Source organism: Homalodisca vitripennis, chromosome 1 (assembly GCF_021130785.1).
Source record: "Homalodisca vitripennis isolate AUS2020 chromosome 1, UT_GWSS_2.1, whole genome shotgun sequence".
Taxonomy (NCBI): domain Eukaryota; kingdom Metazoa; phylum Arthropoda; class Insecta; order Hemiptera; family Cicadellidae; genus Homalodisca; species Homalodisca vitripennis.
This window is the reverse complement of record NC_060207.1, coordinates 107,396,939-107,514,576: the sequence shown is the minus strand read 5'-3', so window position 1 is coordinate 107,514,576 and position 117,638 is coordinate 107,396,939. Positions and strand designations below refer to the sequence as shown.

At 32.6% G+C, this 117,638-nt stretch overlaps 4 protein-coding genes across 6 annotated transcripts in view; 3 read left to right on the top strand and 1 right to left on the bottom strand.

The window, feature by feature from the left end:
• Positions 1-16,393: 16,393 nt before the first annotated feature.
• On the bottom strand, positions 16,394-63,008 carry LOC124368851 (protein zyg-11 homolog B-like). The gene is given in 15 exon segments (XM_046826301.1): positions 16,394-16,600; positions 17,222-17,345; positions 23,105-23,391; positions 24,175-24,257; positions 24,521-24,624; positions 33,792-33,941; positions 36,113-36,320; positions 42,340-42,465; positions 48,006-48,146; positions 49,491-49,636; positions 52,610-52,790; positions 59,085-59,295; positions 60,872-61,066; positions 62,490-62,764; positions 62,766-63,008. Coding segments are annotated over 15 exon segments (2,304 nt in total). The 5' UTR covers positions 62,799-63,008; the 3' UTR covers positions 16,394-16,560.
• A 1,230-nt stretch (positions 63,009-64,238) lies between these two features.
• Positions 64,239-102,405, top strand: LOC124368835. 3 transcript variants are annotated; one of them, XM_046826274.1, is made up of 9 exons: positions 64,239-64,673; positions 67,465-67,540; positions 68,273-68,442; positions 76,045-76,269; positions 82,027-82,265; positions 86,814-86,964; positions 88,181-88,291; positions 94,194-94,298; positions 101,223-102,405. In XM_046826274.1, exons 1-9 carry the CDS (start codon positions 64,591-64,593, stop codon positions 101,425-101,427), a joined length of 1,365 nt encoding a protein of 454 aa, XP_046682230.1. In that variant the 5' UTR covers positions 64,239-64,590; the 3' UTR covers positions 101,428-102,405. The 3 variants fall into 3 exon arrangements, with proteins under 3 accessions (XP_046682230.1, XP_046682222.1, XP_046682213.1); XM_046826266.1 differs by lacking the exon at positions 76,045-76,269 and having other exon boundaries at positions 64,243-64,673; positions 101,235-102,405; XM_046826257.1 differs by lacking the exon at positions 76,045-76,269 and having other exon boundaries at positions 64,243-64,673.
• On the top strand, positions 90,971-92,011 carry LOC124368846 (peptide deformylase 2-like). Its single transcript, XM_046826288.1, has one exon. It carries the CDS (start codon positions 91,143-91,145, stop codon positions 91,848-91,850), a length of 708 nt encoding a protein of 235 aa, XP_046682244.1. The 5' UTR covers positions 90,971-91,142; the 3' UTR covers positions 91,851-92,011.
• Positions 102,406-113,136: 10,731 nt separating the features above from the next.
• Positions 113,137-117,638, top strand: part of LOC124368830 — a 17,581-nt gene continuing 13,079 nt past the window's right edge. The window contains exons 1-2 of the mRNA XM_046826243.1: positions 113,137-113,248; positions 114,556-114,643. Of these exons, the coding sequence (XP_046682199.1) occupies positions 113,210-113,248; positions 114,556-114,643 (127 nt within the window). The 5' untranslated portion in view covers positions 113,137-113,209. The remainder of the gene's footprint in view (positions 113,249-114,555; positions 114,644-117,638) is intronic.

The following is a 117,638-nucleotide window of genomic DNA, read 5'->3' as shown; positions in this document are numbered from 1 at the left end:
CCGTAGTCCATTTACTGGATAAACTATGCAAGAGTTTTTAATACTTTGACTGTGTCAGACACCTTACGGCATAGAATCAGAGTGATAGTATTAAAGTTTACTCAGTATAGAGCCACAATAAAGGTGTTAAACATTAAATGTTCTATTTAAATAGTCCATTTACTGGATAAACTATGCAAGAGTTTTTAATACTTTGACTGTGTCAGACACCTTACGGCATAGAATCAGAGTGATAGTATTAAAGTTTACTCAGTATAGAGCCACAATAAAGGTGTTAAACATTAAATGTTCTATTTAAATACCGTAGTCCATTTACTGGATAAACTATGCAAGAGTTTTTAATACTTTGACTGTGTCAGACACCTTACGGCATAGAATCAGAGTGATAGTATTAAAGTTTACTCAGTATAGAGCCACAATAAAGGTGTTAAACATTAAATGTTCTATTTAAATAGTCCATTTACTGGAAAAACTATGCAAGAGTTTTTAATACTTTGACTGTGTCAGACACCTTACGGCATAGAATCAGAGTGATAGTATTAAAGTTTACTCAGTATAGAGCCACAATAAAGGTGTTAAACATTAAATGTTCTATTTAAATAGTCCATTTACTAAGACTTGGCCTTTCATTCTCAAACCATCATTTGGAACAACTCTCTTATGGTTTGTAAAAATACGATTAAACTTTGAATCTCATATGTAATATTTTGGCAGTAAAAGTTTATCTCTTAAAAATTACGGATTGTATAAATTAATTATTTCAATTGTTCATAACTACTGAAACTAACACGCAGATTAACTTCCAAATATCACAAAGGAATTTGTTGAGTGAAAAAATAGTTTTTTTTACTACTTAACCCAAGTCCATCCTGAACCCTTACCTCGCAGCCTTATCTTGTCCATTTGAACTTTCTGGTGCTATTTGCTTTCCCCACACATCCACTGATGTCTTTGATATCTTTATCTTCTATATACTTTTTTACAGGCACTTAACTGGTCAGATTATATGTTTAGCTAAGTTACTTTATAGCCATGCAATTGCTCAATGCAGGAGCCAACCGCAAAATCTTTAGTGACCTGCAGAAAAGACAACATTATTTTCTTATTTATTTTTTTGTTAAGAGAGGCCGATCTCCTTTTAAGCCCTGTTCTGCCGTCCTCATGGACGGATCTTATCAAAAAGAATAAGAAGGAGAGTCGATACAGTATAATGTAATTAATTATTACTTACTGATAAAAAGTGGAGGCTACAGAGAGGCCACTATTTTTCCTGCGCTATTTTTCTCAGATCCAAAATTCGACGTTTAAACCGCTCGCCATCGCGCTTGTAATTTATTAGTACTTACTTACTTACTTACTTACTGCCGGGGCGTAGTAAGTAAGTAAGTACTAATAAATAGTAAATAGTAAATAGTAAAAATAGTAATTTATTAGTTCCAATATAAATTAAGTCACAGAATTTTGAATCATTTAAATTCACGGCATTTACATTTTTAACTGTAAAAGCATTCTGTATACATTTTACTTAGGAATAAGCGGTCACTATAATAGTTCACAAAGTATGTATGTCCAGTTACCGTTCGTCTCTTATTATATGGCAGCGTATTGATGACGTCACGCTAAAGCCATATTTTCTAAGGCGACAAAGTGAGAGCTCCACCATACTGGTATTTTAAGGTTAATTTTTGAATTATCATTGTCCTTTATTTTGTTACCGCTGGGTTAATCAAAATAGATGTAAAGTTTAAATCCTTTTAATATTTGAACGTTTACTCCCGGACTCCGAGGTGCTTAGTCACTGAACTCATATCCTCTGTAATTTAATTCAAAATCTGAGTCTTACAGAAACCTACTGTCGTTATATACGGTTTGCAGTTTAGAAAAGACAGCTAAGGCCAATAAGGGACTCTTACCGCATTTAAAATTATACATGGTGTAACAAAAACGGGATTGGGGATGAGGATGATTCCCGAACGATTACAGGTATAAATTACTGCACCTATAAATCTACTTTTAGAAGTAACTACCATTTTTTGTCATCTCGGGAGACGACCTGAAAAGAGTCAGAAGGAAATCTTACATTGAAGGATAGGTCGAGTAGTACATAACATTAAAGTTCTCTATTATTAGAATACAATGCCGCAAATATAACCTGAAAAGGTTCATTCTTTAAAAATTACGCTGGTTCAAAGTTTGAAACATTTACAATGTAAGTCCTTTTCTAAGTGGTTCCTCTAAAGTGTTCCGAATATATTCGTTTTTGTTTTACCAGGCGTGACTGCCTTAAAATTACATATTTTGCCAAGTTCTTTCAGTTTCCACAAATGCTGGTCGATATTTTCACCAAGTCCTTGCCTTCTAGTCGCCAACAAACTGGTGACGGAACTATATCGTATTAGTTGGTTTTATAAAAAGTTTGTCGAGGATAGTTATAGGTTCAGGATACGAATCAGCTCCTGATAGTAGTTCATGGATGCTGAAGTTGACAAAGTTTATAAGAAGCTTTAACTTGCTTTCCTCAGCAGCGCATATTGCTTCAGTAAAGTTTTCAAATGTTGCTTTCCAGTGGTTCCAATGGCCATCAGCATGATGTTCATTTGGGTCAGGCATAAGCGTTCTGAAGATTCTTGGAGCAATTGGAAAATTCTTTAAATATTTAAATATAAGCGTTCTGGCTTAAAGAATTGTTCAATTAATGCCCTTAATGTGAAAATCACTTGTAATATGATTAATACAATTAAGTTGAATAAAATTGTTATGAAATGGATTAAAGTTTAACCAAACTTAAATGGTATTATTCAACTTATTACATTAGATAATAGACTTACAGAAAGTAAACAGTAAACATAACTATTGGGAATTGATAAACAGCATAATAGGCTACTACAATACCACACACAATAACATACACCATTATATATGATAAAGAAAATAATGAAATGCTTCTCTAATCTAGTAAAATGTTTTACAATGATTTGTTTTCTAACTGTTAACCACATTTTTGACGTTGGTATATTAAAGTTCAGCTTACAGAGCATCTGTGTACAAAGTTTCATTGCGGACACTTGTTTGGTTAAGTCTCAGGAGTGACTTTTATACGAGAACGCCCGTCCAACGGTGCATTTAATTTAGACGATAGGACCTCTGACGGCCGACACCACATTTTTGACGTTGTTATATTAAAGTTCAGCTTACAGAGCATCTGTGTACAAAGTTTCATTGCGGGCACTTGTTTGGTTTAGTCTCAGGAGTGACTTTTATTCGAGAACGCCCGTCTAACGGTGCATTTAATTTAGACGATAGGACCTCTGACGGCCGACACCACATTTTTGACGTTGGTATATTAAAGTTCAGCTTACAGAGCATCTGTGTACAAATTTTCATTGCGGGCACTTGTTTGGTTTAGTCTCAGGAGTGACTTTTATACGAGAACGCCCGTCCAACGGTGCATTTAATTTAGACGATAGGACCTCTGACGGGCGACACCACTTTTTTGACGTTGGTATATTAAAGTTCAGCTTACAGAGCATCTGTGTACAAAGTTTCATTGCGGGCACTTGTTTGGTTAAGTCTCAGGAGTGACCTTTATACGAGAACGCCCGTCCAACGGTGCATTTAATTTAGACGATAGGACCTCTGACGGCCGACACCACCTTTTTGACGTTGGTATATTAAAGTTCAGCTTACAGAGCATCTGTGTACAAAGTTTAATTGCGGGCACTTGTTTGTTTTAATCTCAGGAGTGGCTTTTATTAGAGGACGTCCATTTTACGATACATTCCTACGGTTTACTTTGGTATTATATTTGGGATTTTTATTCATTACACATTTAATGGGAAACCTTTGTGGAAAGTAATAAATAGAAAAAACTGTGTTGATTTTATAAAAGATCGTTTTTATAATTAGTATTATACAATTTATCTCAGTTTTTGAATTTTTGTTAACGCCTTCAGATTGATGACTGCAACATTGATGCACTAGACTGTCTGGACGATAAAGTGACGCTAACTTCACGGTGGTGGATGGAGGGGCCCCTCCTGCCAACTACAGATAGCCCGTGTGAGGAGCTCGTGTCAGTTTTGGATCCATCAGTATAAACATAAACATAACCTAAATGTGATAGTGACATTTTTTCTAACCACAATTGTTTTAGAGTTTCTTTACTCGTATTCTTTTTACTTACTTCTGAATTGGAATTAATTATATTAATATAGAACTTTCTTTATAACTCCAAAGACACTTTACACGAACATATCTGCAAAACATAGAAATTATATCGAATTAATTATATTAATATTGAACTTTCTTTATAACTCTAAAGACACTTTACAAAATGTGAGATGGTGCACAACGAATAAAATGTCATAATCTTTTTGTGCTATTGGAATATATTCAAATTAATAGGGCAAAAGCAACATATTATAATGTGGAGTCCTTAATTGGTAGTAAATAAATTAATAATTACACTACAAAATCTGTAATAAGAGTTATGTAATAGCTGTAATAAACTAAGGGTATTAAAAAAGAAACTTGCGAGTAAATATTCAACCAAAAACATAATAATAGAAATATGACAAAACCAATGACAACTACCTGACTTAAATACCTAACATAGCACGTGACATCATTAATAAATACAAAATTTTGCTAATTATATTATATTACTGTAACTGACAAATTCAGTTTAAGATCATATATAAGTATATTTTTGGTTTACAATTTTAAACATTTATATTTATGTAAGAAATATTACACTTATATTACAGAAATTTTATGTAATACGGATGATGAAAATAATTTAGTCCTACTGATCTCTAATGCTACGAATATAAAGATTTATGATACAATTACAATTACACAAATTTATTGAAGACTCATTAATTCGGATATAAAACGACTCATTAATTCGTAAGATAATAGAAATCAGAACCGTTCCGAACTGAGGTCGCTATTAGCCGCATGTACAGAGTTTGTCAGGAATTTTCGGGATTTATCGGTACTGCTCGGCTCTGTCCCCACTCTTTCTCTCCGCCTCGGTTGATCACCCCATTAAATCTCACACGTGAGGAGCTCGTTCAAAAAACGAATGTTCTTTTTTCTGTGCGTTTAGCGTGACAGTACAGTGTGTATGAATGACTAACAGGCATTAAGAGAACCCATGCTGCCTCATACGTACATTGAGAGATACCAATCTGCCGGCTACCATGCCTGAGTGCCTGGTGGCGTTAATGGTATTGCAACTATTGCACGTAAACCAAGATTGACTATTTCCACATTGAGTGATTTCCCCCTTTCAATAAAAATTTTTCCCGGAATGAAATGAATGAAAAAAATCATAAATATCCACTTAAAGCAGGGTTGGAATGATGCCATCAATTTCCACTAATTTAAATGAAGAAATTATAGTACTTCGTACTAAAATCCTCGTTATCACATAATAATGTTCATCATATTCGTATCTTTTTTTTAATTATTATTACTTCCATCTCTCCCTCTAGAACTTTTACAGCTTCACTTCTCGGGAAGTGAGTCTCCAGATGAAGAAAAGCAATATCTACTCCTCATTCTCTGTTTGTCAACAATACGATTTTCCAAGCACCGTGCGTCCCTACCGTTCCTTCAGACAACATGACAAAGCTTGGCTGTATGATAATTAGAGATGGTGATGATTGTTTCACAGAATCTTCTAAAATTTCCTAATTTATACAAATATAGTCTGTCTTTATATCTAATCCAGTCCTGGATGTTCGTGGCTCTATTGTATATATGTCTAGCTTCATCTCAGGATTCTTCTACTAGGACACTGCTCCATCAAGATACATGCCTTACTTCGTTTATTGATAACAGAAGGATATGTATCCCTCTGTAAGTTGCATTTTATGACTGCCCAATGTTTTATATGTGCATGCACTAGAGCTATTTCTTGTACACTGATTAAACGTGTACCGTACTCCATCTCACCCAGTCAGTACTTTGTTGAGTTCCTTACATGCCAAGTTGAAATACTTTTCTGGATTGCTATTTTCTTCCTCGGAATTTTCGTGTTCAGCACTAATACCTGTTAGTACGAACTCACTTTCGATGTCAGTATTTATGTCTTTAATGTTCTTTAAATGTTTTTAATGGTTCTCTTTGTCTGGCCAATGTAAATATTGTCATAATTTTCACAGTTAATTAGGAAATTCCACTTTTTTCATCTAACATTTTATCTTTTTATTTCCAATACATATTATTTATCTTATTCGATGTGGAGAAAGTCATGTTCATGTCAAATGTGTATTAAATACTTTTGTATTTCATTATAAAATGGACGATAACTCTTGGATTACCAGATAAGTTTTTCTTCTATACGAACAGACTCAAAAATTGGCTACCGCCAAACATGCATTGTGGATGAATCACACCTTTAAAAACTTCATATTATTGAAATCAGGCTATAAACAAGAAGAACTTAACTCTTATAAAACATTATACATACAAAACAAGAAGATAAAACAATAAATAATAATGATTTTGGACCGATTCAAAATTCACCTTCCTTTAAAATATTAATTATATATTAATATTTATTATACTTTTATTTATACAGTACTAACCTTAATGATGCTGACTTTTGTTTCTAAATAATAAAACAATATTGATACTGTTTCAAACGGTTGGTTCACACCTGATAATGGAATTTTGGATATCAAAAGGCTTTGTGTAAGAAATTTAAAATTATTGGAGGATTGTGTTTGTTTCTTTAAAAGAAAATAATGAGCAGAATAGTTTGATTCACATAATATGGCATCTGCTCTTGAATTATTGTCTTAGGTAGTATCCCATTTATGAACTACATAATAATTGTATTGTAACTACATTATACGTTGTATAATTGATCAATTGTGATTTATTATAATTGAACAAGTGAGTGGAAAAGGGATAAAATTATTAAATTCGTGTTATTGGAAAATAAAAACTGTTTGTTTTTTTTTTTAATTTTTTGTCATGATAAAAGATTAATATAGACGATTTGTATCTTAAATCACTGCCCTTAAATTTAAAGTCAAGAGAGTTTTTATTCCCAATAGTTAACGAGCAACACTTTTTCCTGATTTGTTGTATGTTGGATTATTATAATTTTTCCATTCAAAAAAGTATACATATGTAAAGTGTAAATAATTCTGATGGTTATAAAAGAAAACTTTATGACACAATTATTTTAACTTACATTGATACAGTGTCTTTCATAATTCGCTCTTTCCAAGTCAGAAGTAGGCCGACCAGACATTGTCTATATTGTATCCATCGTATTTTATACCTTGTATTCATCGGGTATGTATTGAATTACTTTGCCAATGTCCTCAATCTTCGGGTTTTATTGGTACTTTCCCATCGTAAGCAGCTGCAGAAGGAAGAGCTACGTCATTATATTCATTCATTATATTCTATCATTATATACGAGTTTGAAAGAATAGTTCACTGGACTGTCAATATATTCGGCACACTGCACAGCACTCTTTTTTTCTTTTTAAATGTCAAGATCTGGTATTTAAGGAAAATTAAACCTTGGGATGTGGATTCCCAAAAGGTATACTCTTTGGTGTCTTCTTAAAGTAGGAATGCTACCAAGTGTTTAATACAATAATATATTCAGTTAGAACATAAGTTACAATATGACCAGGGTGCAGACTTCTTTGCATTAAAAATTATTTCCATATACTGATGAGTTGTGTATACGATCAAATTGTCGGACTGCACGTTTAATAGTGCCAAACGTCCTGTCACATCGCATGTAGCTATGTCCTCTAACAGGATAATATTTTTAAATCTCTTGAAATAGTCTAATAATCACGTGGAGGATCTCCACTTTTTAGGGGGATATTTTTTAATGTAATCCAACACGAAACTAAACACCCGATAGGACCCTTGAAAGATTCCCCCTCCGCGTAGTTGTAGAAAACTGACTTTTGTCTTTAAATCTGGTACGTTAAATACGTAGTACCACAGCTTCCTTAAATAAAACATGTCTTGCACAGGTTTAAACGGTCATAGTAAATTTCGCATATAATCAAATACTATTTCATTCCCTTTAGACCAGTTTTTCTTAGCTCTGTTATTTCCCTCAGCTTATTATAAAACTTACGTGCTCGTCGCTTGTAGACGATTATATTTTTGAACTAATTTTATAGATGAACTGAGATAGCAGAATTTGTTATAGGTTCCAAAACGCACTTATTGAGCGGAAAAGGACATTTTTCTTATACTTTATGGTATAGTAACACCGGCATGAATTATAAGTTGAGTGGAAGAAGGATAATATTTCTAGACTGGTCTTGGAATTTTATCCTTCTTCCACTCAACTTCTTCCAAGACCAGTCTAGGAATATTATCCTTCTTCCACTCAACTGTTTCTCGCGCATCGTTTTGAAAACATTGAGTGCATGGGAATATTGCCCTTTTCCGATCAGCTAGAAATGGGTTTCTTTCTAATTCCATTTCTTAACGTTTGAGCGGTAGTGCCGCATAGCAGCGACTGATACTGAGCAAACAGATGTTTTCCTTTCTTTGTAGTTGGCTCAAAACGTGTTTGCTGCGTATTTAAGGTTTGGTTCAGACTGCTATACTTACAGTGTAAAGAATATTGTTAACTCCGTTGTGTCTTATTTAAGAGACTTGTTCATTTGTTATTAAAATGTCAGACTTGGAGCAAAATGCGGTGAGCCTAGGCGCAAGATTGGAAAGATAAATAAAAATTTATAGAATAAAAAGTGATGAAAATAGCAAGAAGCAAAGGTGATGAGTTTGTTACCGATAACGGCAAACTTGTTGAAGCTAAAACGGCTAGCTCAGACTGTACCTGACGGAAACTTTATATGGTAAACATTTCAATAGAGGAAAAGAAGGCTAGTTAAAGTAATTTATACAATGGTAAGCTAAAGAATGAGACCTTTTTATTTACAAGGCCTAATCGAGAGGCGTGATGTTGCACGTCATGACCAACAACAAATTATTCAAAACAAGCTACTGCCTTATTTAAATTATTTCCATTTAAAGGGAATGCAAGAATACAGGGTTGTCTCCATGCATACGGGAGTTTACATGCCGTATCAAATAAGGCTGTAATACGTTGTACATACTTGTTGCAAGATGGTAAATCTCCACAAGATGTTCGTGGAAAGCATGACATCAGAGGAAATGTATTGGCTACTGAGACGTAGTTGTAAAAATAGGTGGCCACATCGTCTTTACCAAAACATAGTCCCAACATAGTACCAAAACACCTACCTATCTAGAGCCAACAGAAAGTTTAAAATGACGGCGTAGTATCCAATAATTGTGTTGTACAGTGAAAATTTGAAATAGCCAGTTTCTAATGTTCTTGGTTTATTGGTCAGTAGTGCCGATTGCCGAGCGGTCTAAGACGTTGGACTTTTGGGTCTGAGTTAGAAATAGCGCAGGTACAAATCCTGTCGTGACCGTTGCAATTTTTATCAGTACCATCAACCTCGTACTGTATCGACTCCCCTCCTTTTTCTGTTTGATAAGATCCTCGCACAGGCCAGTGGCCGTGAGGATGGATAGAGTAAGGCTCAAAGGGGATCTGCCTCTTCTTTATTAAAAAAATACGTCTAAATGTTACATTATAATTAGTATGTTAAATTTTTGTATACTAACGTGTTAGCACGGTAACAGGTTATTGGATGTAATATTCAACACGTTATTTTGTAATAGGTTATTGAAAAACAATAATATTTCCCGTTTCTAGCGGTCAATTCTCAAATGCCATAAACATTATTTAACTTTGTTTGAATTAATTTGGAACAATAATGTCGAACTGAATTACGTTATATACTTTTCAAGATCGTACAGGTATTATAGTGAAGCTATACAGTAGAGCGTCGATTATCCGAAAGTCGGTCATCCGAAAAGTCGGTTAACCGAAAGCCAAATCCCGCTGAAATTGTACGATTTGTCAGCCCTATCCGACTTGGGTCGTATATTATGAAGGTTCTTATTGTCGCCGGACCCTAGATGGTGTTGTGAGCTCTTGTGCATGCCTACCACTTGTTCATTCGCATCGGTTGTATTGTTGAAAATCAACGAAAAGTTCATACAGTAGTAAGGGAACCGGCCGGCTTTGACTCTGAAACTAGGCCTACACCTGAAAAACCGAGAAATGACACCGTTTTTTTAGAAGTGGTTGAGCTGTTGAAAGAGTCTTCAGGATTTGAAGAATGTGACCAAGAGAACATTAATGAGTGGCTAGAGTATGATGCGGATAATCCTGGCTATGAACTGTTGTCAGATGACATATTAGCGCAGGCATAACATCCTAAAGATGACATTGATGAAGACGATGACGTCTCGGTTGAAAAAGGTCCGACCAATGAAGCCTTCCAGTGCTTTGAGACTGGTATTGAATGGTTGGAACAGCGAGGTGAATGATGCTGTGCAGCTGTTGTCTTTAAAACGCCTACGAGACTTAGCGGTAAAAACCCGGTGTCAAAGCTTAAGCAAACAAACGTGCTCAACTTTTTCTTTTAGGTTAATTTTATCGTATGTATCTAATTTTGGGTTGATTTTGTACTGTTCCTATTTTATCTCATTTTAAGTAAATGTTTTACTGTTTCTACTATATCTGTCACTGAGCCAAAATTATATTTACTGTATGTGCAATCTCTACTGCCACGCTTGATGCCATAGATAGTTTGGTTTTTGAAATTTTGCAGGCCTTTGAGAGCAGGGCCTTTGCTCAGGTAACGTTTTGTGACCTGAGCAAAGCTTTCGACTGTGTTGATCACTCGGTCCTATTAGAAAAACTTAATTTTTATGGTTTTCGGGGTAGCTCATTGAGGCTTTTCAAGTCCTATCTAGAAAATAGAAGGCAGGTGGTTTTTATCGATGGAGAATGGTCTCAAGAAGTTGTCCTAAAATATGGAGTGCCGCAGGGCTCGGTTTTGGGGCCTTTGTTATTTTTAATAAGTATTAATGATTTGCCTGTAAATGTTATTAGTAGAACTTTCCTTTATGCTGATGACACAACTTTCTTGAATGTTTCAAATGATATTGTAGAGCTGAATGATTTGGTGAGGAGCTCTTTAGAAGAGGCAGGTGTGTGGTTTCGAGCCAATGGTTATCTCTTAAATAAAAGTAAAACTGAAAATGTAATATTTAGCTTAAGGCCATACAATCAGGAACTTGTAGAGTTGGACACCGTTAATAATGTTAAGTTTCTTGGTATTTTTATTGATCACCAGCTGACCTGGGGAACACATATAGACCACATTAAAACTAGACTGTCTAGAGTTATATTTCTATTGAGACGTCTGAAACATTGTGTAACGACAGATTATATTAGGATGGCATATTTCGCTTTCTTTCAGTCAATAATGAAATACTGTTTGCTTGTATGGGGTAACTCTCCAAGGATTGTTGAGATTTTGAAATTGCAGAAGAGGGTTATTAGAATAATTAATGGCTCAGCCCCATTAGATCATTGCAAGCCTATATTCATTAGTTTAAAAATTAACACTGTCGTCAATCTTTACATTTTTGAACTTGCTGCTTACTCCTTAAAAAAATTACCAGAAATGATACTTAATGAAGACCTACATCCATACAATACACGCAATAAAGATAATATTAGTTTTCAACAATGCCGATTAAGTAAAATGTTAAATAGCCATTCTGTCATGTGCAAAAAAGTCTATAATAAGTTAAGTTATTTTGTTAAATTGTATAGTTGTAAGGTTTTTCTTAAAAAACTCAATGACTGGCTGTTAGCAAATCCTTTTTATAACATTGAGGAATTCCTAGAACACCCTGGCATAACTCTGTAATATATTGTCCGTTGATCAATACCTTTTTGCTTTGTTGACTCTTTAAATAGTTTATTTTTGTTCTTGTTAACTGTTCTTACTAATAGTCTTTATTTTTTTGTTAACTTGTTGAATTTTTGTGATGTTATCTATTTATATACTTATTTATTAATTGGTTTATTATTATCAATTTTACGTTGTTTTTAAAATTGTTACATTTATTACATTACACGCAATACATGCATTGTTACTATTTTATACCGCTAAGTTTTGTTTTTTTACTGCTCTAGTAAGACTAAGAACAATGTAACGTTCAACAATTCTGACATTGTCAATACATGTATATATGTCCATGACAATAAAGTATTATTATTATTATTATTATTATTATTATTATTATTATCTACTTTATGTGTTTATAACCTACCTACCTTCACAAAATATTTATACTTTCGTGTGATATTAAAAGTTCCTGTTGTGTGTTCTAGTTTAAAAATGTGTTTCTTTTTTGCTTTCCCACCCATTTCCCTACCCTCAACAAAAAACTAGACTTTTACAGTGATGTTCGATTATCCGAAAACCACCTTGAAGAATTGTTTTGGATAATCGACACTCTACTGTATTATATGTTATAGAAAAATACCCTATTTAGATTGTAGAAAATTACACAAATTTATTTATACTCAGTCTGAGAAGCGTAATACTTACAATATTATTACTTTACAGAGTAAACATGTCTGATAACATTTACATCGAGTCAATAGTTGATTTTAACATAGGAATGTTTGACAATTATAATACTGCAGCCCTTATCAATCAAATTTAACCCTTAAAGCGCTAATTTAAATTACTGTCAAACATAAAAGACTAAGACATAAAAAAGTATTTTTTTTTAATTTCCCAATGCTAATTTTTGTTTCATATTCCTTGGTATTACCTTTATAAGAAAAAATAATAAACATGTATTATTACATATTTTTGAGAATTTTATACGCACGAAAACATTTGAAATTTTGAATAAACTGCATTGCAGGATAATGTACATAGGAACACTATTTGACAGATTACATTACATTTATACAGGTTATTTATAATGAGTAAATTGTAACTGAAGTTTCTGTATAAATAGTACATAAAATTAAATAAGTTCAGTATAAGATTTTGAAATGTAATAACATGAAATTCACACAAACTTATTTATACGATAGCCTACAAGGGAAATGAAACAAATATTGTACTTATAAACCTTATTTATTTAGAATAAATAAACTGGACTTGTATGGTGAAACTGGTATAAAATACAAAACAAATAATTGAAAAAATATTACACATAATATACCAAAAATGCGCTCAAACTACATTGTTCGTAGTAAAATGATAAAAGTTGGATTAGCCATTATAACAAAACATTACACTAAATGTTAGTAAAAACAAACTAAAACACTATTAGAATAACAACGGACTGATTCAAAACACTTTGTTTAACAATATAACCAACATACGACCATCACACACGTAGTTAAACAGCTGAATGAAACGAACGCGTCTGTAGGCGTATGCCGCGTCACAGGCCATACAAAAAATGGCGGCGATTGTTTTCAACCCTAGTAGATACCGTTACAACGTCCACCAACGATGACAAAGCGTTTTGTCTAGTCCCGACAGTCGAAAGGAACATTGACCTGCTCTCTTACGGAAGTTTTAACAACTAATTCTTCGCCATTTCATAATTAAAGTTTTTGCGTTTGTAGACGTTATCCGCGTTTAAAGCATCGGCAGTTCCGCGTCTTTAGGCGTTAGCCGCGTTGGAAGGGTTAAAATTATCTACCTTATTTGAGTTTGTGATATTATTAAATGATAAAAGTTAATGAGCATTTCCAATTGCATTTCTCAAGGACAGTCAATGAATGTTTACTGTTTTTCAACCCAACCTTTTGTTTTCCATAGATATTAAAGTCTCAAACAGTTTTAGCTACAAGTGTCACTATGCTCCTCTCTTAACAGTTCATGTACTGTATATTAGCCTGAATGGTCTATAACATTTTATTTGCAGGATAACTCTAATTAAATAATGAGTTTAACTACGTAATAAAGGTATTTAATAAAACAATAGATTTTAAAATAAAATAAATACTTATGCTATTTTATTAATCATGCACAGTTACTTTTTCATGTTGGGTTTAACTAAACTTATTCTATAATTTGCCTAAAGTCCACCGTGTTAATATATTTGTAACAAATTTAAACACCTACAAACTCCAATATTTTAAAAATCTTATAAGATGTAAATAAAAGACGTACTATTAAATGTGCGTATAAAGACGTTATCCAAACGTAAATACTTAGGTTGCAGTCGGTTAAAAATTATGTTTGTAAATATGACAGTGCTATTAGCTAAATATTGTTTATACCTATGCATTTTTTATTTTTGCTATGTTATTGTATAGTTCTCAAAATTTAAATGGCGCTATCTGGATACCTTACATCTAAAACTTTTGTTGTAAATCAACTTAAAAATTTTAAAAGATTTGGTTGTTTTACTCCACAATGTATATTAGCTAAGATACAACCATTTCTTTTGGAAATATTGAAGGCTCCCATAATAAAAGAGATGTTGAAAAATGTGCAAGAGTAAAGTTACAATTTGTTAATTTCTAAAAAATTTGCCATTTTGGGTCTATGATGAGACATAGCTGTTGTGAAAATGTAGAAACCATCTTAAAAACTGTCATTGGAACAGCTGACGTGCAAGATGAATTTCATGCAAGATCAGAGTTTTATTAATACTATACTAAAGTTTTAACTTAAGTTCTATTATGTTTCTATAACAGTAAAACAAACTCTTTTTGACTTAGTTTGTTGTTTTCGTGATACAGGTCGTGTTTGTGACAGACCTAAAAGCCACCCGTCAGTCTTGACCCAATGCAATCCTTGATATTGTTCCAGTTTGCAGTAATCTCTGAAGAAGTCACTCTGCTGGCTGTCCCAACAGTTAGAATCAACGTACACTTCGTGTCAATGGTCTTCTAAGCGTTTAACAGTTTCAACCTTTCAAAATATGGGCAGTTCAGGAGTTAAATATAACAAACCCAGTGAGGCATGTTGAGGAGCTGTAGATAGTTTACGAGATTATCTAGAAATAAGGTAACTAATAAATGAATGAAGCTGATGAAACGGAAGTGACCTTCTTCACACATGAAACTTGAATAGCCAAACTTGTGCGTCAGAAAGCCCACACGTGTTTCACGAATCCTCATTCACCCTAAAAAATTCAAGTGTGGTAAGCGTTAAAATATTGGACCAATATCTTTAGAATCCACTCAAACGTCTACTCAGAAATCATTCATAAGTTTGTCTCTTTAATGAAAGACAATGAGAGGATGTGTTGGCTGCAACAAGATGGTGAGACCTGTTACATATCAACTGAAACAATGAAAATGCTTCAGAATTTTTGAGGAGAAAGATTAATTCCAAGAAAACTTTGGCCTCAACACTTATGAGGAGACCTTTTCCCTTATGATTATTTTTTCAAGTAGTACTTAAAGGGAAAGGTTTACCAAAAATGTTCCAAAAAAACCTGCAATACTTCTGAAATAACAAAAAAAGAGCCATCTCAGAAATCTCTCCCACAGTGCTCAGCAGAGTGCCTACCAGTTTATGCAAACGAGTAACTGTGCTCGTAATATAGATGAACGGTGGACATTTTGAACACCTGTTTGAATAATAAAGTTTTATTTTAGGATTTATATATGTAAATTAATGGAAACTATCATTTATTTAGTTGCAAAGCACAGTACTGGGTTTATTAAATAAGTTTTTGAGGGTACAGTGACTTTTGAATTATTATGAATTAACACCTTATTTATATATATATATATATATATATATATATATATATATATATATATATATATATATATAAAAGTTAATAACAGAGGTTATAGACTCTTTTATGAAAAGTAGCCTACAACTTGTAATCTGATCTTACATTCTTGTGAAATCCACAACTGCACAAAGTGATAATCAACAGGTGTTATTGCTACTTGAAAAATGCAGATCAAAGTATGAAGATGGGAACAATATTACAGGGAAGTTGGGATTGATGAGGAGTGCCTGCATCACCAGAAATTTAGGATTTCATGATATAGAGTAGTGCCTGAAAAGTGATCACCTCCACAGTAACTTTCACAATGAGTATTAGGAGAATTTACAACACACACTTTTTTTGTCATTAAAAGGTATTTTTCCTTGTTTAGAATTTTCTAAGTGACCTACAATTAAAAAGCTTAAGTAACAGGACTTCAAATAATATTCAAACTATTTTTAAAAGAAATTTTGGGACTGCTTCAGTCTATTTACCTATTTCAAAAAATTATGAATACAGAAAAAATATAACAGCTAGAAGGATCATTCAACAAGAATGGAAGACACATCTTCGGCATTGAAATAGTAATAAAGCACAATGTAATCAGTGACATTATGTGTTTGGTATTATTAAAGTAATTTTTGTTGACATTAAAACAGTCTCATATATTTATTTCTTTAAAGTTATTTAACAGGAGAGGAGGATAATAATAAACAATAGTTTGTACTTATATTTACAGTTTTTATATAATATACATAGTTATTAACAATATATTTACAAAATAAATTATAAATATCAAGTAAATTTTATCTCGATAATGTTATTATGCTCACAGTATTATTGTTCCTAAGAAATATACACGAGTTTATCAGAGGTACGCAGTCGGTGTTTATATCAGGGAGAGCTTTCACAGACCATTGGACAGCTGTTGTGCCTGAAAACATATTTTGTTAATATTAGGTTATCTTTATTATAATACTGAAATGAAAGTTGATAAAAACTTAAATAAGCAGATACCTTTTCTTTTTTAGAACATCATGTAAGAAAGGTATAGCGTTTTTGTCAAATATGGTTCAAACCTTTGAAAAGTGGTTTATTTATGTACTTATATATATATATATATATAATATTTATAAGTATCCATGAGTGATGGATATAGTAAAAATAAGGGGATTCGGATCAAAGAATTAAACATGAATGTGGATTACAGATAGTGTACCACTACCAAAGTTTTCATACAACAAATGAATCTTAGACTAACAAACCAATTGTAATGACATAATAAAATCTAACTAAAGTTTTCATAACCTTTTTTTAGAGAGGGAGAGTTTAAGTAGTCAAGTCCTCCGCTTCTATCAATAACCCCTAGTGCTGACAACCAAGGATATGCTAAATCAGGGTACAATATATGCAGCTATGTTATCATTAGCACACATAAGAAAAATTAGAAATCAGCCCTGTTTGCGATGTTTAGGTGATTACTTTCATGCTTGTTTATTATAAAGAATTATTATTGTACAGCATTTCTGTAACCACTTTCAATGAGTAAGCTAACCTGAGAAGGGCAAGGATGTCAGCACAGATGGCCTGTACTTGGGGGTCCACATCAGGGCGGCTGTACATCTGACGGAGCAGTTGGCTGCCCTGATCTGTCTCCAGCATTGGACAGTATCTGGGTGCTGCAAAAAGTTACATTTATTTATTTTATACACTGTTATTTGTGTACTTGAAAAGGTTGGAATATTGTACAGGCAATAACTATAGTTATCTTTTAACCCTGAAATTGACCATAATTTTTCCCAAAATGGCTGGCACTTTATGTACTTCGATTTTGTAAAGGCATTTTATTTCTATCACTACTCATCTATTTTTCAAGTCACAGACATTTTAAAAATATCAGTGTTTTTTACAACAAAAGAATGAAATATTAAATATATAAATTTTATTTGTAAAAATAAATTGATTAAAATAAAAAAGTAGTAAAGAATAACATTTTCTCTCATTTATAGCACCCTCCCAGCCAATGTAAAATTTATTTTAATAAATCGAAAATATACTAAATTTTTGTTATATATCTACCTCACAAACTGTCAAAAAAATATATCAGTAAAAGACATTTGTTGGTACTTAACCCTTTGAGTGCCACGGCATTTTGCTATATGGTATGCATAAAATGCCGAGCCAAAATGCCTGATTTTGCAAGGGTCTAGTTAAAAATTCATAAATAAATTATTTATTGGTATAATGTCCTGGGTTTTTGTTTGTTTTGTAGATAAATATATTTTCTTTATAAATATAATATATTCATTAGTTATTTAACGTTTTTATACTAATAAAAAAAACATTAACAAAAACTTTATGATCAAAAACATTTTGTTTTTTATTTTGACGCAACATAGTGTTATTGAAATCTTTTATTTTTTCATTTTCAGTTGTGCTATCTTATACTCTATTTAATTCTTTACAAAAAAACATATAAAAACTTTTTTATACTTATAAATAAAGTTTTTGGAAAATAAATATGAAAATATGAACCGCTACAAAACTAGAAAGTCGCTCATTTACAGACAGTGTTTCAAGATTTGGATAGTATTTCCGTTGTTTATCAAGACATGTTTGTAAATTGTTTATTGCTTTATAAATAACAACATAATACAAAAAATGTGCTTCATCTCATTTTTATTTTATTTTTGTATGCTGTTACAAATATATTTACCAACTGCCTAATGGTTTGCGCACCTGTTTGTTTCTCTTGTCAGACTACTAAACAATAATTCAGTAAAAAATAAATAAAAATACACAACAGGGCTAGACTCAGGACGAGGGATATGTTTTGGTCCAGGCAGTTCGTTGTATCCAATTGGAATAAGGGGGAAATCTTCATCAGGTCCAACTTCAATCCAATCGGAGGGGGGTCAAGCAACCGGACGTCAACAGGCGCCATCTTATCATCATTGTTTGTAATGTCTGGGTCATCAATGTCAGGGAAACTATGGTCATTATAAATAGGACTTCTTTGTTGTAGGCCTACGCCTAATTTCAACCTTTATGATTACCTTGTAATTCAGGATGTGTTCTCTTATTAGGCTTTTTAGGTGTGGATGTAAACATTAAGCCTATATTGGTATTAGACGAATCTGATTCACTATCAGATGACGGATAGTCATCTATGTCAGCATCAGTATTATCTAAGTCTGAGGAATAATCTTCAAAAACGTCAAGATCACTGTCTGAATATTGGTCATTTGTATCTTGGTCACCCTCGCCTAACCCTAACTTAACACTGTGTATTGTCTACACTGCTAATGCTTGAATCTAATGCCTCCAAAACTAGGTCTTCATTGTCAGCAATGTTTTTACAACTCATTGTTTATAAATATCACTGAACAAACACAAAAACTATACAAATGTATTTAGTAAAGTACTAGCTGCTAACGATCACAGTAACTCACGGTCAAGTCATTGTTCTACTTACACACAGACTAGAACAACATACACAAACAAAATAATTTGAAGATACTAACACTACAAACACATTTACACTTAAAAACTTTCAATATTTACAATAATTTGTGAAATAAACACCAGCACAAACTAAACACCTTGTCCGTGTAGCTGTCGATTCTAAACTCGACTTAAGCACTCTTTTACAACCGCCGTAAAAATCAGAATCTACTCAGAATGCAACAAAACTTTCATCAAAAGTTACGTTGAAGCCTTTGGAATGTGTATGTATAGCCATTGAGACAATTTAGATAAATACTATATAAAATATAAGTGTTACTGCAGAAGTTGCAAATAGCGATTCTGGCATTTCTTGCATATAGTGCAGGATCGCAAATAGTGATGCTCCGGCACTCAAAGGGTTAATAATATACCTATAAAAAGTACCATATCTACTAAATTCTCTTATTGCAATATTTTGTATCTAATTATGACAGTTTGGATTCTATTGGATGAACTCATTAATTTACTAAAATGTAAATATGTGTAAAAGAAAGAAATTATATTTATAAAAGTTTGTGTTATATATATTTTTTAATATAGCAGCAATTAAAAAAAATGTTTTCATTCAAAAACTATTTATTGGCCTATAGAAAGTACATTTTTATAAGTTTACAAAAATGTACTACAATGTATTTTTTTATCTTTATTATTTTAGCCTGTATGATCAGGCATAATTAATTCACTAGGCAACAGTTCATACAAGTCAGATGAAACTTCATCCATATCAAACTAACATTGTCTTCTGATTGCCCAGTACATTCCTAATACCACTACTGTGGTAATTACCACTCATTGTGAAATCTACAATAAATTATTTACCCAGCAATAAAAAATATTGAACCTATATGAACATAGGTCAACCTGCAATTACACAAACATTCAATCAATTCATTAAAATCTTACACAAACTTCCACATTTTTCATTTCAATAATTTAGAAAACACTACACAAACGTTTTTTTTATCACACTAGTATTGACAAATGGTGTAATAACTGAGAAATCACTATGGCAACCACACAATGCTTAATTCTTATGTACTAGGTGAGTCTGTGATTGTACAACAGAACAAAAATAAAATACTAGTTCATCTTCTTCAACAACGATACTGTTTCTGAGAGCCGTTCTTCTTCGTTTTGATGTGATTTTCACTACTTCCAGACAATGATAGAGGATAAAAAATGTTAATATTTAATGAAGCTTTTTTCTACACATTAGGCATTTTTGGATTTTACAAACATAACCTTTTCAAACAACTATTGTATAAACATTTATTTCCTTACAGGCTATTGAAACGATGTTTCTGAAAGTCAAGAATACACCCTTTCCAAAAATGACACAATCGTGTAGAATGTAAACTCTTGACAGGGAATTTTGACAAACATATCATAATTTTTGCAATTATATGAAAAAATCTCAGTCAGAAATGTGAACACCCAAGTTTAAAATTTTCTAATGACACATTTAATGGAACTATAGAATGTTTTGCTGTATAATATGAATCCTTGGATCTTTGTCTTTGAGTTAAAATATGTTTTAGTTCAAACAAAGGAAAAATAGAGTTGCTGTTAGAGATCATATCACAACATAGTTAATGTGTAGGAAATAGATTAGTCCCATTTGAAAATGTAGTTAATGCATCTTGTAATGTTAATGCAAACGTAGTTCAACTTATAAAAATCAAGCTACTGCCATATGTACAAATTTAATGAATTTACAAGTCATTTGAAGTTTATTTAATCTTCCAATCATGTGTTATTTAAACACATATGTGACAGAATCGTTGAAATTTGAGGTTTATACAAATGTAATGAATGTAAAAGTCATTTATCAGGTATTTATTTGGTCTTCCGATAATATGTCATTTTGGTTACTTCAAAACATAAGTGACAGAAACAGTCAAATATAAAATAACTGAATTTTAAAACGTAAGGGCTTTGTGATATAGTGGTAGCACGCTCACTTGGCAAGTGAGAGATCTGGATTTGAGTCCCGGCAGAGCAAGTACTTTTGTGATTAAATTTTTATTGCCGCAAGGGGCTATCACGACCATTTTGATGTCAGGGCATTTCTCCGTTCGGTGGCTATCCAGCTGTGCTAGTAAGAGATAACTGTCGCTCCTTCTTTGAAACTAGCAGTTTAAAATGAGTGATACAAACAAAAATCCGCGAGTTGTGAATGGCGGTCGTTAATTCAGTTTTTGTTGGCTAAATACAATAAACCAATTAAGATTTATCACCTATGTGAAGTTTATGGAAACAATGTGATTACTGAAGATGGAATGCGTCAATGGTAGATTAGGTTTAAAAATGGCCAAACTAATGTGCATGATGACGAACGAAGTGGACGGGCAAGCTTTGTGATGATGAAATTGTCTCTAAAGTCGATGAGAAGATTAATGAATACTGCCAATTCACAATAATAGAACTCTCATTTAGTTTTCCAAATTTCAATGTTACACAAAATTGTTATGCAAAACTTAGATTACCATAAATATGGTGCAAGATGGGCACCAAAAACCTTAACAAGTGACGTGTTGAAAAATAGTATTTTAGTATCACTTTTAAATGTATATAATACAATTTTTTCTTGTACTTTGTATTTTTTGATATAAAAAATTAATCTACTTTTTGGATAGCCCTCATATGAATATTTATTAAGAGGTAGAGTTTCATCCCAAATTTCAATCCCTTAGGTGAACATTTTCAACAGTTATTGTGTGTACAGGCAGACATAAAACAGTTTTTGATTTCAAAATCAGTAACTAGCAGAAGAGAGTTTAATTGTTGTAGCAGGGTTATTAAATTTAGATACAATAATATGACAATAGTTTTAACGAATACATTTTACACACATTGACTACCAAGTGTTGCAGTGACACATCATATTAACTTTTGTAGAAAATTTGTTATCAAGAAGATAAGATTTAAGACTGACTTCCAACAACATATTTTGCTAGAGGGCAAACCTTAGAGGTTTTAACTTAGTTTAGAATAACAGCTGATATGAACATTAGGGAGAACTGGAGGTAGTCCATGCATAGTTATTCAGATAATGTATTGATCTCCAAACTGAGCAAGAGCTTGTTGAGACAAAGAGTGCTGTGAGCTACTGAGGCATGGAGTTAGGCACCAAACTCATATTTGGAAATCAAATCTTAAAACAGACTGATGGAAAATGTTAGAGGTCCTATTATGAGTAAACATCATATGTTTATGTCTGCTCACTAGGCAATCTGTAATTGTGTGTGTTTGCAACAAAAGAGAGAGAGAGAGAGAGAAAGAAGGAACTCCTATGACGGGTATGAGAGAAGAGAAATTTTCTGAATAATAAGGAGATAGTAATAAGACTGATCAAAATGTAGTAGAATAGGGAAGAAGTGGAAGATGAAATGGCAAAAGAAAAGATAGTGAAGGAAGGAAATGAAAACTGAAAAACGCCAAATGAGAAAGTGGAAGGAGGATTTTGCTCATGAAAAGATTGACAGGAAAGCCAATGGAGCTAAGAATAAGGGAGATAGTGTACAACATGAGTCATAGTAATCCATGGAACTACATTCCAAAACCAGAGTTTAGTCCATCAAGTCTAGGTGAAGCTGGTAGAGAGAGGGAGAGAGTGAGAGGGGGAAGAGGGAGGGAGGGAGAGAGAGAGATTTTAGTGTTCACAAATATAACTTTTAATTTAAAGTAACATAAAGAAAACCGCTACATTAATTTCTATTATTTTTCTATTTTTATCACATATAAAACTACCATTTAAAATATTTTTATTGATACTAACTGATTGATGCAAGTATTTACATGACATTTTTTATTAATGCAAAACTAGTACCAATCTTTAACAGTATCAAAAACTGAATAGTCATATAATTTTCCAGATCCAGGATTCATATTTATTAGGTTAAAAAAGTAATACAAAAATGAATCAACTGACCATTTTTCGTGCAGACATGGTGAATTGCCCACACAGCCCACAACTGGACCTGAGGTGCTTGGAAACACTGTAATAGTGATAGGAAGGGGTGGAAGGAGCGGTAGGCCACCATTTCGCCGTCTGGAGCCTGCCAGCCTGCTACCACCGCTCCCAGCTCTGCCAGTGCTGCCTGCCAGCCAATAGCCGCTCCACTCTGCGCCCACGCCGCCTCCCCCTGTGACGCCAGGTGTGCCATGATCCCCGCCGCAAAGTAACTCACATCTATCTGACTTGAGTGAAGCAGGTTCCTACAAACCCCACATTTTTACAGTTACATGTTCAAAGCAAATAATAAAAACAACAAAAACTACATTATTCTTAAATTCTATTGATTCAAATTATTAACCCTTTTGAATCTCCCATGCATTAGTACTGGAGGGCAGTATCCCTCTACTCGTAATAATAACAACCCATGATTCCTCTACAGGTTGGATTTAAATTTGCAAGCATGTGCTTCATAGTTGAAGATGTGGTTTTCAAACTTTAAAGACTTCGCGTTCCTCATTTCATTCACTAACTACTTTTATGTTATAACTCTTGTTTTCTTTTGTCTTGTATTTTTAAAATTCCATAACGAATGTAATATATTTGACTCTCTGAATTGTTTTAAGAGCATATTTAAAATAGTTTTATTCCACAAATAAACCTATTTCTCACTTTTTATAGCAATTATATAACCTTTATATCATTAATAGGTATAACTCAACTTTTATTACAATTATATAACCAGCATAGGATGTATATATATTTATACATTAAATGACAATACTATATTTTTAATTAAGCTACTGTACATTTCTTAACTATAGAACAAATGTGTTCATAATAATTTTTATAACAATGAAAAAATTAATACCAAATAAATGGATGTTTTTATAAATAATAAACTGGTAGGTTATTTGTTTTACAATTCTTCATGTAATTGTTACCAGTAATAAGGCACCAGTTTCTTTCAGTCTTAAAAAAATAAATTTATTGATTACATTTTTGTATTAACATCAATAGAAATTACAAAAAATAAAATAAAATACCTCAAAAGATCAATGAATGCAGCCTTCAACAGATAGCTTCTGAGCTCAGGCACCTCTGCTATGTTGTTTACAAGTCCCAGTACCTGTAACATATACAGAAACAATATTTTAGCTTGAACTCTCTTTATCTTAGTTTTAGCAAGCAAATTATATTTTTACTATAACCAAAGCTAAAACATTAAAAAATGTGTAATAAATCTTATTTCGTTTCATAACAATATTGTCATTTTGTGTAAAAACTCAAAATAATTGTATATCAAAAATAAATTATTACATTTTATTATTCTGTTTAGATTCAAAAGAGAGGAGTCATCTTCCTCCAATGAAATGATTCCATTGACATTACCTTAGTTTCGACGGTGGCTTCCCCAGGAAAAGTGACCAGCACTCCTAGGAACAGGTCCAGCCCTCCTTCCTTCAGGAACACAACACATGTTGTCGGAGATTCATCTGTCACATCAACAGTGTTAGTTTCTTAACTACACAATAATGAACTGTCTATACTTATGGTTTACATCAAACACGTACAAGAGCCATTTTTTTTAACCACCGATCTCACGTCATGATGGCCAGACAAGTGGTAGGTCAGCGGTGTGGGCAGTAGTCGATCACGCATCTACCCCTCTACAACATCTGTCATTGCCGAGTTCAACAAGCCAGTTTGTTCTGAGTTGCAGTCGCATTAACATGGCCGCCTTTCTGCAAGCAGAAGGATATAGCGCAGAAGAAACTGATAGTATAATGTGCTGTGTTTATGGAGAAAACATTATGAATTATGGTGTTATGCGTGAATGAAGGTGAAAGTTTTAAGATGGCTGAATGCCAAGGATTAATTCAAGAAATGTCAATGTCTTGAGTTTTGTGGGTATCAGTAAACATCTTTGGCACCCAGTGAGCACAAATATTTTTTAGCTTAAATGTTCTGTATCAATAGAGTAAAGAGAAGATCTTGACACTTCTGGAAATTCCAAAGGCAAAGTACTTATTGTGAATGTACGGTTTTCTCTAAACACTTTGTCAACTTGTTCAACAAGGCCATCTGTAATGACAGACTTGTAGTCCTTAACCTCTTTCATTGTGCATGTCAGTTCGGGCATACTTTCGACACCATTCACACACTACACCATTATTCAATGTTTTCTCCATAAACACTCCACATTTTCCAATGAATTTCTGCTGCACTATTTCCTTCTGCTTGCAGGAAAGGAATAATACTCCTCAATTCACATTTGGTAGGTAAATCAATAGAGGCATACAAGTTTATGCGACTGCAGCTAAGCATAAACTGGCTTCTTAACACGTTCAATGCGGTGCGGTAGATCTACTGCACGGCTGCCTCGCGCCAGCGCGCATGACGTAGATCTACTGCACAGCGCCATTGTTTAGAAACCCAGTCCAGTGTGCTCTCAGCACTCGTCGTGTATGGTTGTCCGTTTTGCCGCTCGTGGGGATATACTTTTCCCGCGTTTTTTGTGGTCGCCGTTCTCAGTTAGCGTTTTTGTGGTTAGTTTTTAGACTACTTCAAAATTTTAATACCGTTTTTGTTGTGTGTGTTTAGTGTTATTCTTATAATACAATAGACATGGATTTGCCCTCCTGGAACTAGTGGAATCCAGAATAGACGTCAGTTTGTGGCTAATAGTGATTCTGATTATGAAGACGACCCTGGTGTCCCTGGTTATGCTCCGGACCTCGACGATGAACAATACGAGACTGATGAGTCAGAGGTCGAAGACCCAGACTATGACGTAAGACCACCACAATGGAGTCCTCAAACTATAGGTATGAAAGATGTACCGTTTACAAAAGAGGAAAAGTTTTTAGTCCCTTTGCCTAATGAGATTACCCCAATCAATTTTTTTCTTGTTGCTGGTGGATGTGATTTTTTTGGAGGGCATTGTGGCTACTAACGAATAGATACGCGTTGGAGTTATTCTGTGGACCTACTACAAACCCCAGGCCTCACGAATCCATAAATGGAAAGACATTACCGTGGAGGATCTCAAATGTTTTATTGGCCTATTGCTGCACATGGGAATATTACAATTACCCCAATACAAGACTATTGGAAAACTTGTAAGCTGTTTTTCAACGTGCTTCCCCAAATTCATGGCCAGGGACAAATTCATGCTTTATTTTTGCGATGCATTAATTTTGAAAGGTACCCTAACCCAAACAACAGAGCTTCTAAAGTACAGTTTCTAATTGACTACTTCAACAATAAAATGGACTCAATTTATTATCCTCAAAAAAAGTTGTGCATTGACGAGGGAATGGTTTTATGGAGGGGACGGTTGTACTTTAGGCAATATATAAAAGGGAAACGCCATAAGTACGGCATCAAACTGTACAGTTTGTGTGACCCCCCATGGCCTAATACTTCGTTTTTTTTATGTATTGCGGAGTTTTAGATGATTACGGTGGTAAGGGGCATGCAGCCCAATGTTGTATTGAAGCTGATGCAAGGGAAACTCAATTGTGGCCACAGTTTATTTATGGATAATTATTATAATAGTTTTACTCTTACTCTTGCCTCAAGCCTGCTCCCGTAGGAATACATATTGCACTGGAACTCTTCGGCTGGACAGAAAATACGTATCTCCTGAAGTCAAATCGGCAACCCTGAAAAAGGGTGAAACCATCGCCCGCTACGCCGAAAGTGTTGTTGTCGCCAAATGGAAAGACAAACGCGTTGTCTCTTACATATCCACTGAATTTGAAAATGACATGGTGAATTCAATTAATCGAGGTGGTTTGGAGAGACTAAAACCACTACCAATTTGTTCAATACAACCATTTTATGAAAGGCGTGGACCGCAGTGACCAAATGATGTCATATTATCCTTGCGAAAGGAAAACACTGCGGTGGTATAAAAAGATTTTTGTCCATGTAATTCAGATGATGTTAGTGAATGCACACTATACTCTATAACGAAGTTCGCACATCAAGTGGAGAAAACAAAATGCCATTGTACGACTTCCGTCTGGAGGTTTATTGACAAGCTACTCCCGACCGTTCCCGAGCCTCCTCGACCTCTGAAAGCGCCGCCGCGTCCCCCATGTACCCTCACGGATTACAGAAAAAGTGGCTTGTGGAAAGAGAAGTAAACAAAAGAGGTGCAGAGTTTGCTATGCAAATGGCAGAAAGAAATACGTGATGTGGCAGTGTTTAGAATGTGATGGACAGCCTGGGTTGTGTGTCCCACATTGTTTTTGACCAATTCCATGACTAATGAAGCGTACCTTGGGGAGGATGGTTGGGTTGTTTAAATAGTAGTTTTTAGTGTTTTTTTTTATCAATATATTTTTAGTTATACTAAGTGATTTGTTCCCCAGTATTATTATAAACAATCGTTAGTGGTCTGTTTTTCAAAAACAATAAGGAAAACGGTGCGCGCTTCGAAGAGAGACTGGCCCCAGGAGTGTGTGCGGTAGATCTACTGCACGTTTTTCAAAATGGCGAAATTCGGCTCTTTTGGTGTTTGATGACCTTTTCTGTACCAACCCGTGTCACAACAACTAAATTGGTAAGTGAATACTAATAAAAAAAAATTAGCCTCTAGCAACATACATTACTTAATTTTTAGCAGCGAACGTGTTAAACTTGGCAAGGGACACATGTTGTAGTGACTGTTGTGTTCTGACTTGCTACTTGTCTGGCCATCATGGCATGAGATCAGAAGTTGAAAAAAATGGCGATCGTAAATTTGAACCGTAAAAATAACTTTACTTCCAAAATATAGTGAGTTGTGATTAAAAATTGTGGGCTATTTCAAACATGGTATTCTTGTCTAATTCTGCATATCTCAATGCTGCTCAACGTTATATTGTGCTACATGTATATACCATGGTACAAGTAATTTGGTTCATGTTTTATACAATTATATAAATTCAATTCAAATACACCTATTTAACCCTTTGAACCCCAGACCAAAATATTGATGGTGGAAAAAACGTACCAAAATCATTTGACCTAAGAACTACCGAGAATCCCCGGAGCAGAAACAGCTGTTTTGCATACTGTTTGTAAAAAATTAATACTTTTGCTATTTTTTATGCTATTGTCTTGTATTACACACCAAAATGTCCAGAATGAAATTGTATACACAGAAAAAGATTAGTCTGAAGTATAAAAAAATTTTTAACAGCATTAAAATAATTTTAAAATATATGTATATAGATTTTTAGGCAAAAAAATTGATTTTAAGATTTTTTAATTAAAAAATAAGAAATATTTTTACCATGGGCACCCACATTTTATTTTTCTAAATTTAGTTTTGTGTATGTACAAAAAGAATTATATTGATATCTCTAAAAATAAACTTTTTTTGAATTTTTATATAAAAGTATGCGACTTGTAAAAACCTCTAGGCGTACAACACAAAAATCACTGATATTACCTAAATAAATAAATTAGTAAATAAATAAATAAAAAAATTAGTATTTTAATAAAATACATATAAATATGTATTAATACTCATAAAATAAGTATTTTACGATTTCAAATAAATATGTATTAAACGCATATACCATGGCGACGATATTACGTCGCCCGGGGATTCTCGCAACTTCATTGGCGACGATACATCGTCGCCGCGGGGATCTTCGCATATCTTCTCGGCGACGATATTTCGTCGCCTGGGGTTCAAAGGGTTAAATGGTTAAATTACTCATTAAGGTTTTTAACATATAATAATACTACAAGAACAAATAAAGAAGGCATATAAACACTCAATTGTATAAACAAAGGTTTGCAATGGGTTTCAATATTTATATTACACATTATTTGCATTACTCTTTTGTAGTAAGAGGACTATTCAAAAAGTAAGGAACGTTTTGGAATTTTTAAAAACCAAGTACAAGAAAAACATAATATACACAAGTGAAAGAGGGACTAAAGTACTACTATTCTACATAATCACCATACAAATTCAGGCACTTATCATAGCTTTGAAATTCCTGTCATAGGCTAGAATTCTGCTGCCTGTGATCTCGTCACTCAGTGACGCGTACCTGGAGCTCCTCATCATTGTCAAAACACTGTGTTGCTAGCCAGGTTTTCATTTTCGGGAACAAGAAAAAAAAATCACTTGGAGCAAGATCAGGACTATAGAGGGAGATGAGGATAAACTTCTCAGTTCAATGAGTTCAAGAGTTCTTGCATACAGTTTGCCATGTGAGGGCTAGCATTGTAATACAAAAGCAAAATTTTGGAAAGAAATTTTCCTTGGTACTTGTTTTGGACAACTGTCTTAAGGTTATGCATTGCTCAAACAAAATGTTTCGACATCCACTCTTCTCTTGATCATGAACGTTTGTTCTATCATTTTTAAACTGAATACACCACTTCCTAACAGAACTTTGTCATTACGTTGTTCCTGTAAACTTTTCACAGTTCCTGATGAATTTCTATTGGTTTAAAGTTTTTTGGCAAATAACAAATCACAGATCACACTTATAAACTGGCGGGATTTACGATTGCAGCACACATTTCAAATTTTAATATAACAAAAACGGGCAGAGTAGAGATGTTCCCGTTGTCACGGCTGGACGCTGACTGAGGTGCACAGCACAAGCACATCAATATATAAGCGATTAGAGCATGCCTGGCGATGTGAGGTGGAGACGTTCCTTACTTTCTGAATAGTCTTCGTATGAATAAACTTTTTGAGTGAAGTCATTTCTCCATGCAATCACTCTATTTGACAAATGGCTTTGAATATGAGCACAATATATTGCTATTAATATGTCAATATTTACAATTAACTATAATACAAGTAACATAAAGATAGCCTTAGCCAGTTTCTTACATTCAATTTCTCCATGTAGTCTATTTTAAATTGACTTGAATATGAACACCTGAATTCAAGCTGAATTCAATCCACTAGATTGTTTTAATTTTTTAAACAAATGAAGTTTGGTGCAGAGCAATCTGCCACAGTAAAATTAGCTTACTGTAAATAGTAATTTACTAATTGAGAATTTTTACAGCTCAATACAATTGCTAGGTCATCAGTGAACATGTATTAATTTATTACAATACTATTTAATGAAAGTAGTAGGTTATAAACATAAATTATAAACAATACAGTACCCAATATGAAACCTTGTACCTTGTGGAATACTTTTAGTTACTGGCTTGTAATGAGAAAAACTTCGATTAACAAAAATTAATGTCTATGTAGGTAAGACTTAATAAAACTGTAAGGCTAAATTATTAAATCCACTATACTTAAGTTTCTTTAATAATATTGCATGATTTACAGTGTCAAAAACTTTTGAAAAAAATCTTGCCTATGATTATTTTCTTATTGTCTACACCTTGAGTACAATTTTTCATAAATGTTACTACAATCTTAGTTTCTTTCTTAGGTCTAAAACCAAATTGACTATCTGATAACAGTACATTATATTTGAAGTAGTTGATAACTTGTTTATTAATTATGAACACATACACTTTTGCAATACTGGAATTTTGTGACAGGTCTATACTTCTTGTAATCTGTCCTTGTACCTGTTTTAAACAATAGAATGTTCTTGACTAGCTTCAGGTATTTTGAAATTCCATTATCAATACAAAGATTCATTAAATAACCTAACACCTCAGAATGTTAAAAAATGTCACAATATAACAATATAAAATTATAGCTTAGACAAATTACAGCTTAGCTTATTTTAATAGAGAGACACAGACTTACTAGATAATGTTACTGTTGAAACAAGATCACTCACACTATCTCTAAAATAATGATTGAAACCACTTGGTGTTGAATTATTTACAACTTTTATGTGCCCCTAGATTTGTCATTTTTACACAAATGTGAATTAATAATAGACCACATCATCACTACTATATCATCTTAGACTTACTACCAGCAAATGCAACTTTCTTACAATTAAAACAAAGTTTTAAGTGTCTAACCTCATATTTATATTTCATGCTTAAATGTATATAACAGTCCCTAAAATAGGTTAAGCCTGTGAACTTAAACTGTCCATACAAAGACAAACATTTTTCTTTAAGCTATCTGAAATCCAAATTGTACCAGGAGTGAAAATTGCTGTTATCTTTAACCTCTCCAACATATTTATTTAAAACAGCAACATCTAAAATGTTTTAAAAAATATGTTTAAAATTAAACAAATTTGTCATCAATACTACTTAACATATACAAGTGCAGCTAGTTAAATTTACTAATTAAAGCAATAAAATATAGTGAAATGATGTCATCCATAGGCCTGAAAATTGTTTTTTTATTTCAACTAAAAATACTTGTATTTCTACTATGTACATTATTATTCAGCTTTTCTGTAAGAACTTCACACTTAAAAACCTGCATGATGGTCTAAAATTATCATAAGTTTCACTGCAACAGTCTCAATTAGATCAGACTTTACAGAAGTGGCAATGTTGGCAATACATGCTCCCTTACTTACAAAGTTAGTAAAGGTCTTGTTACATAACAAATAGTTATCAAGAGGTTAAAACTTAAAAGTAAATTTAACAACTTATATTCCTAGGAGTCATTGACTAAAGGGTCTATATTAAAATCCTCACTAAGATAAATGAACCTTTGTCCTATTGCTGTTTGCCAATTTGTTTAATAATAGCAATCATAGACATAGACATAGACATAGACATTTTCTTTATTTGCAGTTTCGTCAAGAAATACAATGGCGTCAAACATTTTAAAAATGAAAAGAAGAAGAGAATGGACAGTTTTCAGTTCTTCCATTGCAGGAACTCTTCCAGCGTATAAAAAGGTTTGTCGATCAGCCATGCTGTCAGAGCAGTCTTCAGTCTTGTTCCCGTTAGGGTCCTGAGCTCATTTGGCAGGAGGTTGTGGAGTTTTCTTCCCATATACGCTGGTGTCTTCTCGTACAGTGTGAGGTGATGGCGAGGCATTGTGTAGTGTGTGGCATATCTGGTGTTGTAGCTGTGGATATTTGAGCCTTGTGGGAGGGTTCCTGCATCAACATACAACACTACTTCTTTTATATAAAGGGAGATGACAGTCATTATTTTTAATGTTGCAAAAACTTCTTTGCATGAGTCTGTAGAGTTTATACCGGCCAGTATTCTCACTGCTCTTTTCTGCAATACTAAGATGCGTTTTGTGTTTGTTGCTGTTGATGCTCCCCAAACAGCCAGCCCATATTGCAGGTGTGACTGAAAGAGCGCATAATAGGCGATCATAGCAGTCTCTAGACTACCTGATTGTCTGATGCGCTTTAGGACATATATACAGGAGCTGAGTTTAGCTGTTAAGGCATCTATATGCCGAGACCAAGAGATTTGGTTGTCTATAATTACTCCAAGAAATGCAGAGTATTCTTCCAAAGACACACCAGGCACAGTTTGAACCAAGACCCCTCTTCTCCCGAAAGCCAGCTGCTTGGTTTTGGAAACATTCACGGCAAGATCGTTCTCATGGCAGTATTGGTAAGCCATTTCCAGTGCAATATACGACTGTACGGCGAGTTCATCTGGTGAGTGTTCAGCAAGTAATCATCATACAAGCAGTCAATAAAATCATACAAATTGTTACCATCAGTAATCATGTAAACCTCAATACAAACAAGATTAAGCACCTTAATACATATAACATTCACTTAACAGTCTGAAATCAGGAGCTATCACTTCTTCCAATTCACTACTGGTTAACCAATGTTCACATATATAAAGCTGATTCATATTTTATTTCACTATTACAAAATTTATTCATCTGTATTTCCAAGAAAACTCTGTATGTTAAAATGTACAATACACAATCCGTTATACTTTGGACTACAGATGAAGCTCGTTGACTTCAAAGGCCTACTTATTTCTTGAACTAAATTGCATAGTACAGAGAGTTTTTAACTAAAAAATTCTTATAGAGTTCTTTAGCTCCAACATTATTTTGAAGCGGCATATATCTTCTAATAATGCACCCTTCAGTTTTACAGGTGAAAAATGGTCACCATTTGATTCATTGTCCAAATCATCACTAAAATCCCTAGAACTAGTGTTTATCACTTTCTGCACAATCACTTTCATATTTTTATTTAGTTTGAAATAACATTGTTGGGCCTAGGTATGACATTGTTACAATTCCATTGACTAGCCTTTTTAATATTTGTCATTCTATCTTCTAGCTTTACATAGTTCTCCGCGAGCATGAAACATAAAAAACCCTGCTTTAAATATTGCTTGTAATACAAGCTATGTATTTCCTGTTTTCTCATAATTTGTTTTGGTAGTAAAGGGATCCAAGTGAGTTGTGGTCAGTTCCTCCTTATTCCGAACAGTACAGGCTACCTGCGTATCAACCAGATCTAGGTCCTTCAGAACTTTTCAGATAAAAATATTTATATTTGACATGCTCTTGTACTTTGGTTGTACTTTTTAAATGTTAATGAAACTTAAGGTATTAAATGTTACATATTCTCTTCCCAGTAAGATTATCAGAAAGTTAAGAGAATAAAATAAATGTTATGATTCACATCTTTTTGTGCAACATAATCAGCAGAGTAAATGAACACTTTGTTCTTTGTTTACAGTTTTTTACATGAACATTGAAAATCTTACTTTCTACAAAATTCTGCATGTGTTTTCATATTTTGACAAAACTTACCAGTTAGGTTCCACAAAGCACTAAGGGTAAACTTCATGGTGATGTCGACTGTTCGGGTCTCCATCTTGCCACGAACCAGGCTGAGCAGCTTGCGCATATACTGTTGTCGGGAGCCCAGTTGCGATGTCTCACTCGTAGAAATCTTAGCAGCTGAAATTCATCAAATCTCATAGATATTGTGTTTCTACAGTGGTTCGTATGGATAACATGTGGAATAAAGAATCTCTCAACATGCAATACTCTTTTGTATTACTGTTTTTTTTATATTTTATTACGTAGTTTTCAAGCTTTATTTAAGTGGTTTTATTTATTATATATATTATATATATATATATATATATATATATATATATATATATATATATATATATATATATATAAGTAGATATATATCTGCTGGTTCTAACGCACTTTTGGGACAGCCCATAATTCTACATAAATTCCTGTGCAATGTACCATAAATGAATCTGAGAAATCAAACAGGAAATCATGAATGAAAAAATAACCGAATCTATAGCTGTCCATTGTTGGGTTCATACGAATGAAAAATAACCGAATCTATAGCTGTTTTACTGTTCATTGTAGGCTATCTTAAGCTGTTTTAATGGAAAATCTTTGAAATCTTAATGAAAAATCTTTATTCTACAAAGTTAACTATAACACATTATTTATAACACTTTATTTCTTTATCTTTTATTGTCTTCTTTGCAGTAACAATCAAGTGTAATTTATCATTTTTATTCAATTCTTTAATCTTTTGTTCATCTAAAAGGCTTACGAATCTCTTAGGTAAATGTACTTTGAAATCTTCTAATTCTGCTATGATTGTCAGCCCAAATTTATCTTTAATTTTCCCCAAATTCATGATTTTATACTTCTTTTTGTCTTCTAAATCAGCTATTTCTCATATTCTTTGAATTTTAAATCACCAATCTGATTCAACTCTTGTAACAGTACCATTTAATACGAAAAAATAGTAAAACAAATTGAGTAAATTATACACTTTTCAGGTGAAAAATTGACATTACACATCCAAAATACACATAATAACCGTGTTTTGAAGCCAAAAACACAGTTTTTGGAGGTCAAAATCACAGTTTTAGGGTCAAAATCATGTTTTTAATGTACATACACTCCAGCATTAAAGTTTTTTTTTTTAAATCCTGAAAATCTACCCAATTATCTCTAATTATTGTAAAGTTTTGGCTTAAAAGTTGATAATTTGAATGAAATTTTACAAAATTCACTATTAAAATGTGATTTTAAAAATCACTAATCAAAATTGTTCTATAATAAATAGAAAAATCTAAATATTTCACCAGAAATTGTGCTGATTTCTGTCAAATTTTAGTAAAAATCATTAATTTTTCAAAGTCATAGCTAGTACATTTTTCCTATATAAATGGAGTGCAAAATAAAATATCATGTCCCTACTGCAAAAAAGAAGTTTTCGAACATCATTATAAGACATTACAGCTCAAAACATGCCAAAAACAAAGAAATTTACGAGAATGAATTGAATTATTTAAGGAAATGGCTAAAGAAAATCAAATTGTTGATCACGAAAAGATGTACAATATTGAGAAATTGAGAGAATTATAGAAAAATTTTAAGGAAAGTAAGAAAGATCTTAATCTATTTAATGACGGAAAAATTCATTCAATCGCCGAAAAATTATCTATTAAAACTAACGACAAAAACAAGTCTGAAATCATAGAGCAAATAGATAAAACTATTAAAAACAACAAAAAACCTGCTGAAAATATCATTAATGTTGAAATTTTAAATTCTTTACATGGTCTTTTCAAACAATAAATTTTAATAAATCCAAACAAAAATTTCATGTCAATTTACAAATATCTATCAATAATAATAAATACATTAGTGAGTTCTCAATTAACAAAAAATGCTCACAAGACCTTGTGTAAGATGTTTATGTCATTTTTACAACTCTGGAGATTTAACAGATCATTTAGAAATTTGTAAAAATCATGAAGTTTGTAAACCAATTATGCTATATCCAAGTCAAACAATTAAATTTACTAATTATCAAACGAAATTTAATCATTCTTATGTTATTTATATGGATTTTTAAAGCATATTAGAGAAAATTCCGACATGTAAGAATAATCCACAAAAATCGACAACAAATAAGATTCAGAGGCATATTCCTTATGGTTTTACTCTATATTTAGTATTGAATGTTACGAATCGCATGTATAAACCGATCTGTTATAGAGCCAAAAATGAAGAAGATTTGTAGGCGACAGTAGAGAGGTGATAAAAAAATTACGTTACATATGTAATAAACAACGATGTACCTAGTATGCTGCAGATAGCAACACTCATGCGGTTCATAGAGGGGTCTTCAAATGCGCACAGAGAATCTAAGACGAGTCTTGCGCAGCGGTACTTCTGTATTGGTACATCCTGCAGGATTCTGTCACTACACAGTGTTAACAGAGTATTCTTCTGTAGCTGGTAATGGTTTGGAAAGTTCTCCATGGCAATCAAGGAAAGTTCTACCACCTGTTGTGAGATGAAACAGTTGTATAATCAAGAATTCATCAACTTTAATTTCACTAAATCTAAACATGACAATGGACAAAGTCTAATAGAAACCACAGTCTGTTTGGGTTGTTTATATGCAATTATAGAATATTTATATTTCATTATATAACAAATACATAAAATGTTGTAAACTGTTACATTTTGAAACATAAGATGATAATTTTTAACCCATCTAGAACAGGAGAGAATATAAAATATTAGGAGTTGCCCGTGCCTTTGCACGCAACTTCTTAGGCCTTGCATTTGTATGATTGAACTTCTGGTTTCAGTGAATTATATTTCCGACGCCAAAGTTAAGATTGCCTTGTTGCCACAATCAAGAAAATCTTACAAAAAGTGTAAATTTATGGCCATTGCAATTTACTCTGGTCTTAATATTTTTTTTTTATATATAGTGGATTTTGCCTCGTTTCCCGATCAAAAAAATTTGTATATACATTTGAGAAGTCTACTTCTATCAAAAGACAACTAGATGGGTATTATAAAAGTCTTTAAATTTATAGTGACAATTAGATAGTAATTTTGTCTTTTGTATCCGATACTTAATACGAGGGTCGTCCAGAAAGTAAAGAACGATTGCGCATCACGGGCGGCGCAGTTCCCCCACCACCGCGGTAGATAGCTTGTTCGTTAGCCACACCTTCTGCCTCAGTGTGAGCTGAGTAGCGGTACCGTGAGGTCACGTTTGCGTCTCCTGTGAAAGTTTAAAATGGCGGCGTTAATTGAAAATCCCGCCAAGTGTGAACTGCGTAGTGTGATACGGTTTCTGAATGCACAGAATGTTCGACCTATTGAAATTTATAGGCAAATTAAGGCAGTTTACGGTGACAATGCAATGAACGAGTCATCAGTGAGAAAATGGTGCATTCAATTTAAGGAAGGTCGAACTAATGTGCACGACGAGGAACGAAGTGGAAGGCCGTCACTCGTTACTGACGAGTTGGCAGCGAAAGTTGATGGAAAAATTCAACAAAACCGTCGTTTCACTTTGAGTGGTCTAGTGGAATTTTTTCCACAAATTTCAAGGTCGCTTTTGCACGAAATAGTGACTGAACGTCTTGGTTATCAGAAAATGTGTGCTCGTTGGGTGCCAAAGATTCTTACTGATGTCCACAAGACTAAACGGATGGGAGCAGCTCTTGAGTTTTTGACTCAGTATGACGAAGAAGGTGATGCGTTTCTTGACCGCATCGTAACGGATGACGAAACTTGGGTTTCCTATCGAACCCCGGAAACAAAGCTCCAGTCAATGGAATGGCATCACTCGAATTCACCAACAAAAAACAGGAAAGAAAAACCAAATTTGAACACCAGGAAATTGATGGCAACAGTTTTTTGGGACCGAAAAGGCCTAATCCATGTGGAGTTCATGCCGAGAGGCGAAACAATCAACTCAGAGGCCTACATCGAGACCTTGCATCGGCTTCGCCGCGCTATTCAGAACAAACGACGCGGAATGCTGTCGTCGAAAGTGGTGCTGATCCACGACAATGCTCGGCCTCATTGCAGTGCACGAACCAAAGCAGAACTCAATTCTTTCAAATGGCAAATCTTCGGACACCCTCCGTATAGTCCAGATCTGGCTCCGAGTGACTATCACTTGTTTCCAAAGTTGAAAGTGTTTTAGGCAGAAAAAACTTTTTGGGTGACGAAGACCTCAAAGAAGGAGTAAAAACGTGGCTTCATTCCTTGGCGGCAGAACAGTATAACGTCGGTATAGAAAAACTGGTGCCACGCTACAACAAGTGCCTTGACAGTTCCGGCGATTTTGTAGAAAAATAGAGTAAGTTTATAAGTATTTATAAATAAATTTTCATGCTCTTATCTTTTGTTTTTATTGACTTATAACAAAACGTTCTTTACTTTCTGGACGACCCTCGTATATGCTAAAAATGTGCAGTTTTAACCCTTTCCGCTCGGAGCGGTAATGTTAGAATGTCCACAGAGATCGGATGGGCAGCAGTATTGGCCACTGCCATTTCCTCTAGCGCGCGCATTTATTTTTAAAGTTGCCGTCCTCAGAGATCGGATGGTCAGCTGTGCTGTCCGTTGAATAATCCTACTAGCGCTCGGATGGACAGCAGCGTTGACCACAAGTTATAAACTCTTTTTTTTTATTCTGGCGTATTTTGTTATAATACAACGCATTAATATCAATCAGCTGTTTCATTACAAAGCTTGGAAATTGATCATCTGGTCAATATTGCATTCTAGGCTTTCGTTTTAGCGCGCTTTTAACCACATTGTCACTAGTGAGTTAACCTACACGCATTATTTGAACGGATAGTTTATTATTCTTAGTATTGTGCAATTTTATTAAATATTAGTGTAAATGAAGTATTGTAGATATCAGTGTAAATATAACTGTAAATAAAAGTTTAAATTTATCAGTATTAATACCTGGTTTTACTGGTATTATTATTAATTACTGGTATTAGAGCTTGTTGGCGATGTAAGGAACACAAATAAAAAAGGAAGACCATCCCAATTGCAAGACATTTCCCGACTAAATGGGAAACTTCATCCACCATATCCTCTTGAAGGTAGAAAAGTGAAGGATTGCGTCATGTATAGCAGCAAAGCACAAGGCGGCACCAGGAAAAGAGTGAAGTTTCATTGCAAAACTTGTGAAAATGAGCCCGGTCTTCACATCGGTGTTTGTTTTGAAAAGTACCATTCATCTCAGATATTTCAACAAGATGACAACTAGCCTGCAGTTAAATTTATATTCGGAACAATAATAAGCTGTTCAATTTTATTTTTTATCATGTTATAATTATTTACTGTCACATTTATTAATACTCATTGTAACTCATGTTAGTTTATAGAAATATAACATTTCCATTGTAATACTTTTCGACTACATTATTATTTACCTTTGGACCTTTAAATCCATTTAACTTTTTAAAAGGCACAGTATCAATGACGCGGCGAAAATAAATCCGAGCTGGTGGGGACGCAACAATGACATGGCTGCTGTGTGCACGCGGCCGCCATAGTGGACAGCACCGCTGCCCATCCGATCTGAGTGGACAGTACGCGCTAAAATAATATGAGCCTACGAGAAGCCATATTTGGTCAGCACTGCTGCCTATCCGAGCGGAAAGGGTTAAATTTTCTTATCTGGATATTTTTCATTATGTTCTCAACATCAATTTTCAGAAAAGGTTGATGTAAGAAGTGTTGTTAATATCAAGTTTTCTCTATGCTTTTACACTATAAATTTCAATAAATTGAAAATGGTGGTTAAATTAATTACGTATATGGTTATGCTGCCATAAAACTAGGTTTACACAAAACAGTTATTATATTTAATTGGCTCTTTCAATTAATATTTTGAAACTTTAGTGAACAAAATGGGATTTTTCGCTACTTTAGAGACCGGTAGGGCATAGCCCGGAGAGATTTTCGAAATAGGAACAGGCCTATATTTATATCAGGGACTCTAAGAATTTCAGAGTACAATTGATTGAATAGTTTATGCTTTAAAGCAAAACAAGGACACTTTCGCATTTATAATATAATTAGGATTACAATGAATATGGTTATATGTTTTTTTAGATATTTACGATGATTCAAGAGATCATCTCTCATTAACTGTGATCCCACAATGCCCCAGGACCCAGTAAAACTTACAAGGTTTGGAAACAATCCCAGACTAATTTTGAGGTGATCTGGGTGGAATCAAGAGCAGTCAAAGCTGCTTAGCAATCCAAGAATGTCATGATGTTGATTGTGGTAGCCCTTCCTCAATCATAGTGAAGCACAGGCAGAGATACCACAGATTTCTGCCTGGAATATAGAATATTGAGGGCCAAAGATTTGCAATCAATGCAAATTCCTGTCCTTTGATTGACTATACCCTTTCCATTCAAGACAGAGCCATCAGTGTAACAAACCAGTTGAGCCTTTGTGTTGAGAGGCATTTCTCTTACAATGAAATGCCATATTCATTAGTCATTCTTTATTTGCACATTACGTATTATATGGATACAAGGTACACAATACATGTGCATAAAAGGTCAAAGACATATATCAATCTGCACTTATAACAGCCTATAATATAATACACCAACAGATAATATAATACAAATAAATAAAAAAGATAAATTAAAATATTAAAACCTATTAAAAACAGGAGGGTGCAGCGAATTAGTTTCAGCTATCAGGCATGTACTCATCCAAGGAGTAATATGTCTCTTTCACCAACTTTTGCCTTTAACATTTGTTTTTGATTAAGGCAAGCAAGCGATATGGGGAGGTATTTTGATCAAACATTTTAAAGGCTTATATGATGGGGTTTTTTTAAATAAGGAAAGATTATGGTGGGGATACAGCAATTTTGTATTGTTGCTTGTATTAAAGTGGTGTATAGAGATAAACTCGTTATATAAGGCAGACCTATCACACACTAACTTTATGACTTCATAACATATATTCCTGTTAGTGTCAAAACCTCAAACTGTCTAAATAATGGTTGACAACTAGTTCATTTATTTTTTGAGCAATTGTTCTGATTACACTCTTCTGTACCACAATTCTAAATGTGTGAATGATTTTCTAGTTAGTTTTTATGAACAAGTCATGTAATAATTGTTCTTATATCAGTAAGGTTGTGTCATCTGCATATAAAAATAAATTTCTAGTAATTTCATAAAACATTGTTACAGATTAAAAACGTACTGAAGAGAAATAAAATCTATAGCGTAAACACATTTGCAGGAGGGTAAAAAGCGCAAAAGTAATAAATATAGGCTCGCTAGGCTCATTGCAACCTATATTGTTGCGGATATCTCATCGTTCTAGCACCAGTACCAAGCAGTCCAGAATCTGTTGCAACATTCACGTTGTTGTGACAAATCCATTGGGGACATCCCACTTCTAGTTATGATGTTAAGATTTGTTGCAATGGTCATGTTGTCACAACAGTTCCTGTGAAAGATTCAACTTCTTTGTTGTTAAAGTTTCATAACAGTTTCAGTTACAGTGCGACACGACCAGGCAGTTCCAGTGGCAATGACCCACATCTACACTTTATCTATTACATGTCTCAGTCATAACAGACAGGTGTATACTAATTATCAAGTTATTCTTAACCCTTCGTACGCGTTAAGCGGTATATATCGCCGATCGTAATTTCCCCGTAGCGCGCTAAGCGGTATAATTCGCGGTATCTCTTAAAAACGTATTATAAATATTTAAGTTCCACGAAATGCCGTCAGAATGTGCATGAGTGCTTCTTTTGTCTTCCATTGTGATATTGGTGGAGCGTGACACATCAAAACTGCTGTTGTCAGTCACAACATCTAATTTTTGTTGGCCGTGACCGCCTGCGCGCACACTCGGCCTGCCGTCTCTACGTTCGGAGCGGGTAAACTCGCTCTTGAAAACAACAGTTGAACGTGCATTGTTTCTTTAGTAACCTAACAGTGGAAAGGCTCACTTTATGAAAAAAAAGAAAAAGGAACAGCTAGGTGTGTCGTGTGTTTGAAGAGAGGACTGAGGAAAGAAACCATTTATCTTTGCAAGACATGCAATACCAAGCCTGCTGTCCATCCGGCTGACTGTTTTGAAGTCTACCACAGTCAAGCTCAATTCTAAGTGTGCAATTTTTTAACTGTTTTGTGCCTTCTAATTTAATTTTTAACAGTGTACCAAATCCAAATTATTTTGTTTTAAACTAATATGCATCAAGTCTTAAAAAATTAAATAAAAAAAAAAAATTGAAATTACTTGAAAACTTTTATTATATATTTATGTAAATAATGAAAATAATTTTTTAACATAACATGTGTTTTTATATAGTATTTAACCAATATGTTCAATAAAAAAATAAACTTTAGAAAAAATAAAAAAATTTAATTAAGCGTAACAGTAGATTTTTCTACTGATTATTTAGCGTACCAAGGGTTAATTAAATTGTACAGTCAAGCAGGAGCAATCATCTGTACCAGCTATGCTACAATATAATACATACCTGAGCTAAGACAGAAGGATGTATCCTAGTTGCCAAGTCACCCTTAGTTAAATTGTATAGACAAGCAGTAGCAGCCATCTGAACTCCAAATGCCTCTGGGTGCTGTCGCATTCCAGGCAACACTAACTGAAAACATAAGATTTTTATAATCTATAATTTAAGTTGTGCTAACAAGATACAGGAGTCCGATTATCTGAGTTGTTAGGATTACCTAGATCATTTTAAAATATATTAATAACCCTTATTATGTTGATGATACTAGGTGTTTTTTTATGTGCGAGGGTGTGGAACATTGTAGCGGCTCGTTTTTGGAATCTTATATATCTTTTTGTCTTTATCATAAATAAAAAAGTTCATATATTTCTTTGACACATTCACTGTAACTCTTTAATAAGTGAGACTGACAACTCTCCCTACTATTTTGTGCAGTAAGGTGTCTGTCGCAGTCAATGCATTCGACTGCTGTACAATAACTGTCTACACGTATTACATGTAGTTAACATCCTTACTGCTACTCTATACTGTATGAGACTCACTACTCTTTACTATTCTGTGCAGTAAGGCGTCTGTTGCAGTCAATGCATTAAACCGCTGTACAATAACTGTCTCGACGTATTACATGTAGTTAACATCCTTACTGCTACTCTATACTGTATGAGACTCACTACTCTTTACTATTCTGTGCAGTAAGGCGTCTGTTGCAGTCAATGCATTAAACCGCTGTACAATAACTGTCTCAACGTATTACATGTAGTTAACATCCTTAACACGTTCAATGCGGTTGCGGTAGATCTACTGCACGGCTGCCTCGCGCCAGGCGCGCATGACGTAGATCTACTGCACAGCGCCATTGTTTTAGAAACCCAGTCAGTGTGCTCTCAGCACTCGTCGTGTATGGTTGTCCGTTTTGCCGCTCGTGGGGATATACTTTTCCCGCGTTTTTGTGGTCACCGTTCTCAGTTAGCGTTTTGTGGTTAGTTTTTTAGACTACTTCAAATTTTACTGTTTTTGTTGTGTGTTTAGTGTTATTCTTATAATACAATAGACATGGATTTTGCCTCCTGGAACTAGTGGAATCCAGAATAGACGTCAGTTTGTGGCTAATAGTGATTCTGATTATGAAGACGACCCTGGTGTCCCTGGTTATGCTCCGGACCTCGACGATGAAACAATACGAGACTGATGAGTCAGAGGTCGAAGACCCAGACTATGACGTAAGACCACCACAATGGAGTCCTCAAAACTATAGGTATGAAAGATGTACCGTTTACAAAAGAGGAAAAGTTTTAGTCCCTTTGCCTAATGAGATTACCCCCAATCAATTTTTTCTTGTTGCTGGTGGATGTGATTTTTTTGGAGGGCATTGTGGCTACTACGAATAGATACGCGTTGGAGTTATTCTGTGGACCTACTACAAACCCCAGGCTCACGAATCCATAAATGGAAAGACATTACCGTGGAGGATCTCAAATGTTTTTATTGGCCTATTGCTGCACATGGGAATATTACAATTACCCCGAATACAAGACTATTGGAAAACTTGTAAGCTGTTTTCAACGTGCTTCCCCAAATTCATGGCCAGGGACAAATTCATGCTTATTTTTCGATGCATTAATTTTGAAAGGTACCCTAACCCAAACAACAGAGCTTCTAAAGTACAGTTTTCTAATTGACTACTTCAACAATAAAATGGACTCAATTTATTATCCTCAAAAAAAAGTTTGTGCATTGACGAGGGAATGGTTTTATGGAGGGGACGGTTTGTACTTTTAGGCAATATATAAAAGGGAAACGCCATAAGTACGGCATCAAACTGTACAGTTTGTGTGACCCCCATGGCCTAATACTTCGTTTTTTTTTATGTATTGCGGAGTTTTAGATGATTACGGTGGTAAGGGGCATGCAGCCAATGTTGTATTGAAAGCTGATGCAAGGGAAACTCAATTGTGGCCACAATTTATTTATGGATAATTATTATAATAGTTTTACTCTTGCCTCAAGCCTGCTCCGTAGGAATACATATTGCACTGGAACTCTTCGGCTGGACAGAAAATACGTATCTCCTGAAGTCAAATCGGCAACCCTGAAAAAGGGTGAAACCATCGCCCGCTACGCCGAAAGTGTTGTTGTCGCCAAATGGAAAGACAAACGCGTTGTCTCTTACATATCCACTGAATTTGAAAATGACATGGTGTGAATTCAATTAATCGAGGTGGTTTGGAGAGACTAAAACCACTACCAATTGTTCAATACAACCATTTTATGAAAGGCGTGGACCGCAGTGACCAAATGATGTCATATTATCCTTGCGAAAGGAAAACACTGCGGTGGTATAAAAAGATTTTTGTCCACGTAATTCAGATGATGTTAGTGAATGCACACTATCTCTATAACGAAGTTCGCACATCAAGTGGAGAAAACAAAATGCCATTGTACGACTTCCGTCTGGAGGTTATTGACAAGCTACTCCCGGACGTTCCAGAGCCTCCTCGACCTCTGAAGCGCCGCCGCGTCCCCCATGTACCCTCACGGATTACAGAAAAAGTGGCTTGTGGAAAGAGAAGTAAACAAAAGAGGTGCAGAGTTTGCTATGCAAATGGCAGAAAGAAATACGTGATGTGGCAGTGTTTTAGAATGTGATGGACAGCCTGGGTTGTGTGTCCCACATTGTTTTTGACCAATTCCATGACTAATGAAGCGTACCTTGGGGAGGATGGTTGGGTTGTAAATAGTAGTTTTTAGTGTTTTTTTATCAATATATTTTTAGTTATACTAAGTGATTTGTTCCCAGTATTATTATAAAACAATCGTTAGTGGTCTGTTTTTCAAAAACAATAAGGAAAACGGTGCGCGCTTCGAAGAGAGACTGGCCCCAGGAGCGTGTGCGGTAGATCTACTGCACGTTTTCAAAATGGCGAAATTCGGCTCTTTTGGTGTTTGATGACCTTTCTGTACCAACCCGTGTCACAACAACTAAATTGTAAGTGTGAATACTAATAAAAAAAAAATTTAGCCTCTAGCAACATACATTACTTAATTTTTTAGCAGCGAACGTGTTAATGCTACTCTATACTGTATGAGACTCACTACTCTCTACTATTCTGTGCAGTAAGGCGTCTGTCGCAGTCAATGCATTCAACCACTGTACAATAACTGTCTAGGTGTATTACATGTAGTTAACATCCTTACTGCTACTCTATACTGTATGAGACTCACTACTCTTTACTATTCTGTGCAGTAAGGCGTCTGTTGCAGTCAATGCATTAAACCGCTGTACAATAACTGTCTCGACGTATTACATGTAGTTAACATCCTTACTGCTACTCTATACTGTATGAGACTCACTACTCTTTACTATTCTGTGCAGTAAGGCGTCTGTTGCAGTCAATGCATTAAACCACTGTACAATAACTGTCTCGACGTATTACATGTAGTTAACATCCTTACTGCTACTCTATACTGTATGAGACTCACTACTCTCTACTATTCTGTGCAGTAAGGCGTCTGTCACAGTCAATGCATTCAACCACTGTACAATAACTGTCTAGGTGTATTACATGTAGTTAACATCCTTACTGCTACTCTATACTGTATGAGACTCACTACTCTCTACTATTCTGTGCAGTAAGGCGTCTGTCGCAGTCAATGCATTCAACCACTGTACAATAACTGTCTAGGTGTATTACATGTAGTTAACATCCTTACTGCTACTCTATACTGTATGAGACTCACTACTCTCTACTATTCTGTGCAGTAAGGCGTCTGTCGCAGTCAATGCATTCAACCACTGTACAATAACTGTCTAGGTGTATTACATGTAGTTAACATCCTTACTGCTACTCTATACTGTATGAGACTCACTACTCTCTACTATTCTGTGCAGTAAGGCGTCTGTCGCAGTCAATGCATTCAACCACTGTACAATAACTGTCTAGGTGTATTACATGTAGTTAACATCCTTACTGCTACTCTATACTGTATGAGACTCACTACTCTCTACTATTCTGTGCAGTAAGGCGTCTGTCGCAGTCAATGCATTAAACCACTGTACAATAACTGTCTAGGTGTATTACATGTAGTTAACATCCTTACTGCTACTCTATACTGTATGAGACTCACTACTCTCTACTATTCTGTGCAGTAAGGCGTCTGTTGCAGTCAATGCATTAAACCGCTGTACAATAACTGTCTAGGTGTATTACATGTAGTTAACATCCTTACTGCTACTCTATACTGTATGAGACTCACTACTCTCTACTATTCTGTGCAGTAAGGCGTCTGTCGCAGTCAATGCATTCAACCACTGTACAATAACTGTCTAGGTGTATTACATGTAGTTAACATCCTTACTGCTACTCTATACTGTATGAGACTCACTACTCTCTACTATTCTGTGCAGTAAGGCGTCTGTCGCAGTCAATGCATTCAACCACTGTACAATAACTGTCTAGGTGTATTACATGTAGTTAACATCCTTACTGCTACTCTATACTGTATGAGACTCACTACTCTCTACTATTCTGTGCAGTAAGGCGTCTGTCGCAGTCAATGCATTCAACCACTGTACAATAACTGTCTAGGTGTATTACATGTAGTTAACATCCTTACTGCTACTCTATACTGTATGAGACTCACTACTCTCTACTATTCTGTGCAGTAAGGCGTCTGTTGCAGTCAATGCATTAAACCGCTGTACAATAACTGTCTAGGTGTATTACATGTAGTTAACATCCTTACTGCTACTCTATACTGTATGAGACTCACTACTCTCTACTATTCTGTGCAGTAAGGCGTCTGTCGCAGTCAATGCATTCAACCACTGTACAATAACTGTCTAGGTGTATTACATGTAGTTAACATCCTTACTGCTACTCTATACTGTATGAGACTCACTACTCTCTACTATTCTGTGCAGTAAGGCGTCTGTTGCAGTCAATGCATTCAACCACTGTACAATAACTGTCTAGGTGTATTACATGTAGTTAACATCCTTACTGCTACTCTATACTGTATGAGACTCACTACTCTCTACTATTCTGTGCAGTAAGGCGTCTGTTGCAGTCAATGCATTAAACCGCTGTACAATAACTGTCTAGGTGTATTACATGTAGTTAACATCCTTACTGCTACTCTATACTGTATGAGACTCACTACTCTTTACTATTCTGTGCAGTAAGGCGTCTGTTGCATTCAACGCATTAAACCGCTGTGCAGTAACTGTCTAGGTGTATTACATGTAGTTAACATCCTTACTGCTACTCTATACTGTATGAGACTCACTACTCTCTACTATTCTGTGCAGTAAGGCGTCTGTTGCATTCAACGCATTAAACCGCTGTGCAGTAACTGTCTAGGTGTATTACATGTAGTTAACATCCTTACTGCTACTCTATACTGTATGAGACCCACTACTCTCTACCATTCTGTGCAGTAAGGCGTCTGTCACATTCAATGTGTTAAACAAATGTAACATTTATAAATCTTATGCTATATTATATTATTGTAATCTACATGTTTCTATGAAGTGAACTATATCATAATATACAATGCTTTACAATTAATATGTATTATATAAAAGTAATAATAATGAAAAATAAAAAAATAGCCTATTTTAGGAATTTTAGTGCCATTACTAGAGATAAAGAATTGTTACAGAGTGTGAGTACCTTGATGATGTCAACACGGGTATCGATGAACGTCGGTGTCAGACGAAACAGATTGTAAAGACACTTCTGTACATATAGTGGGCGATCCTGGTAACGTTTCAACGCAAGAATAATTTGCTCCTCTGTTGCGGTTCCAGCAATCTGATGGTAAAAAAATCTAATTAATTAATATAGCTCAAGTCAAAACATTGTCATAGACATAACCAAAGAAGAATGTCTAGATCCCCAACTTATGTCAAAAGAATATAGAATTTTATTGATAAATGAATATAGTGTCAAACTAATAAACTTCTGTGTAAATATTGCCTCAAATAATCGAAATAGTAACAGAAATAGCATATTATTTTTAGTTTTTTCACAAATTTCCAAGATAGAACTTCGTCCTGACTATATCCACCTGTTATGGTAGACGATTTTTTAAGAGATTGCAAGCATATATAGAAAGTAAATAATAAGTACATGAGAATCAATAAAGTGTAACCATAAATATATATATATAGTTTTTTTTTTTCAGAAAAAGCTACAAAATTATTAATATTATTTACCATTCCAGTCTGAAAAATGTTTTAACTGTTTCTTTGAAAAAATGTTTGGTTGTTTCCTTTTTTTCATATTTAGTACAGCAAATAACTTTACTAAACTCACTCAAATAATAATCCAAAATATACACAATAAACACAAATGCATTACAAATTAAACACACACAACTTGCACATTTACTTCTTTAAAAACAGTATAAGAACAAAATGTGTTGTTTTGCCCCTTAAAGAACCTTAAAAATTTGCAAACAATTACTCCAAAAGACAAGTTTTACAGTATCCAAAAAAGTTCTTGTAGTTATTTTACATGTCTCTGATCTGTATTATGATCAAAAACCTAAAAATGTGAGATAAAACACTGAGGAAAAGTCAAAATGCTTTACTTATCAACAAGAACAAAATAATGCATGTAAATAATGACATTCGTAAGAAATGATTCCAGAAGAGACCTTTGTTTATATTTTATTTTTGGCCTGTGTTATGATTAAAAAAGCTAAAAATCTTAAATAAAATACTAAAGTAAAGTCAAAACTACTTCAGTTATCAATAGTAACAAAATAATTCCTGTAAAGATTGACTCCCGTAAGAAACATAGATTCTAGCTGACAATATACAAAGCTAAAATCATCTGTAGTCTAGAAACAGCATTTAGAATAAAATAAAGATTGCATTTGGATAATTTGATAGCATTGTTTTTCTATATAAAATATATTAAGAAACATCATTTATGGATGTGATATCATTTACGGTAAACATCGACCTAATCTCTTGTAGCGCAATGTTAGCACTACTAGAATTAAAATGCTGCTGCTTTGAGTAACAATCGTGTTACCTAACAAGCTTATAGTCCTGTATTTTAATAAAACAGTAGTTGGAAAAAGATTTCTTTGACCGTTCTCCTGCCAACACACTATTTGTCTGAAACTATCAATACTGAAACAATTACCTGAAGGTTAGGATTGTATTCAGGGTTGCGTGGGTTGATGAAGCAATCATCATAACAAGCCTCCGAATGAACCAGACCCAAAAACTTCAGGTTGGGATGTCGCCTCACAAAGCCTCTCAGCTCTTTGCGCCCTATTTCGTCCTTCCCTGTGATCAACAAATAATGGTCTCAATTTCAAGAATTTCAAAAAATAATATATGCCTTAGCTCAAAAAATCAATTGATGCTTGACAGAAAATAGATATTAGCCATTAGTTGAACCTCTACATTTCAGATAGAAATTTTACAGTACATTAAACATGTCACGTATACTAGATAGTAGTACTTCGAGGTTTGGATGCATTTTAGGTAGTGAGGTTAAATAGTACTTTAGTAATAAAAATAAAAGTCAAGTCTTGGTACAGGAAATGGGAGACAAAAACGTTGTAAGCAATTAAAATGTAATAGATATATGGCAATTTTTATATCATTAGCTAAACATTATTAAAAAATCCTTCCTAAAATTTGGGAGAGTTAGGTTTTATAAGGGTATAATATGTTAAAAAAAAGTGAAATCAAATTAAATAATGACTGTCCCAAAATGACGATGGACAGCACAGCTCAATCTTCTGGCACTGCTTCTTTCTATCCCACTACTGCCCTCCTAAATAGGAAAGGAAATTTGAAACGAAAATGTATGCCACACCAAAATTAACAAACAAAGAGTAATAATGAGAAACGGTACTAAAACTCAGCGATAGAGTCCCGTTACAATAACCCACACATAGACTTTAACACCGTGGCAGATTGCGTGGGATATCTGTGCCAATGGCAGAGCCAGAACGAATCTCATGACTACAGGGTGGCATCTATGACAAAGTAAATAACAATAACAAACATTTTATTGATATTCAACAACATTAAGTTGTGTTATCAATGTCAATATTGAATACAACAATTTTTAACTGAATGTATTTACTAGTAATATTTTACTATTAAAAAATAAATTAAATTTTTATGGGTATAAATTAATAATTTAAATGAGTATACCTAGGAGATATCCAAATAATTGTAAATAAAAATGTGTAAACTTTATAAATTATTTGAATTTAGTTAACACTATAAATCAATGTTAACTAAATTAAAAATTTAAGATTATGTTTCATAGATTCATTTACTGTGTAGAATGCCATAGACAACAAAGACTGCATAGAAGTAATTGTCTTCATTTTCTATGCAATTAGGAAATTTTTAACATTTGTTCAACATAATGTCTTTTGACTTGAATTGTGAACATTATGCTTACTAAATACTACATTTAAATTTACGTTATCAGAATTACCTAAATCCAAAGTTTGTCTCAAGGTAATGTTATCAGCTTCTAATACTTAGAGGTACAGAACTTATGTTACAGAGAAAACATACATAAATAATGCACAAAACACCCACTTGACTCAAGATGATGGTTTTAATATATGATGTACAGTACAGTAAATATCTACAATAATGTATGAAATTATTAATTTAGTTTCATGTTTTGTTCAGAACTTATTAGAAATAGGTCAAGATTTTAATCATGTAATACTTGCCATAACGACAGACAGCAGTTATATGAATCAATACATAGTATAAATTAAAATTGCTTTCTGTGTTGGTCTGTTTGTGCATTGATATTTTATAAACTACTGAACGGATTTTGACACGGTTTTCACTGCTAGCTTCATTATGAACTAGGGCAGATTCCTAGGTATGATAAATCAATATCTTATCATAGAAAGTAGAGAAAATTTTTTATAATGCAAAAATTAATATTTTTGAACACCTTCATTGTTAATGCTGATTAAACCTTACAACTCATTACAAAATAATTTATTACGAAACTGTATATTTCAAAAAGGCCTCAAAAAAGTCTGTGATGACATATATCTATCTCCAAAAAATAACCCACTAAACTATTTTTATCTTTTAAAGTTTACAACTTTGTTAGCACTTCAGAAGCTATTTCCTTGATCGGAGTAAAAAACAATATTACTTATAGTACTACAAAAATTGCATAGACACTTTTAAATCTAAGTTGGATTCCAAAACCCATACGTGATTATTTCCTTGGTCAGTGCAACAACATAAACTCAACTGTGGAACCGTAAATAAATTAGAGTGGGAGTGAATTTAATTGGTAGTATCTAAGTCTTCTGAACCGCAGTAACTTTTTGTTCGTACGTAAGTTATATAGTTTCTTTATCACGACAAAAAGGAAACTATCATTATGGTACTTGAAAAATAATTATTAGATGGAAAGTAAATTAAAAGAGCCAATAGTTGACGCTTTTTAATAGAAGTTGGTTTTTGTTGGTATATATTTTGTTGATCGGAGCACAAGTTAATTTCAACTATGGCACTTGAAATACCTTAGATAAAAAATTAATCTAAACAGATGGAATTTGACACTTTTTGACCAAGTTAGGTTATTGAGACATATTGTCTATGTATATATTTATTCATGCAAAAAAACCTAAAATAGAACCAGTAAAAATTGTACGTTTTGAATCTGAACCATGGATACTGAAATTATATGTACTGATATGTCTATTTATGATTAAAAAATAGTAGGACTCATCATATTACGTCATAAATGCTTTCACTAATAAAGATATGGCTTTTCATTTTGAAAATTGCGTATGAATCCGCAGGTACAGTATATATCAATAACCCACAAAATTCAGTTTTTAATTTTTTGGTAGAGAATATTGGCATACTCTCCTATTACATTTTACAATTAAGATGAGCTATTACTGTTGTATTGTTTCCTAATCTGCAATAGGTTTTCATACATTGATACTGAGCTTTACTCTAAATAATATTATGTCTTTTTATGCTTTTGTATTATTAATTTGTATAAACCTCAGGTTAGGGCAATTGTTTTCAATATTGCATGACATTTTAGTTAGGTTTATTTAATATAGTTAATTTATAAATATAATATCTAACAAGTGATAGGGATTAGGTTTTTTAAAATATATTATATTATCAAAATATTCAATTAATTTTTAGGTGAAATTTTCTCTAAATTTGATCAACTAATGATAACAAAAATAAGTTGAGTTAAGCAATACATATGAGTAACTTATAGTCTTGCATCACCTGAAATATCTATAGATGTCAAGTGTTCCAGTGCGTTCTCCCTGCTCAAGAACTCGTTTGTTTTAGAACCCATGGAGACAAACATTTCAAATGGATGATTGTCTCTATCTTCTGACATGTCCAAGACTCTGAGCTCTGTCATCTCTACAACCACTTCTTCTTTAGATGACACTAGGATGTACTGAAACACATATTACCTAAGTTGTAATAAAAAATAACATTTCAGTATCCCAAGTATATTATTAGTAATTATTGGCTAATGTTTTATAAAATATATAACGTAAGCATCGAAACTAACAATTTAATGAAAAAAGATTATATATATATACAACAAATTTGTAAACCCATGAGCAGAGCAAATTAAATAAATTATCGCAAATATTATTCTGCATAAAAGTTTATTCTCCACTGATATAACTGGAACTGACTAATGCAATGTCACTTCTCGGCATTGAGCTTGAATAGTAATACAATACAATACAAAATTCTTTATTAACATATTCTTCAAGAACAGTTTTGCATCAAATATAACATGTGGATTAAATTCATAAAAATGTACATTGTCAAGTGATTAAACATGATTTGAATCAGAACAAAAAACTCATCAAGAGAATAAAATGGATGTTTTTTTAGCCAGTTGCCAAGCCGTTGCCTCAGGTGCTGGTCATCTGTCCCCTTCACTGCTGCTGGAAGATGGTTCCAAAGCTTGGATCCCATGTAGCTTGGCTTCTCTTCATATTTGGTCAGGCGGTGTACAGGGAGGCAGTAGTTTGTTGCATGTCGGGTGTTGTATGTGTGCAGTTGTGATCCAGTCTTGAGTGGGTTCAGAGTCTTTGTTCGAGCATATGTTATGGTCTCAAGTATGTACAAATTCACTATAGTTTGTACATACTTGAGACCATAACATATGCTAGAACAAAGACTCTGAACCCACTCAAGACTGGATCTTATGGTAATAATATGCAAGTACCAACATGTTTAACCCTGGATGGGGCGCATAGTGTAAAAATGACCACAAGAATTAGTTGCTACTTTGACATTGTTACCATGGGCTCTCTCCTTCATGCACATCCTGCTCTGTTGTACAAGTACATACCATCCATCGTTCATTTTGAATCAGGAGTTTGCCTATTGAGGATCATTGTTTGTGCAGTGGGGTAATTTTTACATCTAGCGCCTAAATACATTTCAGTTTTTGCAGTCACTGTTACACCATGCATCCTAACATGTTAGATTTGTTGTTATAATTTTCATACTGAGTGATTAAACATTTTATTTATAACAATTTATTTTTACAATTATTATTGATTTTTTTTAAGTAAAAGGAAAATAGGTACTAATAAAGAATGGATTTAAGAGAGCCTATACAATTGGAAAACTTGTTCAGTAGTGTTGAGAAAGAGGACAGAGAAGCAGCTAAAGCTGCAGATGAGAGAGTTGCTGAAACTTTTTTTTGATGATGGCAACTCTCAAGAGCAATATGATCAAAGAAAAGCACATATAGAAAGAGCAGATTCGGATAATTCAGAGGACACAGTTGAATTCCATAATAGTGACAGTAGGTCTGAAGTATCTCTTGAAGATATAGAAGAGATCAGAAGAAAGCGTGATATATAATGAATTAAATGGACAAAGAAATAGTAGTATTATAATAGAGAAAAAATATAAGAAATAGTTAATCATAAAGAAAATAGAAATTATAAGACAAACAAAGAGATAAACAAAACAAGACAAAAGCGACCAACTAATGTTATTTATGGTACAGACAATGAAACTCAATGGAATGCCCACATATCAAATAAATCAATGCGTGAATGTATATGGTGCCATAACATAATTAAAACAAAAAAAATTTGGCAATAAGTTACTATGTCCTAAAGGAGCTGCCAAAAATGTTAAGACTACATAGGAATCCTAAGAATTATATTTTCCAGAGGAATTTATTGACAAAACTGTTGAAATAATATTTGGAACATAAATATTTGGATTAGTACGAATCGAAATAACCATAGTACAATGAGGGATACAAGAGAGACAGAGGAGAAATAAACACAGTGTTTAGATTACTGCTTTTAGCAGGAATGATAAAATCCTCTAGAAGAAGAACTCTTGGAAGATTTGTAGTCTTCAGATGGATTTGGTATTGAACAATTCAGAGTAAGTGGGTCAATTAAGGTTTTCATTTTTATTAAGAGCGATATGTTTTCATTAAATTAGGATAAGGAGGCAAACACTTTGATAATCCGATATATCCCTATCCGAAACATGTTTGAGAGCTTGGTTCAAATTATTATTAAGAGGATATGTTTTTATGACATTAAGTCAAGGAAGCAGAGAAAACGCATTGATAGTCTTGCCCCTATCTGAGATATATTTGAGAGCTTGGTTGAATGGTACATAAGTTACTATTCCCATAGTGGTTATATTACCATACATGAAATGCTTGAAGTTTTTCTTAGGCATTCTCCTTTCAGCAATGCATTCCTAACAAGCCGTCAAGTACGGCATCAAGCTGTTTGCAACTGAGTGATTCAAGAACCTACTAAAAAATATACGCCAGGATACAACTCCCAGGGCTATTTAAGGTGAGCTACTCTCCTTTAGATATCACTATTAGAATGATGGCTTCAATATCTGGTACGGGTGTCACTTTGCAGTTGACGGCTGCTATGGTTCCATTACTTTGGCGAAGTAATGTAGCTCTTACATTACCATAGGATAACAGTTGTCAGTAAAAAAAAATCTAGAAAGAAATACCTCCTATCACTGACAAAAAATTAAGGTCACAATATTCAAGTTCACAACCCTCTTAAAATATGCGCTGACAAAGAATATATATGTTCTTCTAATATCCACCCTCCATCATACTGATTCAATTGATGAAAACAAGGGAGAGAAACAAAACCAAGACATTTAAACTTGTTACAAAAAGTATAAAAGTGGAGTGGACACTATGGATCAAATAAAATCCCTACACTCTATAGCGACAAAAAGCAACAGATGGCCACGCACAGTTTTTTCCATGATGGATATTGGTAGAATAAACACCTACTTATTATTGCAAAGGTATGTTACAGAGTTTGGTAATAAAAGAGCATTCCTAAAAAAGCTAGTAAAAGCTCTATGCAAGGAGGAAATGATCAAAAGAGCACCTCTACCAATGATGTCTCTTCTATGAAAGCAAGGATCCGAGAGATCACTGACCAGCCATTTGTATACTAATTTTAAACTGACCACTTATAATCTTATACTATTATTTTTAATGTTATTCTGTTCTACAAATAAAAACTTCTTATGAGTTAGATATTATTCTCACTTGTGTTTTATTAGTTATATTTCCTTTGATTGTTCATTGTGTACATTAATATACATGCTTTACTTTAATTTTACAAAAAGCTTGTTGTCTACTGAACTGAAAATGTGACTACCAATGACATTTTTCTCCAATGAGTTTTTTTGTAACGCCCTAAAATGGTCTCAGGACTTTGCAGAACTCTCCATAAATCTTCTATTCTTCTGCCGTAACAGTCTGAATACCTTTATCAAACAAGGCTACTGTAGCTTTGACAGCATTTTGGATTGTCATGACAATCATGTAAAAGGTGGAATGTCCGCGTGTTTTTATTTTCTAAATTAGTTTGTTTGGGACCTTCTTGCCCGCATCTTTCTGATACTTTATCAGTTTTTCAGTGTCCACATTACTATGTTTGAAATGAGAAACAATGTTTGTAACTTTTTCAATGACACTAAATACTGTTTCCACTTTAAAGCATCTGAAACAATGAGGTTGTTTCAGTTTGTTGATGGGGTGCCAACCTGAAACATATGGGCATGGCATTCAAAATGAGGCCATTTAAAAAACACCTTAACTGCATTTGAAATACTGGGTGCATTGTCGGTAACTATCACAGAACTTTTTCATGTATACAGGTACTATAAGGCGGATTCGGTTCAAATACAAATGTTTTTAATTCAACATTCTCAACCATTCAGATTGGCTACAAGTCCTGTGAAGCAAATTTAAAAGCAATTTATCGAGTTTTCTTTTTGAATTAGATTTATTTTTCTTGGGATAAAACTGTTAATGTTTGTCCACCTTACATTAAGGTAGATAGATATGTCAGTAAATGCTGGTAGATTATGAGGAGACAGCTGAGCTAATGCCAGGCATTGGTTCATTTTTAGCAGCTCCTAAATTATTGGCAGAAGATCTTCGAGGTAAACTCTGTGTTGGATCAATAGAACATGTTACATATCTACTTCGATGTTTAGTAGGGCGGTGAAATAAATTATTTCTGGACACATCAATATTTACCGTTGGGTGTTTCTTCACTACATTGTTTTAAGTTGGCACTTGTAGATCTATGACATTTTAAGACCACACATATCACACTGAGCAGTTTTGACATTATGTTAAAGAATTTTAAAATAGGTCCACATGTAGCTTATTGTTGGGCGATTGTACATGATTAGTGTATACAAACAATGATTTTGTATACACTACATAAAATTTATACATGACAAATGAAAGAAAAACAAACATAACAGCAACAGTTATGTTTACCCTATAACTTGTAATTTTGAAAGAAGAGAAGATGAGTGACCATAGTCCATGTTGCAGTTTGTGTTTGTTTACAATACAAGCACTAAGTGCATAAAGAAATAGTGCTGCTGGGGCATCAGATAGCTGCGGAAACATAAAACTACTCAACTAATCGGTAATAGTTGGCCAGCTACACATAAATTATTTCAACCAACAATCACCAAATAGTTTGCTTATCTCAGTAGATAACGGTGCTTGGTTAACAATTCCTCAGATATATTTTTTACACAACCGTCAAGTAGAACAACTGTTTTGTCTCTGTAACAATTGTAAAGGAACTCTTACATTGTTTTGTGTACATATATAGTTACAAATCCTACATATACATTGACTCTAAATGCAGTACATGTACTGAGTTGTGGCATTCCACCTGGCCTCTAAATCACCAATTGAAAAATTTTAACCCTTCGACGCACCACGACGTACGCCGCACGTCTAGTGTTTACAGCTGAACTCGGCCCGCGACGTACGCTGTACGCATCGCGCAGTCTGATCTTATAACGAATATATTTAGGTTATTTTCGGTGTAATACATACGAGTTATACATCGTTGGAAAGAAGATGAAATGAACTATCGGTGTATTGATACCTATGTATCGAAAGCCGTTCAACATGTAGTTTATAGTAGACGAAAAACATTGATCAAGTTGGCGCTTGCTGTCAGCTGTTTCTAACTACGCAATTGACTGTGAAACGACTTTGTCTGCTGGCATGACGTTGTTATTGTTTGTGTTTAGCTGTATATTTGTTTGGTTATGTTTGGTATTGTAGTAGAATATATTAAGAATATGGGGGGTGTAGACCTTAGAGATCAAATGCTAGAGAACTATCTACTGGATAGGAAAAGAGGTACTAAATGGTATATGAAAGTTTTCAAGCGTATGCTAAACATTACAATTCTGAACTCATACATCATTTGGAAGTCAAAACACAACAATATTGATCACTTAACATTTAGATTAGGCCTAGTAAAAGAAATTTTGGAAAGATTTCAATGAGAGGTACCAAGAACAGTTCAAGGCAGACCATCCTCTGAGCCTCCACCAATGCGCCTAACTGAAAGACATTTTATTGAAAAGATTCCACCAACTGGGAAAAAAGCAAAGCCTCAAAGGAGATGTGTGGTTTGCTACAAACATGGCAGAAGAAGGGACACAATCTACTGGTGTCCCCAGTGTGAGGCTGGCCTATGCCTAGAGGACTGCTTCAAGACATATCACACAGTTGCAAATTTCTAATATAAGTACAGCAAATAACTTCCAGTAAACATGTCTTAAAAAATGTTGTAATGGTATTTTGTACATGTTTGTATACATAGGTATACTTATATTTTAGCAATACAATCACTTTTACAAGTATAAGCTTAACAGAAAATCATTTAATGTATGTATAGGTAATGTTGTCACAAAACTGTGAAAAACAAGAAATTAAGTGGACCACTTAGGGGGTGTTCAGTTCAAATTAAATAGTGCGTTGAAGGGTTAAGTGATAAACATTGATTTTAGATTATTCACAGTAAATATAAAATATAATGTAAACCAAGATATCTCAATGTGATTAATAACTAGCCAAAGGAATTCACTAACATTGTTTACTAGATACACTCAATTGTAGTCACTAATACTACAAAATGTTATTCCAATGAGACTTCTGTATTTTATCCCTTTCTTATGCAGTAAAGATTATTCGGTTGATGGTATTAAAGCACAAGACTAGTTCACTGAACAAGTATCTACAACAAGCAAACTACCCAAGAACAGCAAAGGCAAAATCTTTCTGTATTTTAGCAGATAACCTGAAACTATCACCATGATGAGCAAATTAAACTCATTGAGATAGTTCTCTTATGCACTGTCTTCTAGATAAACTGACCTTAAGGTTATACATGGCGAGAGATTTGAGCCTATTCCTACACTTCTTGAGGGGTGTGATATCATCCACTCGGGTGTTAGAAATGTCTAGGTGTTCTAGCTGTGGTAGGTCAGAAGCTACAATCTCCAGTCCGTGACGGTTGAAGTCGGTATTGCTCACATTTAAAGTTTGCAAAGCCTGCAGCTTGGACAGGGCTACCACCACACAATACCTGAAACAGTTACCAGACCTGTTACTGAATAAACACTTCATGGATGAATCTCAAGTAACCTCCTAGAAACTTTTATTCCTGAACAATTGTATGAGGCTTGTATGTCTGTTTACACAACAACATCTTTGTCTTCTTAAGAAGTAAACAAGTTTTCTCAGACTTTAAGTTCAGTCATACTTATATCCAACCACAAAAATACTAGCAGTTGTTAATTTTTATGCAGAAAACTTCTAAGATTATATTGAAAAAAACTAATTCAGAGGAAGCTTTGAAAGATTTTCACTGAGACCACTATGTGTACTATAATCTTATATTGACCACCAGTGCTCAATTTCTAGAACAAGAGATAAGGAAACTGTATCTGTGTAGGGTTCTGAAGGTTGTGGAATAACTTCCAGGTGAAAGACAGGAAGTCTGAGGGAAATTATCCCCTATCCTAAAAAGTTTTTAACGTGAGGCCTCAAAACGATGTTTTTACGAATTTATGAGATACTGGAGAAACTTTCTTATTTGTTCAATAGGTGGTACCGTAAGCGGTGCATTTCCTTTCAAATTGATCACTGCATACCATAAATGTTATATTTGTTAAAAAGAACACAATATAACAGGACTTTTGCGATCAGGACTTTTCAAAACTCTTTTACTCAACCCGAATAGAGTCTCAGGTCATTTGAGATTCTCAAATCATTTCAAAAGTTCATTAGCTTAAAGGTTTTTAAGGGTTGTAACTTTATCAATTTGTTATTTATTATTTATTTTCAAACAAACCTTGTAATATATAAGTTTAGTTATAGGTTGATCTCTTTTAAAAGTATTTTTATTTGCAGAATAAAAATACAATCCATTTCAATTAGGTCTCTAGTATCAACAGAGTATAAACTAGTTTCAATATTTTGAGCTTCATCTTCACCAAATGTACTAGTATTTTTTAATAAATTGATAAGATACAATATAGTAGTTAAAGATTTATTCATAATTCTATTTCATAAATTTTATATTTTACTTACTAACACTTTGAGTACCTTAAATAAATCATGAGAGGAAGTATATTTCAACTGCATAATTTATTCACTTCTTCCAGCAAAGTAATGGGGTTTCTGTATTTATTCAAATATCATTCTACAAACTGAATTGTACTCATAATAACATTATGTCCAAATATTAACATTACTGGCCTACTAAGTTACCCTATTACTGTTTTATGATAATAAATCTTGAATTAAGATGAATAAATACAGTGTATGCAAAAAATAAGAACATTTAACATTTTAGGAAGTGATATATTTTATTTTAAAACAAATATGTCCCCTTACAGATACAAATAAACCACAAAATATGTTAACCACGTTAGGTTCTTTGTCATATCATGTTATCATTATATTATCATCGAACACTTTTTTCCAAACATACATAAATATGTTAATAAAAGTATTTGACTTAAAAATCAGTTGTTCAAAACATTGAAAGATTACACATGGAAACAAGTAAGTTAAAATATTGATTATTTTCTCAAGTACGAAGTTTAAGTATAAAGAATAGTTCTTTAAAGTTACATTCAAAATGTTAAATTACTTACTTTGGACCGTCAGCAAAAGCACTATGAGCCACGTTGAGCGAACGCAAGTTCTGTAGAGTCCATTCTCCCAAGCAGCTGATGAGGTCGTTAACAGTAACTTTCAGTCCCTGAGTTTCCAGTTCTGTAATTTTGTGAGCCTTCAGAACTTTTAATCCACAAAGAGTTAGGTCACTTGCATCGGTTATACACACCCTCCTAAAAGTGAATGACAGATTTATTTATTCCAAGAAAGATGAACATTTACATTTTAGTTGGTAGTGCTAAAAGTACCAATAGGAAATGTCCCTGGTCATCAGTGCGGGCTTCTGGTGGCATCTGGTGGTGCCACTCCGCAGTTCTGATGAAAAAAGAAAAAGTCCCTAAAGGTAGCATTTAAATTCAAACTCAGATCACATAAAAATGTAGACTTTAAACTTTTTATATTTATAATACATACGTAGCCTAATAACAATTAGTGGATAGAGACTAGAGTAGCTTCCTTCTCACCGACATCGCTCACAAACATCAAAACATTTAAGTGGACTTGTTTTGGTTTGATAAAAAACTGTTTTTAGGAGGGAAAAAGGGTAGACTTTAATAAGCGGCCTACATTCGTTATTCAGTTGTTTTTATCGAATGGTTTGATGTTTTTATCCGAAGGATTAATTTGATATTACAATTAATTCAACTCATTTTAAGTATATGATTTCAAATTATTCGTTATAGTAATTTTAATGTAAACAGCAACCAGCAATATGTAGGCTAACTAATATTTTGAGACTAAAAATGGCGATGAATATGAGAAAAATATGTTAGAGATATTTCTCACAAGTGACGAGATTTGTTTAAGTTGCTTCAACATGTGGGTCATGCTCTGGTAACACATGGGGAGAATTCTTTCCTCCATTTCACAGATTACTCGTTGATATTAAGCTCAGCAAGTTATAAATATTGTAAGGTTTCTTTGATATCTAAGTCTAGGCCATATTTGGTTTTGCTGCTTTGTAATGTTAGTGCTAAAATTATATTTTTAAAACTGTAATGTACGAGATTCTTCTTGTTACAGTAATTTTTTGTAACTCTTATTTTGTAGAATTTTTACATATCGAAGTTGGATAATATATTGAATTGTTCTATATAAACAACCGAAAAACGAGTGTAGGCCGCTCATTAAAGTCTCCCTAGGAAAAAATCAAAACACATGTAACTAAGCTTGTGATATATCAAATTAAAAGCATTTCAAAAGGAAAAATGCTACATATTTGAGCAACAATTATTTAGCTTCAGTAGCTGCTTTGTCAGCCTGAGATAGTGTTTAGAAAATATTAAGAACATTTAAGGAATTTCCAAATTTTAAATGTTGGACAATTTTATGCATAGTGCTAAGAGACCACATTAGAACCTTGTAATATTATTTTGGTATACCTAAGACAGTAAACTTGGTCATTTATTTGCTCAAGACACCAAGTCATACAAATTTCAATAACAATTTTACTAAGATAAACTCTAAGAAAATATTAGACCTAACTTTAAAATACTTAAATGGATTGTCACTGACATGAAAAAATCTATCAATCAGCATTTATGAAAAAGTTGATTTTATTAGGTAACAATGCCAGAAACTAGTAACTCCACCAACCTTAATCTAGATGATCTGACATCAAACAGAGTAATTGTAATATCATTTAATTTTCTTTTAGTGCATAATGCTGTTAACAGTTGTTCAGCTATTTCTGTGTGTAAAAACACCTCATTGTCTTTGAACACTAGTTTTACCCCAGAGGGGAATTTAGCATTAACTCTGTATTCTTCTAAGTCAATATCCTCTGGTGATGGTTCTAATCTATTTAATGTTGATCCTGAGGTTGTTCTGTCACATAAATGATCCAGATTTTCACAAATATAGTCAACACACAACATCTTGAAGTGAGCAAGGAGAATCATACATTTTCACAAAATTTTAATAAATAATGGAAGAAGATACTTCGTTTGTAACAAGAAATAATTCTAAGAGTTAACTGATCACATTACTAAACATCACTAAACAAAGTTTAACATCTTTTGTCAATCAAATTCCAAACATTATAAAAATACAGTTACTTGTTTATTTTTGAGGTTAATATTTTACATCTGTATCACTTCCATCCATTACCATTACGCTGCCAGCTGCTCAATTTTAAAGATGAAAAAGATAAACCACCCAGCTGTAAAAGCTTACAGACGACAACACTAATACCTTTAGGTACATAATACTATAAAATATTATTTATTGTTGAAAGTATGCTCTTGCGTTTTAGCACTAGACCATACATGTAAATGCAAATGAGTGAGTAAAAAGTAAATTGAATGATGCCACTGGTTTAATGTGTTATATGATTCAGATTACCTTTCTCTGTAAATGTAAAACAAAAATGTGTTTCGTCTGTGTATTTTCAGACCCCAAGATAGCCACTGCATAATATATTTGGATAAATTAGGGTATAGTATGCAGTGAGCAAAACATCTGTACATACACTTGACTACAATCTACGCCTTTCCGCGGATTCATTTTTATATTGTAGTCTGATGATGGAGTGTTATTTCCGAGACATGTAACTTGTGACAACATCTCACGATTGTTTTTTTTTTTTTTTTCTACTGATGTGAGGATACATTATTAATTGTTAACTTAATACAAAAAGTGTAATACCAATGAATTCTGATAACAGATTTTGTTCAATAGTACCACCAAACTGACTAATCAAACTGTTAGGTCTAAAACATTTGTTCTTTGTGAATGGGTTACGTGATCACTATTGTACAATAAATTCCTATTGTACAAAAAAGATGATGGATGAATTTTAAATTTCAACTGATGCTTAAGAAGTTACTTTATAAATAAGAGAAGTTAGGTACCAACCAAGGTGTCTGAAATATATCCCTCAGAACTTTAAATTGGAATCTCTGAACAACTACCAGATTAGAGTTTGGTAATTTTCCAAAGATTTTCATCCGATTGTTTTGAATAGTGTCCAATTTACCGCAAGTGACCGAAGTTAAATTTAATGCCTGTTGGCCCATATCGACTTACCGTTAACATGGTATCCCCATGTAGAAATAAACCTCTTCAATCTTCAGTTGAACCTGAAAAATTGAAATTAGTTTTGAATAGTAACTCACATTTTAACAAACAACCAACTTCTACTTCACTAATGTAGTCCTGAAGCCATTATTAGATCATAAAAATATATAATTTATGTCATTTTTCAGGCGATTTTCAAGGCATTTTGCTACACTATACCCCGTTCCAATGTTCATGATGTTCATTCCAAGCTTTATGAATAATATTTTAAACCGGCGGCGTAGTATGGAAACGAAATAAAAAAGATAGTTTGATGGTAGGCTATTTTATTGATTTTTACAGGTTACAGACAGGAACACTCAGTACCAAGGAATTGTTGATAAACAAGAAGTGATAAATACAAAGAGAAGAGAAGTGCGTTTAATCTCGTTGAATATTAATTTGTATTTCATTTAAATTTAATTATAAACTAAAACAAACCTTTTGAAAAGTTCAGTTTCATTGTAATAGCTGGAAATTAGTACGGTCTTCTTGTTAAGGTGCATTTACAAACTTTATCAACAAGGTCTAAACAATCATTGAAAAATCCATTGAGTTATGTAGATTATTTATATAAATTATAAGACTATCTATTCTGAAATATACTTAAATCAACATTACTTTATTCATTTTTATAAAAATGACTAGCTTGAAAAACATGGCTGATGTAAATCCCCTTCCTCCTGGATGGGATTGTAAATTTGATCATATCACAGGAAAGAGGTTAGTGAAAAAACTTATAAGTTAAGTATTTCTTTAATTATAAAAGAGATCTGCCCCTTGCTCTATTTTTCTCCTTTTAAATAGCAATTGAACTACTCTATTCCCTCCTTAAGCCATTCTGGTATCAGTTTTACTGTTAGGAAAACAATTGCAATGGAATAAATCAGGATAGAGTATATGATAAGCGGACCCGGTTTGTTATATCGGGGGAGACAAATAAGTGGCCTGCACTCGTTATTCACAATTATTACAGTTACTAGCATGTAAAGAAATAAACAAACATGGTATGGAGTAGTAGTATCAGCTACTGGAGAACAAGACATTGTAATTATAAAAAGCTGTTTACAGACTAAGGAGAAACTCATAGGCTATTTATCCATAGTTTTGAACACACCGAATCACTAATCTGCATGGATTAACCAAATTGCAATGCACTAATCAGACGCCTGAATTAATTATATAGGATATAAAAATTTATTTAAATCCATAACATCGAAATTGGCGTGCTGGCACTTTATGCCATTTAAAAAAAAAACCAAAATTAGCGATGTATTGGTACTCAAAAGGTTAAAATATTCCTGACAATGTTAACTGTCACTATTACCACAAATTTTAGTGAAGAAAGTAAGTGTGGAAAACTACAGAAAAATTAATAATAACCTGCATTTAACCTAATACTCAACATCAACAAACTAGGGGACTGTAAGAAAATCAAATCAAGAATGAAAGGGATACCAACACAAAAAATATTTAATGAAAACTAACCTAATATAACTAGGTACCTTACTGTCAGACCTACCCCAAGGTCAACTGCCCTACCTGTGGGCCAACTAACTTGCATGAGAGCATTGTTTATAATTTAACTGTTGTAGATTAAGTAATGAAAATTTACTTAACCTAACTACATGATTGTCAGACGTACCTAGCCTACAGAAGCTGACTGACTGGTCTACTTAACCCTCCGAGTGGCGGTACTTTTTTCTCCAAGTGGCGGGACATTTTTACTGATTTTGTATGTTCGCAAAAGAAAATTTATATAAAATACTGTAAATTATATAAGTATGAAATATCATATATCAATTTAAACTACATAATACACAAAATAGAATGGTAATAATATGAAACACTTACCTTGAATTGGTGTAAAAAACCAATGGTTTGAATTCCAAAAATAAAAATTCAAATTTTTTGTTTTATGTTAGACTGAGTAAATGTTCCAAAATTTAATTTTTAACACAAATCCAAAATAGCCATTTTGTTTAAAATTTAATTCTGAACAAAAATATGTATCGTTTATATGTATTATTCCTAAAAACAACACACTAGTTGCTGATCGAAACTTTTATGTACACGTTTTTTATTGCATTTTAGTCAGTATCAGAGCCAACCTCATTCCTTCTCATTCTTCCTGGTTTGAGAGGCCTCCAGTAATGTTCTAAGTAAGGGAAACACTCCCTATGAACCCCAAAATTACAGGCTGACCACCAGAAATGACTTTTGCCCCCTTTTTTGATGTGGCTACACACTTCACAAAGTCTGGTAAATGAGCAATCCGGTGAGGAAGATCTTCACTTGGTCCAGGAGGTGGTACAGTACGTGGATGAACCGTTTGTAAGGGTTCCATTAGTGCCAGCATATCTAAATACTATATCAAATTAAAGTTTGGAATTTGGTCTTTCTAACCATACCTAATATAAGCGTTTAAGTCACAGCATAACATCGGAAATACCGGAACAAAATAGACTTGCGTTAATAGACGCTAGAGCGTCTCTACCACTCGCGAACGAGATTTAATAGACGCTGCAGTGTCTTTCACCACTCGGAGGGTTAAGGGCCAACTGACCTGCTTGAGAGCCAACATGTCTACCCGAGCCAACCACCATAACTCTTTACTTTCCGCCACAACTTCATTATTGTTTGTTCTCTTTCTATAGTAGTAAACACTACGGGAGTTGTTATAAACAATTTTTACTGCGCATAATTGGATGTCCATAAACTAAATAAATTAAAAAAACAAATTCATGGAATTAATTTTTCAAAGATTAAAATTTTTGGAATTATTTTTACCATTCCTAAAAACGTATATTGACTCATTACAAGGGCTATGTGTAGAAAAGAGAGCCAAAATAGTCAAGCTTTCAGAAAAAATATTTATAACTAAGGTATTATTTATTAAGATTAAGTTTTATACCTTAAAATCTTTATAAATTAGTATTTTAATCACAAAAAACTATTTATTATGTTAAATAATTATCAAAATTACACAGATTTTCAATTTGCTAAATATTAAGAATTGACAATATTAAAAAATCCTTACAATTATACATCCTTATTTTTGATCATTGAACTGCTAGAGATCTCCCATTTTAAACATGTATACATTGTAATGCTTTCAAGATTTCTTGTCAAATGTACACTTTTTTATATCTAAATGGTGAAAGTAGAAAAATGTTTGAGAATTTTCCTGAATAACCAATATAACAATATCTAAAAAGAAAATGAAATTTGTTTTGATGTGTATTAATTATACCTTTTTAATGAGACATCACTTGTGATTCTATGACTATTGATAATGGTGAGCCAATTTTTTAGGTTTAACTTGATTCTTGAATGGCTGAAATATAATGACCCCAATAACAGTCGGTTCTTGAGCTGTGACAATCATGTTAATGTCACTGATTGGCTAAGAGGATTTGTTATCAAAGTCTGGAGTTGGTAACTACTCAGCATTTATTTTTTAATCCTGAATAGGATAATTATTATTTTATATTTAAATTATTATTTTTTTCAGGTATTACATCAACTATTTCACCCGTCACACAAGCATGGAGGACCCAAGAGTTCAAGCTGAATCCATTCCATTACAAGTTAGTAAACAGTTCATTTTAAATTTATTTAATTTTTATTCTGCCCATTAAAAACCTGTATTATGGAATGGTTTCCAGTCTATTATGGCACCTTTGTTTGGTGTTTTATAAGTAATAGGTTTCTAGATAACATCCACACTGCTTAATTAATTAGTGTTTGAACAGTATAAAATATAGTAGAATGAATTAATTCCAAGATTATAAACTGTAACACGTCTATAAATGTAAATTACTATAAAAATGCATTTAGTATTAATTTTGTGTGTGAATTACATATGCCAATAAAGCTCTCATAATTATATAAAAATGTAAGATATTCGTCTTTGGCAAGTAAGTCTTGTGAATATTAGTCTGCAAAAACTTAATGTGATTGTTTTTTTTGCACTAAAAATATACAAAAATATATTTTTATAGTAAAGCTTACTTATTTGTAAAAAAAAAACTATAAAAGTTCTGACAAAATAGAAACGTTCTTGACATCAGGATTGTTCTAAGAGAGGGATCTTGGTAAGCTGCCCGGAGTACCACAGTTGTAGACGAGGTAGGGAGTGTAAGGATAACACAGCCAGTCTTTGCGTACTTGTAATATTATATGAAATTACAATAAAAATATGCTCCTAAATAATATTGTATTATTATAAGTTGTTGGTACACTTGCCTGGTCACCACCAACCCTATGAATGGCCTGCTTGACTTAATCTGATTGTTTCTCTGAATAACTTATTTTCTTAGGAGTTTTCATCGAACACGAGGCTTGGTCTTATGATGGGAACAAACTCGCTGAAGAGACAGCAAAGTGGAACAGACAGCCAGCAAACGACGAGTACCGAGCAGGCAGTTACCAAGATCAGTGCCATGTTTCCCACTGTTACTGAAACACACATACGGACTCTGCTGCTCAAGTGAGTTGACAGTGATTTATATAAAACACAGTGAAAAGCTGGAACATACTCTAGGAGTCTGCACCCAGGACATAAAAGTACTTGCATTATTCGTTGGCAATAAAATAATTTCAAACAATTTAAAGTAATATAAAATGTGTATACAGTGGACGTTGACGGGTGAAGTGAGTACATGCGAATCAATGAATTTGCGAATCTCTACTTCTGTTTGAACAATATCTAAATGTGTGTAGCTGATGATAACTCATGATAAGGCTTGGTCAGCATCAGATACATATCTATACAATATACTAATGTATATTCAGTATATATTTTTTTCATAAGAAACTGTACTTTAAATACTAATTATAATTCAATATAATTGAATCAGACTTACAGAGGTAAAAACTGCATGACATTCCCTACAACCAAGAACAAAATTAAACCTAAAACTACTGTGTATGAAAATGTAACAAAATTACAGGATATAAGAAAATGTAAACGATGTCTCACTTTACTTGTTATAAATAACTTAAAAGAAAGCACATCACTGGTTTTTCTATGAGGATCCTCAGTGTATTGATAGCAATTCTAGCTTCCTTATGCGTTATTTCGGCTGTCTAAATTTAGGGACTCCACAATGTCCTGGCAAGCAGCAGACAGATGACTCACCGACAGGTCACAACATGCTTTTTTAAGTCTACATTGTATTCTTAAGGTTTTTGAGATAGTGAGGTCCAAGAAAAATTTTGAGTTATTAGTGGGAAAATTCTAGTAGGCATAAAATTAAATACGTATGAAAATATTTTTAAAATTTGTATGTAAACAAGTAAAAAAATTTTTAGTTGAGCATTCTTAGGATGGAAACAAAAAATAATGTAAGTGTAAAAATCAATTTATTTGGTTTACATTTTTATTTTGAACAAAACTACAAATTTTTATTAAGTTAGTTTTTAAAATTTAAAATGTTTGACGATAGCCTATTTAAAGGTAAGGTAATAACAGGTAAATTTTTATGTAAAAAAGCAAATATAGAATAATAAGACAGAAAGCAACATCTTTAATAAATATATAAGTACATTTTTATTAAAGTTATTAATCAATGTCGGACTTAGCGGGTGTCTCGATGGACGAAAATAAACAAACAATGCAAATCGCATGCAAAGCAAAGCTTAAAGAATAATTTTTAACCTAAAACAAAGAGATACAGTGAAACCATACTTTTCTCAACTTCAAATTTTGACTGTGTATGATCTATACATTTATGAAACTGTTTTATACATAATACGAGTAAAATACAACCCAATTAGTATTTTAAATCATCATGATTACAATTTAAGACGTAGCAGATATGTAGAACAACATAGGCTGAAGTTTTATGAAAAGAAAACTAGTTTCATAGGAAAAACAATTTTTCAACCTTCCTCTCAATATTCAAAATGAGCAAAATTATGAAAAATTCAAAAAACTACTTAAAGATTATTTATTAACGTCATCCTTGTATTCTTTTGAAGACTTTTTTGTTTCAATATGTAAATAACGTTTAAGTATTGTTGGGTATGTTTGGAAATGTATAAAATTCCCTTAAATTACCTAATAATTACCTTAACTAATAACTGCCTTGATGTAAAAATTGCTTTAACTTACTCTAAAGGCTATATAGCCAAATCTTACTTTTTCAGTGAGTGTCAAACTGATTTTTATGTTTTAATATATAAATGATAAATTTATATTGAGATTTATTGTGACGCTATTCTTGTAATCTGGTACATGTCTAAATAAAGAAATTTTTAATTTGAATCGCCAACTTTTGTTTTGTAAACGAGCTGACATAATTTCTGTTGAAATTTGAACTAATATCAAATCCAAAACAAAAAGCATTTAAACCATGGGAGCTGCCAGCCTTCTGTAGCTTTCAGCCTTTGAGAGCACCTGGTTTCTGATATCACTCAGCATTTAAAAGCCTCAAGCCTCTTTTAGCTCTTAATCTTTTAGAGTCCATGCCTCTGAGAGCTCCTAGCCTCCGGTATTTTCCGGCCTGTGGTAGCTCCTGGTCTTGGGAAGCTTTTGGTCATCCTTGTTTTTAGTAGTACCTGGTTTCAAATCAACCTCAACCTCTGGCAAGTTTTGGTCTTACGCTGATTCTAGCTTCTAGTCATTACCAGTTTCTGACATGTTTTTGACTGCTCCTGGCCTTAGTGAGGATGGTAGCTTGCGGCATGTTTCTACTAATTAGTACTAGAATAAGTTTTCTTTTTCAGTTATCTAAAATCCAGTTCCAATTTCTAGTGATCCTAAAATCAGACTTTAATGAGTATTCTGCTAGCCTATTGTCACGTTGAATTTTTTGTGTAATCACCCTAAAGCCCACCCTATACACTTTCTTTGAAATAATGCCTACCTACATAGTAAGAAAACTGTTCAACCAACTCCCAAAAGACTTGAGTAGACATAGAAGAACATATCCAGATGTCACTTTAGACCTGTTTGCTGCACCAGTGGTATTTTTACACTGTAAAATAATTTTTATTAGTCTATTTTATTTAACTTTTCTATTGCGTTTCGACTACACAACCATTTCTGTAAGATGAGATACTTCATCTTGATTAATGAAAAAATATTATTCTCAATAATTATTTCAATATAGTTGATATTTATTAAATTTTGTACTTTTTTATCAATACCCCTGGTTGCATGAAATTTAATAACCTTTTAACCCTTGCCGTTCGGAAGCCCATGCTCAAGGCCCAGTCTTGTATTTTAGTACAATCAGATATTCAATGTGATGCACTGTCCTCCCTGATCAGGTGGCCATGCTACAGGCCCGCTATATGTTCTCCCACCTAGTCAGAATTCTCTGCTTACCGCTTAATGCTGACAGACGGATTAATTTTTTAGGGTAAAATTGGCTTCCTCTGCCTCAATTTCATATAACCATAATATTGTATGATAAGATTTAAATACTTACACTGTTGTAGCCAACAGATCATAATGCAAGTTATTATGTGTGCTTTATAAAAACAATTTTTAATGTAGAATAATATAGTTTTTATACTTTTATAATTCTAAGCATGATTATGGATGATAAATTAGTAGCAAATCGTTGTTTCATAATGCAATTCAACTATATTTACAAATTTAAAATATGTAAAATGCAAAGTTTAATTTAACCTGTTAAGGAGTAGCTGAAAGTTGTTCCAAAAGAGTACAGACGGTTATAGCCGTTTGATCCCAAAAGAGTATTGACGGTTATGACCGTCCATGACGGGGTTGCTAAAACAATCAATATTGCAACTGTTTATGCACTCTAGTGGCGTTCTTACATACTATTTCGACTGTGAAATGTTCAAAGTAATTATTGCTGTACGGTACTGGCTCCTCGTGACGGAATACATAATCACAGATTTGCCGCCAAATGTTCTGTCATTTTCTCGCGCCACGTCCATTTATAGGCTATACATGGAATCAAAAAACCCAAATGCTAAGGTTCACATCATGGACTTCCGAATTAACGTTATAGTCCGGTCAATTTAGACATTGACCCTTGCAAAAATTCCCAGATAGCTGAAAATTTGCATAGATGTTACGGACACCATTGTTATGAAATTGTGAAAAGTCCCCATCGATCCCATGTCTGCAAAATTTTTTATTCAAAGTCAAATTTCACAAAAATAGGTTTTTTGAATTTTCCAGCGAAACGGTTAGTGTTATGAAAAAATATTTCAAACAAAAATTGTAGATCATGCAATTATCTACAAAAATGCTCCTTATGCTTTTTTTCATAACACTAACCATTTTTTATAAAAAACAATTACAAAATTTTCTTACGCTATATTGTCTATAATATGGACACGTTTCCACGCCACCTATGAGGTAGTGCACCTAGCGCGATTTTTTAATGTGGTTTCCCCGGTAGGCCTATTTCACAGTCTTTTCCAGTAAAATTTAATGAATGTTTGGTTATTCTTCTTCTTTTCAGTCGTTGCACTCTTGTTAGTGTGGTCGTTGTCGATCAGGTCCAGCTCGAGTGATAAGTCCCGTTATACTTGATTGTAAACGTATTTTATTCATCATCATCGCCACTAATTATTTCCTCTTCTTCTCTCTCTATTTTCTTCTTCCTTATCTTCTTGAGTAGACGTAAATTGTCCTAACAGCGATACATCAGTTGTTTTGTCGTTCATGTAAAAACCTTCTTTGTTAGAGATTCAACATTTGAACACGATTGGCCTTGACAATTGGTGCACACTAATGAACAAAATAATTCTACATTTTTGCAGCCGCATCTTAAGTTACACCCCATTTTGCAGTTGCAAAAAACAGAATTAAGGAGGTATTCTGGTGCAGGTGGAAGAAGCGTGTAGGTTGGTTCCAATGCATTATTGACATGCTTCCAACCCCATTGTTTTGGGTCTAGTTGATTACCAAGCCACACCTGAACCTAGTTATACATACGATAAAACTGTTGGTGAGCGGAAGCTGCGGTTGGAGGAAGACAAGCTAATTGCACACGTGTTCTATTACGTATTTGCTTTGCAAAAGATAAGTAACGTAATTTGTCTATCGAAGTAATTTTTTGGAGCTCCGTATACAGACAGAAGAAAGCGAGTTTCTGGTGAAGAGTTGATATCTTGGAAAGCTTGCGCACAAGTAATAAATTTTCTTTTTCAAACAATAAAAAATTGTTGTTTTACCCCTTCGAAACATTGCTGATATTTTATCACAGCCAGTCATAGCATGTAAAAACTGTATATGATTGAACCGATTGATTATCTTCCCGAATAATTGCTGCTGCAGTTGATAGGACTTTCAATTGCTCTTCTTTGCCTTTATGTTTTTTTCACTCTAGCTTGATTGATAATATCATGATAATTAACAAGAAAACGTACAATGTTAATTGTCCTAGTTTCTGAGTAATAATGACTTTATTACTATAATTTAACTTCAATCATAATTTAATTTTTCTGTTATCAACACTTACGTTTTTACAAATTTTTTCTAATTCTTCTAACGTAAACTGGCAGTCATCAATACTTTCAATATATGAAAATACTTCCCCCATGGCGAGATACAATGCTTCATCTTGAGGACGGCCGACTTAGCCTTCAGTGGTCAGCTTTAAAAATGATACAAAGCAATCATTATGGTACATAGCTTCAGCAGCAACTAAACTGTGTTCAAACCCGATGGGAGCAACACTAATTTTTGCGGTGTCATCAGAACGAGACTGAGCTGCTTTCATAACGAGTCTTTAAATGAAAGAGTTCTAAAGTTACAAATTTTACAACGAGATTTCTGTGCTTGTTTCTTTTTGTATTCCTCACTCAACTTGTCGCCGCAAAATAAACAACAATTTTTAAAAAGAAAAATATGACACTTACATATGCTCTAGTATGAGGTGGACTTTTTGAGAGGTACTAGCTGATTCCTCTTCATGTTGCCGTTTTGCTGCTGCAATTGTACTCTTTCTATTGTATTGTTTGCGACACTGCACATGATTTGTCGCTGAATTTACATTCTTAAAGTAATCAGTAAATTAATTCCCTTGAATACTCGCGATAAGTAACGTCTTCATACCGCGATCAACAATAACACATTCACTTGAAGATAAAAGTTTAGTGCAAATTAAACATTATTGCGACATATTTTCTACAAAAAGTGAATACAGCACAAACTTTAGCAGAGAATATTTGAAATAACTACGTGTTTTCACTACGAAGGAATTTTCAAGATTAACAGTGATTTAGGTTCCACCTCAGAAAAGCAGTTGGACGGAATGGCCACTCGAACAATGGAATGACAGGCAGATGTTGTTCAAAGGGCACATGATCCTTTAAATTTAGGGGCTCCGTTGTTTTAAATATCATATTCTAAGAATTATCGGTCAATTTGAATGTATTAGTCACGCAGACTTATAGTCTTACTTATATTACACGCCCAATGATATCATAGGCAGCTTAGTCGTGTTTATTATGGACAATACAGCGTAAGAAAGTTTGTAATAATTGTTTTTTTCTCAAAAATGGTTAGTGTTATGAAAAAAAGTATAAGGAGCATTGTTTTAGATAATTGCATGTTCTACAATTTTTATTTGAAATATTTTTTCATAACACTAACCGTTTCACTGAAAAATTCAAAAAACCTATTTTTGTGAAATTTGACCTTGAATAAAAAATGTTGCAGACATGGGATCGATGGGGACTTTTCACAATTTCATAACAATGGTGTCCCTAACACCTATGCAAATTTTCAGCTTTCTGGGAATTAATGCAAAGTTACTCCTATTTTTTGGCTAAATTGACCGGACTATTATCAGACAGATACTGGAAGCACATGTTGCACCAAAAGAAGAGGCTACAGCTGTGACGCGTCCGTTGGGCGGAGCCCAGCAGCCGCTACACTTGTCAAGTCGCCATTTCCCCCGCCCACTACCAGTAAGGGAAAATGGCCGAAGGAAGCTAAAACGCTGCTTTGTGTGTTCAAATACAACACGGGGTGAGCGTAAAAGGAAAGAAACGGCTTATGAGTGCAGAAAATGTGAAGTAGCACTTTGTGTGTACCCGTGTTTTGAACACTATCATACGTTTGTAAAATTCTAAAAAAAATGAATTTATCAAGTTGTAGATTCAAAAAATGCATTATTATGATATTTTGTAAGGTTTCAATACATTTTGAATGAAAACAACAAAAATTTTTTCTTTACTCCCTGGAGTTCATTAAGGATAATTTTGCTTACTGTAGTATACACTAGGTAGGATGACGGTTATAGCTGTCAGTACTCCCCAACAGGTTAATTATCAATATTATACTAACTTTTGTGAAATATTTATACTGTATTGTATTTAATTTTATGAATTAAAAACTCCATGTAGCTTAGAGTGAATAAAGTTTTTTTTTATAATAAGTTTTAAAAAACAAGTAGTACAGCAATACAATTTTCAAATTTAATGTAATCAACTAATTCTGTTGAATAAAGTAAATAATTTTACTTGATGATAGGAATCGCTCGTGTGGCCGTCTGACCTGCTGGGCTGTTCTGTTATTTCCATCCGAGTGCTAAGGGTTAATTTAAAGACATTTGTAATTTTTTGTGGTAAAATTGGATAATTTTTATTGTTAAATGGGTCATTTATTTACTACTGCATACACTAGAACTTCAAAATAACTTATTCATAAATATGAATTATTTTGAAATACTTCATGATTGTTTCTTAATGTAAAGTAACGTTTACAATATTTAAGTATTGAGTTCGAGTTGAATTTGTATACAGTCCTAGATAAATTTAAAATAATTACTCAATAGATAAATTATCAGTCATTTACTTTAGTGCTTTCAAGGAGACATTCCCAGTCAATAAACCATTGTACAACATGGATAATTTTATTTTAGGAATGAATAATTAATATTTTAGATCTGTAATTTAAAGTAAAAACTAAATTTTATTTTTTGGTATATTATTTTAATAGAAGACATTATTCTGTAAATACTGTATGCATTATGATTTAATTGATTGATTAATTCAGGACATGGTAAACCTATTCAATTTTCTGACAGTACTTCTGGAATATACAAGTTGAATTTCTCCTGTACAAAGACGACACGCAGACATCAGATAATTACAGGTACCACAATCGGGAGGCTGTGGTGATCAGTGCTCTGCAAGTGGAGAAGCACCCTCTGACGATGCCAGGGCCATACACACCACCTCTAGGGGTCCGTCCACTGCCCGGGGTTGGACTGTATGCTGTCACTCCCCCTCATACCCCGCGTATCAGCCCCTTGCCCCCTCGCCTGGGCTCTGTTGCTGCAGCACCTCGCCCCCACTCATCCCCCAAGATGAAGCTGAGGTTTACACCAACCCACTTCGTAGTGCAACCTTGTTGACTTTTGTTTCTCTGTTTGTTTAGAGACGCATGAATCCATTATGGTTTGTTTTATTATTATTTTTTTAGTACGTTATTTTAATTTCTAGTTACATTGTAATGTTATAATTTGTTTTATGTTATTCCTATATTTATTTGTTTGTAAATGTTATAAAGTACTGTTTTTTGTAGTTTTACAAAATGTGAATGTTATAGTAGGGTAAAAGGTAAAAAATGTGCCTATTTGGAAGGAAGAGCTCTTTCTTATTAAAAATGAATATTTTGGTACGCTAAAAACACAAATTGTTCAAAAATGCAAAATTTTATTTCAGTGAAATCAAATTTTACATTATTAGACAGTGTGTTGTTTGACTACCACAATTACTCACTCGTGTTTTACTAGCTTAAATCATAAACAATTGATTTTAAGTTTTGCAAGAACATAGATAGATTAAAGTTTGTTTTCTTTGTTCGTGAATAATCTACTGGATTTAAAATGTGTTGCTTTAATTGCCATAAATTTTAGTACATTAATGAACATACTGAGTAAATCTGTTCGTGTACTGTAATATTAATTTCACCATTAATGTAAGTGTTTATGTGGTAAGTTTTAGTTTTAAATATGTTTTTTTATGGATTTATATTTTATGGATTAACGTTTCAAGTGTACATAGATACATTCTTATAAAAAAATAAATAGATTTTAAAATGTTTATATATATTTTTGAATTTATTGTGGATCATTGTATTCTAAAATTGCATGTTTAAGATGTATCATCGGTTTTTGGTGGGTTTTTTTCTTTTATCTGCTTAGAATCATTGTCCTTTAAGATAATTTAAAAAAACGTATATTAACATTTTTTTCATTACTCTGTGAGGATTTATAGGCATTAAAATTTTAAATTTTATTTTATTATTTGACAGTTATTCAAACTAATCACAAATGTTTTTAGATGTTTTCTCTTTAAAAGGATATTACAAAGAATAAAAGAATTAGTCATGAGCAAGTTCCTTCATGCGATCTATTGTGTCCTGAAAGTGGGTGCAATCTATCTCACGTGTGTTACAAAAAATGTCAGAAAATCACATAATTATTTAGTAAAATAGTACTTATGGATATTAAATTCTTTATAAATAAAGAAATGTAAAAAAATTGACTATAGGTGATAAGACACTTCCTTCAGTTGTCTTTAATATACATACTATAAGTCTCATATCTTTATCTTCAACCATTTTTCTATTAGTCTGATTACAAGATACCCGAAATACTAATTTAAAAGCCTACATACAATTCGTTATACAATTACCAACAAATGTTTTGCTATTTTGTGTACTTGAAAGAGATCTTAACGAGCTATGATTGAGTGAATAATTGATTACACCACCATAATACATTGAATTATGTACTTCTTTGCTGTTTGCTGAAATAATTCACCAATACTGGTAAATCTCTTATTTTGAGTCTGTATTGAAGGTGTCATTTGACAAACCTGTTGCAGCCATCTGTCAAATTATAAATAATACTTTGCCATTTTTGATCATTTGTACTGGGTTTTTGCTTATTTTGTTTGATATTCCAGAATTATTCAAGGAGTTTTAAAAATATTGTTTGAAACCATAAGTGGTTTTAATAATAGTCTAAAGAACGAAATTTACTTGATTTTCTACTCCTTATTTTTAAAAGAATATCAATTTATTACTGACAAAAATGCTAATTTAAAATGAAATGACATTTGATTTATCAATAACTTCTGCTTACAATAAAATTAACACTTTAAACACGCCATTTAGCAGTGTGTCAATTAACATCCAAATATCAACAGACTTTATGTACTTTTTTCAATGTTGATACTTGAATTATGACTGTGTATAAAGTCAGTATTAAAACAGTAGTAAATGTGTTTACTATTAATATAAAATTGTGATCAGATTACTTAATTCCGGTCTGGAGCTGGTCCTGTGCACCAAGTCAGATTGACATATTTAATCTAATAAACAGTTAACATATTTAATTTTATAATAAACATCCTATTATTTAATTTACAAAAGTGTTTGAACAATAACTAGATTGGTTACAGAAAATTATTCTAATCTGATTAGGTCAAAATTAACCCTTTTACCATTATAGGCTGATTTAATCGGCTTTACAGTTTATCCCAAGTACCACCATGGGCCAGTCTAATCGGCCATCAGAATTAACTCTACTATGTCTGCCATGTCCTGATTTGCTTGGCTCAACCTACCAAGTCAGCTTTCAGTATATTTGTACTACGTGATTATATGTTAGCAATAACGTAACATTTGTATAAAAATATAGGTAAAGGCTATAGTGTAACATCAATAAATAAATTACTTAAGAATGCTAGAACAATAAAAAATATCAAGTAGGCCGTGCTGCATCAGGTGAATGCTTATGTCAGTTTGTAAATTGAATTTAAATTGTTGTTTTTTTACTTTTTTATATCTGTAGTGTTTAGAAGATTGTGTAATTTGCACTATTTCTGCTGTGAACTTTATATTATTGAGCAATATTAAATATGATACAATTAAAATACAGTGTGAGTTAAAAGTATGGATACACTCTGTTTAGTTTTTGATGGATAAAGATGGAGGGATGGAACTCGGGATACCTTTCTAGGAAATAGAAGTGAACCTTTATTTAGTCACTGTTACAACTTTGCCCATTTCCCAAATGGGATTTTGGGTGGATATCTCAAAATTTTAAAATGTTGAGACCCATTAAGTGACACCTCATTTGAATGATCTTGATAAAAGAAGAATAGTGGCAACTAGAGCTTTCTATCTCAACCAGTATAAAAATAGAAGCTCATTGAAATTAATTAACTTAAAAGCATGGATAGATCCTGCTCAACCTTCAGTGGATGAAGATATAAAAATGAAACTTAGGACACCCCTGTAGGAAACAAAAGCGAACTATTTCCCCGAAATGGCATTTTTTTAGTATTTGATTCAATATTTTTTAGTCTTTATTACATGTATACTATGATTTTTTAAAACATTGTAAACAAATGAAAACTAGCAGTTACCCGCGGCTCGGCACACAATTTCATTTTGAAAAATAGGGACACCATGAGCATATTCTTTTTAAATGGCATTCCAAATAATAGTAATAGTAACTGAAAGACATTCCAATCTCTTGATCCATTTATATTTAAGTTTAAAGATGGGGCCATGAAGTCAGAAAGTGAAACTTTTTTATAAATACCTCTGGAATTTCTCTCCAATATTTCATGTTGATATTTTATTGAATAGCTCCAGTGATTTCAGTAACCATTGAACTATTGGCCAGTGTGGAGAAATCCTGTCTAAAAGAAGACTCAAGGCCAATTAGGTTTTCAGTTAACACAAGTATGATGGCATTTTACTGTAGTTCATTAAAATCTCTATAAAAACAAACACAGACAAAGAACAACTCCTGTACGTAACAAGACATTTGTAAAGATTAGCTCGCTTTGACAGACAAATAACAATAAACATTTACTGTCCCTTGTTTAAATATGTGTAAATTATATTTATTATTCTTGTCATTAATAGATGATAAAAAATACATTTACTATCGGCTAACTAAGCCAACTCCATAAATATAATGGAGTGTTAAGGGAGTTTTTGAGACCAAAGGGACGTAGCCTAGAGGGATTTCTGAAAATGGTAATAAGCCTATATGTTAGATATAGGCCTATATCCCTAGATCTAAGAATATCCATATACAATTCTAGTACAATCAATCCAGTAGTTTTTACCTGATTGAGTAGTACACACATACATCATTAAATTTTTATATGATAGGATAGGTGACATCCCCAAATTTTATTTCATATTTAACTTCAAGTGTATAAAGGTACAAATCTAAAATGTACTTTATAACCAACATCTTAGCTAGACTTCAAAAGTGTATAGTTTTAATTAGTTTAAAAGTACATACGGATATGTTAATGCATATGTCAATGATTTCCAATTTTTAAGCACTTCTGTTCATTGTTTTACTCATTACTATATATAATGTAAATAAATGTTGTAAAACACCTGAAATCAGTTTTAAAATATCTTTTTCAGTAATAAATAAATCTAATATCGTGCATAATGAGATACGTGACAGCTTGTAACATGCAGATGACACAAAAACCAAGTATGAAACTATAAAAAACCTGACAAAACTCAATATTAGTAAGAAGTTTGATTCTTGTATTTTGCACCATGATAATTTTATCACAATTGTATAATATTTACTCCTTCTAAAGTCCAAAAAATAAATAGACCAAACTTCTGTTAATGCCACATATATGTTGGACTCCCTTCTACTGCCAAGCTTATTATCTTTTTGGATATGCGAAAAACACCAGTGTTCATTGATCAAAAGTAAGCTTTTACTTTAAATATTACATTTTTTTATTATCAAGTTTGAACAGTTTCAAATACTAATTTATAACAAAATTTTAACTAAAACAAAATAAGAGTGCTCTGAATCAAAAATCACTAAAAATTAATTGTTAACCTATATTTTCAAAAACTTCAAACTTTTTTGGTAAAACCTTTGTACATATAAATATCTGAGTAGATTAAATTAAGAGATCTAACTAAAGCTGTCCAATATAAAAACTTATGTATTTTGTCATTGTTCTGAGTCGTAAGTTTAGCACTGCTTGTACAGTACAGATATCAGAGTTAAAAGGGTTAGCAATGGATATCCAACTGCTGCCTTGACGGTTAAAGTGATTTATTATGATATATAAAGAGACACTTAAGTGATTATAAGCATAGCAAGAAACAGGTCCTGTGGGTAATACAAAACAAATTTAAGTGTAATAGAGTTTATATCTTTAATTATTGACATATCAATGTAATGCAGTACAAAAAGCTTTTTGGTGATCATGGATGTGAGTAGGCTTGATAAACCATGTTGTCTTTCCCCCACTAGATGCTAATATAGTTTATCTTAGCTCCTTTTTATTTGAGTCCCTCTTTTATGTTATTATAAAAATATTTATGTTCATCCAAATATTGCAATTCAGGAAGAAGAAGGTGAGAGGTGATCCATTCCGAAATTACATTCTAATTGTAAAAAATAATCATAGAATATTATTTCTACTTGGTTCTTTTCTTTTAACAGAGTATCACCAAGTAAAAGCTACTACTATGTAAGATTTAAAATGATAAGTCAACTGAAACATTTCAAATACCTAACTATTCTAGGATGTATACTTAATTTAAGGACATTTCATAATAAATGTTGAAACATCAGAGAAACTTACATCAAGTATATTACCTATACCTCGATAAGGCATGTATGCAACCATTTATCTCATTAAAATAATTATTTGTAACTAGAATAAAAATTATTTAGACAAGATGAAAGCAGGAGGAGAATCAGAATAAAATCGTATTAAGTGTTAAGAAAGTGTTGATGCACCTATTCCATTTAAAGTTAATTTAAAAATTTGTAAAATGCCCGAATGTAAAATTAAATATTTTCAAATACGATTAATTTTTAGGTGAATGTTTTATTTTTGAAATTACTAACACATGCTGTACAATCCATGTAAATGATACTTGACAAATCATTACACAATTCCCAATTAAACTACAGTATTTTTTACAGTTAGTTTTGTATTTGGCTTCTTTTATGTTTTTGTACAGTATATTATATACAGTTTCAATACTCATTTTTTTAATTCACAAAAAACTGTAATCATTTGTTAAATGGTATACTCTATTGTGCTGTAGGTACCTGAAGAGTGTGTTTCCAGTGGTGGAGGAGACTATCCTGCTGGATACTCTGAGCAGCTCAGATAACAACGTACACCGAGCCACGCAGACACTGATGACGATGGGGTTTGACAAGCGAGCAACACCTCCGCCACGAGTGTGTCTACAGCGCCAGACACCTGCTCCCCCACCATCGCCACCACACACACCCTCGCATCCCCCACCCAGGATGAAGAGTGTTGAGGAGAAACAAGACAGTAAGTTTTTTTTTATAATGTGATTAAACCCTAATTTTGTTACTGTGACATTAGCTACATTTTGTGAACTTGTTTGTACTTAACACGTTATACTGAGAATGTTTTACTTGTTGTGTATTATATGTAGGCATGAATCAATGGTTTTGAAAAAATTCTGTAAGACACAGAAAAAACAGTTGGCCATTTAATAGTTTTACAATTAATTGTTCAGCCATTCCAACACAAAATAATAGGTTCTCGATAATGTTGGATGAAAATCAGCAGATTATATGCCGCAGCAATTAAAAGCTACAGATTGAATTCACCTTTCTATTATTTTGTCTTTAACACTATGAAATCAAAACCAAGTTAATTTTGTAGTTAATATTATACTACTTATAAACTTGTTAAGATTATTTTGAAAAAAAATTTCTAGATTATGCAGTAATGTGTTGCCAATTATGTTAACACAATATTTAGTTAATCTAACAATACTGTTTGTAGTGCAATGAACAATTAAATCAGTTTTCATTTTATTAATTTACTCTGAAATTTGATCAACAACTAAATAAAATATCATGGAATATTGCATAGATAATGTTTACAGTTAACTCGATTATTCATGGAGTTAATCATTTTAGATAAGCGAATTTTTTACTAAGTCCCAAAATAGTCAACAGTGGCTAAAAAGCGATAACTTTATTTAATTCGATTAATACAAGGTAGGAGTACATCACACCAAGTAGTGTCCTTAACAGGTGTAGCTCAAGTCTATATTTCGTTCATGAAAAGTCTGACAGACTCTAATGACACTCAGTGAAATCCCATAGATAGACATGCACCTTCACCGAACTAATTACTTACTTACTTACTTGATACTTGATGTCTTCGTCTTTGACTGATAAAACCAGATAGACTGTGTCAATTTTGTTTAAAAACTGTTTGCAATTTGTTCAGAACAATTTTGTCAAGTATTTAAAACTATATACACTATTTACAAAGGTTTATGGTGGCAGGACTAGAACAGTGGGTCATCTTCAAGTTCCTTGAGTGCATAGATAGGCCTACTTGTAAGTCTGGACCATATGGCTTCCTTGAACTTAATAGTGTTCATATTTCTGATGCTTTCCGGTAGGCTGTTGTATAGTTTGACCGCTGCTATTGGAAAACTGTTCAACGATTTTGAAAGTCTACATTTTAGGGTGTTTAGGTCTTTTGCATGGCGGGTGTTGTAGCCATGGACATCTTGTCTTCTCCCAAACAGAGATTCATTCTCCTTTACGTATATAAGCGAGTTCATTACATATTGGCCTTGAACCGTTAATACCCTGAGGCGTTTGAAAATAGGCCTACAATGCTCCAGATGGTCTGAAGATGTAATGATGCGTAGCGCCTTGTTTTGGAGAACAAGTATTCTGCTGCATGCTGATGCATGGCCCCAGAGCAGAATACCATAGGCTAGGTGGCTGTGAAAAAGTGCGTGGTACACCGTTACCAGGCACCGCTCTGGTACCACGTTTCTCAGTTTTCTCAGCAAGAAGATAACCCTGGAGAGTTTTGTGCAGACTTTGTCTATGTGACAATTCCAATTTAACTTCGGGTCCAGCCAGAAACCGAGTAATTTAACGGCCTCATCACAGTCCTCTATGACATCTCCATTTTTTAGAGTACAGAATATCAGTTGTGTTTTTTCTTCGTTTAATTTTAGTTTGTTTGTGGTGAACCACCTCAATTATGTATATATAGAAATGAGGTCGTCTACAGATGAAATTTTTCCCATGATAGCTTGCAGATATTTATACTCTTTGCCTATGTACAAATGGTGTTGATACAAACTTTTAGGTTTATAGCTCAATTTGTTTTTGAGATATCCAGCAAAATAACAGATACGCAGAATATATGAAAACACACAGACTAGGAAACACCAGAACCAGAGTTAAAAAAAACCTAAGCAAAATGTAAAAAATTTCAAGTTCATAGCTGAATTAATTCTCGAGATATAACCCTGAGTTACAGGCTTTGCTAACTCTCCGCCAAATCCAATGGGAGGACCTGCACAGTCATTGAACTCTTATCTTGTCTATAAACAAATCAACCGATACAACGGATATCAAATGACCCTATAGAATGTAATAAAAGTCTTTCCAACTAATCTACCAAATATCACACATTAGAATGTCAAATGCTTAAGCTCAGTCTGTTTTAAGATTTGTTTATGATTTAAAAATGTTTGTTAACAGTCAGCTAAATCCAATGGAAAGAACCTCAAAGTTAACCATCATAAAACTAATTCTTGTCAATGTAAAAATTAAGAAAATATTTCTCAAGATATGTTATGGATAGTTTAGCTACATGTCATATATTAAAATGTCATATGAATGGTGCTCAGTTTGTTAACAAATGTTTTCCTGAATTCCTTGTTGACATCATGGTTACTATAATAAGACCAATGTAAAAAGTTTCACTACCACTCAGTCAAAACCCAGGTAGTGACATGCACCATCAAAATTGATTTTCCTTGTATAGAAGTGAAGCTTCATCATGTAGATTACATTAATTGTAGGACTTGTTGTTAATTAATTAACAAAACATTAGTCAACTTCTTTTTTATCTTATGTTAAAGCACTTCTTAATTGTGACTGACAGTTTTGTCATGGCTCTCTTAGTTTTACACCTGATCTTCCTTTTCCTCCACCTGACTTACCTCCTAAATCAATGTTCCTGAATAATTCGCTCTAACAGTATATTATTTTGAAAAAAGAAACTATTCCAGAAGAAACTATATCCAGAAGCCAGTGATCATATGATAGCTCTTCTACAGGATTGGCCTGTTAAATCATGAATATGTCAATATTCTGACGTAGTTCAAAAGACTATGCAGCACTTTCTCTCTTTTTAGCCAGTGTATACCACAATGATACAAAACATCTTGATAGTCACTCTTGATTTCTGAAAGATAATGTTCGAAGTGGCGATGTTTTCAGGTGTGAGGCCTAATATAATACACTGTCTTATTAACACCAATGTGTATGACTTCTAAAACCTAATTTTTACTGCACAAGGCTTGTTGCTGAATAATACAATGGGATTCCCTGAATTTTGAACCTCCGGCATTCTTAACTGCATTCCAAACACATCCTACTAAGCCTGATTTAGAGCCACAAATAATTTAACCTCTCTCTATTTGTAATTGTTCTCTAAGATTTTTTATATCAAGTTGAATACATAAATAGTTTAAATTACTTTCAGAAAAATATATGAAGCAATAACATTGTTTTCCATAAAATAAACCTAATAAGTGTAAATTACACTACTTAACACTCATGAAAAATCACTTGAGCCAAATCGAACACATCTGTTGACTCATCCGAAGTGTCCTGTACATCTTCGAACTGGTATATAATGTCAGTCAGTGTCTATATTCTCTATTGAGTGCACAGATTTATTTGGAATGGAGACAAACTGACAGAATAAGAATAATTTATTCACACAATAGAACTCAAAGGTTTTGTGTGCAAGTCAAAAAATCAGTATCAAAAGTAATTATAAAAAGCAACAGAACAGCATACAATTTAAAGGTAAAAAAAAACAATAAATTCTTGTAACATTTTTAAGTTATTCCTACTAAAAAAAAAAATTGGTCTAATCAAGACATGGGTATCACGAGAGCCTCCTGGAGACTGTAGAAATTAGACTGAATTTAAGTAATTTGCCTGGTTTAAGGACATAACTTTTCAACAGTGTTTTCAATGCATTTTTTCATTAAGTTGCCATTAGAAAAAGACTTACCAGTCTTTCATAATGTGTAACATATTTTGAAACTTACTCAAACAGCTCTTTGTTCAGATGTTTACTCTTAATAAAATTGTCACTTTGATATTGCATAACTTTTTCAAAGATTTTTCTTTTTCTGGTCAGGACAGACCTATTATTTGAGCATTTTACTATTACAATTTTTTGTTTCATAGAGTCTGCGAATATTATATTATTTCTATGTGGATATTTTTTCTTTATAAATACAACACAAAGCAGTGATGTTTTCGTCCATAAAGTAGTTGACACTCCACTTGTCATTAGACACACGGCACTCATTATTATCTTTCCCCTTTGTGAACAAAGACATAACTGAACTAAATGTTACAAACACAAATAAACCTCATGTTGAAAACTGCAGAAGTGGTGTTTAGTCACCTTCAACAACATTGTGGATATCGATACCCCATACTAAGAGTGAGAATATAAAACTAGGTTAGGCTGCTGGTGTTTAGTATTAAGTTGTTGGGTTAAGCAGCATTTATCCATTGTTATATTTAAGTAAAATATATTTTAATAGTTTAGTAATATATTAAAGTAAGTACAAATAATATTTTAAAAGATAAGGTAATAAAAATAAGTTAGCCTAGCTATTGTGAATCTAATTCACAGTAATAAAATCCATCATTGCTTCGCTGTTGGCAAAAATTTATTTTTACTGACTGGCCTGGGGTCGTATGAAACTCTCACGGGTCAAATTTGTCAAGAAGAAAGAAAAGAAAAAGATGTAATGGCTACATGGTGGTATAATTACAGTGAAGGTGCGGCTGAGAGAGAAGCACCCTGAAATTGCAGAGCGAGTGGTGTCCATAGCTCTGGATAGTGTGGACTTCGACGAGGTCAGGGCGGACCAGATACTGGGAATGATGGAAGATGACAAACCAGCAGACAGGGACACAGAATCCAGGTGAGGACCTGACTCATCTTTGATGTGTACAATGAAAAATGTTTCTTTTTCTGCTCATATTCCCATTAAAATATCCCTTCCTGCTCAATCGGAAGAAAGGTAGATTACATATGACTGTCATCTTCAAATTTCGAACCTAAGATGCGTTATTACTTTAGATGTTAAATTTGCACAAGACTGATGGGAGAATAACTCTCAATGTTGCAATGTTAATATAATCGTAACACTTTCAAACATTTAGAAACTTCATCACCTTGACACCTTACAAGACAATATAAGCATATACATATTTTGGTAAAATATGGAATTGATTTAGCTACAATTAATCCAAAATTACATTTGTAAACATAATTGTTTTGGTGTATACACTTGAACTTGTAATGGTTGAGTTGTATACTTCAAAAACTTGAATGGCCATCGTGAAACCTTAAGAGATATTGAAATTAAGTAAGAATAACTGTTGCTTGAAATTGCTTGGTAAATGTATGAAAATATTTTTATTTTTGTTTGTGTTGTGAAATGCCTGAGGTAGCAATTTTGCTCAAATGTGTATGGCTGCTATCTTGAATGAAACATTTTATTGGTCAAAGTCAGCTAACAAAATTATCTAAGCTATATACAAATACTGTCACTGTACCAAGATTAGTCTGAACATATAAAGAATTACGGCAATTATCAATTGCGTTCTCAATCATTCCCACATTACTGTATACTACTCAAAACCTACAAAATTTTGAAACTAAGGGACTATAAACTACAAATCCTTAAATATTCAGTTTTAAGCATTTTAACAAACACTGTCAGTATTTGCTTTACTACACACATAATCTTGTAGTCTACTAAAAAATTAAGTATGTAAACCCATATGATAAAGTTATTTTTCAGATCATAAAAGTACTTAGTTTATACTATTTTCAAATTTGATACTTATTACTTTTCTCTCTGTGCTGTCAATACCAAACACCTTTATACCAAAGGTGTTTATTTATACCAAAGACAGAGATACAGGCAACAGGAAAATAATACATTTACTACTTATAGAAAATAAATATACCTCATAAAGAATGAAAAAAGTTAGCCTGTGATATACCGTTGGTACATTCCACGTAGACCCATCAACTTGCAATATATTGCATGATTATTCATGAAAGGGTTAACACTCTTTACCACTATTAACCTTCTGGGAACAATAAGATAAACATAGATGTTTTTGCAGTGATGTAGGACAAGAAGAGATGACAGAGATTATAATTGAAGAACCGTCCCAAGCTCCGTCCCCAGAGTCTGCACCAGATAGTCCCTCTAAGAGGGATAAGGATACAAATAAGTGAGTATAAATATCCTGTTTGTTTAGCTTAATTCTAAATTTGTAATAGTATTATGTTTTAATTTTCAGTGGCCATGAAAAATATACCTCAAGCAAGACATAGATATGTTTGTGCTATTTTTAGTAATCTTGTGTTTTTTCTTCTGTGATTTTTAACCTTATCTGCTTTCAATAGCTTATCTGAGTGTTCTGTGGTCAGAACTGCTTAGTTAAACATCTACCGTATTGTATAGTACCCTTCACTGCCTCTTTGATATCTATTACCTAACCATGTAGCATGTAACTCCTAATACTGTTAATTAGTTTCTAAAGTTAATTACGGATTACGTGAGCAGTTAAAATATTAGGACATTAATTTATTTCTTTTAAATTGGTCATTGTGTTTTTCAAAGTGAGAGTATAAGTTTATTGTGTAATTGTGTGTTATTTTTAAATCAAGAAAAGCTATTTTTATGTGATAGGAAGTTATCACGTGGTATGCAAAACGAGATTCGTTTTATTAACCTATTGCTATCATTCTACTGAACAAAACAATATGAGGTTTTAGGTTATGAAAATGACAAATAATGAATTTTGGAATATTAAAAGTGAAACTACTTTTCTTGTAAGATAGAAAGATTTGGTTAGCTAAATTACAATATTTGTTTTTTCAAGTTGCGTTTCCCATAAAGCAGTAATGGCCGGAGGCATTCGTGGTCAGACCATTTAGAGTTTGATTTGTTACTGATAGGTCAGGTCTGATGGCTGGAGTCACTTATATCAGGCTGATATGGACTTTTATTCTTAGAAGGTCTAAATAAACAAAAACGTCTTTTATTTAGATAAAATACCCCTGATTTCAGCATTATTGTTATTTTACATATCAAATGATGGTGTTATGGCTGATGTCAGCAGCAACCAATACTAGGTTGACTTACGATAAGAACAAGACAACATGACCCTTGTAAAACAATGAAATATTACTTTGTGTGAGGAAAGTAGTATCACTTTGAATGCTCTATAAATTTGTTATTTGTCATTTACACTCATTGAAACCTTATTTTGTTTTGTTGAGAATGATGATAGCAATAGGTTAATAACGTGAAAGAAGTATTTTGCCACTCCAGTCGTTAAAATTCTAATAGTCAGGATTTTGAACAAGTTCACAATTACCAAACATTTAGCCTTTTCTGTACAGATGATCCCATTAATAAGATGTTCTGTTACATGTTGCTACATAATCAATTCAACATAGGCTTGTCAATATCTTCATTTGTTAATTTTTTGATGGTTTTTCTTCTGGTAATTATGGTGGATGAATAACATATTAGCAAATTGAACCTCTTCATTTTTTTAACGTTGGGTACTATGTGTTCATCAGTACCATGCTCTTGTGATAACGTTCACATCACTTGTGTTATTGTCAAGTTTATCAACAATTTCATATGTCTGTGTTGTTAAAAGCACAATGCGTTTTGTCGGACATGATAGAATTAGTACTGTTTAACAATAATGACACTTTAACACTTCAAAGATCATAAGACACTACACTTCAATCAGTTATGATGTGTCAGTTGGCAGCACATGTGAATGAGCTACCCTTTCCTCTCAACTCCTCATGAGAGCATGTGACTACAGTCCAAGCCAAACGTAGTGATTTCACTTTCAGGGTCTTGCATTGTTCAGTGATGAGCGGGCTATTCTCGGTCAAGGTCATGATGGATAGGAGACCATATTGCAGACTGTCATCCTCCCCTCTTTGTGATTCAGTCTGCCTAGATTGGTCTGTAGTGTGAAGGTGAAGGAGAAACAACATTTCTGATATACTGTATTTCAACACAGTGGTCAGGTTGTGACAAATTTATCAACAATTAGCTATGTTTTGGGTGATCTATAATCATTTGAACGTTGGTTTAAAAGTTTAACTGAGAGAAGTGGTTGTTATGAACAAAAATGTTAACTTTAGTGTATTATTGTGCAAGTAAACAACTCAACTATTTGCCAGAACAAAATTGTTGTATTTTACAATTTTTGTTTTTGTTAATAAAATGGTAAATTACTGCATATGTTAAAGGGGAGAAGAACCGTAAATGGCTGTTTTAATTGTCATTCTAATCTGAAGCTGTATAAAGTCCTGACATTTGCCTAACAGTTGTGTTTTAGTGCTACATAACTATATTCTGGATTACTTGTATTTATCCAGTTCTTAGGTCACCACGCTTAAACCGTAACGTAGTTGTCTGTCCCCTGATTATCAGGAGCAAACTCCAAGATTTTTCAACATGTTTGAATAATATAATGTTCAATTTTTGGGATTAAGAGACAACAAATCTTGGTTTTTATGGTATAGTTCAAGGGGAAATTTGTGTTCAATAAGTGAATGCCTTAATTTGATATTTTTTCAAATTTGAGAAAAAAAAGTACTTATCAAGGAGAAGAAAAAATAGCAAATACTGTACCTCCAAGTATAAAAGGAATTATTTTTAAATTAAATGATTGTACACAAGTTTTACACACACATATTTTTGCTGGATTTGCACAAAGGATTTTGCACAAATTTTAATTTTAGAAAAGTTATTTTAACTTTCAAACAATATATACATAGGAATGACAATATAAATTTATAGAATTGTTAGGTGTATTCTCAATGTAATGTTTGAAAGCATATCATTTATTATGTTTATCAACATCCATGTGATTGTAAATGAGATTAGCCAGTAAAAGTATTCAGTTAACTAGATGCTTAGTTGATTGTAGTGGACAATGTGTGATGGTGAAGTAAAATCATACTTCTATGTTTTATTACCTTTTATAAACAGATTTTTATTTTCACAAATTATTTATCTATTTATCGATCAGCTAGTCCTTATTAATGGAACTTAATAGTTTTTCTGTGTTTTTATTTTTATTGTGGCTGGTGCTAAATGCTGAATTATCAAGCATGCAGAGTGGTGGTGGCAACTTGTTTGATAAGTTCTCAGAAATGTTCAGTTTGTCTCTTCTACCGGATTATGTTGTTGCAGACATGTCAAATTTAAAGGAGACTGCGCATTCTACAATACGAACAAAATCACCAATACTTGGTTTTCCACTGACAGAACAAGACAAAATTGACATCAAAATATTGGAAACAAAATTTGACAATGAAAAAAATTGTGCTGGTCTGGCTGCACCTCAGATTGGAATATCCAAAAGATTTATCGTGTTCAAAGTTGATAAAGAAGATGGCATTCCTCAAGCGTTCCCAAAAACTGTTTGGATTAATCCAACATACAAGAAAGCCAGTGAAGAGACAGAGATAGCATACGAACAGTGCTTTTCAGTGAGTGGAGTTACAGCTCCTGTAAAACGCTACAAACGAATTCATTTTACTGCCACTGATGTAAATGGTAGTCTGGTGCAGGGAACGGCCGAAGGGTTTGCGGCCAGAGTGATACAACACGAGACAGACCATTTGGATGGGATACTATTCATCGACCTGGTCGCACGAAAGAAGATTATCACTATTAAAGAATTTAAACGAAGACTTAAAAAGTTAGAAGAAAACGAGAAAATGAAAAAGGAACAAACAAATTTATGATACAAGAAGGAAACATGGTTTGAAGTAATGAAAGTGTTCACTTTAAGAATATTCATCTGGTTTATATTTAAATGTATACCTAACTTTCACTACTTTTAACATCTAGACCAAGTACTTTATTTTATAAATCAGCTTATTAAAAAACTGGTGTATTTTGCCATTTTAATTAGTTCTTATTTTACTCGTGAATTTTGTTTCTCTGTTTTTATAAAAACCTTTTTCACTATAAAAATTCTAAAGTTTATTATTATAACCAATAAAAAAATATTTTATACAATATAAAATAGTGGTAACTGTTGAGAAAAAACTAGTATGGGGTATATAAAAATGAGCAGTAATAGTTATTTGTGCATAAAGAGGGGAAAGCATTATTTAGTCATTTGAATAAGTAGTTTGACAGCATGATGTAAAGTCAAAATAACTTATTATTTTGCACAACACAATATAACATTGTATTTAAAAATGCCAATCAATACCTACAGAATATTTTTAGCAATTCTATTAGCAATCTGTTATTTTACTTTACTCCACAGAGAGACCAAGTAGTCTTTCTTGGGTAAAATAAACCCGAAGGTCAGTCTATATCAAATAAAATGTACATATTTCTTTTAATAGATAACTACACAAACTGTAATGATACATGAATCCATCATTGTATTCCAGAATTGAACTTGTTACTTTAAATAAAGATTTTTCCCTTATTCAAACATGACCGTGCTGACCAGCAACAAAAACAGTATTACAGAAATCATGTACTCTTTTCCCACATTTCTTCCTCACATACTGTTAAATAAGTTTCCAATAAGTTTTGGATAATGGGAGTTTATGTATGATTATATGAATATAAGTATTGTACTACCATAAAATATGTATTATTTGGAAAAATTTTTTTTATATGATATTATATATGTGAGGCGGAAAGCAAAAATTGACCCAAAGTCGTGTTTTATCCATTTTGAGTTATTGTTACTAAGCAATGGTGTATAAAACTCCGAATAATTTGACACCTAAATCGTATGGTTATGACAAAAAATAACAAAGTTATGACCTATAGAAAGTAAAGAGCGTAAAAACGTTGTTTTGAGAAAAACACGTTTCAAAATTTCAAATCTAAACAGCTATGTAACCTAACATATTTAAGAAAAGATTTTTATACCAAAATATTTGTCATAATGTCTATTTTAAAATAAAACATCTATTTAATGTATTAATTGGGGGTTTAGCTCAAAAAATATTCGGAACCCCAATAGAGCATGTATGAGTGAAACTCGACATTCTGTAATTTGATGGCAAATATTTAAAAAACCTTTTACATCAAGGTTACAACCTTGAGTTACATTACATCAAGGCTCTTCAAACTAGGCATACTTGTTAATTGTTTGGGTCAGTTCTGTAATTTATTAAATAAAATAAAAATTTGTAATTTCAAAATGGTAGCTTTTATAAGGTTAGAAGGAAAAAATAAAAACATGTTCCATCAAACCAAGTTTTATTAGTAACAAAATTAGAAACTGAACAAAACAGTTTAAATTATTCCTCTTAGGCCCAAACAAAAAAACAATGGAACAAAAATTATTACATTATTAATTTACATTTGTGAGAATCTTTGTGATTAAATTGATCGCTTGCGTTTGTTAGGATGACTTGGGCCGGGTCTCGGTTCAGCGTGGTTAACTAACTTTTCTTCCCTTAAGTTATCAGTGACTTACTGCAGGGCACAACAGATCTTTGTATTCCTCTTTGCAGTACTGGCATATATTACTGTACAGGTATTTTTTCTGTCATCTGACAATCCTTGAGGGAGCACTGACCTATCTATCAAGAGCTATAACTGTATAAAAATCAGCTGGTGATATATAGCAATTAACATATCTTGTTCAGTTGGTTCGTTATGTTTGTTATGGCTAGTGGCATTGAACAGATGTTTATATTCTTTTGTTCGTATTGTTTATGTTCAGTAAGTTCTTTTGAGTTGTAGAGGTCCGGCATGTGGACCATACAAACTGTAGAGAAAGGACAGACATCAGTTACGTGAACACTGCACTTTATAATGGCACAAAGATATGGCCCATTCAAGTTGTGAGATCCAGCAGGTCTACATTTTACTGAAGAGTTAAGTTTTGGTGGGTGAAATTACAATGAAATTATGTCTATCGGAAGCATTTTAAAATTATAACAACACTGAATTGTCTCCTGTTTCCAGATTTTGTATTTAAATTTTGTGTAAATAGGTTTTTATAGAACATTGTGATTTAATTTATTTTACAAATGGGCAAAGTACATGTTGGAAGTCAATCTTCTAACATAGTTTTCCTTGTAAAAAAACTTGGATGTGATTTACAGGTCAACAGATACTGTGGATGGCCGCCGATATCGCTCAGCTCTCACCAGACATGCAGTTGGGCCGAACCCCTCCTTGCGCCAGGGACCCAACCAGGCATTGTTGCTGTGAGTCCCACATTCATCATATTGTTGTCAAAATATGGAAAATTCTCTTATGAGACAATATAGATAACCTTTTTTATTCATTTTTATAAATGTATTTCCTTATTGCAGTCTCAAAGATAACTATTTAGAATTCTTAGACGTCTGATAAAAATTTATACAATGATAGCAAGAGATATCAATTAAATTAATGTCGTTGATAATAAATCCTGGTAAGTGTGATCTTTGACTGATTTATCAAAATCTTATTTATATGTTAAAATAATAAAAAAAGGTCTGTCTTGTTGAGAATAACTCCCTTTTGGTACATCTATTGTCATCTACTGGCACACTGACATCATTAATTACCAACTAGAAAACATTAAAATTTAACTAGTTTTTAACCCCTGTAGGATGAGGCCAAAAGTTAATGTGTAAAAAATATAGTAATACATTTTAATCCATATTTCAAAAACTGCGTACATAGAAAAAGCAAATTTGTGTGTTTTTTGGAAATCAAACATATCTATATAATTATTTATCCAAAAGCTCTGGTTTTAGGCATTATTTTTTTCATAAAGTAATACTGAAAAATATATACTTAGGCCTAGAAAAAATTAATGTTATGCCTGAAGATTTAAGTTTCATCATAAAAATCATTGAGTTTTAAAATATTTTATACATGGAAAATTCTATATTTTGATTTTACATGTGATTTTATAAATGTATCAAATTTTAAAGCTCAAGTATTTCAAATAAATAATCTGTGAATACATAATCCAATTAGGTATATTTGTTAAAACAAATTTTTTATCGTGATTACAGACCAAACCTTATAGCCCTCTTAGAAAACAAAGCTGAAAACATACCTGCGTGAATATGAGACTACCTTTTAGATGAATATTTTCCAAGCATGTTACAAGTTAATAATAATTTAGGAACAACTGTGTATGCAAGACCGTTTTCTCTTATTTAATTTTTGTCTTGCTGATGTTCTCCACCTTTGTAACAAAAGAAGTTCATGGAATATTTAATACTCACATCTTGATCTCCCTGCGGTAGTGATGCTTATTTGTAAGATATTGTTGAAGTTGGGATTGATTTTTAGTACCAATTAAAGTTTCGTAACAGCAACTTGTTTGTGAGGTGTATAATAATGTTTGAACATACTATTACAATGGTCTTCAAGAGGCTGGAATTTCTGACACAGATCATATCGTTGTCCATATGATTTTGGAAGTTTTGAGTTATACACCATATTGAACAATGAGACAATTGATTCAAATCTATTTCTACTAAACAATTTATTGAATTATGGTGTAGCCTAAGAAGTGCTCTGTGACCAATATAATTTTATTGTTGGCTTTAGTACTAACCCCATGTTAAAAATAATGGCCAAGAAACCTTTCATTTCTAAAACACTTATTGGAACCCATCCTAAATCTGCTTGAAAGCGATACATTTTCACATCTACCAGTCAAAGTTTGAATGGTATACCTATTAGTTTCTGTTTTGAACAATGTCAAAAGTGTGTTAGTAAAAAATAAATAAAAAGTAGTCAATAGGTTTTGTTGTTTGTGGGTTTAAGTTTCAGTGTTTTGGGCAAGGGCTTTCATGAAATGCAAAGCTATGTACAAAATTACAAGTCTCACTATCATCAAGTCTTTGTCATGAGTTAGGCTTACAATATTCACCAGAATTATTTATTTCATTATCATTATCACTATCTGAGCTGTCACTCAAAACTTGCCTTGACTGATTTACAGGATTAGGTTTAGGTTGTATTTGAGATAGCTTAGAGCTTTTAGAATCAACCTCTTGTACATCACTATTCTCAGATGAATCAGACAAATATAAAAGTCTAGACCTACTTACAATTGTTTTTCTAGAAGTGGATTGTAAAGGATTATGTCGGGTCACTGTCATTACCAAATATATCTTCAATAGATGAGTCAGTATCCAATTCTCTGTCGACTTCACTTGTTCTCAGATCATTTTCTGCCATATTTACACAACAAATTGCAAATAAAAACTATTTAAACACACTAATATTAACAAAAAACTATGTTAATACATAATTTCACAGAAATGTTACACTCATAATATAAACTAGACAAATCTGATTGAGTAACTGACAGCAGCTCTGTCGACTTCACTTGTTCTCAGATCATTTTCTGCCATATTTACACAACAAATTGCAAATAAAAACTATTTAAACACACTAATATTAACAAAAAACTATGTTAATACATAATTTCACAGAAATTTTACACTCATAATATAAACTAGACAAATCTGATTGAGTAACTGACAGCAGCTGATGGCTGAGGTTGCCTGAATTATGTCGCCATATCTGACTAAAATACGTAGTGCAATATCGCAAAAAAAATTCTTTTAATACAAATTGATAATTTAAAACCCCTTAAAATTATAATTACAAGTAAAGGGATACATATAAAATACATAAATAATATTTTTGTCACTTATACATCATAAATATATAGTGTGAGTTAAAGTGTGGATACACTCTGAAACATAGAAACTTGAAACAACACGCTGTATGGATTCACGCTGGATTTTATTTAAATTTCCACTACTATACTGTACCTAAGGCCATTAATGCCCTGGGGTTTTGTTTTATAAACATTTTTAATGTGACTCAGACAAAGTAGTCAGAGATAGATCTGGCAATCTTGGTGGCCACTTGATACCTTCTCCTCTTCTGTCTACCCAGGGATTAGGAAAAATCTTGTTTAAATACTCGCGGACATGAGGCTATAGTGTGGAGGTGCTCCATCCTGCTGAAACCAAACTCCATTACATTTATTTGTTGCTATTTTGATAGGTGGATAAACCTGATTTTGTAACATTTCCTGGTATACATCAGCACTAAAGTTTCCATCAATAAAATAGGGCCCAACAAACTGATCCCTCACAATGCAAAGCCAAACATTTAATTTTTCAGGGTGTTGGGTATGTTGCTCTCTGTCCTCACTTAGCTCATGAACAAAACAAATTTTGTATGTTTTATAACTACTGTCATGTCAAACTTTACAAACTGATGTTTGACATATACCTAATATTTTAGAAACATTTCTAGTTGAGGCATGAGGATCTTCTACAACAGACTAAATCGTCAAGTGACAATGCTTCGTTTGTAGCCGATTTTTGTTGACAAGGTTTGGGGCAGTCTTTAACGTTTAAGGTTGGATTGTTTTTTAAACTCCTGATTTATACACAGGGTTTCGATTGGGATAAGTGCCATTAAATAAATTCCTTACTTCATCATACGATCTCACCTGGTTTCAGTAGCCTCTCATCATCTGGATCATAATACGCTCTTGTTCACTTAAACACTCCTTTTCAATGTAAAGTATCACAAAAATACGTCTTAACTTTGTTAATTCCAACCAGAAACTGAACATGATACTGTACTTCCCCAAAACTGATTAAGATAAAGGAGGCCTATCCTGCAACAGGTAATAACTGTAAAACAGGTTTGAGTTTGTAAAGAAAATCTATTGAAGTTATTTACCTTCTGAATGTGATTGTTCACGTTTTGCCTCATTTAATTTCAATGAACTGCCATTTTGTAATGGTGGAGATAGAAATTTCTAGTTTCCATTGTTTTTCTTCTTTTATCAAAATCTTTCAAATGAGATGTCTTTTAATGGGTCACTTTACATTTAAAAACTTTGAGCCACCACTCCCAAATTCCCATTTTTGGGGTATGGGCAAAGTTGTAACAGTGACTAAAAAGTTCACTTCTATTTCCTAGAAAGGTGTCTCAGTTTCCATATCTTTATCCATCAAAAACTAAACGGAGTGTATCCATACTTTGAACTCACACCGTACAGGCTATTACAAAAATTATATCCAAAAAGTCCGCTGGAAATAAATTGCCCACCTTGAAAGTTACAGTTCTCGCATAAGTTCTGACCATCGATAAATCACACAGTTGGGCCTAAAAGAGTTTAAAAAAAACAATGAAGACAGTATAAGCATACAATGAGTAATTGTTACAAATTTTTGTAAAAGTTTATAGGGCCCACGTTGTAAGAGGGCTACTGAAAAAGTAAGGAACGTTTTGGAATTTTTAAAAACCAAATATAAGAAAAACATAATATTATACACATGTGAAAGAGGGACTAAACTACTACTTTTCTACATAATCACTATACAAATTCAGGCACTTATCATAGCGATGGGCAAGCTTTAAAATTCCTGTGCCATAGAATTCTGCTGCCTGTGTTCTCAGCCACTCAGTGACGCGTACCTGGAGCTCCTCATCATTGTCAAAACACTGTGTTACTAGCCAGGTTTTTATTTTCGGGAACAAGAAAAAATCACTTTGAGCAAGATCAGGACTGTTAGAGGAATGAGGAAAATTTCCCAGTTGAATGAGCTCAAAGTTCTTGCGTACGTTTTACCTTGTGAGATGGGGTTTACAATTCATGCAAAATGAGACTTTTGGATGACAATTTTCCTTGGCACTTGTTACCTCCTGTGATACAATTTCAAACAATGAAGTACGTGAAACTTGTAGGTTTCTGATATGTCGTGCCATGCTTACTGTTTAAAAACAACAAGCATGGAACTTCGTCATTTAAGAATAATCAGAAGTGTGATCCTTGCAAAAGGCAATAAACCATATGAACCAACCAACACTTCTGTGGCTTAATTCACATGAATATACTGTTTTATTATTTTAACTTTCAACCATATTATTTTTATTATTTGAAACAGTTTTTATTGTTCTAAGAGCATGCTGAATTTATACGAGGGCTGTTCAGAAAGTAACCTCCGGTTGGTCACAGTGCGGGTAGTGGAGGGGAGTAGCGCGCCATCTGTGCATTCACGCACTAAGCAGGTCAGTCGGCATCAAGCTGTAGTCGAGTGAACATCGTACCTGCGCTAGTTTAGTTTTTGTGGCAGTTTGAAATGTGTGCTGCAATAGAAAATACCGCCAAATGTGAAGTGCGTGCTGTTATACGGTTTTTTACAGCCAAAGGATACTCTGCAGCAGCTATTCATCGTGAGCTTTGTGCCGTGTACGGACCACAAGTTATGAGTGAAGGAGTTGTCCGTGAATGGGTACGTTTATTTAAAAGTGGACGAGAAAACGTTCATGATGAAGAGAGGAGTGGTAGACCATCCTTGGTGACTGACGAACTCGTTCAGACAGTTGATGCAAAAGTTCGTGAAAATCGACGTTTCACAATGGCGGAGTTGTCTACTGATTTTCCACAGATTTCTAAGACTCTTTTGTACGAGATAGTGACAGCAAGATTGGGTTACCGTAAGTTATGTGCACGATGGGTGCCCAAAATTCTTACCGACCACCACAAAACTCAAAGAATGGCCTCTGCATTAGACTTTCTGTCACGTTTATGCGGACGAAGGAGAACCATTGTTAAACAGAATCGTGACCGGTGACGAAACCTGGATTAAGTACGTAAACCCTGAGACAAAAGAACAATCAAAGATGTGGGCACATTCAGATTCGCCTACCAAACCAAAAAAAGCCCGGCAAGATTTTTCTGCCAGAAAACTGATGGCAACGGTGTTTTGGGATGCCAAAGGGGTGTTGTTGGTTGAATTCATGGAACGTGGGACGACCATTAATCAAGACGTGTACTGTGAAACACTAAAAACATTACGACGGGCTATACAGAACAAACGCCGTGGTATGCTGACTTCCGGTATCGTTTTTTTGCACGATAACGCCCGTCCTCACTCTGCTTGCAGAACAACAGCCCTTCTTAAGTCCTTCAAGTGGGACGTTTTCAACCATCCACCTTACAGCCCAGATCTGGCGCCAAGCGACTATCACCTCTTCATGCATATGAAGAAATGGCTCGGGTCCCAGCGGTTTGATGACGACGAAGAGCTCAAAGATGCGGTCACAGGCTGGCTCAAGGCACAGGCGGGTGATTTTTATGCAGAAGGAATTTCAAAGCTTGTGAAGAGATACGATAAGTGCCTCAATCGTGATGGAGACTATGTCGAAAAATAGTGCAAAGATGTAGTTGTAAGATGTATATATTAAAATATTTTTACTTAACTTGGTGTATTTTTTTCAATCGACCGGAGGTTACTTTCTGAACAGCCCTCGTAGTTAATGCATTCCAAATAACATATATAAATATTGATATTTATCATTAATTATAATGTAGTGTAATGGATTCTTAAAAAATAATTTAAATGAAACACAGACTTGTTATTACAATTTTTAAACCAACAAAAATATGTAGTGAATGGACTTATCTAATAATAGTCTAATTATGGTCAACTAATAATAAACATTTGTAGAGTACAGTTTGAATTGCATGTTTGTCTGTAACATAAGACGGGTATTGGATAATCATCTTGTGCAAGTAATAAAATTTATTCTGATATCTTTAGTCTATTGTGAATCAGATTAAAGTATAAAATGTGTCAGTTGTACTAGTCAATAAATATTAAAGTGAGCTCTTTAGTCTCATTAAAGAGTGACTGTAGTGAAACGACCTTCAGTATAACTCCATAAGAACAATGTTAAACTTTAAACACTTCTATGCTCTTTTAACGTGTCTCATTAAAAAAAATATAATTAATACACATCCAAACACATTATAGTTTTTGCTGTGCAATATACACTTTGTAAATATTTAAACAAAGTACAAAAATTGTAATTTTTTTGTTAAATAAACAATAAAAGTATTGAAAAACCTAAAATTATTGTGATGCATATTAATTAATGCAATAGTAAGTATGTTACAATTAATTGAATACTTCAAAAAATTAGCTGAACATAGATATTTTTATGTAAATTTTATCACTCTTGTGCTCAATATTAACACAATATAATTAATACATACCATTAATTTCAAATCAAGTTTGAAAATAAAAAAAAATGATATTTGAATATAAAATTGCTGTTATCAACTATTGATGAATACATGACAGTGTGACCCTCAGGCCCGACTATGTGGCGTGGACAGGCAGCAATACGGGGCTGGCTCGGGGACCCAATCCCCTCAACCGGGGCTCCCCAGACCCTGCACGAGGACCTGATCCCAGTCTCCGCAAGGGTCCAAACCGCAGCCTTGCCAAGGGCAGCATCTACAGCCAATTAGCTCAGCTCACATTGGCAGAGTCCAGGGGGAAATAGCAATTATACTTCACTTGGTAAAACAACGGCAGATGTTCTGGACTGTTCTTGGAGAATGTTTAATGACAATGTCCAGATCGTGAAGTGTAAACATTTTAAACTACGTTTATAATGTGATAAGTTGACCATTTCAGCTCTAAAAATTAAATTGTTTTAAAAATTTTAAAGTGAGGTAGGCCTTACAAATAAAAAGCAAATGATACAAATATACTATCATGTTCAGGGTGGTAGAAAAGTTGTGTTCTATTATATTGGCTTTTACCTCGCACATAAATGGCAAATAAGAGGCACTTTTCTGCCGATTTTACTTATCATTATTACATATTTGTAACATAATATATTGTTTCCTTAATACTCAGTATTATGTGAGCCAAATTGTTAATATTGTAAATTATAAAGAGAACAATTTTTGTACAGTAGTGAGAAAACTGAGCAAGCTAATATCACAGCTAATTGCGGTAATAAAAGGATGTCTATTTTCAAACATATCTTTAGACCGTATTAATTTTCATTAACCAACAGAAATGTAAAAGTTTTCTAAACTGCATGCCATGTCTTCCAAATGCTGTACAGTCCGAATAACATCAAGGAGTTTTTGTAACCTCGGTTCAAATTTCATCCGATAACAGTGTCTTTTATCTTTTTAACTTTAAAAGTCTGACTAAGTGTTTAGTACTTATTTCCAACCAAAAAAGTCTTTACACTACCATGTGTTTTCATTTGTTTTGCAACTTGCAGACTAAATCTTTTGTAAATCTGCGTAACAAACATAGTGTCATGAAAATGATTCAATTAGATACTGTTATGTAATTTTCCACAGTGAAACATTAATATAATAATAAAATTTAATAACAGATAGAGTTTTCTTATTGCTCCAAAATGTTTTTTGTCTTGAATCCTACCATTCAGTTTTGAAACAATGTCCACATATCATTATTTTAAAGAGAAATATGAATTATGTAAATATCCACTGTTGGACAGTGAAAAAATGTTAATGGTCATGTTCTTCCATTATAATTTTTCACTGACAAGCTGTGTCTACTAATATTTATAGCGTAGGAGCACTGTATAAACACAAAACCTGGGTTTTCTTGAAACCGGTTATTTTTCCTACAAAAGAAATTATCTTCAAACACGCTGGTTTTGGTGAATGTCGAAATAGGAAGGCATCAAAGCGTTAAAAATATGAAATAATAGATAATTTGTTCACAGATGATATATTTTTTAGCTTGATATACTTAAAACTGACTATCATACAAATAAATAATAGTTCTATTACTGTCAGGCGACTAGATAGACGGACTGAAAGTTGCCACTTTAAGAGTGTGTATGGTGATCTAACAATATACATTGTTAGCATATTTTAAGATATTTACAATATTTCCAGTTATTTACATGTCCGACGTTTAGTTTGAAGTTAAGAAAAGTATGATCTGAGAAAAAAATATCATTTTATATTTTTATATTAAATTTCTTTAAAAAATATTTCAATATCAATACCTAAAATAAAAATCGGTTACAAATGATGATATAGATACTGTTCTGTTAAATTTTGAAAAGGGCAAAAATACCTAAGTCTACCAAAGTCAGTTGGAAAATAAAATTTATATTTTTTAAGGTATATGTTTTAGCTCCTTTATAAATATGCTTGCGTTTTTATGTTAAATTTCTTTAAAAAAAGTGTTGATGTTAATTTCAACATCAATACCTAAAATAAATATCAGGTCTTGATGATACAGATATTGTCCTGCTAAGTTTAAAAAGAGCAAAAACGCCTACCAGAATCAGTAAAAAAATAAAATTTATTTAAATTTATATTTTTTTATTTTAGCTCCATTCTAGAAAAGGTCAAACATTATTGTACAACAATCACAAATTTTACCTGTAATTATATATTACTGAAATTCTTAAATTTAATTTGAGTGCATATTGTATTTTTGTCTCTTTTATATTGTTACATACATTATATAAAGTCTTTATCACACAATATTATCTAAATAAATTTTTAAAATACTATATAACTTTTTATTGTATGAGTTATATTTGTATTTTAATAGTTATAAGACACATTTCTTATGCATTTAAGTAATTTTCTTAACAAGTTTTATAAGTTTTTAAAATATCTCATTAAAATACTCTTATGATAAAAAAAGTATACATGTTGTGAATTTTGTGTGGTTTTTTTAAATTTTAAATATAATTCAATGGCATGTTGTCTGTATAGATTACAAAATAAAAATATCAGGTATTTTTGTAGATCGTATTAAATTTAGGACATATATTATTTAAGTTTGGTTTTATGTAGAATTGAAATGTAATCTATGGGAGTCCAAGTGACATCCTGACTTATATAATGCAGAATTCTCTATTAGAATGGCAGTGACAAAATATAATCTCTAATATATAATGGGTAAAAATTTGTGCTATTTTTTCTTTTGTTAATGTACATACATCACTGGTTTTTAACACTAGTACTTGTTTCGTAAGTAACAGTAATGGTATAGACCTGGGGCAGAATTTCTTCATGCTGAGAATAATTTTTCTAAGTATTGGTGTGATCAAGAACTGACATGTACTGATGACTTTGATGTTTTTAAAATATTGTCAAATGTCTAAATGTTTTTACTAAGTAGTTCTTATTTTTAAACATTGGCTTACTTTTATGATTGCATATTTTTAGCTGTACAATTGAAAAAATAAGTAAAATGTAATGGTTTTATTGTGTATACACTTCATATATAAATAAACAAATGTTTGCTAACTTAGGTCATACATAGTTCCCAAGAAATACAGTTTTGTTTAAAGTTTTCAATTTTATTTTTTATACACTATTGAAATATAATTTTTATGTATTTAGTCCCATTATTAGTGTGTGATATGTTGAAAATGCCTTTTTAAAGACATATTTTAAAAATATACTGTAATTGATTAACTTTAAACTAATTATCTTAAATACTTGTAAATGTTTATAGAACATTAGTGTTAATATTTTATTTTACTATGTGTAGGCGAACAGTGAATACGAGAAGATGAAGCAATGTTTCTGTAAAACAAAATTCTGTATGTCCAGTTAAATAAATTTTTAATTATATAAGTACAGAAAAAACTAAACATGAATACAGATACATTTGACAACTTATTATGTTGGTATTTCACAAATTAAACATACTCAGAACAACAAATTAAACATACTCAGAACAATTATATTACTTATTGTATTTTAATTTACAAGGATTTGTAGTTATTTTTATAAGGTAGGCATTACTTATTTTTAAATATTATGTATTTAGACAATTATGAATGAGTATGTCTTTAACAATAAAAAAAGTAAAAACATTTTAATCCCAAATAGCTATTGGTGCTGGCTGATTTTAAAATACCTTGAGTTGGCAGTCAAAAGATTCTTAGCTTTGAACATATAACAATGACAAATGTCTGAAATCCTTTCATCCTTTTAGTCGAATGATGCTGTCAGCTTACTGCATGGTTAGAGAAGATGCTGAGGGGGAAAGGCCGGAAGACGATATAAACTGAAACTAACTTTGGTTTGGTTATAATGTACACAACCAAGAGTAGCCCAGTATGTTTGATCTTGAGTTGCTGCTACTGCCAGTAACACTTCCACTACATTTACATTCTATTTTCTGTACATTAATGGTAATGTTTTAATTTAAGGCATATAATCTGTGTCTGTGATTATCTATTATAAATTACCCAGCACTCTATTAACAGTTGATCTAAAAAAAACAGACCTAATAAACAATTTAAAATTCTACATTTTTTTCTCAGTTTTATTGTACTGTATTTGTGGAAACGTATTTCATGTTTATAAATTTCCATAATTCCTATATTTATAATCTGTAATTTCTACAAATATAAATATTTAGGCTATGCAGTATTTTTGTACTGAGGGGAAAATTTTAAAAATCATTATAAGAGTAAATATAGGTTTGTAAAGAATTTAGAAAATTAAAAACGTAAATTTGTTGGACAACATGTGAAACCTTTGACAATGGAGGTTCCGTGGACCTTCTCTCTCTCTCTCTCTCTCTATAAAAAATGTTGTTTCATCTTAATGTTGTTATTACGGTAAGCCAATGCTCTTATGTTATTGTTGAATTAACCATGTTATAAGTACAATAAGTTAAAAGTTACCTTAATCCACATGTTATGTTTACTACCTTTGTTTCTTATTTTATTAGTTTAATACCATTTAGCATCATTTACCCTATTATTATCATTATGTGTGTTATAAATGTTTTATTCATTGGTGTTATCATATATTTATACACATAGGTGTTTGGTAATTTAAAGTTATGTGTAGTGATGGTTTAAACTTTATCCCAGTCTTTCTCTCTTAATGTGTTACAATAGTTAGGTAAGTGACTCAGTTAGTTTTAAAATTATATATTTAAAAACACAATACATTAAATTAATTATTGGTAAATATTTGCTTAAATACATTGTGTTTCTACAGTGTTTTGAAGTATTATAGTATCGAGAAACTGTGATCTATTCAAAAGTATTCACGTGTTCAAATTTAAACAATTTTTATAATCATATTAAAAACAACTGATATTTTACAGAGAACATATTGATGCCACTATTCTACAACATTGGCATTGTTGTGCCTGATTATCAGTATTACCAACAAGTGTGGCCTGATTATCAGTCCTATTATCCGAGTGTTGGTCACCATATTGTAGATTAACCGTGGTAGCTGAACAAACAAAAATTAATTAAGAATTTATAAACAAAGAATGGGACATTATATTACTAACAGACTTTAAAATGGCACCATTATTACAATTATAAAAGGTGGCATTTATAGTTCTTCTCCTTCCTTTAACTATTGGTGCCTTTGATTGCTTACTACCAGTTCTATACTTCAATTGAAATTTATTTTTTAAGAAAAGCTTGTCTGTCAAAATAAAAGTTCTATCATACTTTCCAACCAAGGTAGTAAATAAGGAAGTATGGGTTTGTATTAATCTCGTTCCTTAGAACATTGTACTGTTGTCATTTAATAATATTTATTTTCATTACAACTCCAAATTAATTGGAAGCAAAATGTTCAATCTCATAACATTACAATTATCTTTGACAAAGTAACTCAGTTATTGAGTAATTTAGTTGGGTTTCAGAGGTGGCTTGAGCCATATTTCCATGCATTTTCTCATAGATCAATCTTGGTTATGTCGTCTGCAGCCAACATTTCCTTGATCAAGTCAAGTGATCAGGAGTTGACTATATCTCACTCTCAGTTACTCCCATTCATCATCTCTCATTGTATTAAACTGGCGCAATAAATCATCACCAAATAAAAAAATTCAATATCCCATTTTCTATCTATAATCTGTGGTAAAGATAGTATAGTACCTGGAAAATGAGGAATTGAAGCAGAAAACTTGTATTAAGCAAAGTAGTTAGGACTATGCAGCAAATGTAAATTTAAAATATGTTAAATTAATTATTTTATTTTTAACATACAACCAAAAATATTTGTTACATTCATTTTTAACAACGAATTTATTTAAAAGAATAACATGATTGTTACAGGTATATAACTGTTATAATTGTGTAATATAAAACACAGCATTTCATGATCTGAAGACCAATCTTTTCTTTATCTATGTGTATAAACCTTGGACATTGAGTTGTGTTAAAAGTACAGTAAAGCATATAAACTAACTTTTTTTAAACGTGATGGTACAGAATCATCAAACAGGCATGTTAATAATAACTGTGAGAGAATGAAATTCTATTGTTTATAATGAGGGGTACCGTTAATATCAAGGATATTAAGAATACAGTTTCTAGCTGTACTGCACTGTAAAAAATACTTAATTAAACAAAATTAAATGCAAGGGTAAACTTACGAGTTGACTCAATCCATTTATATAAGTCATTGGTTCTGGCAACAGTGAGGGCGTGTAGATAGCTACGACCTTGGCCTGTAAGGGTTTAATGTCATAAATGTTTCAAACAATAGTACAGCTATAACAACGATGAAGTAAGTATTACAATATGTACTCTTGTATGTGTAATAGACATTCCCAAATTACCAACTAAGAGTACATTTTAATGAAATAGTATTAAACTAATTTATCATAGAAAAACAATTATGTCAAAAAAAACTTATAGCCCTAATCAAACATAAGCAGTCAAAATTACGGAACAGTAATACTGTGCTTAAAATTCAAAACACATAATTTTAAAACCCACTAACTTTATAGTGTTTTTTTGTTTTTTTTTTTTTAAAGTAATAAATGCTTAATGTTATATCTGAAAGTGTTGGAATACTGTATATTGATTGATTCGTTAAGATAATTTATTACAAAATTTCCTCCCCATGTAGGATGATGTCTTTCCACTTTCAGATGGTGTCTGGGCTATTGAAAATTATTTTATAGACATTTAGACAGTTTTTATCACAAAGGTTGTCATAATTGGACTGTACAGTTAATAGGGTTTTTAAAATTACTAGACCTTGTTCAATCAAAATTTTAAGTTCATTAAAAATAGGCTTACAAGTCATTCCAAGATAAAATTGTGGTTATTCCTACACTTTTTTTATGAATTTCAAAAATGTGTCTATATATAATGGAAATCCACTGAAATCAATGTCATATTAGAGAATTGAACATAAATCACTTACTGTAGAGATGTAATGAAAGTGTTAAACTTATATGAGTATTTAGTCTACACCTCTTTTGGAGGCAGTCAAATGTTTAAATATAATGTTAGACATTTAACACTAAACAACTGTACAAAGTTTTGTTCTAGTTTTTTCTTTCCTAATGCACCTTTGCAAAGAAAATTTCATATTGAACATCTCAAAACCTCTGCCTCTAGCAAATATCTGTGGCAATTATATTATTTTTTTAATAGCAAGTTTCGTTACTTACTAATGTGTTTTCTTTGGTGATGAAATAATTTAGTACATCTTATCCATTGTTCTTTGCAGTAATAATTCTTATTTTTACTAAATTCACAGTGTAAAATTAATATTACTTAACCTATGAGAAGTTTCACTGATAATGTTAAGAGATCTAGATATGTAAAACTAATTGAGTTAAGAAACAAAACATTTACAGATAGAATTAAAAATATTTTTCACGTATTAGTTCTATACACCTACATATTTTTGCCAAAGCATGCTCAATGTATATTTGTATTCCACACTTACACACACTCATCAAATCATATATTTTTCTATGCCTAATATGATGTAAATTCCTAAAATAGGAAACTAATTTTAAAATTGAAGGAAGTAACAATGATAATTAAAGTTTTGTTGAACATAACAGTTAGTGCAATATTAAGAAAAGAAATAGCTGTTAGTTGGTTTTGCCAGTAGATAAAGTATAGTGGCTAGTCTGTGTGCTAGTTTAAAAATTATTCTTTGTTCAATGTATGGTATACCCTCAGTTTTCAGTAGTGCAGTTTACTAGTATTGCCTTGGTTCCTCAAAACCATACACCAGTGTTGTTACATTTCCTACCAAGATAATCTGAGGTAAATATTTTAATTAAAGTAATTAATTATACTGAACTTATTTTAAAAAACATAGATGATAAACATGTTAATTGTTGTTAGTGAAAATCTTTTTTTTTATACAATCATTTATGCTTTTATGATGAATGCCCCATATAAAGTTAGTGAAAGGTTAACTCCAACAATGGTAAAGTTACATATAACTTCAAAGGCTCATTTATATGAAAAAATAAAATTTGGCTAACCCTACCAAATATAATATATATATTACAATATTTTGAGCTTTGCAAATAAAGTTAGTTTCAACTTTACCCACAGCTTCACAGTCTGTAGGCTTTGTCTGTGTATAAGCACATCTGGTTCAAGTGAATTATATTTACAACACTTATGGTGAGTTTGTCTTGTTGCCACAATCAAGAAAATCCATATAAAATTTATGGAATTTATGTAATAGTAATGTACTTACTGGATAAATAATTTGTGTTCAAATGTACAGTTAAATATTTATTTTTCTCACTCTGCTCAACAAAGGATACAGAAAATATAAAATAATAAATGTTGTCATTATCAAGTGAACTCTATACTCTATAAATGTAATTAAATGAAAATAGTCGTTAAATTAATTAAACATATGGTTTTACTGTCATAAAACAATGTTTACACAAAACAGTTGATTAAATTTTACAGACTCTTTCAATTAATAATATTAGTTTGCTCTAATACCATTTTAGAGACCTAGGTGGTATTTTTCGCAACTTTAGAGGCAAATGGGAGGTAGCTCGGAGGGATTTTTGAAAAAAATAATAGGCTTATATGTTATCAGGGATTCTAAGAAAGTCTATGTAAAATTTTAGTACAATTGTTCTAGTAGCTTTTAAGTGATTGAGAGTAACACACACATATAAATACACAGACAAGCTCCATTGGATCTTTATGTAATAGTACAGATATGTAATCCATGCGTATTCAACATTTAAAATTTTGAGCCCTGGAAGAATTTATTAACTATAGTGTGGTTGATATTATAAATCAAGTAAATAATCAGGTTTTCATTAAATGCCATTATTACAGAAGTATATACTTACATACCAGCAGTAGTTTTTACTGATTTAAATGAAATTATAAATTAAATTTCAGACATGCCATGTGGTGATTTTTTTTAAATATTCAAACCAAGTGAATTGGTTTTCGGTTTTTGAGGAACCAATCATAGTAGTAGTGTTTGTTTTTTAAGAGCTACCGTGTTGGTAGCTCCATCAGTGTAGACTGTAGTCATAGTGGCAACACTGCAATAACTACTTGGCTGCTCCGAGTAGCATGACCACTTGTGATAATATCAGTCCTTAAGGTGGTTCTCCAAAGAAATATTTTCATGTAATCTCTCTGTACCAATTAAATAAATATTTCCATAGAATTCGGTGTCTTATTTCTCCTAATTATTGATACTACATTACCATCAAGCATTGTTTGAATATGTTGCTATAGATTAATGGGGTTTTATAAATACAGGGTCTACAAAAATTCCAGGGACGGCATTTTATTTTTTGAACTAATGCAGATAAAGTAACAAAACTTAACTCATAAGTACTATAACTAAAAATCTACTTTTTTAAACAAATATAAATTTGTTTCATCATACTAGGGACAGACAGAAGAAAATCTTAAATGTAAGCATAGTTTGATATGCACATCAAATTAATGGTCTTTATTAGTAGACTAAAATGCTGCAAACCCGACCTAAAACTGACAACCTAGCCGGAAGTGGCTTGAATTTACAATTGATACTGGTATACATGTCCAAGAAAGTTTAAATATTTTAAAAAAGATTTAACATAGAACCACAAAATCTGGTACAAAGTAACTGAACATAAAAATCTAATTTAGCACATATTCAGTGACTCGCTACTTCTTCAGGGGTACAGCCCACAAGGAGTCAGAAGAAAATCTTAAATGTAAGCATAGGTTGATGTGCACATCAAATTAATGGTCTTTATTAGTAGACTAAGATGCTGCAAACCCGACCTAAAACTGACAATTTACTTAATAATTGCAGATTGGGTAATTCTAAGCAATATATGGGTCAACCTCGATTTTTCTCATATTACAATATAATGTTCCAATAGTCAATTAGAAAAGGAAATGACTAGAATTTCTTGCCGGAAAGCAGTTATAGGGAGCAGGCAACTCATATTACAATATAATGTTCCAATAGTCAATTAGAAAAGGAAATGACTAGAATTTCTTGCTGGAAAGCAGTTATAGGGAGCAGGCAACCGCGAGAATTACCTATTAGTGATCAGGGGCACTGACGTGATCTGGGCTTCAAATTTGGAACTACTCGAGTTAATTTTTTTTCTAAAAGAGCAAGCAGCGGGCAAGCATCGTGCGTGATCTTCGTCAATACTGAATTGATTCAGGCCAAAGGAATGACACAGATTCCTTTACCAGATTTTTACGGAGATTTTGTATTGGGCGGATTATATTGGTTTACTTTGCTTTCCAGCATGTAATTATGTGTTTAAAATTGTTTTACATACATTACCTACATTATATTGTAATATGTAATAACAATTTATCAGACATTTTTAATAAAAAAAAGGATCACGCACGATGCCTGCCCGCTACGCAGCGCTTCGCGCTGCTTGCTCTTTTAGAAAAAAAATTAACTCGAGTAGTTCCAAATTTGAAGCCCAGATCGCGTCAGTGCCCCTGATCACTAATAGGTAACTCTAAGCATTATATGACCGTCTGGCGGTTGCCTGCTCCCTATAACTGCTTTCCGGCAACAAATTCTAGTCATTTATTTTTCTAATTGACCTAAATTAGCGGGCAAGCATCGTGCGTGATCTTCGTCTATACTGAATTGATTCAGGCCAAAGGAATGACACAGATTCCTTTACCAGATTTTTACGGAGATTTTGTATTGGGCGGATTATATTGGTTTACTTTGCTTTCCAGCATGTAATTATGTGTTTAAAATTGTTTTACATACATTACCTACATTATATTGTAATATGTAATAACAATTTATCAGAAATTTTTAATAAAAAAAAGGATCACGCACGATGCCTGCCCGCTGCGCAGCGCTTCGCGCTGCTTGCTCTTTTAGAAAAAAAATTAACTCGAGTAGTTCCAAATTTGAAGCCCAGATCACGTCAGTGCCCCTGATCACTAATAGGTAACTCTAAGCAATATATGACCGTCTGGCGGTTGCCTGCTCCCTATAACTGCTTTCCGGCAAGAAATTCTAGTCATTTCCTTTTCTAATTGACTATTGGAACATTATATTGTAATATGAGAAAAAATCGAGGTTGACCCACATATTGCTTAGAATTACCGCAGATTCAAGCCCTATTTAAGAAACACTTTAAAGCCCGTATTTTTTTTGTCATAGAATTATGGAAGATGTCTCATTTTTAAACATATTATATGCATCCAAACGCTTTTCAGTCTTTTTCATAAAGTAAAAACTTTTTGCAAATTTTAAAATTTAGTAATAAAATATTTGGGTGTTTTATTAGTAAACAATAACAATATTGATAAAGTTGAAAAGCCTTTGATTTTGTATTAATAAAATCTTTAAAGTGAGACATCTACTATACTTATACAACCAAAAATAAAGGCACAAAACTGTTTAAAAATTGAGATTCAGATTGTTATTATGGGGTAAGATGTAAGTAAGATGGCCATCAGTACAGTCTTAGAATTCGTAAAATAGTGAACAGTAAAATCCTTCCCAAAAAAGGGTTATTAGCCATCTAATAATTATATATCAATAGTTGTATATAAATCATTGATAAATAATTATATAAATAAATATAATAATAATTATATAATAAATATAAATCATTACAATAGTTTTGTTCAGTGGCCTATTTGTTCAAAATTAGAGGGTTCTAAATTGGCAATATATAAATTGAAAACTGAATTTGTAAATTATATCCAAGAGTGACATAATAACTGATATGCATAGAAACCCTTATTTGGTCTCTTGTGACCTGAAAAAAAAAAACAGAATGTACTCTTTCTCACAATAATTTACATAATCCAGAAAATCTTTATGATTTAAATTACTTGTACATTGTGGAATCAGATTTGAGTTAAAAGAATATGTAACAATAAAGAAATATCATTGTCAATTGAATATAGATAAGAGAAATAATAGATTTTTCTGCATACATCTTTATTTGTCTAATCTTTTGTGATCTTATCAATAACCAGGTGCAAATTAGAATTGATCGTCTCTCATTATTTTGTGACTATTTGTTTAATCGGCAACAGTGCTATGTCTGTGAGCTTAAAGTTTATAAGTGCTATTCTCTTGGTAAAATATCTTTTTTATACCCAAAAATATAAGAAAAGAGTTTAAAAAAATTCAAGTATTACATATATTGTTTATGCCATGTCATAGGAAGATTGACATATTTTGAGATTCAATAGTTTAATGAGATCAGAGGAGAGATCATGACTCTGTCTATAGTGTTTATTTGGCTAAGCATTGAATTTTATTAACATTATTAAAAAATCCTCTTAAATTTTAAATGGTATACAAACATATAAGAACAATATTATTTAAAGAGGAAGTCAAAGTAATAATTACGATAAGTTAATGTTCCAGAAATATAGGTTATATTCAACTACAAAGTGTTGTATAATAGTACATCCATTAAAAAATACAAATTAAAATTTACTTAATGTAATTCAGTACTCATACTACCATTGCAAACTCATTAATATACCATAATTGGCTTTGCATGTTAAAAGATTAAAACAGGCATGATCATGTTAGAAACAATTGTTAAAACTTTTTTGTTACAAATTACAGATTTGCGGGGAAAAGAATTTTAAATTTTAGGTTACAGTGTTATAATTATTACAGCTTTCAAGATCCCACATATTGGCTCAAGTGTAATATGCAGAGACAGTGTTAGGCATAACTGGGACTGATGGGAGATATGGATTAATCCATGGATGGTGGTCTTAGGGTAGGGAATGTAAGGAGGGAAATATTAAAAGTGCATTCTCCAAAATATGATAGAAATATAAGAACTTACAACCCTGTTTAAGCTCTTGTAAACTCATTACTATTGGCGCAATAAAGACTGCTGAAGATAAAAATGTGAAATCTTTTAGTATGTACATGAGTTATAGCTTCAAGGAGTTACATGTATTTATTTCTAAACTAATTAAATTTCATTAAGAAAAAATTGTATATAATTTAATGTGAAGTGATGAAAAAGGTATTTTATTTTTTCTGTATTCCAAGAAGTTGTCATAAAGGGCTATGAATGTAACACAAAAACTAATTTTCTAAACCCAAAATTGATTGCACAAAAGGTGGGATAAGAACCAATAAGAGATCATTCTTGCTGAACAGCTCTTGAAATATTCCTTAGTACTCGTACATGCTGCTTCAAGAAACCAACACATAACTCTGTATCATTCATGTTGTTTTGTAAAATTGTATTTTAACACAACTGGGGCAGATGCCTCAGTGCGCATGCTGTGATGTTACGACTATGATCACTCAGTATAGAGCCACTGAGAGCTTGTTAACTATGTATTATCTATTCTTTAAATTCCTATATATAATTGCTATCACTGACTTTTTTTGTATTTTGTCTATTTCAGTTGTTTATATGTGCTACTCAAAGTGAAAAAGATAATGTCAATGAAAACAAAGTGGAAGATTGTAGAAAAACTACAAATCTCAGTAAGGGTAAGTTTTGAAAGCTAATATAAATGGCTGTTAATTTAAGATTTATCAGATGTATGTACATTTTCTCCCTAATTTCAATACCTATTCAATTGATACAACATAGTTCTATGTAACGGTTAAATGTATAGACATTCAGACTCATCTGGGTTTATAATAGCTTTTCCATTACATGTTGTTTGAAAAAAAATAAATGTATGATTTAATGTAAAAGTCAACAAAAGTTTAATAAATGATTCAAGTTTGTCACTATTTCTTAACACCCACCATTTAGCATACTATGTAGACACCTGCTTAACAGGAAATGTAAACTAATGGTTGAATGTCACAGAAAAGTTCAAAGAATACATTAACCAACTGATCCAATGTGGCACCACCTTTTGTATATTATTGTAGTTGCAAAAGATATCAGGTTATAGTTTCTCATTTGTTCCTTCAAAATAGTACTTTATGGATTGTTACCACGCAAACTGATCTTTATTTTGGCTACCTAAAAATTCACAATAACTTTAGGGTTGTCTATACTCACAATTTCACCCCTTTTTGCTATGGCTTTTGTTCTTCCTGGTTAAATTTACAATTCCTGTTATTATATCATACAAATTTGTTAATTTATTTAAAGTTCCTCATCTAAAGACACACTTTGTGCCACAATAGCATGTTATGTCCCTCCATTATAAATTTTACATTGTTTTCAGCATAATTATAAGCAATATAGATTTAGTCTTCTGATAAACTCATCTTGCATCGATAAATATCGTAATTTTTCCACTTTTTTATGAAACGGACAGCAAAAAATAACACCAGAATTAATGTTTTCAAATATCAGTAGCTTCAAAATAAAAAAACATTCCAAATACAATTTTCTTATTGCTATTTGATCAATATCAGATGATAGTTTAAAGTTATTTCTTTTTGTTAACCTTATTTATTTCTTCAAACAACAATGAAAATAGTCACAACTCTCTGCTTCAAAATTAAATCCCTTAAGGATTTGGAAATCACATCATTCACAGACTTGAATTCATCCAATAAATTTTTTGGAAATAAATTTAAAAACTAACTTTTAACCAGTTGAAATCAAATGTTGTATATTTTTCTCTCCAACAGCGAGATCATGCAGAGCTGCATCCTGTTTTTGTGGATGAAGACATTTGAGAGGAAACTAATTCCACAACCTTTTTGGGAATGGTCCTTGATAGGGAACTGACCTGGAATGATCATGTAGACAATGTATGTGCTAAAGTTTCCTTAGGCATATTTGCCTTGCAAAAACTAACAATGTTCTGTGTCCTTCCCCAAAAGTCTTAAAGATGGCTTATTATGGCCTTATCCTTGCACATTTTGCTTATGGGATAAGACTCTGGGGAGGTTATTCCAAAAACAAAATGGAACGAGTTTTCAAACTCCAAAAAGAAAAGCTGTTAGAGTAATTGGAAAGTTGAATTTTAGAGAGTCTTGCAAGGAATCTTTAGGGAGCCGGGATTGCTAATTTTGCCCTGGTTTTATATTTCAGAGGTGATAATGTACTGCTTGTCCAAATATGTCTTGGTTCACACACCAAACAGACACAGACTGACGTTCTCTTACCACCTCGCATAATAAGTTTTTGTCAGAGTAATCAACAAGCTCCCTGAAAGTGTAAAAAATTCAAACAAATTAATTCAAAACTCATCACAAACACCTTTTGACCTCTAAAGCGTTTTACTCTGTTGAAGAATTCATGATAATTCCTGGGAAATTTAGAATCCAAGAAAAAAACACTGGATCTGAAGTCTGACTTGTAGAAAACATGTACATGGTGTTTTAATAAAATTTACACGAGTTGACGATTGCGATAAAATGTCAGAAATTGTTAAATGCAATAAAGAGAGTATTATTATGGTGTCTTCAACAGGCAGAAAATCAGTTAACTATTTTTACAATATCATAACCAATCCTCACCAACTAAGACCCCAACATAAACAATCAAAAATTACTGGGTTTTGTTGATATGAATCATATAAAGTTACTTTTTACAATATTTAAAAATGATATTTGTGATGGATATTTATACTCCTGGACTCAAAAATTAACAGTAAAATATAAAACAGAACAAACAGTGATAGGATAGGATAAATTACACTCACTATAAAATAAACTGGGAATAATAGTGACTGTTCCAATACCTATTTTTAAAACTATTTTAAAAATACACATACTATTAAGATTATACACAAATACCAATAACTTTGTAAACAATTTAGGGCCCATATATTAGGGTCACTTTTTAAATAAACTTGAACTGGTTGTATCTGTTCTACTGACTGCTGATGAATCAGTTGTAATTATTGTGCATAGTTTGTTTGGCCATAAATTTGTACATTTCCCCTCAACATTCATGACAGTTATAAAATGATTTAGTATTAAAATTTTAAGTGTAAATATATTTTTACACAGACAGTGAGACAGAATTCTGGTAATTATCATAATTCTTGCTCTTTAATAGTAATTTCAAGTCTTGACATTTAATTATTAATAATTAATGTTTGAAGAAAATCTGAGCAGCTCGTGTAACCAACCATGGTTACATGAACCCAAGTTCTAATACAATTTTTAATTTTTAGTATGTGTCTGATATGATGGTGTTAAACAAAAAAAGGTCATAATGAGGATGATTTTCATTTTTACCATATGGATTCTTTATGATACCAAACAGAAAACAAATATACGATAAATATAGGTAAAAAGATAAGTTTCAAAATATAAACATTTTTTGAACTGTACAAAATGTAACATATCATTTCTAATAAAGTAGACATTAGTTATCTAAGCTGCACAGGCATTCATGCAGAGGTTAGTCTGTGAAGTCTAGGATATTTCTAAATAGGCGTTTAGATAGATGGCCTCCTCGTGGTGTTCCTGGATAATGGTAAAAATATATTGCTATTGAGTGCTAAATTAGATATCACACTTTCCTGGCTATCAGTACAATACAAAACATTATTTTAAACTCAAT

What these genes read in the sequence shown, in the direction of transcription:
- LOC124368835 (XM_046826274.1), top strand. Translation starts at nt 64,591, where the DNA reads ATGACTAGCTTGAAAAACATGGCTGATGTAAATCCCCTTCCTCCTGGA. An exon ending in TCCCCCAAGATGAAGCTGAG is followed by an intron (nt 76,270 to 82,026) that starts GTTTACACCAAC and finishes ATTGTGCTGTAG; the next exon opens with GTACCTGAAGAGTGTGTTTC. An exon ending in TGTTGAGGAGAAACAAGACA is followed by an intron (nt 82,266 to 86,813) that starts GTAAGTTTTTTT and finishes GTATAATTACAG; the next exon opens with TGAAGGTGCGGCTGAGAGAG.
- LOC124368846 (XM_046826288.1), top strand. Translation starts at nt 91,143, where the DNA reads ATGGAACTTAATAGTTTTTCTGTGTTTTTATTTTTATTGTGGCTGGTG.